Source organism: Sinohyriopsis cumingii, chromosome 11 (genome assembly GCF_028554795.1).
Source record: "Sinohyriopsis cumingii isolate HCF-2022 chromosome 11, ASM2855479v2, whole genome shotgun sequence".
NCBI lineage: Eukaryota > Metazoa > Mollusca > Bivalvia > Unionida > Unionidae > Sinohyriopsis > Sinohyriopsis cumingii.
In genome coordinates, this window is record NC_142971.1 from 25,434,928 (window position 1) to 25,565,730 (window position 130,803).

Sequence of the window (130,803 nt, forward strand, 5' to 3'; positions counted from 1 at the left end):
AGCACAGATAGTTTGGAGTGTGTGCTCACACGAAGAGGTCATGTATGTGTCTTCATTTCCACCTGACGGCTAACTGATTAGCACGGGCATTCAATTTTCGTGTGGCGGCTCTTGCTTGCCTACAATCCAACAAGAAATTAAAAGCTACTTTGAAGGTAACAACTGGTCGTGCATGACCGTATGGTCGCACATGACGTAAATCAAAGAACGATTGAAAGAACTTTTGTAAATTCGATTTATGCTTTGAATTTCTTTTATACAGTAATGCTATTTGAAACATTTGAAAGCATAAAAGAGGAGCTATGTAATGAATACAAAACCGCATTCGTTTGTTTTTATGGGGAGCGAAGAACTCGTTTGATACAGCTTATAAATACGTATCTGACTAACGACCTCGACGTATCCCTATGCCGAATCAGACTAGTGGTTTCCGCTGCCTCAAAAGAAAACACGAATGCAGTTTTTTTTAAATGTATGATCCAAAATGTATGCATTCCTTTCCCGATATATTTATCAAATAGTATTACGTGCATCCAGAGAGGAACTAGCTTGGGGTTCTTTCTCTTGTGTCTATGTTTTTAGTCGCTGGTAATCTAACGTTTAGAAAATTCCAGATTGTTTGAATTTTCAGTCATACTGTACAGCAAAAATATATTTAAAAGAAGGATGGTGTCCTTGTATCATGAAATAATTGTTTAGAGCATCGGAACAGTTACTTGATTTGGGTGCTTGAATCGCATATTCTTTAATAGCGAGGGAACATTCACTACAGACTCGACACAGTTCAGGTACCCAGATCAAGTACTGTACTAATAACCCGTATGAAGCTACCTCATTAGTTATATGACCAATGTATTTTCCTATTCAGGAAAGGACTGTGCTACAAGAGAGGTATTGTTGTTATAGTGTTAATTCTACTGGTAATTGCCATTGTGCCTGAGTCTACACGTCGTAAAGACAAAGATACATCCATAACTTACGAAACACTGAATGACTGCCGGTTACATCTATCTTATTATGTTGTACTAGGCCTGTATTCAGAATCTAAAACCATTGACAATAGAAGCAAGAATTAATTGGCATGACGTGCAAAGTTCTGAAAAGTTCAATACATCATTTACTAGAATGATCGAAATTATTTAACAGGACAGAACGTCGTAATGTTTTAACGTACTCAGCGTTGCACTGATTCTGAAAAGGATCAGAATTAGAAGTGAACATTTAGATACTTTGAAAGAAAAAATAAATTAGCACATCCCTTTTTCAAAGTAATCCTCTGGAAATAAAAAGGCTTACAGCTTTGTTGTCTATGGATTTATGTATAAAGTTCTCATCAGAATTTGCTTTACAATTTCTCGATGTTAAAAAAATGCATATTAAACAAAAATTGTTAATTTTCTAAATTATATAAATTAGAAACTTTTTCTTAAATATGTAGTTACAAAAGTCTTCTGTATTTTGTAAACATATTCAAAGTTGCTATACCATAAGTCGATGAACAGGATAAACGCGGTATTAAGACATCATATATGTAATGCCTTTGTTACCATATTTTCACAAATATTAAAAATATAACATGATGAATCCTTTTACTTTCCTTACATAAAGTAAGAATGCCAAAATAACCAGAGTACTCGGTAAGACCATGGAAGCATTCTTTAATATGATGACTTCTTATTTCATACATAACTGAGGAACGCGCTGTTAAGGTTAGCACTATGTATGCAAGGATGACACCTTTATGTTTATTTCCATGTTACGTCGCTGGTTTTTTGATTATGATTGAAAATGTTTATCTTTACTCTTATGATCATTAGTTCGTAAAAAAGAAAGATGTTATATAATAAAGTCGTGCAGAGAAAGTTGATATTCTCCATTCTCTGAATCTTTTAATATCCCTTAATACTAGAAACTTTCAGCTTTATAAGCGCAATCGCACATAATTCCTAAAACGTTTTGAGGAAACTAAGTATTTCAAAGAAAGTATTGATTCTCTCCCATCTATTTTAAATTGAAAAATGTTTCAAATCTGAAAATGCTGTAAAAAAAAATACAGAAATAATAACTTTTTGGAAGCTATTGTTTTGGCAATGAGGAAACTCTACTAAGAGATTGAAATTACAATTGTATACAAAGTATCTCAGAAGGTCAAATATTACTGTTATTACTCCTATGACAACAATAACTACTACTAACGACAACTAAAGTTATAGCAAAAACAATATAAATATACAAAATAAATAGATAAACTATCATTTGCTTTACAATAAGTTAAGTCATACATTAGGATTCAACATGAAAAATGAAAATATTTTAAATATTGCCAATTTAAGGAGGTATTTTTGTGCCAACATAAGTGTGATATTCAACTTACCAGGAGGAATCCAGTGTATCTTGCTGCATTTTTTGATGGAGAATTCTTGATAAAGATCCTACATTCAGAGGAGATACAAGATCAAGACAGAAGAGAATTAAGAACACTTGTTTGGTCAGCATTCTAGTTTTGCTGCTGCTAAGCATTGAGTTTATTGTTCTTTACAAAATATAGCGATTGCAAGAGGAAGAGTTTTAGGCCCTTTTGACGGAGTGGTGAATAGTATCGAATCTTTTCTAGCATGTGTATCTAATGAACTTTGTAGTTTTATGGTAAAGCAATAGATAATGAAGTTGCTTTCAGCAAGGAAGTATATTTAGCTAAAATGTTTGAAAGTTGCTCTCAAAATCAAACTTTTCTACTGAGGTGCTTTATCAGCTTTAGCTCACATGAATTTTAGTCCGTAAAGAAATAATCAAAGAAGTAACCGTCACAGGTGCTTGTCCTTGTTTCTTCACGCTTTCATTTTCCAGTTCCAGGTTTTGTCTAGCACTAGCTTTATAAAGGTCCGTAACTTTCTACTGTTGTTGTCAATCAATAACTAGTGAATATTATAACAGGCAGGTCGGTATAAGCTCCACGCGGTCCAATACCAACTACTGGCCCTTATTAGCTGCATAGGTTTCAGCCATATCGCTGCATCCAACGAAGTAGATAATGAATAAAAAGAGGAGTGGTCAAAGGTTCAATCCATATTATGTGCTGATGTTGATTATTAGTTAAATCCTAGATAGCACGAGATTGTAAACCATTTTTCTTTGAAGAATTCAACCTTTATTCACTATTATAGGAACAGCGATCCATTTCAGGTCGTATTATTTTAAAAACTACACGTTACCATATTGAAAACTTTGTGAAAATTCAATAATTTCGTCAGATTCAAATGTTCGTAGATTTATTGGGTGCCAAAGACTTCGAAGTTAATTAACCAGCTTAAACAATTGTTTTAAATATTATAAACTCATAAATGCCATCTCCGTCATAGATTTACCAGTAGTGTAGGTGTGCCAGTTATCTAAGTGTACCAACAGAGTAGGTGTACTAGTAGTGCAGAAGACAAACTATCCAGTTGTCTATACATCGAAAATATGCACGAATTTCAGTATAAAAATGCAGTTTGTTGCAAAACCTATAAAAATAATGCCTACAAAAATGAATTGATTAGCATAACCTGCAAAGGTACATTGAAGCGTGTGGCTTGTCCGTATGTCAAAGCTCATTAGTATATTTTGAAGTCACTATCACCTATTTGTGAGTGGCAACTGCTAGTTTATACGTCACACACACTAATATAGACTGAATATCATCCCAAATGTACTTGAACTGATTTTCAATTCCGCCTTATACATAAAGGCAAACTACTTGAATGTCGCTGTTTACCTTGCCATGCATATTTACCAGAGTCTAGCATACACAATAATATATTTCACTGTTATTATTTTACGTAAATCAACTTGTATTGGGGGCATATCGGGAGTAAATATGTGAAATATGTCGAAGAGAATCGCTTAAAAAAGAAGAAAAGAAGTTCCAAAAATGATAGTTAATAATGAAACAAGTATTAAGTTCTAGAAAGTAAGTGTTTTTTTACTGGGGCATTTACTCAAAATGTAGGGCAATACTCCAAACATTTAAATCAATCCATGTAAATTAATTGTAGAGAATGTTAAAAAACTGGGTTGCCAAAATTTCTGTATAAGAATATGAGAGCATTAATAATTAAAATAAAATGAATACATGGTAAGTAAGACTGAAATGATAGCTATAAAATGTCGCCAGGTAGTATTTAACTGTTGTTTAGTGCATTTGGGCCACGTAGCGTAGACCTAAAGTAAAGAAATTTATAGCATAATGAATGTAATTCGAATATCTTTAAGGGTAAAAATATTTGTTTACATATTGTAAAAATCAGTATAGAGAAACGTTAAATGGCGTAAACAATCTTGCCTTTCAGCATTTTATGTTATAAAAATAAATATAGATAAAGGGCAAACAATAAACAGTGACGTATAAGCACACAAAAAAACAATAAGTATATGTACACGATAGCCAAAGACGTAGATGTTGTACACATTAAGTGCTGACAATAAACGCTGATACATAAAAGTCGATTGAAATTACTACTAGCCATAGCCATATATATATGGTGAAAGTGAAGCGTCTCTCATAACCTCTCCTTTCCAGGTGTAGTGATCGCCGCAGGCCCACTGTCTCGCTCTGCTGGGCAGGAGGTTACTTGCATATAGCCTTTCCTACACTATCGTGTCCACAGCAGCACCTTCACGCGGAGCCCCCGTTTTCACAGAGCCTACTGTGTGGCGTGACCGAGTGCCCGGCAGTTTAACTGGGTGGGCAGACTGGGCTCGTTAGCCTTGGCAGGCAACCAGTCCAAGAGAAGGGAAACTCTGACTCCAAACCCGGGCAGATGAAGCTCGTTAGCCTTGTCAGGCAGTTCATCTAGGAGAAGGAAACTCTGATTCAAAATCCACCAAGTCCCATCCATTGGATGATGGCTCCACTGCCTTGTGGATATCTTCGGGAGAAGGAAAGGCTATGGGAGTAAACCCAGACAGAATATCCAGAATGGAGCCCCAAAGGCGGCTGGATGTCGACTACGACTTCCTTCCGGCCGCTCCTGCATCCAAACTGGTGCCAAATGTCATGCTCAGCATTCCTTTTGGACCCCACTAGCAAGGACGAGAGGGGGATCCTGACGTCTGGGCATCCCAGGATCTCCATACTCCACACGCAGGCTTGCGCCCTGGAGAGGTCACTCCAGTCTCGCTACTGAGTGAGGAAACAATATGGAAGCTGACAGTTTACGGGTTATAAGTCCCGCCCGATTGGTCTAGGGAAGGGGCGCCACGGGTCAGCTTTGACGGTGGGAGGGATCATTGTGTCCCACTGGCCGACTACCGCCCGCCTCAAGCCGGACACACCCCGGTCAATAAGGTGTTGAGCCTCCATCGTCTGCCTGTTCCAGTGTGTGTCTGGAATTCAGTCTGTCGCTCCGCATGACAAGCAGACGGAAATTCCACACCAGACAAAAGAAACAACAAACCAATAAAGAAGACTCCAGCTCTTCCATTCGCAAGCTGGAATGTGTGCACCATGTGCACAGGCATCTTCGACGACATCAGGGAAGTGGACGACACCAGAAAGACGGCCATCATCGATAGAGAACTCACCAGATTAAATATCAGCATAGCTGCCCTTCAGGAAACCAGGCTCGCCTCTAGTGGCTCCCTCAGAGAGGAAAACTACACCTTCTTCTGGAAGGGTCGAGAACCAGAGGAGCCCCGCCAGCACGGAGTGGGCTTCGCCATCAAAAACAATCTCCTGACCCCGGTTGAACTTCCCACAGTCCATCCGCCTCACCACTGCTGCAGGTCCTGTCAACATCATCAGTGTATACGCTCCCACCCTCACGTCTTCAGAAGACACAAAGGATCAGTTCTATGGGCAGCTGGACGAACAGATCAAAGGATGCCCAAAACACGAATCACTATTCCTCCTCGGCGACTTTAATGCCAGAGTAGGTGCGGACCACGAGCCATGGCCTACCTGCCTCGGATATCATGGCACTGGAAAGACCAACGAAAACGGTCAGAGACTGCTGGAGCTGTGCATCTACCATGGCCTGTGCGTCACAAACACCTTCTTTAAGTGTAAGTCACAACACAAAGTGTCAAGGAAACATCCCAGGTCTCATCGCTGGCACCAATTCGACTTAGTCATCACCATGCGCTCTGCTCTTAACAGCGTCCTCTCCACCAGAACCTACCAAAGTGCAGACTGCTACTCCGACCATGCCTTCGTGAGCAGCAGGGTGCGACTACAGCTACACACACTACACCGCCCCTCACATAAACACTATGCAGATGTCAGGTCCCCTCCAAGGTGGAGGAATATGTGTCTGCCCCGGACAAGGCTCTCCAGGACCTGCCAGAGCACGATGCTACAGCCAAGTGGAACACCATGAAGGGTGCCATCTACAGTACAGCCATGTCCACGTTTGGCAAGAACGAACGACCCAGCCATGACTGGTTCAACGCACACCTATCAAGGATGGAACCACTAATAGAGGAGAAACGAAAAACCTTCATAGCTTACAAACAATGCCCTAATGAACAGATGATTGCTGCTCTCAGAAATTCCCGAAGCAAAACCCAACGCATCGTTAGACAGTGTGTGAACGAGTACTGGCAACAACTGCGTGAAGGGATCCAGCGCAGTGCCGAGTCCGGAAACATCCAAGGTATGTGTAGTGGCATCAAGAAGGCTGGAGGATGGAAGGCTGCCAAAGGACATCCTATATGGACAGCTGGCCACTGGCATGAGAAGAGTCGGCCGCCACTCACTCCGTTTCAAGGATGTGTGCAAGAGGGACATGAAGGCATGCGACATTTCACCCGATGTCTGGGTAGTGCTGGCCGAGGACCGAGGCGCCTGGAGACTTACCGTAAACAAGGGCATATCAGTCGCTGATCCGAGGAGAGGCCAGTTGGCGACAGAGAAACGTGAGAGAAAAAAGAATACGGCAGCAACCACAGTAACTCAGACTTCCCAGTATGTCTGCACCAACTGCAATATGGACTGTTCCTCGCGTATAGGCCTGCACAGCCACAGCAGACCATGCCAACACCCCGGAGACAGACAACACCCCAAGGGCGCTATTCGCATGATATCTCGAGAATGAGTCGCCAATGATGATTTTATATATATATATATATATATATATATATATATATATATATATATATATATATATATATATATATTATTTTAGTTATATAAAGTGCAAAATTTCTAAATGTATATTAAAAAAATCCATAACTCGATAAATCAACTGTATTGTCTCCATACTTGATATTCCAATGCCTAAAGACGTGAAACCAAATTACATTAACTTTCAATACGCTTTTAAACCGGAAAAATTAAAACATATGAACAAAAACGTAGTAGAAACAGCCAGAGGATGATTTAGTAGAAATGTCCATAAATGCAGATTTTGTTGTATTAACTGTCAAGAGAAAGATGAGTTACGTTAAATTTCTGCAAAAACGATAACAATAGAAGATAATCATTTACCAGGTGAATATTTATGTGCAACAAATAGAACTTTTATTCTATTTGGTATGAATTCAGAGTAAGTACCATTATTCACTCATGGCTTGTCCGGTTATGACAGACATATTTTCATTCAGACTCTTGTAAACATTGTAAAGATTAAGAGATAGAAAACACCACACCGAATAACGGTGAGAAAAGTCTACCTTTCTTCTGAAAGGATAAAAAAAAATTATAGATTGAAGGACAGACAGGTTAGTAGACAGATTTAAAATCATGTGCAATCTAGATAGCAGCATGGTAAGTGTTTGGTTTGGATTTGTGGCTTTAAAACCAAGTAAACCGTGGATACTACATGAACACAGATGGAGAGATAAAGTCTTGATTGCAATGTACGCTGAATGTGATGGAGAGCTTGAAAGCTAAAGATGACAAACTGCTAACAAGCCAGGTCAAGGTCGTTTATAATCTATCTAAATTCTAACAACATCTATGTATCGGCCAAGAGTCAATACATGCTATCGCATCTTGAATTATTTACAACTCGGTACTAACATCCATATCGGTATTCTAAACGTTTTACCAGAGATTGCGAACTAAATATATTCTTTGCTGGTGTTTTATGTATTGCTGTTTTCCTAATAATAAATGTATCAATTTCACATTCAAGATATATTTTTCACTCCTGTTTATTCTCACCGAATAGGGTAACATCAACTCATTTTATGCTATGAAGATGTTATGGTCATTCAACACCGAATAGGGTAACATCAACTCATTTTATGCTATGAAGATGTTATGGTCATTCAACACCGAATAGGGTAACATCAACTCATTTTATGCTATGAAGATGTTATGGTCATTCAACACCGAATAGGGTAACATCAACTCATTTTATGCTATGAAGATGTCATGGTCATTCAACATGAGAAGTCCTCTCTTCTAGTGGATAAGGTTATCACTTTCACATTCGTTCTACATAAATATTGTTTTCTCTTGTATACTCAGTCTATCATTCTACCTCTTGATATGTTTGATATTGTAAGCTTTCAGAGTCTTACGTATTTACATTTAACCACGTTGTTGTGGAAACGAATTAGTAAATGTATTAAATAATGTAACATAATCCTACAAATTTGCGATGTGGTTTTATGAGGTTTAAATAAGTACTTGGTATGTATCTTCTCTGTTTTGTCTCATTGTTTAAAGGAAAGGCAACGGTGCCAGTACCTGTTAAAGGTATTGCATTTTCTGTAATTTATTTAGCTATGGTACGTGAGTCGCCAACATGCACGTCATTATTTGAATTGTTTATTTGAAGTGAAAAATATGTTTCATGCAAAAAGTGGAAGTCTATCAAGTGTTGATGGATGCTCTCTAGAACGAGTTTCTTTGTCGCAAAGCTGGATTTCGATTATTTGGATATTTTTGCACAATATCCTATGTAATGCAAAATGACTGAAGACTTTCGAGCCAAGGCTTCATCTCGCGGCCAGGTCAATCGAGTATACACACTTCCTCTGGATCGCTGGCCAATTCAATCATCATCTAGGTTTAAATACTTATTTCATTGAATCTGCGATGGATAGTTTTATGGTGGCATGAGAGCTGAATAGGGCGCCCATGTATATTTTTTAATGCGAACAAATTGACGTAAACTTTCTTTTAATTTATTAATTTTCAGTCAGTGTTCAACATATACGCTGCTTAGAAATAATGTGGCAATTACAGTATACATTTAATTGTATTGATATCACTATTCAGATGAGTAGGTGGTACATTTCCAGCCCTCTCTAAGACGACAAAAGATAATGGACTCGTTTTTTCTAAGCTCAAATTCAGCTTTTGATTACCATGTCATTTCACCATAAGGGTAAAAATGAGTGCTATTTTTCGATCAATCAGTAATAAATTTCGTATATTTTTCGTTGGATTTTATTGACTTTAAAAAATAATAATCAGAATTTTATTTTTAGAAAATGAACGTTGTCCTCCACATGTTTTACATTTTCAGTATGATTACATAGATCGTTGGGATTGGTTTTCATGCAGCTGTCTGCGTAAAACGTGACCCACATGGCCCCTGTAAAAAAACTCATTGACTTATCTAAAGTTGTCCTCAAAATTTATTCACCATTGATATATGATGCATATAATACTTATTGCGGATCATTCAAATAGCTACGCATCTTTAATAAATGTCTTTCCAAATGTAACGGACTTGATGTGGAGGAATGAATATTCAAATCAAACTGAGATGAATTGACACAGTGGATCACACATTCTGGTAAAATCATGCTAGCACTGCATTAACTTTTTAACACTAGAGAGCATTTTCCAAATTTTCCTTTAATTGTATTTCAGCACGTGCACAAGATATCTATGCAAGACAGTAGACAATGTATACCTGCATTGTTTGCACACTCGGATTATTGTCTACAGCTTCGATGAGTCCTTGGTTCTAATTCCATTGGACAATGGCAGTAATGTGCTTTACGATGGCCCAAATAGGATTCGAAACAGCAACCTCTGGATTTTGAATCTGACCCTCTATCATTTAGCCAACGCGGTAACGTATTATATAATTTATCAAAGATTATAAAGATATTAGTTTGTTCTCCAAGATGGAGAAATATCCGATCGAAATTTGGTCCCCCGAATAGTAACAATTACAGGGGGTTCAAATACATTCTACCTCTTATATAAACGTAGATCTTTTCCATAACGACATTTTAATGATACAATACTATTTAACAAGTGTCATGATTCTACTATGGTCTTAAACTATGTAATAGAAATGAAGTGAAACATACAATCTGAGTAAAAATCAACAAACAATTTACTTCCCAAGAATACAAAGTGAAAATTCAAAAGACACGTACAGAAATGTGAATTGAATCCAAAATAATCCTAAAAGTTCTATCACAACTCCAAAACTCTAAAATGTACAGAAACTTACTCATTTTGGTGAGGATGAAACTCATAAACGGACTCATTTCGGTGTGGATTTAAATAATAAACTTATTCATTTCGGTCTTGATATAACTCATAAATTAACTCATGCCGGTGTGGATTTAACTCAGAAACGTACTCATCTGGGTGTGGATCTAACTCAGAAACGTACTCATTTCCGTGTGGATCTAGCTCAGAAACATACTCACTTCGGTGTGGTTCTAACTCATAAACGTACTCATTTCGGTGCCGATCTAACCGATAAACGTACTAATTTCGGCGTGGATCTAATTCATAAAGGTACTCATTTCGGTGTCGATCTAACTGATAAACGTACTAATTTCGGCGTGGATCTAATTCATAAACGTACTCATTTCGGTGTGGATCTAACTCATAAACGTACTCCTTTTGAGATCTTGATGATTTAAGTCTTTTTATCCAGCTACAAATTAGCGTTTGACTTTGAACTTTTTTCTTTTTACTGCAAATTGACGGAAAGGAGATATTACAAACTTATCATGTATCAACCTTATGGTACAGCCTATTAAGAAATCATTAAAAGCTATTTGTGGGAACCAATACTCGATTGTCTGAAGCTCAGCATTGATCTCAGTGTATCAGATATAAGAGTATTTCATTAAGTACTCTTTTGTCTTGGCCAACCAATCAGTCTACAGTAGGTAGATACATAGATGTATGTGTAGCTGTTATCTTATACTGTAATTTAGCCTAATATTTTACATATAATAACCAAAAACGCAGAGAAAAAGTAAAAAATGAAAACATATGTCTGCGTATAAAGCTTTGTCTGATGATACAAATAATAAAGTATAACTAACTCAATCTTTTCGTAAATTTGAAGTTTGTCTTTCTCATAGGGACCCCAGAGTTGGGAGCCAACGATTATACTTTCATTAAATTCCTTCCACTGGTTTAGGAGATTTGGTCATGTTTACTGCACCATGGAAATAGATTGAAAAATTCGTATTAACATAGATCGACCGCTAAAAGTATAGGTATAACATTGTAAATATTAAATCAACACATATCAGTTATTGTTATCTTAATAAACACATTTTATATCTGTAATTTCGTCAACTTCCACAACACTTATACAAACTTTCTAAAGAAGATAAGTCAACAATATCCATCAATCTTCTATTTCGTCTCAAATTTTGGAGGAACACTGTCCAGACTAATTGTTAACAATATTACCTATTAATCAACTGTCAAAATTGTATATACATTAGAGACCGTTATGTTATTTTCTAGTGAACCAACACGTAAAACAAAATTAGTCAAACAGTTTGGCTAATGCAATGAAAACTCAGGGAAAATAGCTCATATTAAATGCAAGGGCAGTCGTATTTACTTTTTATATTATCTCTGCCACGCACAAAAACCCTAGATGTTTCCAACGAGAACTTATCATTAACTACTCATGGCTCGGCCCTACAGTTTCGTACTTTACAAAGGGTTTTGAGATAATAAAAATTTAAAAACAAATTTTTCAGGAATTATTCATTGTCTAGCATGGTTATTTACAAATAATCTGGGTTATAGAGTATACAAATTTGGCTTTAATTCAGATCTGCCTCTCGAAAGATTGCCTGCAGTACTTAGCCATTATCACTTGATGGACTTTCATATTTAGAATTAATTTGCTTCACTTTCAGAAGTTAGTACTATCTACTCTGGAAGAATATATTTTCTCTAAAGTTCGATGTATTTCTTGAAGAAAATATTTATTAAACTAACGTTAAAAATTACAATAACAACAACAACAACAAAAAAGCAACAGCTACCCCATCTCCAGAAAAAAAATAACTGGCAAGAATACTAGAAAGATGCACATAAAATGATGACGTCATCATATTTAGACTTATTGTGCGTGGATTTCCCTTTAAGAATATATAGAACACCTAGATTTTCTTTTGCTCGCTGAGTGAAAATTCACGACCAAAATCGCTGTACATTTGCCTATGAAATAATAATTACATGCAGCTTTCTCTATTCTTGCTTCTCTCGACAAACGTCTGAAAGATTGCTTGCACCTATCCGATTAAATGGGGTTTTGTTTTTTGGCTATGACAAAATTTAGCAATTATCTTTATGTTATGCCTCAGTATTTATACTATATCTCAGTACTATACATATCAGACTCTGCAAGGGGAGTTTATAAAGTAACGGCTGTCAGAAATTCTCTTTTTGTGTACCTGAATTCAGACATGTCGAAGACTGTGAACATTAATTGTATTGCTGTCCAAATATAACGATATAAAACTTTACCTGTTTGGGTCTTTATTAATTCAAGGGGGACATATCAGACATCTATGCCCCACAAATTGTATTAATTCATGTGAGACATATCAGACATCTAAGCCCCACAAACTTTATTAAGTCATGTGGAACATATCAGACATCTAAGTCCCACAAACCTTATTAATTCATGTGGAACATATCAGACATCTAAGCCCCACAAACTTTATTAATTCATGTGGGACACATCATACATCTAAGTCCGACAAACTTTATTAATTCATGTGGGACATATCAGACATCTAAGCCCCACAAACTTTATTAATTCATGTGGGATACACCAGACATCTAAGTCCCACAAACGTTATTAGTTCATATGGTAGATATCAGACATCTAATGTCTACAAACTTTATTCAGGAATTAACTAATATGTCCAAAGCGCTCACAATGATTTAGGAAAGAGTAAAACAAAGGAACTTTTTGGACACCTTTACAAATAATCACTATTTACTCTTCTGTTTGCTATTGGTATGTTCTTGGTACTTCAGTTTAGTATTAATAATAGTTTAGTAATAAACTATGAAAATATCCTCGAAGCTTTTCAAGGAATTATAGGAGTAACTGAAGAACTGTTAGATGTTTACTGCACCATGACAATAGATTGACAAATTCTTATTAACATAGATCGACCGATAAAAGTGTAGATATAACATTGTAAATATTAAATCAATACATATCAGTGAGTGTTATCTTAATAAACACTTTTTATATATGTAATTGCGCTAACTTCCACAACCCTTCTGCATTCTTTCTAAAGAAGGTTTGTCAACAGTATCCCTTAATCTGATATTTTGTCTTAAATATTTGCAGAACACTGTCCAGATAAACTGTTAACCCTATATTACCTGTTAACAAATCAAGTGTCAAAAGTTTATATACATTAGAGACCGTTATGTTCTTTTCTAATGAACCAACACGTAAAACAGAATTGGTCAGTCAGTTTGGCTAATGTAATGAAAACTCAATGAAGAAAACTCATATTAAATGTATGGGCAGTGATATTTACTTTTTATATTATCTCTGTCACGCAGACAAACCCTAGATGTTTCCAATGAAAGCTTATCTTTACTTATTCATGGCTCGGCCCTACAGTTTCGTACTTTCCAAAGGGTTTTGAGTTGTTTTTTTTATTTAAATTATTTATTGTCTAGCCTGGTTATTTACAAATAATTTGGGTAATAGAGTATACAGATTGTCCTTAATTCAGATCTGCCTCTCTAAAGATTACCTGCAATACTTAAAAGTATCACTCCAATGACTTCTTAGGTAAATATGAGAGAAACAACTAGCCGATAATTTTAACAACTGACCGATAATTTTAAGTTTTCTTTCATATTTAGAATTAATTTGCTTCATTTTCAGAAGTTAGTACAATCTGCTCTGGAAGAATACATTTTCTCTATATGTCATAAAATATTGTAAAATTCGCTGAGTGAAAATTAACAGCAAAAATCGCTGTACATTTGCTTATGAAATAATAATTACTTGCAGCGTTATCTTTTCTTGCTTCTGCGAGAAACGTCTAAAAGATTGCTTGCCCCAATCATGTCTCAGTATTTATATTATGTCTCAATATTTATATCTTGTCTCAGTATTATACACACCAGAGTCTGGCTAGGGAGTTTATAAAGCAAAAGCTGTCAGAGATCCTCTTTTTATATATCTGAATGCAGACATGTCGCAAAATGTGAACGTTAATTTTGTTGCTGCCGAAATATAACGATGTAAATCTTAACCTGTTTGGCTCTTTATTAATTCATGTGGGACATATCAGACATCTGAGACCCACAAATTGTATTACTTTATGTGGGACATATCAGACATCTATGCCCCACAAATTGTATTAATTCATGTGGGACATATCACACATCTATTCACCACAAATTGTATTAGTTTATGTGGAACATATCAGACATCTATGCCCTACAAATTGAAATAATTCATATGGGACATATCAGACATATATGCCCAACAAATTGTATTAATTCATGTGGGACATATCAGACATCTATTCACCACAAAGTGTATTAATTTATGTGGGACATATCAGATATCTAAGCCTCACAAATTGTATTAATTCATGTGGGACAATCAAACATCTAAGCCCCACAAATTGTATTAATTCATGTGGGACATACCAGACATCTAAGCCCCAAACATTCTATTAATTGATGTGGGACATATCGGACATCTATGCCCCACAAATTGTATTAATTCATGTGAGACCTATCAGACATCTAAGCCCCACAAATTGTATCAATTCATGTGGGACATATCAGACGTCTAATCATAAACTTTATTCAGGGATTCACTAATATGTCTAAACCGCTCACAATGATTTAGGAAAGAGTAAAGCGAAGGCACACTTGGACACCTTTACAAATAATCATTGTTTACTCTTCTGTTTTCTATTTATATGTTCTTGGTATTTCCATTTAGTATTACTGTATAAACAAACTTGCATTTTTTTATATTATTTCTTCGTCTTCCTTTCAGTTATTAACGCATAGTAGCTCCATCTATTTTCGGACGGAATCGTTTGAAAGTATAGTGATGACCAATTTCTTGAAATAGGAGGTCAGCACATTTTCAAACAAAAGCTTTACACAAATGTTCATATAAACATGGGCATTAATTTTTCTTTTGACAAAGGCTGATATTCTATGTCTCTTGGTCATCTAGCATCATGAGAGAGAGAGAGAGAGACAGAGAGAGACAGAGAGAGAGAGACAGAGAGAGAGACAGAGATATCATACTTTTCCTTGTTCAAATTTAATAGAATTTAACAAATATAGTTTTCACATCTGGTCTGTGAAATTCTTCTGAGATCAATTCTTCTTACAACAAAGAAATATCTAGTTATCAATTCGGTTTTGTTTGGTTCAACTTTAAACATCATTTTCAGAACTGAATGAATTATCGTTTTTATTCTTCCTTGTTTCATTTAAATTGTATGTCTCTTAAAACACCTTAAAATATGAACTCGTTCACGTTGATCTGTCGTTTCATTTTCAGGTAGCGATTTGTGAAGAAGTTTCTAAGATGTAATTGTAAAATATAATGAATCATCTGACTCGTTCATTATTTGTTTAATTGCATATCTGTCTTTTCTAATGTAATGTATGAAAATAGGCACATCGGGAAATCATAAGAGGGCAAAAAGAGTGGAATAGGTGTAGAAAAGAGACATGCATGCACACAGTATCCATGCGTACATCTTAGACATGCGCTCTGAACAATATTGTATGCACTATTTCCAGAATGTGTGTTTTGCCTTCATGGTTTCATTGTTTGATTCATGCTGTCATTTAAAGGTTTATAAAGAATGGGTCACTTTTGTCACAGAAACGGAAATAATATGGAAATAAAAATGGAAATGATATTCTTATATCTTGTATATATTTAATTCGTACCAATAAATTAAATTCTGGACAGTTACTTTTTTGTATTTAACAAACGTTTGTTTCAATAATAATTGGGTTCAACATGTTTCCAATTTTAATACTGAATTTTTTGTTTATGTTTTTGTGATTCTTGATCACACTGGATTCCTTCATTATTTTAATCGTAAAATATTTTATTTCGTGTACAATTGGGTTTAAATACCTGATATATTGTTTATTGAGAAACATCATTCACTCAATTCTGACGTACATCCGTTCTTGAAGATTTTTTCGGTGAAATTCTGATATCATTTATATTTAATTTGAATTACTTTTTAGATCTTTCGCCATGATTATAGGCTTTTATAATTATATTTTGGAAATGACCTAATCAAAAATCAGATTCATTGAGCATTTGACTAGAAACATCGAATTTTTTACTTTGTAAAACATAGTAACTATTTCTCTAGAATCAATATTCCCAAAGGTAAACATGCTTATTTCAGTTTGGGTCTATGCGGTTGGAATTTCTCGATCAAGAATCTGTTGCACTTGATATTTCACAGGTTCTTTATCATAATTGTGTAACAGATATAGTCTGTTTACAAATTAAAATTCTATAGAAATGAACTTCGGTCCTATATCTTGGCTCTACCTTTGTGTTTGGTTTTTCATATAATCTTTTTTGAAATTGAAGAAGTATTCATTATTGTTATATAGAAGTAAAATCATTTAATTGTTGTGTTCAGTTTCTTTAAAAAAATTGTTGATTTGCTTATTCACATTATTATTCACTGGAATTGCAAAGTGCTCAATAATATTCATTGACAGAAATACGAATTTGGAAGTATATTGATTTCAGACAAGAACAGCTATGATTCTATTATTGTGATTCATTTAAAGACTGTTGGGACATCTAAACGTCACAGTCAACAATAGGCACATCAACACATTCAGCTTTTTTGAACACCACTATATTTTCATGAGAACTTTATTCATTAAGACTGATGACATAACTTTTCCGGCACTTTGGGATTTAATTCACATTACTGTAAACTCTTTTCCAATTTTCACTTCGTATTGTAGGAAGATAAATGTTTTGTTGAAGTTTGCTAAACTTATGGGTTTCTCTCTTTTCTGTTACTTAGTTTAAGACCATAGAGTGCAGTGATAATAATTACCTTTTCGCCTATTTTGTATTTTGGTTTTCTTCTTTCAAAAATAGAAAGCCATATAGTTTCATATGAACAAATGTTTCATTTTCTTCTTTTGTTAACATTTCAGATTTAAATGTGGACATGGTTCCTGGAAATATAGAATCTATGTTGGGGTTTGGACCGAGACAAGGAAATCCAAGTCAAGGGGTTACATTATTTTCTCCCCACGAGGCTTGCCGAGGGGGGGGGGGTAGACATATAATGTAACCCCGCGACTGGGATTTCATTGTCTCGGTCCAAACCCCCACGTAGATTCTTTTTCTCACCCGATAGTTTCTTTAAAGTACCTCTCACTTCTGCAATATAGTTCACGCGCCAATATTTACATGAAGTGCATTAATACAAATAAGTTAATGGGACTGTGGGGTGACCGTGTCATCCGAAGTACACAGTTTTTATGCGTGAGAGAAACAAAATAACAACATAAAAACGTTGCATAGTATTGAGGTATTATCACATTTAATATATGGATGTCATATGAAATTAACAATAAATAGTTAATATTTATTACAAGAAAATGTTTCATTTTCATCAGTTCTAATTAAGAACATTATATTGTTAATAATGAAGCGATACTGGGCCCACACCTATGTTGTAGTGTATAGGCTATTATTATAACGAAATGTTACATGTAGCATGAGTGTCCGTGTTTGGGTTATTCATGGGTAATTAGTGATCTGTGTCACTATCGTATATAACTCCTTTTTCTTTGGAGGAGGTGAAACTGTTTGTGACATAATTGTGTTGTCCTTAATATTGATTGTAAAATTACCCCCGTGTATAAAAGACCCTCCAAACAGGACCCTGGCGGATAACCATGTGCTAAACATTCAAGTTCACGAAATTCTTTGAAACTCCATTGTTCTGTCTTGGAAATATGGCACGTGCTACCGTGGAATTTGCTTATGGATTAATGTGTTGACGGATAAATGATTCCTTCTGGCTGGTAAGTGCAATATTTGTCATTAAATATTACAGGTGTATTTTTGATTCAACTGGGGCAAAATGGAGATGCTTAACAATATTAGATTAAAACATGTTTGATATAACACATTTTCTGGCTGTTACTAAGTTTTCTGTAGTTGTTAAGAGAGCTGAGAGGCTATAAAATGTATAGGTCTATATTATATGTGCATGGATCAGTGTTTTCTGTCATAGTTCATTTCACACAGCATTGAGAAATTTATCCTATCTGTAGCAGTCATTTTTCAGGTCAGCGTCATTAAATGTAGCTAACAGTATATAATTTGTTTCACACGAAGTATTTAAAATTAGTTACATAGCTTTATCCAGATTTAATGACGCTGACCTGAACTAACTAGCATAATACTAAAAAGCTCTACATCGTATGCGTGTGTGTCTTTGTCTCTCTCGAAGTGTTCTTGTGTGGTGTGTTCTCAAAGATTGATTTACCTTAGGTTACTATGTTTTTGTTATATATTTGTTGTTGTTGTTGTCTGATTTTAGAACAAGTACGTCAGGCACAGGGGAAGACAACAATGGTTATTTTTTTTTAAAGTAGTTTTTAGCGCGTGGACACCTTGACTAGACTAATATAAGAAAAGTAAGATTAGAAAAACTGCTATATTTCTCTGTCGCATATGTGAGAAAATAAATGTCACGTAGTTGACTGTTTTGGTAATACCTTTACCATGTGTCCATGGTAACGACGATTTTTGTCCTATACATAATATACCCGGTAAAAGACTTCCACGATACCAGCAAGCCGGGAACCAATAAACCCACCTTTTGTTATATTTAAATGATATTTCAATGTCTGATTTATTATTGATTTACTCTGCATTATATTTTTATACATAAAAATTAAATACTATATAGAAGCTGCAGAAATCAGCTATATTTAATGAACTTCCTTTCTTAACATTTTAACATTTATTTGCTGCTTCTTGTAGCATCGTATAAGCCAGGCTAACATTCACATTGTCAGGATTAAAAACACGGTGTCAGGCTCGTAAAAGTCAATCAATAATATATTTCCCTAAAATGCAAAGTGAAGATTTGCAAACAAAATTACAGTATATGAATTAAATTCCAGATAGTCCTTAAACTTCTATCAAACGAATTTCAGTGGCATTCCAGAAAATCCATTCTTGAAAGTGCTGATATACCAGTAATCTGGAACAGTGCTTAAGCGCCAACAGTCTTAAGCAATCATAGTGATATAATACAAATTTTCTCTCTAAATGAATTTACAATAATCCCAATTTGGTCCGAAAGTATTATTGAGTACTTTGGATAATTTTATTAAATGAATCCTCTCAAATTTTAACTGAACAAAACCAAATGTTATTCCTCTAAAGACTGATGTTATAATCGGAATTAATAATTCTGATGTAAACCACTTTATATACATCTCTACCTGACCTATGTCGCAATAGTCATTTTCGAAAATATGCTCTGTCATCTTAATTTTCTAAGAGAATCATATACAAGAATGTCATTTTAATTAAATTTTAGCAAGCTACATGGGTTCGGGCAGGTAGACCATGTTTTCCAAAGTGAATTCCCATGTGCTTAATTCAGGTCTAAGTAAACATGTTTACCTCAACATAATAATACTCTTAAAATATGTCTTTTATAAAAGAGGACGTGGGCCAAGTAGGCCCAAACTCCTACCCTCAATTATGGACAAAGGTCATCCTTAAAATGAAAATGAAAGTCCCAATGCCGTGATTTTTCATACATTTTACTATTCCTAAGATCAAATCTAACAAAAGCTTGGAAAAAAAAGAAATAACTTGTTAAAAACAGTTATCTTACATAAATCTTTCTTTGAAATAACCAAGATCTTATTTTTGAACGATGTTCAGATATTCATTTTAGAAGCATGGGGTGTCATCTCTGAATTAAGTGTCTCTTAATGCCGTTCTTTTGTCGGGAATGCTTCAAAAGTAGTCATCTGATACATTCTTCAAATCCATTTGGTGCCTTGTCTAACAGAACAACATAGAGCACATATTGGCGATTAACTGGTTCTCTGTAATACTTTGAAGAGCGAACTTAGGCTGAAGACAAACCCAGCTGTTGCCTATTGCCATAATAATTGTTAAGCATACGACATGGAGTTGTAAAAAATGATTTACGTCAGTTGTAGCTTTAAACAAAAACTAGTCGTAAATGCTAAGCCAAGTACCGCGTCATATCAAACGAAAATTTAGAATAGCGTATCACATAAGGCTCACCTACTTCAACTCATGTCTTTCAGCACTCGACTGAAATCGGTTGACCCATGAGTGTCACCGATATCATCTGACTAATTCTTACACATGAGAAAAATGGCCGGGTTCCTCAGTTCGGGGAAGACATTACATTGCTCATACTGTGATGAAGCGTCGATATGATTTGGTTTTAATAGTTTATGACCAATATATTTCAGTAGCTATTATGATTCTGATGTTTTGGCATATTCGAGTTTTGCACGTAACGGTGGCATTGGGGCTTTAAAATACATAACATCAATGCCGGCTATAGATCGATTGGACTGATTCGGCCCAATCTGGTCCCGCTTTAAGAGGGGACCTGAGCTTTAGTAATTTTTAAAAATATATCTACAGAGAGAAAATAATTTTAAAACGATAGAAGAAAATTATTTTAAGTTCAATATCATATAAAACTTGTCTAAAATTTATTTCCAAATGCCTTGCTCACAGTGGGCCCGCGCGAAAATCCAGGGTGCCCCACCAAGATGATCTAAATCGGGCCATGCGTTTGCTAAAGACGATACTGTATAACATATAATTATGGACAAAAGTCAGCGTACAATAGAAATAAATATACATAAGATTGCATAGAAAAAATTACCCATCTCTCTTCCTTATGTATGAGTTTTATTTTTATTCAGGACAGCTTTTAAACTATTAAATATTAAATGGTTTTCATATACATTGTGGTACATATAATTGTGGATTCTAGATGCGTTGGCTAATAAGCTCGTGACACACATATCCTAAACTATACATTTGTAAGCACAATGAATATAAGACTTTGTTTTGTTTTGCAACATTTGCACTAGCTTAGCTTCATTACCTTTGACAATTATTTTGTTTTCATATAAAACTTTTGTGTTTAGCACTGACTTGATTTCAAAATTCTTCGAAGATTTGCCCAGAAGAGACAATTTATGTATTTCTTGATCATTTTCTTCATAAAAATGCAGTTCGTACACTTTTTCCATTAGTAATAGAAGAATATTTATAATGTGTATACAGAAGAATTACAAACTTTCAGAACGTCAGCAATGAACGTTATTTTGTTTATGTATCATTCAAGCGAGGGATACTAACTCAATGCTATTAATAATTAAAAAAGTATTCATTATATTGATGATTACATATATTTATTGGATTTCATATGAGAGAGAGAGAGAGAGAGTACAATAGCATTCAAAATATACAGCACTCTTAAAAAGCTTCATCGTCCAAGAACATTAGTTGTTTTGTGATACATTTATTGTCAAGACGAAGAGTGAACTGGCACTGGTTTCTTTTTAAGGGTTTACACAAGGGTTGGCATGAAACAATATAATAGTAAGACAGATTAATACAAATGTGTTTGCTACAGTGCGCAATGCTTCACCTCCCCTTTATTGTATTGTCTACAACGCTACTACTGCCTTTTGCACCAAGCTGAAATTACAGGTCCCGAAACGTACAAATTGCACGAATTACGCATGCTACGAAAAGGTTACGCGCACTTGCATTTTTTTGGTCTTTATGCGACTGTAAAAACATTTTTTCATTAATTTAAGAATAGATATTTCGGGCGACTTTTCTATATTTAGCGTCCATCATCTCAACTTTCACATTTACACAAAGACTGTCCCATACCAGAGATCAGGAAAAGACAAAATGAATTCAATATACAGCTGATAATTATTGACGGTATTTTAAAGAAATAAAGGGGGGAGACTTTTGTGATACTGTGTAGGTGTTTGTTGCCCATACGGCAGACATAATGGTCAAACAAAGAACACAGTTTGTCTACAATTTACTTTCCTTAACTTTGAGAAAAAAGGGGAACACGTATGAAATTTGCTAATTTGCTACTGTCTGTCCATGAGAAAGCTTAGTATCGACTGCTCTGGTCTTTTTAAGTTTCATGAAGATAGTTAAAGTTAAAACTAACTTATGGGCCAATATCGGTCCTAATCCAACAATTTTCGTTATATTCTTATGACATAATCTTCTCTGTAACAAGTTCCTCATTTATAACGCTGGATATTTCCTATGAATGTCTTTGTTTTATGTTAATTCATTGTATGTGTTCATTTAAGCAGGAATGTATGTTTAGATGTGCATAATACTTAATATCGTTATAGGGATGCAATGTATCAATGAACGTATTTCTAGTAACAGGTTCTTAATGCATGCCATTATATTCTGCAAAAATACGAAACTTGTTGCATGTGGACCTAATCAATTTTCAAAAAATCGCTCAACTTGTAACACGAAATAGCCAAATATGACATCATATCTCAATAATTTTTAAAGATCAACTGCAACTATAAGTTCTTCAAATACTAATCAGTAATTTGCCAAAGTACTTTATCATGAGTACTTTCTTTGAAAATTTTTAAACCTACAGGCCAAAGATAGGTTTTATCGTTACCGACCCTTTTGTATCATCCATTTAAACATTTTAGCTCTAATTTTGAGCACAGCGTTTAATAGAAACATAAAAACATATCTACCCATCGTTTCTAAGAAGATTTCATTGATATTCTTGTTGGCATCACGTGTTAGATAATCAATATGTATATGTACCTTTTTGCTGAATCATCTTATGTGATTTCAGAAAATAAATTTAATTATGGCGAAATTCTTATTCGCTTTACAGATATTGCACTAGATCATTGAAATTTAATTTAGTATTTGTATATATTACATTATTATTACAATTAGTTAATTATTTTATAGCTTCTTTATCTTATCGAAAACTTGTCCGATAATATTAGACCGTAAATGTCTTGCTTCATGCTCGTCTTGATTCGTTGCTCCATCAATAGCGTTTGTTACAATTTTCGAAACTCTGGGTTTACTATCAGGTAATTTGCTCAGTGATACCTTACTCTCGCTTGGAACAAAGTAGGTTCTAAAAGGAATTATTTGTTCAATGTTATATTTTAACAACATCAACTGTATTTTGCAAAGAATATCTTTGATTGGCGGTGTATTTCCCCTTCTTTTATGGCCACCATTTGAACTGCCCAACATTTAATGAAGCATTGTTTGCTGACATTACCAGAGCAATGATCGTCTGAAATTTTTCTGCATGTCCTTATTATCTAAAGTATTAAAACACAAAACATATTGTCCTTTGGTGGATATACTCTGGCACATTACAATAAGGCTGAGTGAAATATATACAATTAAAAGGTTTATTCCAATTCAAACAAACACATTCTTTAATTCTATTAGATCAGTTATTATCAATATTATATCATTGAAAACGTTTTGTTTCGGCGCTCATTTCTTCTATGGGAATCTTCTGGCGAATGTATAGATGAAATTATTTCCTGTTTCTTCTTATATGGTATAAAATAATTCTTCTAGTATGGCATAGTTTGCCCGAGTATTATTGAATGCTTTAACATAAGTTCATCATAGTTAAGCTACGGAAGTAATATTTTCATTAATACATTTGTTTTTCCTCCGCCCGTGACTCCAATAAGTTAAATCTCAATCACGCAACAAGTAATGGTGCTCGTTGTTTATAGTCTTTATGATCAACGTCATAATTTCTTATTTCCATTATATACATTTATTAATCTTCATGCTTATTGTTTGCAACTTGTTGTGTACTTTTCTAATGGCTACACATTATTTTCTTGATCACATAGTTGATACACTTTAAATATAATGTGCCCAGTTTGATATTGAAAACATGTTAACGTACCACTTTTTGAGATACTAATTGGACAAAATAAGCCCATGAAGATCTTGTGCATTATTCTGTTTAGTGATAGGCAGCGATCGTCGGAGACGCCTAACCCCGCCTCCTGGAATGTTTTGGTTTTACAACAATTTGGAGGCCATTTTTCTAATCGATTGCCCAAAAGAGAACTGTGAAAAATGATCACGTCTGAATGTTGCCAGTCTTCACTACTTTATCTCGTTTGCACATTTTTTCAGAAGCTTATTTTGTCACCTATGAGTGGGGAAAGTCTTTAGTACCGACAATGGACTATGTGATCAACAATAGCGCTCGTGGATAAAGGAATCTTCGAAGCCTGTGATCTTTGGAGAATAAACTAAAAACGAACATAAAGACAATTCTTCAACACGTAGGATGATATGATGCATCGCTAAATAATACAAATGATACCAAGCGTACCTGTCATAAATTTGAAATATCAATATTTAATGAAAAGTAAAAACAAAATACTAGTGAAACATTTAAGGAAATATGTTAGGAAAAGTATAAATATAGAAAATTATTAGAGGATTGGATTGCTACCTTAATTGTTTTCACATTTCATCCATTTTTTCACTTCTCAAATTAAGCAAAATATATTAAAAACGTTATAATTTCAATGTTGGATCACTTTTCTTAGACACTCCTTGAACTTGTAATATTTTGATAATCAATGCTCTCTATCTCTCTCATTTTCTGTCTCACAGCGTTTCTCGTTTCTCAATGGATATTTCAGCGATTAAGATTTTTTTGGCATTTATGCAATCGTTCGTAAACATATGAAAGAGAAAGAACCTAAAACCAGCCATGCCTGTTTGCGTCTTGCGAAGAAGTAGTATCTACAGATATACAGACATAAAATATAAAATCTCCAACTTTCAACGTGTTGGGTTGCTTTATTTTGGTTATTTCAGGTTTTAAATGTCCTTAATATAACAACGTGACAGATTACGGGTATTTAGTTAAATAGTCTTCGTAATCTGAGTTGCCAAGTTTTACATGTGGATTCGGGTCACAATCATTTTTTCCTATATAGTCTCTACATTTCCAGTACTGAACTTTTGACTGTGTCCAAGTCATAGTAAATTATGTTAATCTAAAATGCCTTTGAAGATGAACACACGATGAAGTTCCTGTCATAGGTTATCCGGCAAAGAAACGTGCAATGGATCACATATTTCAAATCCGGATCATATCCAATTCTTTTTATACTCAATGTGCACTGTGGCCGAAATGCACACAGACAAACACAACATAAGCTCATATTCCGATAAATAAACAGTTACCTTTAATAAAAGAATAAACATTTACCTTTAGAACCACCAAATTTAATTATCTAGTCACCATTTTATTGCCACCACCTCTAAAAATAGAATAGTAACAGACCGTTTTTCATAATCAAGACTAATAACATCGATCATTACCAATCTTGGCTAAAAAGTTCCCAGATTCAATGTTAGAGCAGCCAGTACATCTAACTTATCCATAACAAGTCATGGGTACCAGTCATTGCATCATCTCTTTTTAACAATAACTATAGTCAACTTTTTGTGGAATTCATCATCTACACCTTTTGGGAATGTTCAAACGATCTTTGGAATCAATTATCAACGAAACCTGCCATAAGAGTATTAACTTTAACGTAATGCTTTTACATAGGAACACTCCCGTTTGCGACTACTCTTAAACTGACTATATTATTATTATTATTAGTAGTAGTAGTAGTAGTAGTAGTATTAACCACAACTCTCAGTGGAGTTATTCGTCTAATTCATTTGTGATCTTTAAAATTTCAGTTCTTATATAAACAATAGACTAGTATCTATTTCAACAACGGCAACGCCATCTTCTGTCAGTGTCCCAGATTTTATACTGTTCATTATCATGTATAATTATATATTATTAAGTCCACATTACCGACGAAATCTGAAGAATCGGGCACTAAGAGATATCATATGCAATGCATAATGGTGCCAGAATCGTAAAGTTGATTTTCTGTGTCATTCCACGGGAAATCTGATCCCTTTCGACTTTTTAGTTTTTACTTTTGGGCATTTTAAAGATTTTGTAAGCATATAATAATAATGGTATCGTTCATATTTATCTTCCAAATAAATTTTGAGCAACTAATCTGTTGAAAGAGAACATTTTGTTTCAGGGTTTAAAGTGATACCCTTTATAATTTGACATTTTAGTTCTGCTTTGAATATATATTTGCCCCGGGGATTAGAAACATATTTTTCTAAAATTACACCCCTGATGAAAAGTGTAGTTTAAACAAACATATCCGCCATCATCTAAATTAGTTAAATTGCCCATTTCTAATGGTAATGTTGTTTAATTTATTTTGAATTATATATAAATTATGCATATTAATTAGCTTCTCCTTTATCAGTGGGATTGGTCACAATGTATATAAATGTAAGATAAATACTTGTAAATTTGCCTAAACTGCCTATGTTTGGTGGCAATATCTCATTTTATACTTAATTAGGTTATGTCTCGGGTTAATTGATAACAATTTCCTATGCCATTTGTGTTATTTCAATATTATTGTCACTCACATCAAGTTCATATACATTAGTTAATGATAATTTTACATTTGATATCTACTGATGTTAAGTACCTGTAAATTGAGAATTGTGCATGGTGATATCTTTTCTGTTTTATTATCACTTAAATCAAGTTCTTGCTATTCATACATATTTATATCTCTGCATCTATCACGTGCAAATTTCCTTGTCACTAGTTTGGTTAAATTATATACTTCGCAAACATTTATTTTAATATATGCTATTTGAGTTTTTATTTTTCGTAATAATTCATAACTTATATATCTTAAAATACGTCTTTTGACCGAAATGCTTGAAATTTCGGCCAATAAGGACTAAAAGAAATAACGAGTTATACTTCATATATGATAGTGCAAAATGATTAAAATAATTTCTGCTTTTAAACAAAGAACGATTTCATCTACTGACAATATAGAAAAATGTCGCAAAAGAAATGTGTTTAACTTGTGGCGCATGTCCCATAAGCGTATTCGTCCTTGATCCCTCAAATTTTAGGCAAGCCTCCGAAAAGCATGTTCAACCATGATCTCTGACGCATATAAATTGATCAAAAGGCTCGCTAGAAAAAGGCATATTAATTTAGGAGCCCAAACTACCTACTCTAAATGTCATCAATTGCAGGTCGTAAAGCATGTTTGTCCGCAATGCTTTAAAACACTGTCAATGACACCAAACGCACAAATGAAATTTATACTCATTCCGGATCCCGAATAAACAATATATAATGTCATAAAGCGTATTAATCCGTCACCCTCCTCTAAAATGCGCAAAAATAATCTGAAAGGTAATATATTAGCTAAAATCCAAAACGCGAAAATAGCATCAATGTGCTTCACACAGAAATATTGACCAACTCGAGCCTATTAAACGTGAAGATACCGTCAAATGCTCATATGAAAAAAACCCACAGAGAACATATTTATTATGTGCTCCAGGAAGCAGCATAAATAATCATGAACACGTTTGAAAGCATGTTAAATCCCGATGTTATGAAACACTGTAAGTGCAATGTTTAAAGACAGTACCAGGGAAACAAAAATCTTGCATAGCTTGAACAAACGATAAACAGCCAGCAAATGGCCCCACATCGCCGTACTGACGTGGAATATCACCACTTTCAAAGGCCCAGTTTTGATGGTTACGATGACAGTGTCACTACAAGAAAGCCTTTGTTTTAAAATGGATTTTACCTCCAATTTCAAGAAACAAGTAGCCAAAGTATTTTCCAAAAAGAGAACAAAGACCGACTGATAGAGCTATAAAATGTTAAAATTTAAAATAAAAGAAAGAAAGAAACAACAACACAAACTGATATATAAAAGTGACACTAAACTGACTTAACACGAATATACAGATAAAGAAAGAGAGTAGGTGACTGTTTAAAAGGCTTCAAAGTATTCTGTCGCTTTGGGGTGCACTAACCTAATCCAACCCACAGAGCAGAACCTATGGAAATATCATCATATTAAAATTTAAATAACTTATGTTTCTGATCAAGCCTATATCTGTCAGCATAAAAACGTACTTAAATCTATTTGAGACAAAATATGACCAATATGTATTTCAATTCTAGAATATGGTTCTAATTTCAATACAAGTGTTCCAAGGTCAAATATTTCAAAGGACTGAATATAGCACTGTCTGTGGTTTCATTTTGTCCGTTACAAATAGGGTACGCTCTCAAATGATTCCTTATACAAACATTTTTCTTTCATCATAAAACCAATTATACTCGACCAAATTGTATATACTCCGTTTTAAGCTGGCACATTCCTAGAATAGTTTCCATTTTACCACATAATTAGAACGTTGAATCGTTTCTCTACTCCAAAACGTTTGAACAGGTCAGATATTTTGTAAGTCTCTGAGTATAGTTTATGTAGCGTTGCTGCCTTGTGTTCAGTATAGTTAATAAGCCAGTCTAAAATGTCGTCTGTTTTAATTTCTAACACTAGGATCCCATAAATAAATTTATTTTTAGTTTGCAGGGATATCTGAAGGATCGTCAATGAAATATCAATCAATTACGAATGAAGCTGTAGTTCTTATATATTCTCTCTCTCTCTCTTATTTTCAAGCGAATATTTGTTTTGAGGATGCCAGCATAGACAGTTAACTCTACAACGTGAAAGTCAATTAACTGAATTGAACAATTTTGTTCTATTATTACGAATGAAAGATTGAAAAATGTCCATGTGTACCTGTTCCAGAGATTTGATTTACTATCCTACATCACGAATTCAAAGAAAGACTTGCAAACACTGTTACTTGGTCGCTATACATTAGAACTGAAGAAACAGATGACAAAATATCATAGAGTGGATTTTATATGAAACTTCCGGAGAGATAATGGTTATGATGATCAAAATGATCGATTTACGATCAGAAGTGAAATACAGTCTATCGATAATGGAAAATCGTCTATTTTTTCGCATTTGTGTTTCCTATTTGTTTTGTTTTGCTTTTAAAACGACTGATCAACAAATTATTGATTTCAGAGCACTGACTAACCTTTGATTTGTATTCATTGAAAATTAACAGACTTTTTTTTACAAAGATGTGTTGGTCTCCTCGACCTTTTAATTGCCTTGTGCATCATTTGCACTATTTTCTTAAGGCGCTGTTCCAATACATTTAATAAGTTATCTAACGTTTTCGTTAGAAAGCGAATACCAGAAGTATTGCACTAAACCATTGCCCGAATACTGTAAATAAAATGTTTGTACAACAAATACACAACAATGGCAAAGATCGATATTTGTTTAACAAGTATCTTCAAAATGGTAACTGTTACGCTTATTTCTGCATTTATTATGCACGACGTAGCCAGAATGCACTATGCATTTTCTGTTTTTGTTAGGAAAATATGCCAATGACTGTTGATAATTAGAGGTCGTCTTCTAGAGATTGAATTCCATGCTTGCAATGTGCTTTAGAGTACTTTGCTCTGTCTCCAGAATACTGGTCTGACATGTAGTTTTCATATGATAGCAGAAATAACGTTCAAGAATACGAGTCGGACATGTAGCTTTTATTGAATAGCAAAAGTAACGTTCAAGAATACGAGTCTCACATGTAGCTTTGATTGGATAGCATAAATAACGCTCAAGAATTTGCGTCTGACATATAGCGTTAGCTTGCTAGCATAAATAACGTGTTCGTGTATAATACACGTTGCAAAGTGCAAACTAACGTTGAGGCATTTCTTCAACACTCAACTCTAGTTAATATAAGTCTTTTTTTCACCGAAAATTCATCGTTAAGGACAAAGATACTTAAAATCTTATCAAATGCATGACCTATAGAAGCATATGTGATATTAGTATATGCTCATTTGTTTTCTCCGTTAACTTTGCATTATAAGAATCATTAAGTATTTTACGATTTTAAACTCGCGCGCAACTTCATATTGCACTCATAAAGGAACTAATTTCTATTATAAACAAACAATGAACGCAGACGCCAGCACTTTCAATTTGTAAACAAATCATGTACACTCACGTAGAAGGCGGTTTTCGTTTTGGTTGATTAAATATGTTTCTGAATGAACTAAAGCAGACGTTTCGTGGACATACCAGTTGCATTTGCTACATTCCGCGTTAACATTTTTGATACAGTGTTTCGGATTTAGGCCTGTGATAGACGCCACATTTCATAAAATTATTGGGTACCTACGAATAACATGCAAGTGATAAGGTATAAACTGTCTTCTTTAGCTGGTAATGAGAATGGCCAAAAATATACTGACAGTTTTACATCCTGAATTCCGTCAAAATGTATTTTCTTAGTTCTGCAAATCCGAATTACATGAGCCATGTCATGGAGTCTCAAGCTTGATTGCACATTTCGAAACTACTGTAATTTCGACTATATTCCAAGTGCAATTACATCCTCCTTACTGCACCCAAAATGAAATAAACATTAAATCATAGCGTCTCTTTGATAATTGCAATTGCAAGACTTCATATTTTTTCCTACATTATGATTTCAAACATTCATGACAGAACAGAAACACACTTGCATATGTCACACGCTTCTCCCTCGTTGCTTCAATCCGATGTATTTCATGTAGAATTGTCACAGATCAATTCAGTCCATAATCATGAAATTTCGTAGAATCGACAAAAATACCAGAACCTATTAATTCCAGATACAATGGAAAAGTTCTTGCAATGCGCATTCATTCACAATGTGACTCAACATTTTAATTTTAAGTAGACCAAAACTGTATTTTCTTTTGAAAGTTATGTCTAGCTCGCAACTAAGTTCAAATTTATCTGGACGGAGTTATGTGCCCATTAATAATGTTGTTGTTCTGTAATGATGAATCTGCGATTGTGTGTTTAAATCTGGAATACGGCATACGTTCAGTGACTTTGTTTCTTGTAGTGTACTTTGTTTATATAATTAAGCCTAAGGTAGAGTAAGAAAAGAGCATATAATAAAAAGGTTACTGCATTTGTATTGGAAACTATGAATTCGTTTTGTCGGATGGACATATTTCACTCACTAGGTAGTGCAGTATTTCCATCCGAAAAACTCGTTCATATTTTCCTATACAAATACAATAACCTATGATTATTACATCGAACGTGAAGTAACAAATTCCAGAATCATGTGTTAAATCAATGCATATAGGTCTATACGGTAAGTAAAAAAATCAAACATCACGACAAAGTGACTACGAAGATATGAGGTAAAATATAATAGTTCTTATGTTCGTATATATTTGTATGGTACACTGCATAGAAAATTCATTATTATTTTACAGATGCCCGCTAAATTACTAGACACAGTGAGTTGGAAAGAGTAGTGATAACACCACCTGTTTTTTTTAAAACCACATTTTACACACTTGCCTGTAAGTGCAAGCTTATAATTTTGGTTATTATTGCTGTTAATTCACTTGTGAGGGTGGATGATCTAGATCGAACACAATATAAATTCACAATATTTATTATATTTGTATAACATGGATATCATTGATTTTTTAGCGACACGAAAGCAAGAGTCAGTCAAATATATTTCAGCATTATCGAATTCCATCAGAATGATAATAATTGGTCCATCCGGATCTGGTAAAACACAATTACTGCTTAATTTGATAATGATTTGTCTCATATGGGGTAAGTTGTATTTCGTAGCTCCGTCAATTGATGATCAGAGATGTTACGGCGTACTTAAAGATTTTAATGAAAACGCAAAATTGTTGGACGAAGATGATAATGATATTATTAATTTTATCATCGATATTGGCTAAGCCCCACCTGTAAATGACCTCGATGGATGCATTAATAATCTCGTGGTATATTCTTCAGACTTGGTGTAATGGGGATATGGACATGATTAAGTTCAAACAATTCTTTTCAAAAGCACAATCTGCTCCTCACGGATTTATAACAATAAATTTATATGATCCTCGATCACGATATCGTATATGTCTTGATAAAATATTTGGTTGAGAGATTTATATAATAATGATTTAATTACTTATACATTTATAACAGCAGAGGAGGTGCGACCTCAATGGAACGTCGGCGGGTAAACGAACGCACATACAAATTTTTAAAAACACGAACGAAAAAAAATAGAGTAACAAAATAAACTAGCCTAATTAGAGAAACTTTTGGTAAGTTAGAGGCTTCGGTTTAGCGATAGTGACCTTATTTTATTTTATTTTTTCGTATGAGGTTTTATTTTTCAAAAATGACGTTTCAGCAAAGGTCTGTTCACCTCCTCTGATGCTTGGAAGACTGTCAAGTTCCAATAGCAAACAACTCTTGGACCCAGAAGAAAATATAATGCGAAAAAAAAAACCCAGACCACTCTCAACGCTGAGCACAGCAGATCCTTGTCTATGATTGGCCGATAGCCGATCCAACTTAGTGTTCGTGCCACAGAACTGACCTTGAATTGACGCACATAACGGGCCCTGACTGGAATCCTTTCTTTGTGTAATACTTTAATTACGTTAAATACCCATTAAATTATTAGGCACAGTGATTTGAAGAGTCAGTTTAACAAAGAACTACATATTTATAATTTTCAATTCTTTTATCATGCAGACTTGTACCTGTAGTATGTATTGTTTTTTGTATCTTTACTCGTCGATCTCGTCGACATTACTTTGGCTGGGTTTTAACACATAATTTTAAAAAAAATCATACTTTCCACGCAACAGATACGAACGTTCTATTAGCATTCTAATATTGGATTTCTTTCTAAGGTTTAAGACTTATTTCTACTCCCATATTTCATTAATACAAACCTGTAGCTTTACGTGTCTGCCTTTACATACGGTAGTATAATGAACAATCTCCATATTATATCCATGCAGACCATTATGTGTCTACCTTTTTATACCATATTAGACTGAGTAAACACACTCTGAGGAATCAGTATGAGCTAGTTATCAGCTTCATACAAAATATGTTGAAACCGAACGCTCACCACATAAACCTTCCTTCAAGTCTTTAAGTAACTTCAGTGTTATTCTTAATCATGCTGAAGATACGGAGATTGAAATTTCTTACGTTATCTTTAATATATATATATATGTATATATATATATATATATATATATATATATATATATATATATATATATATATATATATATATATATATATATATATATATATATTTGTGTTCATATAAACATTCCAAAGGATTTTGGTTCTTTAGTTGATGCATTAATATTACCACATGTAGTAGTCAGGGTTATAATTGTTCATTGATCATGTTTCTATTAAGGTGTGTGTGTGTGTGTGTGTGTGTGTGTGTGTGTGTGTGCTCTTTGAAGAACAATATGAAAATACAAAGAAACAACAATCTAACAAAACTATTTGAAACCCGGCGGTAGCTAGCTCATACAAGAGATATAATCTTTAATTACACAGAAAAGAATCTATATGTAATGTAAACAAAGATTATAAGCTATGTAATATAGTTAGGCAGGGTTTCACTAGAAACTTAAAATTAAAAGTCCAAAGTAATAACTTAGACGTGAACTGGAAAACAGTGTGGAGAATATGAAATCGACAAAACAGCAATGTATGCTGCTTAAATGTCGCTATGGCCTATATGCAAGCAGCCATGCGTCGTCATATTACGAGACTAATGTCGAAGTGCCCATTTTGTTAACAGGGTACTTTCACAAAAATGCATGTAGTTTTACAATGCAGTGTGAAGAAGCTAGAGAGGGATATAATAAAACAAAAAAATATAGGAAGATGGGACATTTCACGGAAATTCTTTTATTAGACTTTGATAAACTAGTTAATAAGCTAAAAATTCGGATAAGAATTTCTAACACAAACAATCATAGAATTTCTAACACAAGTCCTAATGATTAAAATTCTGAATAAACTTTAGTGGTATTCCAAAGTAAATCCACCGCTTGAAGTACTGATGTGCCTCTGATGGCATGTGTGATTTACCAACAGTCTTTTGTTGAATAATAATAACACAATCAAAGAATATATCCTTAGTTTATTTTACTAGAAATCCAATTCTCTATTTCCAAGAATGTGATTTTTGAGCACTTTGTTTTTCCAGAGAAGGATAACTTTAATTAAATAATGCGGATACATAAATTCCAGCCCAAATGAAATACTGAACACACCAATAGCACAACTGATTCTGATCAGTTCTTACAGCACTAATGAATAATTTTTTAGATAAACCAGATGATATAGTCCTTTACTTGACCTCATGTCATAATTAGCATTTTCTACATATATAATGATGCAAACGGAACTCCGATCTCGTCATATTATGAAAGGAATTATTAGGGACAGAGAGCGGATAAAATGAACACTTATTTCATCATATTTAATTCTAATTATTCCAATCTATAAAAACACTAACCAAAAACGAATATAACTTAACAAAAGATAATATGGACATTATATAGGTATACTACATTATAGAATACGCATATGGTATAACGGTACCAATTGCGCAAGTCCAGGTGGGCGGAGCTTAAGGTGTATGGAACATTGTATTCAGTATTAAAGAACAACTCTAGCTGTGATTGGTGCATTATGTAAGAGTTGTACTTTCTGTTTGGCTTAAAAAAATGTTGAGCCTCTTGGCAACATGTGAGTTTGTGTTAATTTCTATCTAGATCATATTTTGTATTTTTTATGATTTTTTTAAAATATGGTACACATGGCTGAAAATGTGCTTGTTGTGACTAGATAACTCTTACCCCTGTCTAGTTCCAGTAGAGTTATCTCTCTTAAATGCAATGGAGTACCTGGTTATGTCATTGTCAAATTGACAATCTAGCATTGTTCTATATGACAGTGTGTGACATGCATGCCCAAGTAGGACATAAAGTATATTTATTTCACAGAACATTAGCATTGAGGTATATGGAGAAACAATTGGTACCGTGATACCATATAACATACACAAGACAATAAGGTAGATCCTTGGCCAGGATCACATAAAAATAGGGACAATCACAGTTAAACCAGTCGAGGCTTTTAATGGCGGCGGAGGGAAGTACATGTCATCAACAATAGTACACTCTTTCGACATTGAGGGAAGAAAAATAGGTGGACCTGTTCCGTCAGGACCCTTATGAGCACTGCCCACCCAAACTGATAAAAATGAAAGAAATTATAGAGAAACTCCTGAACGAAAAATAATTATCTATATTAATTTTTTTACTTTTTTTATTGAAATGCAAACACGCACCAACCAATGGATGATACAAATACACATAAAAGAGTTAGCAAAACTAATGGGAGGCAATAGCTGGGAAACTTCAAAGGTAGGTAGTTTAACATAGCTAAAGGTCGATGAAGTGCCCACAAATAAAATTGCTCTGTCGCTTTGAAATAAAATTTGTCATTGAGAATCTATGAGACATTATTGATTTGGTAATAATGATATAAACATCGGCTGGTTAAACCATTAGAAAGAAAGAAAGAAAAACTGAGGAAGAAACTTGTCACTGTGGCCTACATTTGCTCTTAGATGGTGGAACCATCTATAATAAATATATCCATCAAGTTACATTGCTACATACACCAGTGTCAGAGAAAATGAGCTAAATGCAAAAATGTAATCAGTGGAGTGTGATCTATTTTGGCCTGAAAAAGTTATGATAAATAATAATAATAATGAGGACTTTGTATAGCGCATAATCTTTAGAAGTTCTAAGCGCTTCACAACATTGGACAACACCTATAAGATAAAAAACATATAATAATACGATTACAAAAACAAACACCATGAAATTAGAAAACATTTAAAAAAACATGCTGAGAATATTTAAGGTAGGAAACATTATTAGGTCTTTAAGTTTGTTCTTGCATTCGAAATAAGTGAGTTTTGAGAGCAGTCTTGAATATGATCATTGTGTCTTTGTGTCTAAGTTCAGTGGGCAATTCCTTGTACGTTGCTGGGCCCTAGTATGCAAAAGAACGCTGTCCATATGACTTTGTTTTCATAGTGGGAATAATGAGTATACGATTGTCAGAAGAGGAGCGTAAGTATCTTGCTGGTGTGTACACATGGGTGAGGTCGGATAGGTATGCTGGACTAGAATCCGGCAGTGAAATGTAGCACAGTGAAAAAAGATTGTTTGATTCTGGATCGAATGGATAGCCATTGTAGGGTATCTATTGTTTCATCACTCAAAGAAGCAGTTTATAGTTAAGTCACACGCTAATAAAAGCTAATGCAATACAAAACATATAATATGGTTATATAAATTTCATATATATGATAAATTACAGATGGGTTCGACTTGACTATATATTTGGGCGTAGCATAACTTTATTAACGTGCGACTTTGCGGGTGCGAGATAACTGATTTCGTCCCTTAACAGGTAATAGTTGGACCACGTTTTGACGCAATATATCGCGTGTATATTTCTTAATTTATGATAAGTAAATATTTTATTACAAAAACAATAAAAATATGATTACCTAAAACAAAAAAGTAATTGTTTCAAAATTATAGAATTTTTTTAAAAATGAACAATTATTATGAATTATATGAACCCTTCATTGGTTGTATCACGCACCCAGTTCACAGCGATAAGTGTCATGGCTGCCAGAGGAAGTGTATACGACTCATAAAAATTGATTTTCATTATTTGTTTACATTGTAAGGGTCTTGTTTGGCTCACAGTTACACTGATTTATAATGTAAGGTTCGCGATGAGTTTGGCATCCAAAATAACTTCTTTTTTTATCTAAGAGATTCAAAAGTCGTGTTTCATTTAGCAGGGTTGGCCCACTGCGGATGATGTAGGCTGGTCCTACAACGCAAGACTCATCGCCCGATATTTTTTTTTCGGGGGTTGATGACAGTGCATGGTGCCAAGCAATTCGACGTTGGCTCGAAAACTGCTGAAAGGGAATACACAAAAGTGACACCAAGTGTTATCTCTGACCATAATTTAGATTTTCAAAGAGAAAGTAAAAGTAATTTTGCATAACATTATAGTATTCATACACTTCTCGTTTGTTTGTACTCCCACACCCCAAAAATAAACAGTTCTTGAAATTGAAAAGCAATAAGGATATTAAAAATGCACAAGACATAGTTACTGTATTCATGAATTTATACTATCTAACCTGATTTTTCCCCGGTGGGTGGAGGGAACACTGTCAACCAATTAGCATTTCAAAAAAACATTATCTCTCGATGGAAACAAGTATACTGTCTGCTCATTGTTCATTTCTAGAATGATCCATTTCAGTAAAAGCTTTTCTGCATCCAGTATTTGCATTGTCTGGTTTTAAATATTTTTAAACAAAATTGAAGATGAAAAGGACTGTGTATACACGTGTTTAAAGAGTTGTCACTCCAGAATATACAGAATTATTGAGATTATCAAAGGCGGTGAATTTCATCACATCAGTTGCTTGAAAACATAGACACCCATGCAAATATGGCGACTGTTATTCAAGAAAATCCCATTTGATTCCAAACACCAACATGTTGACAGTGTTAGGGACTCTCTGGTGACAGTCTGGTTAAAAACTATAAATTGATGAATAAAATGACTTACATTTTAAGCATGTTTTATATCCTTGATGCTTTTTGTTTTAAAATCAGTAGCGGATACAAACAAACAGGATGGTGTCAGAGTTTCCTGTAATGTTATCCACCGAGTGTTAGATGTTTGGACAGTTAGGATTGGAGGTCTGGGCACATTCACAATTAAAATGTTAAATTGTCTGAAACTACATATTTGTGATATAGGACAGGAGTAGAAAAATCCATTGTCTGTGAGCCCAGGATAGCCAAAACTTTATACCAGGCAACAGTATTTCCCAGTGTGAAATGTCATTATGGTAACTAAACTAATATTAAAGAATGATAATGTTAAAATCATAATCAACAACAAACATTCGTTTGTTAAATTGTCCCTTTGCTTACCTTTAGCATTGTGCCTGAATTATCTCCATGTAATTCCCTACTTGATTGTTGGGTGGTTTGTATCAGTAAGAAACCACACTGATTCACATGTGTGAGATACTCATGAGGTTAAGTTATGTCAGTCCATCCTGCTAGTTCCTTGTTGTGAACCCTTAGGAAAAGAAAATACCTCCTTTTTTTGATTTGACACAAATGACATAATTAATATGATAATACAAAGCAGACTTACTGTTTATTAGTGTAGACATACAACAAATACATGTAATTCCACAAGTCAGAAATTAAAACTCAGTCGCTCGTTAATTACAGTAGTCCCCCTCTTGAACGGCCCCCTGACCAACGGCCACCCGCTCCTTACATCCAGAATCCGTTGGCACTGATGAATTTGTGTTTAAAAGTACCCCTCATGAAAGGCCACCCGGCTAACGTGACCAGCAGCCAGCATATTAGTGTAATAATATGATATGTACCCCTCACATGCAACCACATTTTATTTTAATATGTATCCACAACCAGTATTTTATTCATAACGTGTGTTGAGTAATCCGATTTCTGTTTCTTGATGTCCAGTTTTCGTTACTGAAAGAAGTGTTGACTAATGTACATGTACCACTAAGGTTAATATAATATCATTTACGCCTCATTCGAAGCCACGTTTATTCCATAAAACCAAGAAAGACTCAAATTTTAATCCATTCAAAAGGGTAAGTAAATGTAATCCAATTAGACATACTGCTGTGTTATCATAAGATGTCCGGTTTAGTCACGCTGATAATTATTAAGATTACAATTATTGAACAGTAGTAACAGCTGAGAAGTGGCAGTATCGATGTACATACATAAGTCAGCAGAAAAATGGTTTGATACCCATTATGGCTTCCCTTAGTAAGATGTTGAGCTTGTTCACTTTGATAATTAGTGGCTATTACTACTGACAATAATTGTCAAAATTACAAATCCTAAGGGCCGTGAGGTCAGATCTGTGTGATGTTAATGGTACACATCGAAGCCGTTTTGGCTTCTCTCACTTAGTGTAAAGAAATGTATAAAAACAATAGGGTACCAGACTGCGACTAACGAGTCACATGACAAAATCACTTACTTTAAAAACACGGCAGTTTGTTTAGATGCATAAAAAATTGTTTTATCAGTATTGTCGTTGGCAACATGAATAACTTACTGCAAAAATATCAACATGTCATCAAGGAAAAGAAAAATTCTCAGTTTATAAGAGAAAGTGAAAGTAATTCAACTGACCGAGGGTCGGGGGGGTGGTTGGGTTCGAGGATCTTTGCAGAAAACTAATGTAGGAAAGACTCGGATAAACAATATCATGAAAGATAAGGAAACAATTCTGCAGAAGTGGGAAGGTGAAATGGACGGAGAAAGGAACATAGTTTGAACCAGGAGATGTTTGTATCCTGATTTGAATGACAAGAAAAAGCAACAATTTTGTCAGTTGAATTGAGATATGACGACTTTACTGCAAGTAACGGATGGTTGCACAGATTTCAAGTGCGACACAATGCTAAGTGTTCTTTCCATAGTGGAGAATCAGCTGATGTTAATAATGAAGTTGTCGAAGATTGGAACAAAAGACTAAACGATATGTGCAGGGGATATGACTGCAAGGATATTTTTAATTGTGGCGAGACTGGTTTGTTTTTTAGACTTACCGACAAAGTGACAGATGATGTGATCTGTAACATAATTATAGCTTTAAAACAATATCAATGGCTATTCATATCATTCTTTTGAAAATTATGAAACAGTTTGTTTTACATTTATTTCACAACACGCATGTGATATTTTAATGAAAATACTAAATGTTTTAGAATTAAATGTACTTATGACTTTCTTCATATGTATTTACTATTCGTATTTGTCATTCCCCTCTAGAAATGCCACCCTCATTATATGGCCACTTCCCTGCTGCAATAGGGGTGGCCTTATAAGAGGGGGACTACTGTCTTGGTGTAAGGTTGATTGTGGTAGTTAATGGCTACCTAGTGTCCCTACTGCATTATTTGGGTGAATGCTGACTTTTAGATGGATAATATGCTCTGACCTCCAATACTCTATCTTCCCTAGTCAAGTTTTTGATATGTTAGCCTGTCAGTACCTTGATCGATTGATCTGATATTTCAGTTCTTCTGGTCTGAATTTCATATTACATGCAGTCATAATCACTCTTATATTTGTCATTGTCACTGTCAATAAAATGGCAATCTGTTGGTTTTGCATTGAGATTTTGCCAGCTAGCTGCTGTTACCAGCTATTCAGTTGGCTAGTTGGCATTAGATGCTAAGGGAGGCAACTCATATGTCATTGTGTACTTGATTATAATTTAAGACAAATATTCATGAATAAGATATTGGGAGTGGAATGGATGAAGGGGAAAAAAGAACTTACTTCCATATACAAGTTTATAGACTTCAGGGGTGATGCTGCCAGGTGAAGTGGGTGACTAAGTCACCTAAGCAATGTAAACTTCGCTGCCTTCTCTTAGGAAAAGGAAAATGACTTTACCTGGTGATTTTTTTAGATGTACATTGACTAACCATACCTTTTCAGATGCCCCTTAGCCAGGCTAGATCTAGTGTTGTATTGTAGTGCAAGTATTCATCAAGCTATCAGTAGCTAGGCCTAGTTTTGTTATCAGTTAAGCTGACAAACTCTTGCACATTAACATGCATGTGTTTTGATAGCTGATTGACCATTAACCCTTTCCCAAGTAAGTTAGCAACTATGGTACAAGTCATGTATGCGCATTTACTCATTTTAAATTAATTATAAATTGTTCTTTTAAAATTTAACACTAATTTTCTTTAACCAAAGTCTATTCAGTCCTGATTATTGAATGCTATGCACCTAAACTGTAACCAAGAAACTTCCAGATGAAAATTATCTATTGCTATGGACTTTACATTGGTGGCCATGTACTAAATTGGGGTCAAAATAAGAACACGTCAAGTGGAATCATCACATCGAGGGTAGTACCAATTTGTTTATAAATATGTACAGCTACATTGTGATATCACAGCACACAGCATTCAGTCCAGATAGTACTGGATCACACCTTTTGGTTAATTTTGTCCAAATATGTCGGTGTACTTTAACATTGATTTTGCTATATGTACTTTTTGGGGCATCTAAGTAATGACCTTCTGAAGAAATATGGCTATATATGAATCCAGATGAAGTGAATTCTTGCCAATTTAAGATATATAGACTGAATTAAATTCTAAAAAATGACACCCATTACTGAAATAGTCGGTGTTGAATGCCTACATGACCCATTCGACTTGTACTATAGGCCCCTATCACTGCCTATGTTTATCTTTGATGATAAAAGCATACACACTGGAATTTTGAAACTTTAGCAATAGCGTGTAAATAGCAATTTGTGTTTTAAGAATACAATTGGTGATCTGGATATTTTAACTGCCTCTTGTACACTATCTCGTCAGAAAATTTGTTTAAAACTAAGTGAACCAGTGATGGGGAAATAATGGCAGATATTGATATGTATGGGAAGTACCAATTTATTAGGTTGTCTGTTTTCATAAATCATCAGGCAGATATACTCACAAAAATATACAATTCGTAGAAAGCATAGCCTAGGTATTATGTTATTTAAGATTTAACTTTAAAATGCAATTATGTAGGTCAGAAACATATGAGGCAATGCTATGTCGTTGAATTCACGAGAATTGTTGTAAGGTCAGAGATGTTTACTGACTTTACTCATATTTGTGAAATTTTGGAAAAAAGCTGCAAAGCAGATACTATTTAACTAATACCTGAAATTACTACAAGTATGTAGCAGACCTGCCAGCCCTTATGATTTTGTCATAAGTCATACGAAAATTATTTTGTTGTTGTTGTTGTTGTTCTAGGGTTTAACGCTATTTTTCGGCACAAGATAGGCTATATATGGCAGCCAGTATAACTGGTGGAGGAAGAACCCTGGAAATACCCAGGGAAGAACCACCGATCCACAAGAAGCTACTAACAGGCTTTCCCACGTACCCACGCTAGCCGAGCCTTGGACTTGAACCCACGCAGACAGAGGTGAGATGGCAGTGATCCAGAATGGTGAGTGCTTTAGACCACTCAGGGCCCCCATACGAAAATTACCCTTAAAATACAGACTTACGGCATAAAGCAAAATCTTTGGAAAAATGATCATTTCCAAAAAATCTGGATAATTGGTTCATATGTGTTTCATTTGGATCTGGGTTTCACATTAGAATTAGTGAAATTAGTCAGAGAACCAGACTAACTTTACAGCAGCACCTCAGACACTTTAAACTGCACCTATTTGTTCATGCAAAGCATCTGTATGGTAAAACTGCTCTGATTATATAATTTTTTTAAAATGGCATCCTGAAAGCAATGCATGCTTAAGACAAAAGGGAAAATAAGCAAATAGAAGAGTGCTAAAAATCAACACAGAAGAATAAAAAGGAATATTCAGATTCTTGTGAATAAAAGATGGAAAGGACACAGTTATGTTTATTGTACATCATGTGCCAACATGAGTATGTCTCGTGGCAGATATGATTGTTGTCATGTGAAATGGCAAAAGAATTTCCAAGAATTGTGTCAAGTTGAGAGATAGCAACAAGCCATTGAGCTACATACGGTTTAGAACTAAAGTTTGTGCAACTGTACTAGTGATAAAGTCTACGCGTACTTTAAAAACATTTCAGTTGAACATGTTTATTGTTGCTGCATGTAATGTTTCAAATACTGAACTTTTAATTACAATACATTATGTTACACCTTACTGAAAACTGCTCAGACTTACGGAGAAGAAATCAACTGCCTTACTGAGACAGACTTGTCAGGGTTGGTAGGTCTGAAGTAGACAAATAAATAAACCATAAATTTGCAATCCTATTAATGGGCTGTTGTAATTAAGCTATTTGAAGTAAGTGATTACATTATGAAAATCCCTCTTTCTATAAAAATAGATGCACTCATGTCAATGTTGATTCAGTTGGAAAGAAGTGTTTGCATCATATACCGACTGTAAAAGAACCATGTCTGTGATTTTATGCATTTTGGTGTGTTATGTATGAATAATATTTTACTGCAACAAAGAAATGAGGACAAACAGTGTGATCTGAAGACACGTGATCATTTGCTCTCATGTACATTGTAACAAAGGTTGTTTCAGATGCGTTTAGAAATCTTTGAAAATACCATTATTGTGAACTTTTAGAAAGTATATAAAAAAATTTTTATAAAAATATTTAAATATTGATTAAGGGTTAGTTGATTAAACATTTTTACTAAATTGCAATTACAATAATATAATCTGGTTAAACTCGGTTACAGTTTGTTACAATGTAGTTTCTGTTATTATCTTTTAGAGTCATTTGGCTAAAATATCTAAGAAAATTTTCTATTTGAAAATAAAGTATTGCTTAAATCCAGTGTTAAATGCAAATATGAATACTGGGAAATAGTGGGCATAATTCAAATAAGAGAACAAAAATTATATATATATATATATATATATATATATATATATATATATATATATATATATATATATATATATATCGTGTTTCTTGCTGCCAATCTCCCTGTTGAGCTCTCACTTCTTCCTGTTCTGTCCAAAAGGAGAAGTCACATCTCCCTAAAATTCAAGTCAAGCTTGACCCCTGGACTTCAGAAATGATTCTTCATCTTTATGATATACTATTGCAATAAACCAATTTAACACTTTAACCATTAAACTTGGACTAGACCTGATTATGTGGTATGCAAGTCATACTGAGTATAGGTTATAATGTACTATAGTTTGTTGTTTGTTTTTGTTGTATGAAAGAATGCTGCAAAAATTCTATGCAGTAAAAGATATACTTGTGTTCTCACAAAATGTATGCCTATTCATTTATATTACTGAAAATGCCATATTCAAATTAGGAAGACTGCTCCGGTGGCCTAGTGGTTAGAGTGTCCACCCCAGATGCAGGAGGTCGTGGGTTCAAACCCCAGCAGAGTCATACCAAAGACTTACAAAAATGGTACTAACAGCTGCCTCACTAGGCGCTCAGCATTAAAAGGTTAGTGTTAGGACTGGTCAGCCCGGTGTCAGGATGATGTGACTGGATGGGACATTATGCTACATGTCCATGGCATGATGCCTCAGTGCTAGACATCACTTTGAACTGCCACACTGCAGACATCGTAGTGATAAGACTGGAAAAATGTTAAAGATCTGTTTTAAAAAATCTAATTCACACAATTCATACATTTTCCAATTAGGTGCAGTTTCACTAACAGTGATTAAGAAAAGCAGACAAATGTAAATTCGGTGAGGTAATCTTGAGATTCATAAAAGAAATATGTTTTTGATTGCATGCAGAGGGCAGTTGTGGTTCTCGATGATTCCGTAATCAATAAGTAATAAACAGATTACAGCATCCTTGAGAACCACAACATCCTTTTGCTTGGAATGAATTCTAAAATTGGACATTCCCAATATGGTGAGAAAATCATTTATTTTGGTTAAGGATTGAATGAAAAGTGAATGTAGTCTTGTAATTTGTTTCTTTTAATACGCAAGTATCTAGCTGCTAAACAACACATTTTGTTGATTAAAATAGAATAAAATTAATTGAAATCAATATACCAGTAGAATGAAGCTAATTGAAATCAATAAACTGGTAGAATGAAAACTTAAATGTTTTATTTGATTCCACTTACTAGACACAAAATTAGAGAGAGGCAATGTAAAGCCATTAAGAATCATTAAAGCTGTGACATCACAGCTTTCCATGGCTGTACATTTGGAGAACTGGGACTCAATCTGTTTTCACTGAAAGAGTCTTGAACACCAGATGTTAAAATTATAGTAACAGTATTAGCTATTTTAAAAAAATAGAGGAGCACCCCTGCCTGCACTGTGTACACCTCTGTCAGTTTCAGTGTGCCCCACTACCTGAATGAACTGCATGCGACAACACTGTTTTATCGAGCTGCAAGTTAGATATTTGCTCAGGGCCATGTGACAGATGGTAGTTATCCGAATTCCTGTGATCTTGTTGCTCAGTTGACTCGTGTTTAGTCACAGTCTTTAATAGATTTCACAAATTGTATGATCAAAGTCTCTACATGATCACCCGTGTCTGACAGTGAAACCATGGAAATGGAGTCAGACGATATTTATGATGAGTAGACCACAACAATATATTGACTAGATGACGACAGATGATTTCAGAACTTCATCAGTCAATTGTGCTTTGAAAGAATGCAGCAGTGTGACAATGGAATGCACAATACATTAAAATTGAAACAAGGATTGTTGGTAGTATTGCAAATGTTATTGTACTAACATGCATTGGACTTTTAATTTTGATCATCAGATGATAAGTTTAACATTGAAATTAAAAAAGAATTATTGAAACTCGTTACCCTGTAGCCTCAACTAAAGGTTAAAGGTCAGCATGACATGTGATTCCTACACCTGTTAGTGTCATGAACATCGATTTTGGGCAAACTCTAATGCAAACATTGTTTTACATTTTTATTATATGTTCTTATCTGTAACTTACGATGTTTTTTATAAAGCAAACATCACATCAATATAAAAACATTGGCCATGTAATGTTACTTGACATGATCTGTGGTACCATTTTAAGGTACAGGCATGCAGGCACTGTCCAGGGTCCACTACATTGATGAAGAGACATTTTTCAGATATGAAGCAGATAAAAAATGATTTATGCACTTGTATGCTACAGCTGATATTAAATTCTCTACCACTGATGAGCATTCATTCTGATGTGCTTCAGGAAATTAAATTTTCATCAATAATTTGCAATTTTGCTGCCCACAGAATAAGAAAATGGTGTTTGTAAATTGTTGTTGTTGTTGTTGTTTTAGGGTTTAACGCCATTTTTCAGCACACGATAGGCTATACATGGCAGCTAGTATTAATGGTGGAGGAAGAACCCGGGAAAACCCCGGAAAGAACCACCGACCCACGAGAAGCTACTGGCAAGCTTTCTCACATACCCACATTAGCCGAAACCGAGACTCGAACCCACGCAGACAGAGGTGAGATGGCAGTGATCCGTAACGGAGAGTGCTTTAGACCACTTGGCCACTCGGGGCCCCGCTGTTTGTAAATATGGAAAAAGAAGGTTATATACCTTATATAAGGTACTGTGCATTTTTTATTATTCCAATACAGTTTTTATTCAAGAACTATTAATTTTACCAGAAATCAACAAGCCAATGTAGATTTCTGACATTAAACTGAAATTTCATGGCTAAATACACCATGATATTAACTGAGAAAATTATCCAAACTCCATCCACCCAGATCTAATCACCCATTCTCAATCATGTAACATTTCAAATACACCATGATAATAACTGAGAACATTATCCTAACTATCCACCCAGATCTAATCACCCATACTCAGTCATGAAATATTTCAAATAACACCATGATAATAACTGAGAACATTATCCTAACTCCATCCACCCAGATCTAATCACCCATACTCAGTCCTGTAACGTTTCAAATACACCATGATATTAACTGAGAACATTATCCTAACTCCATCCACCCAGATCTAATCACCCATACTCAATCATGAAACATTTCAAATACACCATGATAATAACTGAGAACATTATCCTAACTATCCACCCAGATATAATCACCCATACTCAATCATGAAACATTTCAAATACACCATGATAATAACTGGGAACATTATCCTAACTCCATCCACCCAGATCTAATCACCCATACTCAATCATGTAACATTTCAAATACACCATGATAATAACTGAGAACATTATCCTAACTCTATCCACCCAGATCTAATCACCCATGCTCAGTCATTTCCAAGATATTCAGATCTAGCATCCTATTTATATCACTGTACAAGATCTGATTGAAGCAAGATCATATCAGTTATGCACTATATAGCTAAATGAACTTGAGCTGTAATGAAACTTAGTGGAAAATGATAATTGGCCTGGTAACTGTTAAAACAAGCAGGGATTTGCAAATCTCTATACATTTGACAGCACCTCTGGTGAGCTGCAATGGAGACAAATCTGTGCATGTTACTTCATGACGTCCATCAGATGCAACTTTATTGACCTAAAAATGTTGTATAGGAGGATTTTTACAGGGGATCTCCACAATTATACATTGATAACAGATGTCCACTATATAGAGGTGTCTGTGAAGGCAGGTTATACTGTAATTTCATATAAAGTGGAATCTGTAAGTAACAGTTGGGTAGCCAAATATTGAATCAAAATGAGATCTTAGGGCTGGAAAATCGCACAATTAATTTACTTACCTGGAATCATGAAACTGTCAAAAGTCTGGGTTGTTTTCTCATATTTGATTTAAATTTTGGGCAAGTGATCGAAAGGTAACTTGCCCAGAAAATTTGTCGACTTTTCCTGGGCTGATAAATGATTGACATTCAGCTACTAGTTCTTAATTAAAGTCAGGTATTTTGTGTTGTAATTTACATGTCATGTGGTATCCTGAAGCATTTTGTTCTTCAGGCAAGAACTTCATACAGAACAGATTTATTATTGTGAAGGATTATACCACAGTTAAAAGAAATAATTTTATCTAATATATGTTTGTAATTTACTTCACAGAGTTTTTACGCATTATAAGGGATTCTTGTGGACCAGAAAATGGATGTGTTCAACAAACTTAAGAGCAGAGTGACCAATGTCCTTCCCGGAAATCCTCTTTCAAGGGAGTTCGATATTGACAACCAGATTGCTAGTGCTGGTCCTGGGCTGATGTGGAAGATTTACTCAGCAGTGAAGAAGACAACTAAACAGGTTATTTTTCACTTGGAGGGAGTTAAAACCTCAAAGCCTATGCATGCAGTTTACTGTTACTAATAATAGTTTGCAAGCACATCACCCATTTTAATCCTGTGAGGAAATGATTAGTCAGAATGGTTACCTTCGTTGTTTTAGTTGATAGCTTCTGTGTAGTACTTTAGACACTGCATGCTCATTTCAATACAAAATACTCATGAAGCTAATTCCATTTTTTTCCTAAAATGTTTTATAATTTGTTTTAATCAATTCTCCTCAAGATATAAAGAAAAGAATAGACTTAAAAACATTCATGATTATGATTACATGTATTTACACAGATATTTGATATAAAAAAGAAACCTGATTACCATATATACTCGCTTATAAGATGAATCCAACTGCCGACTGCACAGACCAAGATCACATGATGCCCTGGTAGGTGTGGCTTTATGCAGTTTGTTAGGAGTATTCAGTAATGTTAGTAAAATTGGTAGCTTCAAGTTCACAATTAGTTCATGTGATAGTATTCTCAGTGTATCACAATTCAGAAACACTTTGTATCAGATATAATCAACAGCAAACAACTCTTTGAACTAAATAGGTTTAAATGTGATCTCAGTTCCTTAATTGTATTGGGGACTTCTTGAAGTCAATAATCCCCTAGTTTAGCTTAATTATTAAACACTGTTATTGGTACTGCTTGCTATATATATATCCAGCAATGTATTACCAGGCCAGCATGAGGAAAGGAAAGTTTATTGTTCATGCTGTATACAAGAGTGCTAATTATAGGTAACCAGTTAAATATGGAGAACATACATAGCACTGTTCTCTATTCATAATTCACTCTGCACACGCAAAGTTTATAGTTTTTGATACAGATTAAGCAGATTTCATTGGTGGGCTCAAGTTTTCAGGCAGCTTGTACATTTTGTTTTCAACAAACCCAGTGGCCAATTCACTTATGAGATGGGCTTGATCTAGATTTAGAGGGTGTTGGGTTATTGGACTTTTGGAGTTCTATTAATTGTGAAAGTGAGGTAGGAGTTTGTTTTAACGCGATGCAGATACAACTTCGTTTGGTGTATTCTTCCAGTCCATTTGACATGTACCACAAAAGTGTTTCTGAATATCAGGTGAATAACAGTTTTATTATGACTTAGCTAGAGTACCAAAAAGTTGCTACACTTTGACCCATTTTATTATCTGTTTACTTGCTAGAGTATCTTTAACTAATATTAAGAAAGTTATTAAATTTTAACCAGTTATTATCAGTTAGGTTGCTAGTGTAATAACAAGTTAAATTAACTTGAACCCATTTTATTATCTGTTAGGTTGCTAGTGTACCAACAAGTTGAATTAACTTGAACCCATTTTATTATCTGTTAGGTTGCTAGTGTACCAACAAGTTGAATTAACTTGAACCCACTTTTTTATCAGTTAGGTTGCTAGTGTACAACCAAGTTAAATTAACTTGAACCCATTTTATTATCTGTTAGGTTGCTAGTGTACCAACAAGTTGAATTAACTTGAACCCACTTTTTTATCAGTTAGGTTGCTAGTGTACAACCAAGTTAAATTAACTTGAACCCATTTTATTATCTGTTAGGTTGCTAGTGTACCAACAAGTTGAATTAACTTGAACCCACTTTTTTATCAGTTAGGTTGCTAGTGTACAACCAAGTTAAATTAACTTGAACCCATTTTATTATCTGTTAGGTTGCTAGTGTACCAACAAGTTGAATTAACTTGAACCCACTTTATTATCTGTTAGGTTGCTAGTGTACAACCAAGTTAAATTAACTTGAACCCATTTTATTATCTGTTAGGTTGCTAGTGTACCAACAAGTTGAATTAACTTGAACCCACTTTTTTATCAGTTAGGTTGCTAGTGTACAACCAAGTTAAATTAACTTGAACCCATTTTATTATCTGTTAGGTTGCTAGTGTACCAACAAGTTGAATTAACTTGAACCCACTTTATTATCTGTTAGGTTGCCAGTGTATCACTAAGTTCTTAAAAGCATGATGTAATAATCAAATGGGAGTTGAATATTAGGAAACAAAACCAAGTTTAAAGTCACTGAAATAGACCATTGACCCAACAAATCAGATTGTAAATGCCCAAAGGTATTCCATTTACAGGAAAAAATGGTGTCTTACTTAGGACCAGTTAGTCGTTACTTGACAGTTTGTAAAATATTTTCTTGAAGTTAATATTTGCAATTTTAAGCTTGAGGCTGAACTGAACATCAATTTCTTCATATATGTATGTTAACTTTGTAGAGTTGTGTATTTTTTCTACATTACACTCATTTATCTGTACATATGCCCTTGCTTGGCTGTTGATAAAATACATGTGTTACAAACAGTGTTACTATAATTTATACAGACGCAGCTATCAAACTGACAACTGCCATGGATGTTTATAGCATTTTGCATGGCTTGCATCAGTTAACTTAGCATACTGACTATCACGGCAAGTGCAATAAATTTTGGAGATTGCCATACAACCCACTACAACAACATTAAAATCAGTGAAGGAGTCCTGCAATATTGGTGGATACCCACCAAATCTAGTGGACACAGACCAGATTTAGTGGACACCCAACTGTACTTAATCCTTGACCCTGTATTTATATGCACATGATTGAGTGATCAATCCAAAACCCATGATTTATGTATTGTATTTTTGGTATAATATTATTATATTCCTAAAGTTTGTAACCAGGTGTGCCATGGTATTTTGATCCTTCTGCAAAATGCAGTATTACTCTGTTCAAAGGCTAGATGCTTTGTTTTGAAGAACCATTGTTTATCTTGTTAAAAACATAGCACATAAGATTGAATATAATGGTCACAGTTTATCTGATCTAATATTTTTCCCCAGATGTGCATCACTTATTCAAACTCTTGAGTTAACATTGTAGAAATGTCTATTTTTTATGTGTTTTCATGGAAAATGTTTGTTGAGAGAGAAAGAGGTTGGTTTTACTCAAAAGTCTTCTTTTACAAAGCATTTCACATAGAGTTAAATGTATTGTGAATTTGAATGTTGATTTCTATAGTTTGTTGAATTTCAGGAGGCAGCTGTTTTTGTGTTTGACAAGAAAATTCTTGAGAAGTACTCAAGAAGAGATCGCGATATGATTCTGGAGGTACTGAAGAAGGGAGTGTCACAGTTAACAAGATTACGACACCCAAGAATTCTATCTGTTATGCAGCCTTTGGAGGAATCTAGGTTAATATCAGACACAGTTAATTGTGCTATAAATGTGTGATCACCTGTATGTAGCAGTCTTTTGTGTATAATATACTTCAACATTATCGGTACATATATACCTTTAAACAAAGACAACCTGTCCATAATGACTACTGTACCCAGTGTTGAAAACTCCTAGAAAAATTCTCTTCAGATCACAGAGCAGGGAATTTCAGAAAGTTACCTGTTCAACCAAATTACGATAATTTATATTGCTTAATTCTTACCAACCAGGCTTGGAACTAAACAAAAAACACAGGTTTTCAAACTTAACTGTCCAACATGAATGTTTCAGGGAATGTTTGTTTTTTGTTGCCAGATTTTGGACAAATGTTCAATGGTAAAAGAGAGTTCATGCAGTCATTTATGAATGTTGGTTTTGGTGTTACAGTTGACATTCCAGGGGTCAAGTTAGGTCTGGCTGTCTGGGAGAAGTTCAATCTTGTATATAGGCTTAGTTTGGGTGAAGAAGTAATTTCCTATATGCACATATTTCAGCTACCAGTATATGTGTGTGGTGTGATTATATCCATATCCAATCATTGCACTTGTTAGTGGGAGATATGCAGCATTGTTCACCCAAGGCAAGTCATGTTCCATGTTCCATGAGGGTGAAGAACATGAATTGGCACAGGTCACAAATCTTAATATCTCCCCAAAGGAAGGGAAATAAATATTTGATTGTACTGAATCAAACAAGATAGAGAAATGTGAATATATGATGGAGACACAATTGCTTGATACAGTCTGTGTGCCAGTCATTGACTCTGTTACTTTTATGAGGTATAATGATGTGTTCTATTTGTGTCACTTAGATTACTGAATAGAGGGGCCCCGAGTGGCTGAGTGGTCTAAAGCGCTCTTCGTTACAGATCACTGCCATCTCACCTCTGTCTGCGGCGGTTCGAGTCTCGGATTCAGCCAATGTGGGTATGTGAGAAAGCTTGCCAGTAGCTTCTCGTGGGTCGGTGGTTCTTTCCGGGGTTTTCCCAGGTTCTTCCTCCACCATTAATACTGGCCACCATGTATAGCCTATCGTGTGCTGAAAAATGATGTTAAACCCCACAACAACAACAACAACTGAATAGAATTTCAATGAACATGTATAATTATGGTTATTAAATAAAGAAAGAAAGGACAAATTAAAGAATGAAAGACATTGCTAAGTAAAGTCAGTAAATATAGTGCAGACAGCAGACAGATCAAGTAAATACAAGTAATACAGCAGTGTATAATATCTTATTAATTTATCCATCACATTTTTATTGATGATTATGATATTGATAGTTATTTCATATTTTCTGACTCGGTAAACATATACAACATACATATAAATTTAAAAAACTGATAAAAATAGGAGTAGATATAGATAACCTTGTCAAAAATATAACACTGAGACTGGTGACCATGATTAGTCTTTTTAGCAAGTGTCTCATTTCCAGTGTACATAGTTCTTATTTGTATCGGCCCTTTTCAACAATGATCAGTGCAAAAATCCCATCATCCTGACCAATCAAAATCATTCAGACTCAGCACATACTTGAATTTTTGTTTCACCTAATCAGTTTCTGAAGCCTCTAATTTTGTAGCATTGTTTGGACAAACCAAACATAAATATTTAACTACTTGTTAATGACAGCTTGACAGTTAAAGTAATTAATTTAAATATATTTAAAAACAATTTCCTACTTTTCTCATAATAATTAAAAATGCAGTAAGTTTTAGTTACCATTTAAATAATACCACAGGAGTTTGAAAATTCATGCACTTAAAATTATCTTGTTTTTAGACCAGAATATTGTAGGGGGTGATCTATTGTCCCTCATCTGATGTCCAACTTATATGCATCATGAGTTTGTTATCACTACTATTCCTAAACATCTTGGAGGATTATCATGAAACTTAAGACATACATTCATTTAGTTGGGACATTGACATGGAACATTATTTATTGAATTTTGTACCATTGTAGTACTAAATAACTATTTTAAAAAAAGAAAAAGTAAAACAGCTAAATATGTGATGTTTTTGTATTACTTTCAGGTGTTAGGTGTCATAAATTGACATAATGGGTACTCTTGAAATTGGTAAAAGGGTTTTGGAAAAGTTATTGAATTTCATTTGATAAAGGTTGCAGGAACCCTGGCCAGCCATATTAAAAATCTTGTTATTGCTATTCATCCTGAATGGATGGTCATATTAATGTTGGGTTTTACCAAAACACTTTGTTGGATGTCTAGTTGGTCCCATATGAAAGTGGTGCAGATCTAACATCAAATATGGTCACCACAGCAGCCATCTTGAAAATGTTGTTATCATTACACTTCCTACATGAATGGTAAAGTCAACATTGGATTTTCACAAAAATACGTATGATCTCCAAATAATACTAAAATCTTACTGATCTGAAATCCAATATTGGCTGCCATAGCAGCCTTCTTGAAATTCTTGTTCTTGCTACTCTGAATAGATGGTCATATCAACATGGGATTTCACTAAAAGACTTCTTATACTGTCTTTTTGGTCCTAAATAAAAATGGTGGTGATTCAATATCACCACCACAGCAGCAAGCTTGAAAATCTTTTTATCTCTACTCTTCTTTCAAAGTAGGTCATATCATCATGTGGATGTCTTGTTTGTCTTAAATAAAAATGGTGCCATTCTGATAGCCTCTATGGCAGCCATCTTGAAAATCCTGTTATCGCTACTACTGCTCAACGATGTTTCACTAACATATGTCTCATACAGTGTAGCTTTACCTAAATAAAAATGATGCTGATCTGGCATCTAATATGGCCACCATAACAGGCATCTTGAAAATCTTGTTATCACAACTGTACAAAAAGAAATATTGAAATGGTGTTTTCATCAGAAGACTTGTCAGGGCCCCGAGTGGCCGAGTGGTCTAAAGCACTCTTCGTTACGGATCACTGCCATCTCACCTCTATCTGTGGCGGTTCGAGTCTAAGATTCAGCCAATGTGGGTATGTGAGAAAGCTTGCCAGTAGCTTCTCGTGGGTTGGTGGTTCTTTCCGGGGTTTTCCCAGGTTCTTCCTCCATCATTAATACTGGCCGCCATGTATAGCCTATTGTGTGCTGAAAAATGGCGTTAAACCCAACAACAACAACATCAGAAGACTTGTCATAATGTCAAGTTAGTTTTAAAGGAAATTGGTGCTTATCTGACATCCAGTATGGCAATCACACAGCAACCATCTTGTCACTTCTCCCAAATGGATGGTTGTATGAACAGGAGATTTTCACTAAAATTCTTCTTATGATATCTAGTTGGTTCTCAATAAAAATGTTGACAGTTGTACATCCAATATTGCTGTCATAATGAATGTCTTAAAAATCGTCGTGTCACTACTCTTCTGAAAGGATGGTCATTAAGAAATGGGGTTTTCATCAAAACACATGTTAGGATGTATGATTTGTCATAAAGGAAAATTGTGGCAATATGGCATCCAGTATTTGCACCAAGCAGCAAATTTTAAAAAAATTTGTATTGCGGAAGAATATCTGAGATGATTTCAACACGTGACAGATATGGTCTTATCTTGAGTTCCTGGAAATTCTTTTTGCCCAGTAGAGCATCAGTCCCTTTGTTTTTGGCCTAGCAAGGAATGGGACATAGTGGAAAGGTGCCATGTCAGGAGAGCAAGGAGATGGGTTCTGCTTCTTCCTATTCATTACTACATGGGTGGGATAACTGACACATGTAAGGAAGTTAACAGCTTTGTGAGGGAGGGAAGCTGCTTGCTCTTGGTAGTGATTCCCACCTTGACATTAGGGAAGCATGGTCACCTTTTCACTCTAGTAGACCTGTGTTTAAATTGAGATCTTGTTTGTTGGAATAAAGTGTCACAAACAGAGACTTACCAATAAGGTCGATATCGTCAGACTGTTCAGTGCCTGGTGACTGGGTACCATGCACCAATTAGCAGGCTTTAGAGTGACAGTCACCAAGGATATGTCACTGGTCATTGAACACAGGATATCAGGCACTGATCAGTGGAAATGTGACAAGTGATAGTCAGAAATGTGTCAAGTGATAGTCATAGAAGCTCAGTCAATGGTCACAGCATTGAATCACCAGGTAATGCCAGTGTCTTCTGTCACGAGACACCAATCACCAGATATGGTGATTGGTACTGATCAACTGTTTATGTGTCTCTGATCACTGAATAACAAGAGCTGGGCATCAGGAAGATAAGGCACACCATAGAACATCACTGCCTCTACTGGCCTCATTGTCAAAGGAAGAGAAGAGGGACCATCACTTGCCACCTCTTATGTCAGATTTCTCCAGTAAGAAAGGATCAGTTAGACCCATCTCACTCTCTCTCTCCATAAGCAGAGATGAACCCTCATTCATAATGTCCGCTTCTTCAAGGAGGAGGATGAAATTGGATAGTACTGTCTTATCCTGAAAACAAAGACAGGATCATGAACTATCAGTTTTGGTTGACAGATAAGTTACCAGAATAATCAGTGGAGGAAGAGAAATGTGGACCTTTGACAAGGTAGTAAGATAGATTTACTACCTCCTTACCCCTATATATGTGTCCAAAATGTTTGAGATTGTCAGACACTAGGATCCTCTCCAGTTTGAAGAGGCTCTTCCAGGCAAAACCTAAATTGGACTTTGTGTTGCATCCATAGTCAGCAATGGTAAGGTAGCTAACTCAGTTGTTTTAAGGCCAAAAGTCTGTCAAACAGCAAAAGGATGTTCTGTTACCTCTATTGTCTTTTGGCCCCTGCCTTTAGCCTCTAGCTGTATGGTCCATTTGCTTGGCTGCATGAAGCCCAGTGTCTTTGACTTTGTTGCAGGTAGGGATTTTGGCTTTGGAACTGAAGGCTTGTACACTAGTTACTACAGGATCCCATGATGATCATTTTTTTCAATGTCCAGTGTACGTTTGGCATTTTCTTCACCTCCATAATGCTTCTTTTAAGACAGCAAAGGTTTTGCTGGAGCACAGCAAAAGCTGTATTCAGGCCACCACTCTTGATTTGGATGTATTATTTGGAAGGCTATACCTTACAGTGGTGTTGGAAGACTTGAGGGATCAGCAACACTGGTCACTAATTGCAGTACCAGATCTGACTAAACTGAATAATGATATGCCACATATCTGGGAAGTCATTAGTTCCTACTAAATGTTTTAAACAGAGGAACCAAAAGAATTGTCAGATCCAGTTTAAAACTCCATAGAGGGACACAACATTCTTCAGATTCTGCACCTTCATGCCTGACTCAAATGGTCAGGGCCAGATTTTGAGCAAGATTGCTAAATGCTTCACTTAGACTAGAAGGCAATTGACTTCCAGGGTATGTGATGTCAGGTGGAGAATTTCCTGTAATTGGTGTGTTGGAAATGCATTGGTCCTATAATTATGTCTCCCTTTAATTGCAGTTGCAGATTTTCTTCATTTTCTCTTCTAGGAAAAAGATTGCTCAGTATCCACCTTTAAAGGTTATAGAGCATCCCTCTCAAATATTCTTTGAGTTTACTATGGTTTCTACTATGGGGTCAAACCCACTTCTTTCAGAACTGTTCATCTACTTTGAGCTTCAGACACCAGTCTGTTGCTCAATAATGCCAAGTCTAATTCACACGTGTTCTTTGGTCATTATCTAATCCTCCTAGTGTTGGCATGTGAAAAGGATTGTTTACATTTCAATGGTAACTATGATGTAGTCTCTCTTCTCTGCCAGTCTGAATTTGTGGACAAGAATCAGCAACCATTGTTGCTCCTGTTTGTATTAAAATTCCCCATATTATATATCAGTCATATCAATGCTGGTGATGATCAAGACAAAATCCTTTGCACAGTTAGAGCATTACATTTCTATCAGTCTAAATCAAAAGGGAAAGGAAAGGGTACTAATTATCTCCATTACAAATGTTCCTCAGATATTTTGACAGCCACCATATTGAGGGGGATTTTTTGGACTGTATCACTGTCTCTGAAAGAGATCTTGCTTTTAGGAAACCCAGAGACCATGCAGTCAGGACTTTTGCTGCATCTTGGGACTTTTTGAACCATTCTTCTTTGGAAAGCTGCTTTCTGGCATTCTCACTCCACTTGTCATTTTTACCTTTAATCAGTGTTCCACCTGAGTGAGGGCATTTATGTTTTCTGCCCAGTTGAATCAGCCCAACAAGTGTAGAGCCATCCAGTCTGCATCAGGCACTCAGCTGATATCATTGTTAAGTTGTCTGCTATGATCTTAGATACTGAGTCTCGCTGGGCAGGCAAATTCAGCAATGCGATAAAAGCAGGTAATGTACTACTGTTATTAAAATGGACTTTTTGGGGTGGGAGGGGAGGGGTCACCACTTCTCTCTTTGTTCTGATGTCCTTTCTTTCTTGGTCCAAGTAGAGAAAGGATGCTATTTAAATTGTTGAAAGTTGACTAAAGAATCATACTGGGATCATGTTGGTGTTCTTTTTTTTGGGGGGAGTGGATGTTCTGGACATCAAGCTGTTCATTGGAGAAGTGAATACTCTGCTTGGGCTTGGGACTAGTGTCAGGAAAGATACAATGTAATGATAGCAAGTTATTATTACATAATTGCTGAGTTTTACCACTCCTTCCTATCCCTCCTGACAATAAAAAAACCCTTACATTTTCATTTTTTTAAAAATGTCTTTGTCTTTCCATCCATCCATCATTTATCTACATTTTCATTTCTGGGTAAAACTTCAAAAGCTATCTCTGTGAAATTTGTTACACATATTAGACTCATCATGTGGATGTACCTTTGCTGTTCATAATGTTTAAAAAGTAATGACAGCTATATCCACTGGATTATGTACCTAGAGATTAAAAACCTAATGAAGAGTAAGACATATATATACTAGATTAGTGGTCTAGTTTTATCTTTTGATGTTCACAATTTGTCACTGTAACTATATAATGTTTTTGGCAGGATGGTGGATGCATTTATCTTGTGTCCTCTTGACATTTATAATGCTCTAGTATGTACAACAGAGGATGTAGCTGCTATTATTTTCATTTACAGAGCATACCTTTCTAACCATTAAGATATTTTGACAAAATTCAGGCAGGTTGCATAGATGGTCCTTTTGATAGATTGAGTATATTTCATTAAGTATTTTTTTAACTTTCCAACTGTGGCATTAGTAGTATATGGATTGAGAGTGCTGTACCATAAAACTATAGCATTTGTAGTATGTAAATTGAGAGTGCTGTATCATAGGACACCAGTGTTTGTAGAATGTAAATTGAGAGTGCTGTTCCATAGGACACCAGCGTTTATAGAATGTAAATTGAGAGTGCTGTACCATAGGACACCAGCGTTTGTAGTATGTAAATTGAGAATGCTGTACCCTACGGTACTTGCAGTAGTTGTATATAAATTGAGAGTGCTGTACCCTAAGGTACTATCATTAATAGTTTGCAAATTGAGAGTGCTATACCATAAGGTATTTACAGTAGTAGTATATAAATTGAGAGTGCTGTATCATAATGTACTAGTAAAAGTTGTATATAAATTGAGAGTGCTGTACCATAGGACACTAGTATTAGTAGTGTGTAAATTGAGAGTGCTGTACCATAAGGTATTAACAGTAGTAGTATATAAATTGAGAGTGTTGTACCCTAGAATACTACCAAAAGTAGTATATAAATTGAGAGTGCTGTACCATAAGGTATTAACAGTAGTAGTATATAAATTGAGAGTGCTGTATCATAATGTACTAGTAAAAGTTGTATATAAATTGAGAGTGCTATACCATAAGGTATTTACAGTAGTAGTATATAAATTGAGAGTGCTGTATCATAATGTACTAGTAAAAGTTGTATATAAAATGAGAGTGCTGTACCATAGGACACTAGTATTAGTAGTGTGTAAATTGAGAGTGCTGTACCTTAAGGTATTAACAGTAGTAGTATATAAATTGAGAGTGTTGTACCCTAGAATACTACCAAAAGTAGTATATAAATTGAGAGTGCTGTACCATAAGGTACTAGCATTAGTAGTATAACAATTGTCATCACTACACCAGAGTACTTTCACTCGAGTAGTTAAATAAGTGGCCAACCTGGGGGAAATGTTATCTCTAGATGACTTTTGTTTGAGTATTCTCACTTTGGCTTCTTCAATGTCTCTCCATGGCCAGTTTGCAAGCTGTTGTTTTGCCACACAATGACAGTAATATATAGTATTACACTGCAAATGTGTCTATCACATTTTGGTTATGTTTTGTATTTAGGTCATTTTTCGGGAGCTATGATGATATATTAGCTCATTCGGCCCCAGAGGCTTTTGTCGTTTTTGCCTGAAATGTGCGTTGGAAAGACATTTGGGGGGCTATTTTTGAATACATCGTAATACATCGGCTTTCGACAGATTTTCCATGAGACTAATGCCTAGTTGTATTAGAAACATCATTTTCCATTGGTTATTTTGCTTGTGCATGAGCAGAAGGGTAAAAAAAATTTTTTTTTTTTTTTGCTTAATGGACCAATCATTTTTTTATGGAAACCGCAATTTACTCCAAATGCCCACCTTATTCTAGTTTTTGCAAAGAATCACCTGTCTGTGTGCGGTTAAGACCGGTATGCCTTAAATCTGAGGCCAAAGGGGTCCAAAAAATGAGGTGTTTCCCTCTGTACAGTATTTTGTAGTGCAACTAGAACTTGCAAATTATTTGGTATCATTTTAGAGCTATGTCTGTCTGCTTTTTTTAAATACCACCCACGTTGGTGTATCTTAAATGACCTTGATGCTGTAGAGCTCAGAAGTAGGGTACAGCCTCATCATGCCTTCAGACAGGATCGGGGCTGAATCGGTTAATATCTCCGGAACACGTTTCAGATTATCATATTCTTTCAGCCCCCTCCCCTTTCTGTCAATGACCCATGAGTCATCTGCTGCATGTATTATATGTCCTTCTGTTATGACCGCACATATAAGGTTTGGTAAAAGAAAAATATTAAATAATTTTACTGTAATTTCAATTTTGTATATTGGACCTTTGAGTTCATTCCAGAGACTTCAGAAGAAACGGTGTAAAATTACACCCCCTTTTGTATACTGCTGCCAGATGGGCAACATATATACCAAGTCTGGTGAATTCTATACATGGATTTAGGAGAAGATATAGTTACAGGCCAATGGACAGATGGGGGATATAAGACTATATCCCCATTGAAGTATGGTGCTCAAATTAGATCTTAGAGTAATTATTTACATAAATTGCATATTGCAGTGGATCATGTAACTGCCCCCCTTAGTTTCTTAAGGCATATAAGTGAAACCTTTCTTTGTGTGTCATTTTCAGAGAAAGTCTCGCCTTTGCTACAGAACCTGTGTTTGCCAGATTGGCCAATGTGCTAGGTAACCAGGAAAACATTCCAGTACAGGCAGTGCCTAAAGAACTTCAGGACTTTCAGCTGTATGAAGTAGAAATCAAGTATGGACTTCTTCAGGTAGGTCACTTATGGTATGACAGAACTATTTTCATTCTTATTATAGCTCTAGCATACTGTATATCTTTAATGCCAGCTTGAGAGAAAATGATTACTGGTTTTATGAGCTCAAAGTATCGAATTGGAAAAATATATGAATGAAAATATTATCTTTGGCTTTTTTTAGTTGCTTTTAATGCAGAAGAGTCTCCTACAAATCCAAAGTCTGCTGTACTGTAAAAACTGACCTTTATCATTTTGCAGAGCTGCAAATAAGCATGTTACATTGAGTACTCTATTACCTACTTCAGAATTCAGTGCATAAATAAGATGAAGCAATGTCACATTATTACACTGGAAGGGAGCTTTACTTGGAAAATATAATCAAGTATTTCTGTGACTTCATTTCCATGTGTTGACTCAATACCAGACATAAGGTATCTGATATTAGATTCCCTTCACTCATAGGTAACAGAAGGTTTACAGTTTCTACATCATGATGTCAAACTGCTTCACAACAATCTCTGTCCTGAGTCCATTATCATCAACCAAGATGGTGCATGGAAGATTGCAGGGTTTGAGTTTTGTAAACCAAACAAAAATCCACAGGACCAAATGGTAAAAATGTGTACTTTACAAAAAGTTTCTTTTAATAATAAGTAAGCCAGATTAAATGCTCGTATAGTTACGTTGTAGTTAATAATAAGTCACAGTTTTTAGATTACAAACTGGATCTCTCACACCGTGTTTGAGACTTTTGTATGACTTTCCCATCCTGGTGCTTTAGACATGTACATGTGTATAGAGGTATCTGCAGCCTTGATTGCTTGTCATGAGGAAAACACTGGTGATCAGGAGCATGACTCATCGATGTCAACCCCCTCCGCCTCGAATAACTTTCAGTATTAACATTTTTTTTTTGGAGCATTTTCAGTGAAGTTCTCATGCGTAACCATTTTACAATGAGTTTAATAAATTCTAAAATGAAGTAAAACATATCTTTATATTTACTTGTATTATTTGTAGTAAACTTATAAACATTCAATCCTACAGAGATAAAATTTCCGAAAATAATAACTCAAGTGATCATCCTTTTAAACCATAACAGTTTAGTTACTGTGGTTCAGTTTAAAAAGCGAAAAGTCATTCTAGAGTTACCAAAGTTAATGCAAATACAAATAAACAAAGAAATGAAGGTACAGTATCTTGATTCTAGGAAGGCACTGTCCAAAAATCAGTGAAAAATTGAGTGCACCATATAAAATCTATACATTGAAAGGGTAAGAGATTAAAATAGTATTCATAATCATTAACATTGCCTGTAAGTTTCTTGTTTTTCAGCAATGTTTCTAACAAATTTAACAGTGCCCAGCACCTTCATGGTTTTATACAAATAAATACAAATTGTATTTGGGCTATCGAAGGAACTTGTTTATTTTTAGCCATCCTTTTTTCCTTGTTTTTTAAAGCAAAGTTTCACTAGGGAATGTGAGTATATAAACAATAATAATTAAGTCAAAGGACTATCACAGATTAAAATGAGTAACCAGAAAATTTATGTGTATATAAAGTATCTGTGTAAAATTAATTTAATGCACAACTCAGAATTTGTAATAATTTCCATAAGAAGTAAAGTTGTTTTTGATTTGTAGTATTTCTCAAATGAATCTTTATTCCTCAAATAGGGCCTTACTCATTATAAATCATAAATAAACACAGAATAGCATATGATGTTCAGGAGACAGTTGATCTAATATGCCAAATGATTTGCAATTACATTGCCCATCCTCCCCACAAAAAAGACCCACAAACAAATTGATTAACCCAGTACATAAAAATCATCCTTTATAGTCAGCAAAACTAGCTTAATGATTTACTCAGTTATAACATTTCCCTATTCCGCATGCATAAACTCAGTCCCATATATACTTACCAAGAACAACTAACTTAATGATTTACTCAGTTATAACATTTCCCAATACCACATGCAAAAACTCAGTCCCATATATACTTACCAAGAACAACTAACTTAATGATTTACTTAATTATAACATTTCCCAATACCACATGCATAAACTCAGTCCCATATATACTTACCAAGAACAACTAGCTTAATGATTTACTCAATTATAACATTTCCCAATACCGCATGCATAAACTCAGTCCCATATATACTTACCAAGAACAACTAACTTAATGATTTACTCAATTATAACATTTCCCAATACCACATGCATAAACTCAGTCCCATATATACTTACCAAGAACAACTAACTTAATGATTTACTCAATTATAACATTTCCCAATACCGCATGCATAAACTCAGTCCCATATATACTTACCAAGAACAACTAACTTAATGATTTACTCAATTATAACATTTCCCAATACCGCATGCAAAAACTCAGTCCCATATATACTTACCAAGAACAACTAACTTAATGATTTACTCAATTATAACATTTCCCAATACCGCATGCATAAACTCAGTCCCATATATACTTACCAAGAACAACTAGCTTAATGATTTACTCAATTATAACATTTCCCAATTCTGCATGCATAAACTCAGTCCCATATATACTTTCCAAGAACAACTAGCTTAATGATTTACTTAATTATAACATTTCCCAATGCCGCGTGCAAAATCTCAGTCCCATATATACTTACCAAGAACAACTAGCTTAATGATTTACTCAGTTATAACATTTCCCAAAGCCGCATGCAAAAACTCAGACCCATATATACTTACCAAGAACAACTGCAAGCAACATAATGTGCTGGCAGATTAGAGTCTTTATTGTTTGTTCTACTGATTAACAAACTGCAGAGACCCAGCTCTGGCAGCACATTATGCAGTGGCATATCTGGTTACATTCAACTGGCAGTTATATATACTAAGTATTAACCAAATACACACCCTGGCAGCTTGTACAAACTTTAAAAATGTAAAGCATCAGGGATATAAAAATTTCAAAACTTATCTTGGATTTACTAATTTATAATTTCTAACCAATTTTCACTAGTGGGTGTAAAACACTGCCGCCTTTATTGCACTTTAATCCATACAGGAGTTTGCTAATACAGCATCCATATATGTACCAGCAAGTTTATTTGTTACAAATAAACAAAATGATGTAGTTCATTGTCTTCAATAAGGTATGAATAATACTGTAAATTTCAGTAACTTGGAGAGTTTCTCATCCATTTGAATCCACTTAGTTAAACCACACAACTTTTTTATTTTTTTTAATTTCCTTTTAGAAATATTAAAATTTGACATTGCATATATTGGATGCAGATGACATGGTGTTTACCTATGTGAATTCCTTGGAGCCTTACCCTTTCACTGAGAAAGGTCATTGAACAGGGACATTGTTTACAGTGAAAACTCACATTAGATTTGAGATGCAAACAAGATGGCAGTGTTAGTCCCCCCCCTCCCCCTGGCAACAGTGAGGTTAGAAATTATAAATTAATAATGATATGGCCTAGCTTTGTGCATTTTTTTTATCCATGGTGCTTTTTGTTTTTTAAAATGATATGGGGTGACTGTCATGTTGGGGGATATGAGTAAAAACAATAGGTTGCATTTAATTCCTGTTTTCATTGATACTATTTTTTATGTCCCTTTGACTTTATTACTGGTTTGTTTTTGGCTACTGCCTTTTTCCTTGCAATTTTATAGCTTATTATTTTTGGTCAGTTTTAGTCATTTGCAGTTCATTCTTTGCTTCTTTCCTTTCATTTTAGTGGTTAAAAATGTTCTACTTTAGCCATTCCTTTTGAGGGTTCTCTGCTATGATCTGATTATCCTGGCTTGAAAAATGAAAGTAGACTGGGTTTATTATTTCTTTGATGCACATTTTTTGTTCAATTTCTGTTCATTCATCTTTGCTCATACTTATTTTCAGTAATTACTAAATATACTCACTTTTAAGTCGGGTCCAGCTTAAGACAACATAGACAATAATGTGTCATCGCATAGGGTCTATTTCTTGTTTAACTAATTGCTCTTAACAAACTCCTTAGACCAAAATCTGCAAGTACATTATGCAAGAGCAGATTTGGGTCCAATGTTTTTTGGTTTTTTACCCAGCCTTTAAGCAAGTATATACAGTAGGCATAACTTAATTTGGCCATATGCTTGAGTAGCCCCCCAGTATGACCTTTTTACCTTTGCTAAAAAATCAAGATAACATTAATAGAGCAGAAGATTTGAATGCAAGTGACCTCATTTTTTGTCAAATATAGTAATTGGTCTACCTTTTTTAAGATGTCACAAACAATACAAAATCATTCATTCTGTTCCTGAGTAACTCTGCCATCAGTTTCACAGTAGTTATTGGCAAAGCCACATCTTTGTGGGTCCATCCAGTTTAACGTATTTTTCTTTGAAAGAAATTCCAAATAACACCAAGAAAGCCAAAGACTTTCTGCCAGATGATCCAATTTTTTAAATACAGTTATCTGTGTGCATTATTTTAAGTTTTCTAAAATAATATTAAAAATAATATTAATAAATACTGTTTGTTAGATGGTTATGTTTATTTTTGCGAATTTTAACCATGTGGCATTGCATCATGATTCAGTTAACTGAAATGAGTTCTGGCAATTCTAGAAAAGAGATGCCTGAGTGCAGAATCAAAGGAAGTCTTTAGCTTGATCTTATCAGTTGATTGTTACTGAATACTTTTGCATAGGTCACTTCCCACCATGGTTTACTTTGGGGACAAATGTTTCAAGATAATTGGTGGTGTTGATGATTGGGTCCCAGCTTCCATTTCATTTTTTGAAGTATTATTGTTTGGGAATAGATTGTGGTGAGTTTTATTTCTAGTCCTATTTTAAAGATACAAGTAGGAATTGTGTGCTTGTGATGAACCATTATCAATTAAAGCAGTGTGATTTATGATATTTCTGAAAAAGAGACAATGGTGTTGAATAAAAGTGCAAGCATGCATTGAGAAATGTGACCTTCCCAATTCATACAGACTAATGTTGCTATAGAAAAGGGTCGTGTCAACAAATTAGAGAATTTGTCACATACAAAATAGCAATTATATATACTTGTATGAGTTTCCTTAAGACCAATACTGAGGCCAGCTGTCAGTTTTGTTAGGACAGATAATGGAGATGAGGCAGAAATGGAAGATTGGAAATTGGGAAACTACTGGTAGATATTTGTAAGGGCAAACCGGTCTGTTTTTGTCCTATGATCCTGTATAGCTGCCAACCCTCACGAATTTGGTGTGAATTTCACAACTTTTTCAGCGATTCACGGATTCACGCCGTAAGTAAAAAATTCACGAATTTTCCAATCCTCAATTATTTTAAATCTTTAATAAAATAACTGATTTCCCATTAAGCACTAGTCGTGATATTCGCAGTTGCCGAAACGGTCCGGTACTGCTGGTCACGATATTAGTAAATCTACAGCCGATTAGTACAGTTCGCCCGGTAGCAAGCATTTTAGCCTATTTTAATATATATGTATAAGAGTAGTTTTACAAATGCCTTTGAAAGAAACTGGGGCCTAACAGGAAATTTGCTCCGCGCATGCGTCAAAACACTGATTTGAGTTACCGTTCAGCATCACATGTAAGATTTGAAAATGTCTCCACCACCAAGGAAAAAGAAATGTATTACTCAAAAGTGATGTTTAATTTGGAATATATCAAAAATTGGCTGTGCATTCTGCCATTAAACATTGATATTCATTCATGCTTTTTGCACTCAGTGTGCCATCGCAGAGACGAATTGAGGAAGAATGTCGGTTGCAAAAAAACACTTAGAAGTTGGGAAAATTAAGAATTCACAGATTTCAGCTCTGGAATATTTTAAACCATTGGCGGAAGACCTGCAGGGTACCAACGCTGAAGCATTATTTGTGAGTTTTCTTGTCGAACACAATCTACCTTTTAACCTTTATCAGCTGGAGACCATGCTAAACATTTGTTCTGACAAATGTTCCCGGACTCGAAAATCGCTTCCAAATTTTCCTGTGGAAGAACCAAAAATGCTGCACCTCCTGTGCATTCCTCACAGCAACAGTGACAGCGAAAGAGTATTTTCTTTAGTGAGGAAAAATAAGACAGACTTTAGGGCCTCCTTAGCTGCAGAAAATTTTTCAGCAACTTTAGTCCCCAAAATCAAGCAGCAGGCAAGAAATCGGAACTGTTAGAAAACAAATTTACGATCAAGCAGTTGATGAAGTTCAAGTCTGCCACAGTATCATGTCTTGATAAATAAATATTTCTGCATACATGTAGTGGTTTATTTTTATTTTTCGAACTTGATATAGTGTAGTATTGACGGTTGGTGTGGATGGAGTGGTCAGAGTGGATGGAGTTATTTTCATGGTATTTTTCACGAATTCATGTCCAAATTCACAACTTTTTATCCCTATTTTCACTAATTGTGAGCCTGGAAGGTTGGCAGCTATGATCCTTTTATGAAAAGTCACCATTGACCACTATTGTAACATATTTTTGAGGTTGTACTAATGATGAGAGTAACTCATGTCCTTGAAAAAGAAGAAAAAGAGAGTTTTAGAAATCCATAATATAGCAAAAGATTAAGTATTAATTAAAGATTATTCCTTTTAAATATACATGGTACCCAGGGAAGGCAGTGTTTGAAAATATATGCAAGGCTACTGTAATTTCTCTAGTCACATGAAAATGATACCAAATTCTAAATTGCATCAGTTGGGTGACTGCAATAAAATGATGCCAAATTCTAAATTGCATCAGTTGGGTGTCTGCAATAAAATGATGCCAAATTCTAAATTGCATCAGTTGGGTGACTGCAATAAAATGATGCCAAATTCTAAATTGCATCAGTTGGGTGACTGCAATAAAATGATAACAAATTCTAAATTGCATTAATTGGGTGACTGCAATAAAATGATGCCAAATTCTAAATTGCATCAGTTGGGTGACTGCAATAAAATAACAAATTCTAAATTGCATCAGTTGGGTGACTGTAATAAAATGATACCAAATTCTAAATTGCATCAATTGGGTGACTGTAATAAAATGATACCAAATTCTAAATTGCGTCATTTGGGTGACTGCAATAAAATGATACCAAATTCTAAATTGCATCGTTTGGGTGACTGCAATAAAATGATACCAAATTCTGAATTGCATCAGTTGGGTAACTGCAATAAAATGATACCAAATTCTAAGTTGCATCATTTGGGTGACTGCAATAAAATGATACCAAATTCTAAATTGCATCATTTGGGTGACTGCAATAAAATGGTACCAAATTCTAAATTGCATCAGTTGGGTAACTGCAATAAAATGATACCAAATTCTAAGTCGCATCATTTGGGTGACTGCAATAAAATGATGCCAAATTCTAACTTGCATCAGTTGGGTGACTGCAATAAAATGATACCAAATTCTAAATTGCATCATTTGGGTGACTGCAATAAAATGATACCAAATTCTAAATTGCATCATTTGGGTGACTGCATTCAAATGATGCCAAATTCTAAATTGCATCAGTTGGGTGACTGAAATAAAATGATACCAAATTCTAAATTGCACCAGTTGGGTGACTGCAATAAAATGATACCAAATTCTGAATTGCATCAGTTGGGTGACTGCATTCAAATGATACCAATTACTAACTTGCATCATTTGGGTGACTGCAGTAAAATGATACCAAATACTAACTTGCATCAGTTGGGTGACTGCAATAAAATGATACCAAATTCTGACTTGCATCTGCAGGTGACTACTTCACATTGAAAAAAACTTTCCTTTGGTCCCAAGTGTATTATGCTGGAACAGCCCTAATTGTCAAAGAAAATGTTTGAGTTGAATTTTTTTAATTATAAACACATGTATATATAATTGTGTAAAGACAAAAGCTAAATGAGAACAAGCTTTTATGGAAACTCTGTATCGGAAATATTTTCTGGTAATAATGTTCTTAGGTTATATGTTGCAATTACTGTGGGAATTCTAGCAACAACCTTGCTAGATAGCATAGTTTTCTTGCAAATATATTTTACATACTTGCACAAAATTGCTGATGATGAATTACAATATAATTATTATTCTAAACTATGTGAATATCTCACTTGTATGGTTTTTCTTTTGCATTTCTGAAAGGGAAAGGTAAGAAAAAAATTACTTGATCTTCTTTACTGCCTCTTTTTTTTGTTGTAAATGTGCTGCTTGTGTCATGGGATATAAAAAAGATATACATAAGCAAATTATAAAAGGAAATTTTGGGTATTTTAAAAGAAAAATATATTCAATGTTTTTTAAAAGTTTTTATTAATAAGGTCAGTAAATTGTGTTTTTTCAATAACTGTACAGTTAATACATTTTTGATGCAGTGAAATAACCTTCACTCAAAAGAATGATAATGCTTTCAACTGTACACATTGTACAGCCTGAAATCATTTTACATTATTTACCTTTATCATAATGTTAGTAATTTCACACAGTAAAATTTACTGTAAATATGAAGGTATTCTGAAAGAAATGAAAATTTTGATATTTTAAATTTGAATTATAAATTAATAGATAATCACCAAAATTTCTTAAATATTCAGTTTGTTTTTACAAATGTACATGTACTTGCTTAATTGAAAGTAAGATTTTCCAATAAAGTGCACCATATTTGGCTTTAATCTATGATTTATTGCATCTTGGTTTGAGGGCTGCCATCCCCTTATGTTGAGCTCCTGATTGTTTAGCCACATTTTTAACAGGATCATTGGCAGTGGTGGTGGCATCAATGTTGTCATCAGTTTGTCAATGTTTTGGTTAAAGATTTTAATTTGCATATCTAATAGATTCTCATACTTGAGATGATTTGATTTTTGGGGTTAAATGCCATTTTTAAGTCATGATGGTCTATACATAGTGGCCAGTATATTTACTGCAGGAAGAGATTGGGAGGATACCAGGAATCACCACTGACACACAAGAATCTACTGGCAAGCTTTCTAACATACCAACATTGGTAAGGCCAGGACTCAAACCCTCACTAAGAGGTAAGATGTGTCTGTGAAAGCAAGTGTCTCAGACCACTTGGCCACTTGGGTCCATACTTGAGATGAATCATTATGAAGCTAAAGCAATTCATTTTATAACGTTCTTGCCCTTTTTGCCTTGAGGTCTAGATCCTAGAAAATTAGTATTGAGGCTTTTGTTACATTTGTTTCATTTGTTGAAATTTCCTAAACCCTTCTTATACTTGACATTACTAATGATGACATGAAAGACAGTCATAGAAAATTTGCATCAAGATTTTGGTCATAGTTTTTTCATTTGCTTATGTTTTCCAAGCCCCATGATGGCTTTTCTTAATACTTGTGATGCATCCTTATGAGCTAAGTCAATTCTTTCTGTGACATGCTCACTCAACCTTGTTTTAGATTGGGATCAAGATCACACATTTTACAGCAATGTCTTGATTATGATCTTTGACATGGCCCTCTTATTTTATATCTCTTTCATATCAAAGGAGCCATCATATAGTGTTACCATGTTCATACAGCCTATCACATCATGTTCCCTCATTGTTTTTCATGTTCTGTTACATTCAAATCCATTGTTTTTATTCAATTTTCATCCATAGTGTTGAAAGTAGAGCAACACAATGGAGCATTTGGCACAATTATTTGTTTTCTTCATTTTGCACACAGCATCAAAGTATACACAGATAAGTGACTTTACAACATATGCTTGGCTACAATAGGATGGAAATAAACTTTTAAACCTGATATTAATTCATGAAGCTGTAAAATATTTGGAATAAGTTTTTTTGGGTAAGTTTTGCACTGGTATTTGTGGCTGAAAATCCATCATAGAGCCCCTATTTTGGGATAGAATATCTACTTTTCACCACATACAAGTTTAGACATATTCACTAATTATTTATGCATGATCTAGCTTTCATAGGTGTGCAATTACTGATTATAACAATAGATTTGAAAGTCATTGTTAGTGCAAGGAACTAATTTAATTTAAAATACTAAACATTATACTGCAGAAGTAATCTCTTTTGATCATTTTTCCTCAGCCTTGTTTTGAGTACAAAGCATGGGATCCTGACTTGAGTCCAGTTGCCCAACCCAATTTGGACTATTTGGCACCTGAGTATGCCCTCACAGAGAGCTGTGACTTGCCCAGTGACTTATTTACCCTTGGAGTTGTCATGTACACATTATTCAACAAGGGAAAGCCACTGTATGAATGTAATGACCAGTTGTCTACATTCAGGAAAAATGCAGAAGAGGTAAGAAAAATGTAAATAAAATGGATAATACATATCTCAGTATAGCAGGTTAAAGCGTTTTATAATCTTGTATTCCCAATTCTAGTAAGCATTACTAAGTGCATGTGGTTAGTTCATTCATAAGCAAAATAAAGACGAACCTTAAATTGATGTGTTTTGGTTCACAATTAGTGGTAGTTCTTTTTATAAACATAACTTTGGCCAGTGTTGATGGAACTTACTACAATGACAAAGAAATAGGATCTACATATGCTGCAATTTTACCAATGAAGCAAAAACAGAATGCAAAATGAACACGAATAAAATGCAGAAGGAAGACAAACACAATGATTATTACATTTTGAGGAAAATGGGGAGCACAAATGCATAACATAAATAAATGATAAATGAAATGGGACAAAATTAAAATGTATTTAATAAATGGATTTGAAAATCGATTATTTTCAAGCTGCAGTTAAAGTTCCAATGTTGAAAGCACTTTCATATCATAAATCAAATTTCTTTTTTTGTTTTGACAGTGTTTCACCCATTTCAAGCTGTGACAAAGTTCCTATCATGGCAGAAATATAAAAAAAAAACTGCCATTGATGTGATAGTATAATCATTGGCAGTTGAACAAAATGAATAAGAAAAACATTGAATATTCAGCAATGTATTTGTATACATAATGCAGTTGCAGTTATGTTTATTGTAAATTCAGTGCATTTTATACATTTGCTATTTCATTACAACACAGTTTTAATAAGGACAGGATATGAAAGCTCTAGTTCTCTTCCTTTAACACATTTAGAAATGCAAAACTGAACAATGGTAAATGTATTTCTGTTTTGTTCCAAACAAGTGAAAATATAAAGAAACAAAGGATGAAACCAATCAATTCTAATCTGAAAGCAGTTGTGACCGAAACATTATCATGTGAGAGATAAATGCAGAACTGAATGGAATCCAAATGGAATATAAACAGAACATGAATGAAAATGAATTTCAAAATTACAGCGTTAGTAATTTTACGCATGGCATGGTCAGTAGTTAATATATAAGATGGTTTTCTCTATTTCTAGGAAGGCATGGATATGTCTTTTTCATTTCTTTGATTTAACTTGCTAACAAGCTTCAAGCTAATTTTCTTTTTAAGAACAATTTCTGTTGTGCCTAATTATGCTGTGGTCCCTTCTGTCTCTAACTTTAAGGGTCAGAATTTCTCAATAGTTGCCATATTTTAACTTTTTGTTGTCAAATTCTTGAAATACACATATTTTTAGGTGAAAAGTCTTCAGCAGTTTCTTAATCGATATTTTAAATCAGCTATTGAACATCAATTTAGCACACTTAGAACTTTTGGTTGCTTAAATAACATTTGTTCCATTAACATGTTTGCATTACAGCTTAGCAAGTGGAGGGGTAAACTGTTGGAAAAACTCCCAGAGGACTTAAGAGAGATTGTCAAGCTTCTCCTTAACACAGAACCAGCCGTCAGACCTGACCCAGATCAGCTGAGTAAGGTAAGCTTATCTGCAACAGAGATTAGTGGAATGTGACATGAATTGTGAAGGACAGCTCCCGGTGGAGATCAATGGAATGTGATATGAATTGTAAATGGCAGCTTCCAGTAGAGATAATAGAATCTGATGTGAGCTGTGAACAGCAGCTGCTAGCAGAGATTAGTGGAATGTGACATGAATTGTTAAGGACAGATCCCAGTAGAGATCAGTGGAATGTGATTTGAATTGTGAATGGCAGCTCCCAGTAGGGATTAGTAGAATGTGATATGAGCTGTAAACAGCAGCTGCTAGTAGAGATTAGTGGAATGTGATATGAACTTTGAAGGACTGCTTCCAGCAGAGATGAGTGGAATTTGATATTGACTGTGAAGGGCAGCTTAAGTTGGAACTCAGTTTCTCATTTGTTTGACTCGTGTTACAATTGAAGAAGCAGGTTTTTAACTGAAGTGTTCATCCTTTCTAATCCATGGTGATGGCAAAGTGAAACTTGGGCAACTTAAAGTTTCAGATTGAAACCAGTGGCCAATCACTGGCAGTATGACTTATTGTTTGTTTTCTAAATTTGCAGGCAGAAAGATAACTTGAATGGAACGGCTGCCATAGTAAAACCAGAGGTGGAGTGTGTGTGTGTGTGTGTGTGTGTGATTTGGATTTTTAATGTAGCTTTAAAAACATTTCAGTCATATCAATACAATGTCTGCAGTGTGGGAGTTTATAGTGATGTCTAACACTGGGACATCATGCCACAGACATGTAGCATCATGTCCCACCCAGTCACAATATCCTGACACCAGGCTGACCAGTCCTAACACTAACCTCTCAATGCTGAGCACCAAGTGAGGCAGCTGTTGGTACCATACAGCTTCATAATGGGTACATTTTTCCTATGATGGGCCTAGAGAGCCTGCCATGTAACAGGTGCTATATATTATTCCCTTGGTAACCCTTGGGGGTCTTCCTTGTAACAGGTCTAGTATTTCTTCCATGTTAAGGCCAAGAGTCTGCCTTGTAACAGGTGCTGTGTTTCTTGTATGTTAAGACCAGGAGGCCTGTTTTGTAACAGGTGTAGTATTCTTCAAATACACTCTGCGATCACATTACATTAGAAATATTAGCCTGCTACCTCGCAAATCCATTCCAACTAAATGATGAAAATGTCTTTTTCTGTCTATTTCAATAGACAAAGGGCAGTAACTCTTGTCCATTACCCCCGCTTGGCATTGCTAGGTATTGCTTGTTTTTAGCTTTGCTGTTGTAATGGATGCCATCATGCAGTTTACCCTCTGACAATCCAAGTCATTTGGTGTTCTAATTGACTCATCCAATGTTCTTTTTGGATTTGTTGTGTGGATTAATCATTCTGTTGTAGGTTGTATATATTTGTTTTTACAATTTCTGCTGACTGCTCCAGTGGCCTAGTGGTTAGAGCATCTGGGTCGGATGTAGGCAGTCACAGGTTCAAACCCTGGCCAAGTCTTACCAAAGACTTGTAAAAATTATACTAACAGCTGCCTCGCTAGTTGGTCAGCATTAAGAGGTCAGTGTTAGGACTGGTCAGACTAGGATCAGGATAATGTGACTGGGTGAGACATGATGCTACATGTCTGCGGCATATGCCCCAGTGCTAGACATCACTACAATCTGCCACACTGCCAACATCATAGCGATATGACTGAAAAAAATGCTAAAGGTACATTAAAATCCAAATCACACACACACACACACAAACAATTTCTGCCAAATTTGAGTGATTTTGTCACCTTTAGGGACTTTGTCCTTTTTACAACCACACTATCTTGGACCTCTGCTAGGTCATTACAGGTTAGTGCAACTTTGGCTTATTCCATTTGTAACAGAGTTGCTTTTAGACAGTTATTGCATTGCTAATTTATGCTTTGTTTTTTCTCTTTTTGTGTAGTTTCAGTAGAATGATCAACTGAATACTTAAAATGCATAAGTCAAAAGCGTGATCTGTAAGTTTTAAATGTATCACTGACTTTTTTGGTTCCTTCATTAGTAACAGTGAATATAATTATATTAGCGAGTGAGTAGCTTGATGAATTACTTGTTTATGCTTTGCTTTCTCTTCTTGTGTCATTTCAGCAAAGTGTCATCTAAATGCTATGTATGCAACTTCAGCATGGAAGTTTACCACGACTCTTGTTTTGTTTATGCTAGGTATACACTGACTATGATAAGCAGCATCTGTAATATGTGGTCAGAAGTCGGGGCTAGCATTTTAGCTAATTAGTTACATTCTGATTTGCTAATCTATGCCGTGTTTTCTCTTCTTGAATGTGTCATTTCAGGAGAAATATTTACTAAACACATGAAATGCATATTCAAAGCAATAGTCCAATGGCCTTGACAGGAAGGAAAGACAGAATAAGTCAAAGAAGACAACATATGGTTCATTGTTGGTGATACCAGCTCATTGGGGATTATTCCCCAGTTTTGGGTAGACCAGTGGGCTTAATCCCTCCACATGTTCAATCATGGCCTTTTGGCCTATAAGTCAGCCGTTAAGCCATTACTGATCGTATAGCACACACCAGCTATCCAGCATGGGAGACCTTTTGAGAGGACGGCCAATTCTCCAGTTTTTGGAACAGATCCCTGCCCCACATGTCTGAGCATGATCTTTGGGTCTATAAGTCCAGATGCGTGGGTTTTGTACCTGATCCATTGGATATAATGTATTACAAAACCAATCCATAGCTGGCCATCCAGCCAACACTGCTATCTAGCCATTCCAACATGGAGACCTCTTTTTTGAATCGGTCTAGCCTATGATTTATGGGGATCTTAGTGATAGATATATCTGTCTAACCATATTGTTGGGGACATGCCCTTTCTATGACAGAGATTTCATTGAAAGTGGCCAGTACTGGTGAAAGCCAGACTGTCTTCTATACTGCCAGCTTCCAGGCTGACCATTCGCTGAGTAAACCAGCCGCACACAAGGGAGATCTTGTGATTATTTCATAGGGATGGAATTGAGTCTTCATACCACCTGGCACCTCTCAGATTTGACAGAGACACATGGCAATAGCCAAGATTACTTGGATCATTGACCAGGGCTCCTCACCATACTGCACCCCCATTTTGATGGGTTTGGCCAATTTATTCCTGATATGATATGTCACCTGTCTGCGATCTATGTCTCTCAAACTTTTTTACACCACCCCTTTCCGGATTACCCTGTTTTGGTCACCGTAGCATTGGATAAAGAATAGAGGAAGTTGGGAGTCAGGCAGCTCAGGAACTGCCCCTCCACCTTTCCACTCAACCCACACATGCATTTGGAACCACTAAGCTCCCACCAGTGTGAAGGGTAAAATTGTCAACATATACTTGGGTAGTTGCCTGTTCATACTTATCCAGGTAACAAAATTAGCAATAGTGTACCTGTTTAGTCCATGTAAAAAAAAAACAACCCCAAAACATGTTTCCAAATTCAGATCAAAGATTATATCTGGCAGTGTCAGAAGTGAGCAAGGCTCATGTTGTGTGACATTGATCCCTCGTAGACCTCTATCTACTGATCTTGTATTTTTTAAACGTGCAACAATTTGGCTATGCACTTAGAACACTTTCCTTATTTTCAATTTATAGTAACTCTGCATGACACATTTCCAGGAAAAAGATGACTTTCTTGAATTTGAAACCATGTGCTACAGATTCATTATAGATTGATAAACACTTAAGTAGCAGACCAGTCTATATCAAAAAGACATGGTGCCAAATATTAAGTGAAATGGGATTTATAGATCTGACTCATGGAGGTTATATGACTAAAATATGTTAGAGCAGAATGATTTTGTTAAAATGAAGAACTTGTTGCATCAGGATAAGGACAAATCAAAAGCACTTTAAAAATTTTGAAAGGAATTCATCAGTGAATTTATACATCATTCATTTGTGGACTAGACTTTATGATCTTTCACTGTGAAAATGAAACAAAAGATGTAGACTAGTGAAGTAAATGTTATCTATAAATGATTTATCATTTTTTTGTGTCTGTATTCTCATACTAATCCATACTATTCCATATTCACTGGATCTGCCTATTCCCTCATGTTGGTCATAAAAAACAAAACAATAAAGGTGGTGGAGCTTGTGCAAAGACCACAATCCCCAGAGGTTTATTCAAGGCTGTTTCTTTTTCAGAAAGTAAACAGTGAGTTGAGATCCATCATTGACTGGAAGTTCCTCAACCAATTCAAGATGGAGACGGCAAGTTCAGTCTGCCTGTTTGATGGGACAAGTATGTGGTCTGTCTCAATCGGACAGATGCATACTTCCCTATCCACCCATGTCACAAACTTTTTCTCCAGTTTTGCTTGCATTGACACAGTTTATCAGTTCAGAGTTGACCTCAGCATCAATCCTTGGGCTTTTACTGAGATTGTGTAGTACGTCATCACCCTGTTCTGATCGACGTCATCTGCAGCGACAGCATTGTACCTGGATGATATCCTCCATATGGTATGTTCTGTTCTTCCCTGAGGCAGGAATGACCTTTCTTTTAGATTATCCAGGCTTTCTAAAAAACTAGGAAGTGTTAACCCTCTGTCCATCTCAGAACTTGTCCATCTGGACATGGAAGTTTTAACCAGCTGGACTCGTCAAGCTCGTCAAGTCCATTTTCAGCAGGACTTGGATTTGAATGATAGAGTTTTTGTAACTTTTGCAAGTTTTTCAATGTGGAAGTGGACATGATCCTACTCAGCTGTCTTTTTTTGTGGACATTATAAGTGCAGTGGAGCCTCTTTTCAAGCCCCCTTGATGAAACAGTCATGGTCACACCCAAGATTCAATCCTTTTAGCATCATTGGTGAAACCCAGGTTACCTGACCATGGGAATACCACTGGAGAAGCCCCAAATGGAAATAATGGTATGTACTGACAACAGTGTGCAAGATTAGGGTGCCCACCTGTTGCCAGCCTTCATTACCATCAGTAACCGTGGGAGCCAGGGTGAATGGCCTCTTCATATCAACATCTTAAAAATGAAGGCTGTCATCAATGCCTTTTACTTCTGAAAAGATCAACTCTGAACCAGAAATGGTCCCTGTTAGGTCCAATAACTCTGTGGTTGTTACTTGTCTCAAACAGTGAGGCACAAATCACTTGACCTGTGTGTTCTGATTTCAAGCAGTTTCTATGCTGGTGTGACGATCTCCATGTCAGTGTACAAATTAGACACATTCCAGGCAGACTCAATGTCTTGGCTGACACTCTATCCAGAAGAGGTCATGTCCTTCACATGGAATGGTCTCTCCATCAATTAGTCATCACATGGATTCATGCACTTTTGGGGCGTCTGATGATTAACCTCATTGTAACAAAGTGGAATCACAGCTACCCACCATTGTCTCTCCAGTTACAGACCCAAAAACCTGAGCAGTGATGCACTGTCATTCATTTGAGAGGGGTTGAGGACATTTGCCTACCCTCCCATGGTGCTGAGACTGAAAATAATCCAGAACATTCTGGGTCAGAATGGCAAGATGATTTGGATAGACTCTCCATATGGGACGAGTCCTGGGTTGTTCTAGTGATAAATATGTCCAGGAAGATTATTTCCAACCAGTATCATCTCTAACAACCACAGTCAAGAGTGGTCCTTCCCAGCCTGGACCATCATTGTCTTCCACACACTCAGCTCTTATCAGGACAGCCTTGTGAGACAAACAATTCAGACCTTCAGTTGTGGAGAGTATCTTGTGAGCAAGAAGGCCTTCCACTTTGAAGCTTACAATGGAAAGTGGCAAGTTTTCATGGACTGGTGCCATACCAACAACATTGTCCCTCTGCATACCTCAATCCCTTAACTGGCAGGCTTTTTCTCTCTGGATCTTTAAGGAGAAATAGTTGACCCCATCTCTATCAAAGGCTACCGTCCCATGATATTGGACACATTTGGGCATCCTGGCAGACATGATTTTGGGCAGGATATAGACCTGTTGGATCTTTTAGACCTTTTTGGTCTCAATTGACAATAATCGCTAACTTTTTCCAAATGTTACCAATCCTGGGTTTTAACATTGCTCAATTCGAAGCCATTTGAACCTCTAACCCACACTTTGCTAAAGTCACTATCATACAAGTCATGTTTTCTGATAGCTTTCACTTCTACATGCAGGGTGAGGGAGCTACATGCCCTTTATGTCGACCCTAACTCTCTTCAGTTGAGATTGGAGGGTTTGGTGATTCTCATCACACAACCTGGCTTTATAGCCCAAAATTGGTTACCACCTGTCAGTAACCAAAGATTTGTCATTCACTCGCTCTCCACCATAGATAATTTGAGAACAGCAGCCATGCACCATTCTGCTCACACTCTCCAGTTCTAGTTGAAACATGGAGACAAGTTATGGTACACATAAACACCTCCTCCTTCCAGTGTGACCTGGAACATAGAATATCATCACTCAAGCCCCTTGTGGCTGAATTTGGTTGTATACTTGGTATACTCTGCCATCTGAGCAGACCAGAATCAACTCATAAAGATTACCTAAAAGCTTTGGACCATCTCTGTGAGCCTTTTATTTAAAAACAACTTTTCGAGTCAAGATATCATAGAAGCTCCTTGTTGGCATGCAGAGTCAACATTCCCAACCCTTCATCTCAGAGACATAGGCAAACCTTGAATCTGGTAGGTCCAGTGGTGGCAGAACAGATGGCAATTATACCCAACCACATTACTTTAAAAACTTCCCAATCACTCCATCATCTATGCATCCTTTTCAGTATCTCACTCAGATAAAAACTAGCAATGCCTGACAGTGCCAAAGTAAGGTAATGGGCAAAAGTTATTGCCCTTTGTCTATTGATAAAGACAGAAAAAGTAGCTTTTCATCTTTGAGTAGGGCTGGATTCATAAGATAGCAGGCTAATATTCCCCAGATTTAATTATTTTAGTAACAATGTTTCTCCAGATTATTTACTGTGCCTGTTAAGTAATAGATTTAAATTAATTCTTTTTCACTGTATGAAAATTGTACATGAATAACTGTTAAAATATACCCCATTATTAAAATTCCAAGACACAAATTTAATATACTTGTCTGTTAATTACCTGTGTCTGACCTTCTTTCTTTGAACTTGCTTCCTTGAATGAATGAATAAAGTAAAGGAACAGACAAATCAATGAATGAATTATTAATACACACCGATATTGAAAACTTATTAAACAAACAATTGAATAAGTTTAGCAAATACACTAAGTTGATCAATGAAATGGTACTGAATGGAGAGAGAGAGAGAGAGAGATGAAGAAAACATAAATTAGCAAGTTAACTACAAAACAGAATGAGACTAGACTAACCATTTAAAATGTTGGAATTATCACATCATCCAGGCAGTATGAATATTTGAAGGGTTTTAAATGAATTACATACATACATACAAAAATTACCAGTTATTTGTTCATACAGGTAAACAAGAGTGCACTGGAAAGTCACTACCTGGTGTGTCATTGTTCAGTAGGGAGTTCACTCCTGATGCACTTTGAATCATGCACAGGGAGTGCACTGTGTCAAGTTTAGTCTAAAGTGTAATTTGCATTTGTGCAAACTTGAAAACATGTGATTGGTGTATGGTGTAAAATTCAGATGGCAGCAGATGATAAATTGAAGTTATGCACTATATTTTTGGGGATAAAATGCACAAATTTAATAAGTACTCATTTCTTTTTCTTTCAGATACCATTTTTTGAAGATGTGGGCTCATCTACTCTCCATTATATGGATACACTGTTTCAGAGAGACAACAAACAGAAATCACAGTTCTTTAAGGGATTACCTAAAATCATCACAAAATTGCCAAAGGTTGGAAAGTCAGAAAACACCTTTTTATAACTGAAATCAGTTCATTGTATACCATACACACCAATCAGATAAAGTCAATTCCACTTCATAATTGCATCAATCTTTTGACAAAGAATTATATGCATTTATCTGGATAATGCAAGTAAAGAGTCAGAATTAAGGGGAGATAATAGGCAGTATACTTTGTGTAAATTATAGATAGATAAACAGATACATAGATTAGTCATACCATTGACAGTTATCTATATTAAGGAGAGAAAAAGTAAGTTAAACATGAATTTGAGAAAATAAAATGTAGAGCTTATTCTGCTCATTAGTACTAACCACATGGCAGGGTCCCCAAGTTGCCAAGTGGTCTAAAGCGCTCACCATTACGATCACTGCCATCTCACCTCTGTCTGCATGGGTTCGAGTCATATATCATTAGTTTTATTAGTCAGGACACTAGTTCTAGCTATATCAGTAGTTTGATTAGTCAGGACACTTGGTCTAGCTATATCAGTAGTTTGTTTAGTCAGGATGCTAGGTCTAGCTATATCAGTAGTTTGTTTAGTCAGGATGCTAGGTCTAGCTATACCATTAGTTTGATTAGTCAGGACACTTGGTCTAGCTATATCAGTAGTTTGATTAGTCAGGACACTAGTTCTAGCTATATCAGTAGTTTGATTAGTCAGGACACTTGGTCTAGCTATATCAGTAGTTTGATTAGTCAGGACACTTGGTCTAACTATATCAGTAGTTTGATTAGTCAGGACACTAGTTCTAGCTATATCAGTAGTTTGATTAGTCAGGACACTTGGTCTAGCTATATCAGAAGTTTGAATAGTCAGGACACTTGGTCTAGCTATATCATTAGTTTTATTAGTCAGGACACTTGGTTTGACTATATCAGTAGTTTGATTAGTCAGGACACTTGGTCTAGCTATATCAGTAGTTTGATTAGTCAGGACACTTGGTCTAGCTATATCAGTAGTTTGATTAGTCAGGACACTTGGTCTAGCTATATCAGTAGTTTGATTAGTCAGGACACTAGTTCTAGCTATATCAGTAGTTTGATTAGTCAGGACACTTGGTCTAGCTATATCAGTAGTTTGATTAATCAGGACACTAGTTCTAGCTATATCAGTAGTTTGATTAGTCAGGACACTAGTTCTAGCTATATCAGTAGTTTGATTAGTCAGGACACTTGGTCTAGCTATACCATTAGTTTGATTAGTCAGGACACTTGGTCTAGCTATATCAGTAGTTTGATTAGTCAGGACACTTGGTCTAGCTATATCATTAGTTTGATTAGTCAGGACACTTGGTCTAGCTATATCAGTAGTTTGATTAATACTTGTTCTTTTATCTCATTATTATGCTGTATCATGAGTAGAATATCTAATTTCGTAAGGGAAATAAAGTGTGGCAACTCTTTTGTATTTGTTAGACAACTCTTTATGTATAAACATTGATTTGCATACCAAATCTTAATTACTAATAAGTTTTCTAAAAATAAATATTTCATGTAGTATTAGTGATATTTGTTTCGTATGTATACAGTATCAGTGAAAATGTGAGATTAAAGACATAGTTCTTGATTTGATTAATTGTTTGTCCTATATTTAGCACTTTTAATTGCCCAATACGCTAGTTATTGTTTTCTTTTTTCTGTATTCAATCACAGAGAGTGAATCTGCAGAGAATCCTGCCATCTCTATATAAGGAATGTGTCAACCCTGACATGGTGCCCTTTACATTGCCCAGCATACTGCTGATAGCAGAACAGTCCACTGATAGGGAGTACAACTCTGTTGTATTGCCTGGCCTTGTCCCATTGTTTCAGATGAAGGAACCCATTCAGGTATGTTAAGTGCACTAATTTTAAAGCAAAACAAAACAAAATTGAAATCTTTTATTTAATAAATTTTGCTTTTTAAATTATTTATATTTTTATTCATCCTTTAATAAATTTTAAAAGTAATTATTTATAAATTAATTTTGAACATTTGATGCATCTAAATTATTGCAGATCTCTTGCTTGCAAATCTGCATTTTTTTTCTTCTTCAGATCCTGCTGATCTTCATGCAGAACATGAGCCTTTTGTTGAAGAAAACACCACAAGCAGACATCAAGACCCATGTGCTGCCCATGATCTTCAGAAGTTTGGAGGCTGATACACCACAGCTACAGGTACACAAACAAAACAGCTACAGGTACACAAACATCACAGCTACAGGTACACAAACATCACAGTTACAGGTACACAAACACCAAAGCTACAGGTACACAAACACCACAGCTACAGGTACACAAACACCACAGTGACGGATACACATACACCACAGCTACAGGTACACATACACCACAGGTACACATACACATACACTATAGCTACAGACACATACACTATAGCTACAGGTATACATACACTTCAGCTACTGGTACACATAAACAAACACCACATCTACAGGTACACAAATACTAAAGCTACATGTACACAAACACTGCAGCTACTTGTACACATACACCACAGCTACAGATACACAAACACAGACACAAGAAACTGAAAATCAATCATTTTTAAATTGCTGTGTTACACCATGAATGTGGAAATGCAAACAAGGATAATTATTCTTGTCTATCTATCTGGTTAAGTTTTGCATTTAGGTTACTTTTTAGGCACTGTGGTCAGGGCATTCGCATTTATATTTGTGAACACTGTAAAGACTTTTGTTTTCTTCCTATCTTTGATTTTCTTTAGCTTAACTTCTGAAACTAATTTATACTTTAATTGTTTCATCTAAATGCCATCATCAAAGTATGCTAAGATGGGGATATTTGCCTATCCTCCCATAATAAATAAATTGTAGTGTCTGTACAGTTTTACCAATATGGCAACACTGCATATTTTTTGGACATAAACTTCTGTGAAGCTAACCATGATGCTGTTATGAGAGATCAGTCAGATTTAAGAATTTCTATCAACTTAGTGTTCTCCCAATTTCTTGGCATGCTCAGGTATTTTGAATGTACCAGTAGATTTGCTCTTGAATGTCCCATTTGCCACCACTGCTATCCACCATCTGTCAAGCCTATTCAATCTACACAAGACATATAAATAATAATCACAGACCTCTGCCATGTTTGTCATTGAAATTAGTTATATCATTTATTGACCACCTCCAATAAACATGCATTAACTTTCTCCATTTTAAATCAGAATTCAGCTTTTCTCCTGACAAGAAAATTCAGAATTCTCCATATATTCGATTTTTTTAACATAATCTTGGATCACTTTTTAAAAATGGTCCATCCAGTCCCATTCCGCAACAATCCTTGTAAAACATTTGTTCCATATATTACTTAATACACGATCATTGTAAAGAGTATTCTGATTGGTCAAAGGTTTCTACTCATCCAGTAAATCTTCCAGTAGCAGAAACTGATAGAAATGGAAGGAAAGAAGCAAGCTTACAAAACATGGTGTCTTAAGTTTTTGAGAGAGACCAGAACACAAAAATTTTGGATAAAGGTTTGAAAAATGTGTGGAAATGGGAATGGCTCAAGCAGACAGTCTATGGATATGTTGTTGGTCAGTTCATAAGAAAACCAAATGACAGAGAACTAGTATTTTGTGATCTTTGCAAGAAAGATTTGAATTAGTCTAGTCACGGTTGGAAGAGTTCACCTCCATAAGCAGCTGCACACAGAGAAATTGAATAACCAAAGTACAAATTACAGCCAATACAAGGAGGTACTTGAAAGGAAAAACCTGTTGAGAAGGAAAAGAAAAGATTGAACAGTAAAGTCAATGGTAATAAAACGGAAAGCATAAGTTATCTTTGCCAAGGCTGCAAAAAGAGCAAGACTGGCATATCAACAGGTTGTGTCTAGTGAGAAAAAGACAAGTGAATTTATGTGATTATTTCTATATATAGTTGATAATTTTGTTGTTTTATTTTACACATTTTTACTGAAAAGATAAAACTGTAATATGTGTGTGCGATATGAATTTTTTACATAGGTTTAAAAAAATTTAGTCATATGTTTATGATATCTGCAGTGTGGCAGTTTATAATGATGTCAAGCACTGGGGCATAGTACTGCAGACACGTAGCATTATGTGCCACCCAGTCACATTATCCTGACACTAGGCTGACCAGTCCTAACACTAACCTGAAACTAATATTATATTTTGCTGCAAAAGTTGACATGCAACAAATCATTGTGCCTAAGTTATTGTGTGAACACTGACATGCACATATAATAACTTCATCATTAATATTATTGGAGAACAAGTTCATATCACGATGAATATTGTGAAATTGTTCAAGTATGTTTTAAAGGTTTGGTAAGTTTGTTATTTTTTAAAATGATTTTGTGTTTTGGAATGATGTAGGGGTGAAACGATTCACCCATGCTATGTATTGATATGATTCATGATACACAGCCTGCGATACAATACATATGAATACACATATGAACTTGATGGTTATTCCATCTTTGGATGGTAGGTGGTGCCCTATTATGTATGTTGACATATTGGATGTATTTCCAGTATGCAGACTACAGACAGAGATATAGTTGTCATATATTTATATGCAATTCTCATCAATGGCAGAAAACAAAATTACTTTCAAAACAGACTACCTGTTGGTTGTCAGTGGGTTTTACTCAGCGTTTTAGGCCATTTAGTGGTGGCTCCATTCAACTCACTTTAGCCACCAGGTCCTTTGTTTTATATGGAATGGATACTTTGAAAACATCTGATTACAGATTTCATGTCTAACTTAAACTTGGAAGACATAATGATGTTATCTTCAAAACAGAAGAAACAAAGCAATTTCCTCTTGTAAAGAAAATCTCATCTGAAACAAATCAGGATACGGGAATGAGGATAAATACCAACAAAATCTATCACATTGTACTTCCTGCCGATGCAAAAGACTGCTGTGGCCACAGGTACTTGTATTTGTTAGTGACAAAAGAAAATGCCACCCAGTCCTATTCTGTAATTATTTTTTTTTTTACACAAGGTAATAAACTTGAGAGCTTTGAAATCTGCCCCTTGCTGATTCTGTGCTAATTTTATTTATTCCTTTGGCACCTTCATTCACTGGTTAAATATCTGTGCATAAAAATAGAAATTCCATATTTGTTCCCCATTTACAGCTTAAGGAGTGATGTTGCAAGGATTTTATCTTAAGTGGGACTTCACCCTTTGTCACCGAAATAAGGGGAGAGTAGAAAAGGAGGGGGAGGAGGAAACAGTCTTAGTTCAGTATTTACCTAACACTTCAATATTTGTCTCTTTCTTCTTGCTCCATTTTCTTTGAGCTCTGCTGAAATCAAAATCTTTAATAGATGTCACTTCTAGTTGTATAAGTATTAATCTGTTAATTATTTCTGAACATTCTGAATATTGTTCAATGCTTCCTTCAGAACTTGCATATGCATGGATAGCTTTGTCAGCTTGAAGATGTTGGATCTTTATGACTGTTATCTGCAATTTTCCAGTTCACAGATATTAACTTTTGGATACATCTGCTCCAAAATAGGATTTTTCACTAACATAAACTTACTTTCTTGAATCAGTCGTTTATTGACTACCATGCCAGATTTCTTATCTGTTCCATAATGCTGTAATTTAGTCCATTAATGCCATAGTATGCTTTTGCAAACAGAGGTATTCAAATATTTTTTCAGCATATGATCTGCAAGGCTAAATTGATCGATAAAAAAAATGAAAATTGCATTCTTTTATGTTATCGGTATTTTAATTAGGCTCAGTATTCTCCGCTTTCTACAATTAAATTTTGAAATACCGCACAGAGAGAGAGTGAGCATCATGTCATCTGTCTATCCAAAGTGGTTAATAAATGATGAGTCAAGTTTTTCATTATAGCTGTGGAATACATTTGGAATGTATCCTATATGCTGAACACGTTGCTGAGTTAAGATAATTAACATAGAATGGGTGGTGGCAGATTACAAATTATGTCACTTTGTGTTGCAAATGGTGAATGAGTATTCTCAATAGGTTTTTTCATTCTTACTAATAAAAATGAAGGCCTGGGGTTGCAAATGCTGTTTCAGATTAATTCTATATTTAAAGAATAATGAGGCAAACTAATAATAATTATTCATGACTGCTGAAGACTCAAATACCTTAACATATGGTGAATATTTTTTTGTATCGATTTTCTGTCTCTTGTATCAATATGTGTATTGTTACAGCAAAATTTTTGATGCATTGATGACTTGTTTCACTCATAGAATGAAGTAACATCTTTGCAATATATTAAGATTGTAAGGTCCACCAGGAGCAGTTTTGTATGAGTGTACAAAGCATTTTTGGCTGGGGGCCTTTGGCCACCTGTCATTGAGACCCATTGGGTGAGGCTCCCCCGCAACATTTTTTCAGGTTTTTTTTAATGGGGGACCAAAATCATGTATGTCAGTAAAGGTGATTAGTATTATTAGAACTTGACTTCTAATAGAGAAACTAATAGTGCATGGAACAACCACTTACCACCAGTCACTGTCTTGGCTGACACCAGGCGCTGTTTTGGCTGACACAGTTACTGTCATGGCTGACATAATCACTGTCTTGGCTGACACAGTTACTGTCATGGCTGACATAATCACTGTCTTGGCTGACACAGTTACTGTCATGGCTGACGCAATCACTGTCATGGCTGACACAGTTACACTCATGGCTAACATGGTCACAGTCATGGCTGACACAGCCACTGTCTTGGCTGACTGCCCTTAAGATCATTCACAATAATAGGTTGTGTAAGTTAATGCTAGCGACAAAAATCACTGCAAATGTAATTAGAATAATTAAAAGAAAGCTGATGTAAGCAAATGTAATATCATTGCCTGATAATTTTCTCCCAATATGTGAGACACTTAGTGTTTTTATAAGTTCATGATACTAATCTTTGCATCAATTTTTAATAAGCCACTGGTTGAATCCATCCACCCACCCACTCTAGTTCATCTGTCTAATCTTGACCATCCATAACTGTTGATCACCTGTTATTTTCATATTTGGATGAAATTGGGTGGATAATCTATCATTACGGATTCTTTTTAGTGCTACCAACTTTTCTGATCAAAATGTTAAGCAGTTTTTATAAGGCTAGGTTAAGCTACTAGAAGCGTTAGTTTGGCTGATGTCAATCCACTCATTTTATAACCATCTTGGCTGACACAGTCACCTTCTTGGCTGACACAGTCACCATATTGGCTGACAGAGTCAGTCTTGGCTGACACAGCCACAGTCTTGGCTGACACATCACATCCTTCCCAATTTTTGACTCTCACTAATTTTCACACTAGTTGACCTTGTTGACATACTAAACACATGAAATGCATAGGAAATGAGAGGATAGAGAGAAATTGGAACAAAGGCATTTCAGATATTTTTATATAATGGAATAAAATGTTTCTGCTAAATTGGCAATATTTGCACATAATATTTGAAAAAGGCGGAAATAAATGTAACAGAAAATAATTATATCAATATATGATTGTCCTTTTAAAAATGGTCCCCCACTGCAGTTTTCACCATTTATTGTTGGTTCAACAGTAAAGGTCAGAGTAAGAAAATATCAGACATGCTTTGAATTGCCTATTAAACACTCTATGCACACTAATTAGACAAGTGATTCTAATTCTATACACACTAATTAGACAAGTGATTATTAAATACTCTATACACACTAATTACACGAGTGATTATTAAACACTCTATACACACTAATTACACAAGTGCTTATTAAACACTCTATACACACTAATTAGACAAGTGATTATTAAACACTCTATACACACTAATTAGACAAGTGATTATTAAACACTCTATACACACTAATTAGACAAGTGATTATTAAACACTCTATACACACTAATTAGACAAGTGATTATTAAATACTCTATACACACTAATTACACAAGTGATTATTAAACACTCTATACACACTAATTACACAAGTGCTTATTAAACACTCTATACACACTAATTAGACAAGTGATTATTAAACACTCTATACACATCAATTACAGCACATTTAGCTGATATTTGGACCTTTGAACAAACATGGTATTAATCAAATCTCATGGTACACATTTGTCATGTAGCCAATCCAGAAATAGAAAAATTACACAGTGGTCTCAATGCCATGGATAAGAGGGACTTTTATCTCAAGCATTTTATCATGAGCCACTTTCTTCTACAACATATCAAAGTTTGTCCCAACCAGCAGATTGCATTGAACAATGAGCAGATGGTCATGTGTGTTTGTATCGCATTTGGAAAGTTGGCAGTATGTGTATAACATGATCATCAAAATGTACTGATTGTTCAACATCATGGACAGCAGTTTCTTTAAAAGATCATATATGTTTCAGTTACCACTTGGCTGTTTCAGTTGATTATTGTTGGGCACTCAAACAAACACACAGTATTAAGGATTGATCTTGGCAAGTGTTAGTTTGGACTCAGTCTGGTTGTAGAGTTACTTTAAACATTCATGTTTTTGTTCTCTTTTTATATTTTTTTTTAACGGTTAATCCATGAAATACAATAGCTATATATATGTAGATTTTGATGTGTCAATCTATGAATTTTAGTACCCTTGAAAATGTCTTAATTTTTTCACAAAATCTATAAAAGAAATTGGTACCCATTAAAATCAAACAAAATGCAAATTAGAATTAAAGTTACATTGGTTGTAATAATTGTTAGAACATTTAACAGACCCATCCATCTTGGTTCTAAATTTTACAGTGACTGAGAGCCTGACAATCAGGCTTTGTAATCTCTCCTAAAATCCAACACTGCCTGCATCCTTCACCTTGCTGATACCAGTCATGACTCTAAGGATCACTTACTTTCAGTCAAGAAGCCTTGATGCTGTGTTATGAATACCTTATAATGTAGGTGGGGTGTTTTATGAAGGAAAAAAACCCCATAAACTATGAATGATATACTAGTAAATTCTGTTTTCTTACTATATTTGCTAATATTTCAAGTTAATTTAAATTTTCTTGTACTTTATTTTATCCAGATATTTATTACTTCTTTTAGACCACTCCAGTGACGGGCAGTCGCAGTTTCGAACCCTGGCCAAGTCATACCAAAAACTTATAAAAATGGTACAAGCAGCTGCCTTTCTTGGTGCTCAGCATTAAGAGTTAGTGTTAGGAACAGTCAGCCTGGTATCAGAATAATGTGACTGGATTGGATGCTACATGTCTGTGCCATGATGCCCCAGTGCTAGACACCATAAACTGCCACACTGCAGACATTGTAGTGATATGACTAAAAAAAAATTAAAGCTACATTAAAAATCCAAATCACACACACACACACACATTGCTTCTTTGCTGGGTTCATTAAGTTTGTAGTGCATTTTATAGCAGATATAAGTTATTTTGAAATTGTTTAAAATCATGAGTGAAATGTTTAATAATGGAAGCACATACCTTACATTTAAGAAGTAGCCTGTGAACAAAACTTTACATTACATGGGTGCTTTTACAGGGCCAGTCTGCAGCTAGGCTTGGATTTCATCAAAAGACCGTGAGTGTAGATATAAACTTCACAATTTGATTGGTCAAAATTTCAGTCTGACATAAGTCTGACCAGTCAAATGTCCCAGGTCAAGACTTAAAAGTTAAGACCTGACCAACAGAAGCTAAATCTAGACTGAAATTTAAGTTTAGAATTATATGATCTGAGTTATTGAAATTTAATTTTGATTTATAATTGATTCAGTCATATGTATTACATCTAGATTTAACTTAAGACTTGTGTTGGTGAAATTGAGGCCTGTACTTAAACATAGGAATGGAATCCAGCAATCTAATTGGCTGAAACATACGTCTGACAAATGTCCTAAGTTTGGATGTAAATTTAAGACTTCTTTGGATGAAATTTAAGACTTATCCAAATAATGCCCTGAATTGTAACTTTAGTTTTTACAGCGGTATTTCTGGTAACAGAGTCCATGCTGTACACAAATGTTTGGGCAATGTGACTTCTCTCACCCACCTGAATCGGGCAGAGTGGGTGGCAAATAGGTAAAATTAATTGTAGAGTAGTGAAAAATTTTAAACACATAAAACATCTTTTTTTACTGAAGCTTCCCAAGTAGTGTAGAAAAAGAAAGAAATACTCATTAAGCTGTATGAAAATGAAAAAAATTCTTAGTTTGATTCAGTAAAAAGGTGGATTATAAATGGCTTTAGTTTTACAAATGATGATAACCTTGAAAATAGGTGACTGTCAAAAATGGGCTATAGATATTGAGGTAGAAGTTTTCTATTCCACATTTATAGGCTGAGGATGATTTATTTAATAAAACAAATTTAACTTTACCACAAGTCACATAAGAAGTATTCTACAGAGAAAAAGTTTTCTCTATAATGAAACTAACCACTACACTGATTATTTTGCATGCCCATTTCTTCTTCAAAGAGAGTTTTTTTTTTTAAAATCATTATTTTATCTGTATTCCATAAAATAAATTATCCTCTTTGATTGTGAATATTGGGGTTGTGTAGAAAATTATGATGTCATCAAAAAATTTCCTACCAGATTATGACATCTGAAACCAACTCCAGGCAGTCTGCTCAAGACAACCAGATTATGACATCATGAAACCAACTCCATGCAGTCTGCTCAAGACAACCAGATTATGACATCATGAAACCAACACCAGGCAGTCTGCTCAAGACAACCAGATTATGACATCTTGAAACCAACTCCATGCAGCCTGCTCAAGACAACCAGATTATGACATCTTGAAACCAACTCCATGCAGTCTGCTCAAGACAACCAGATTATGACATCTTGAAACCAACTCCAGGCAGTCTGCTCAAGACAACCAGATTATGACATCATGAAACCAACTCCAGGCAGTCTGCTCAAGACAACCAGATTATGACATCACGAAACCAACTCCAGGCAGTTTGCTCAAGACAACCAGATTATGACATCATGAAACCAACACCAGGCAGTTTGCTCAAGACAACCAGATTATGACATCATGAAACCAACACCATGCAGTCTGCTCAAGACAACCAGATTATGACATGAAACCAACACCAGGCAGTTTGCTCAAGACAACCAGATTATGACATCATGAAACCAACACCAGGCAATTTGCTCAAGACAACCAGGTTATGACATCTTGAAACCAATTCCAGGCAGTTTGCTCAAGACAATCAGATTCTGAAATCATGAAGCCAACACCAGGCAGTCTGCTCAAGACAACCAGATTATGACATCTTGAAACCAACACCAGGCAGTTTGCTCAAGACAACCAGATTATGACATCATGAAACCAACACCAGGCAGTTTGCTCAAGACAACCAGGTTATGACATCTTGAAACCAACTCCAGGCAGCCTGCTCAAGACAATCAGATTATGACATCTTGAAACCAACTCCAGGCAGTCTGCTCAAGACAACCAGATTATGACATCTTGAAACCAACTCCAGGCAGTCTGCTCAAGACAACCAGATTATGACATCTTGAAATCAACTCCATGCAGCCTGCTCAAGACAACCAGATTATGACATCTTGAAACCAACTCCAGGCAGTCTGCTCAAGACAACCAGATTATGACATCTTGAAACCAACTCCAGGCAGTCTGCTCAAGACAACCAGATTATGACATCATGAAACCAACACCAGGCAGTCTGCTCAAGACAACCAGATTATGACATCTTGAAACCAACTCCATGCAGCCTACTCAAGACAACCAGATTATGACATCTTGAAACCAACGCCAGGCAGTCTGCTCAAGACAACCAGATTATGACATCATGAAACCAACACCAGGCAGTTTGCTCAAGACAACCAGATTATGACACCATGAAACCAACACCAGGCAGTTTGCTCAAGACAACCAGATTATGACATCATGAAACCAACTCCAGGCAGTTTGCTCAAGACAACCAGATTCTGAAATCATGAAACCAACACCATGCAGTCTGTTCAAGACAACCAGATTATGACATCATGAAACCAACTCCATGCAGTCTGCTCAAGACAATCAGATTATAACATCATGAAACCAACACCAGGCAGTCTGCTCAAGACAACCAGATTATGACATCTTGAAACCAACTCCCGGCAGTTTGCTCAAGACAACCAGATACTCAAATCAAGACATAATAATGTAAGAGAAGGAGAATGGCAAGATTAACACATTTTTGTGAGGGACATTGTGATACCCCACAGCTGTGTACCTGTTAGCTTGCATTTAACCACATTAAAAATCATAGGGTGAAAATTCATCAAGATTCATATGTCAGTTTTCTATATGGTGACCATATTGCAGAGGGGTGTAAGTTTTGGGAAACAGTGCCGTGTTTCATGGGATTGGGTCAGAGGTCAAATATACAAAAATTGCATTTGCATCAGATTTGAATTTTTAAAATACTTCTTTACCAAACTTTGTACATGCATGCATTTGTTGAAGGAGATCTCAGCTATTAAATTTACAGATTTTGGTTTACCATCACAGGGTATGCTCAGGAAGAAATTTAGTGGCTTTATAACAAAAACCCTTGGTGTTTGCCATGGTGAGCTATTTAATAGCTCTGGTTGTGTTAGATCTCACGGCTGAAAAGCTTGAATTCTTCATTTTTGTTATTGGTTTTTAAATGTCTCTATGTTATTGCATGTTGTATTTAGTCATGGTGCTTTGCTTTCTTTCTAGGAAATGTGTCTGAATATCATACCCACCTTTGCTGACCTGATCGACTACACAGCACTGAAGAATTCCATTGTGCCACGAATCAAGAAGCTTTGCCTATCCACACCAGTTCTAGGTGTCAGTAATATCTGTAACACTGATATACCTGTCCTTTATTAGACAATGTTTAGCTTTAGTAAATAGTCAGATGAGAAGAAAGAATCTATGAGATTTTTCAACATTTTATGACAATTAGATGTCAGAATTTTGAGTAGAGTAAGAGGATTCAAAGTTATAACTATTTGATTGATATATGAGAAGTAAAAAATGAGATTCACTTTTGTTACATATCTGGTTTCAAGCATTAGCTATGATTGCAGCTACTAAATTATATAATGAGTTTTTAAAGTTCTTCACATTTTCTCTCAGTGGGCATTGAATTTCATAATTCATATTTGTGATTTATTTATTGTTGTTTTCATTTCTCAAATTAGAAGAAACAGTCGCTGGGTCAGATGGACAAAGTTGCCAGGTCATTTAATCTTAATTTGATAACCCCCAACAAGGAAATATTTACTCATCAAAGACCAAAAGAGATTATGCAATGGCCTTTTGTCTATCATCTGTCCATCCATTGTTTAGCACAGGTTTGTTATCACTACTCCAGAACTGCTGGGAGAATTGCCATGAAAATTTACATGGTGGCCATCATGAAGATCTTGTATTGACTAATTCTGCAAAATGGATAGTCATATTTAAATGGGTGTTGTTATCTTTAAAAGACTTCATGTGATATCTAGTTGGGACTAAATGAAAAAAGTGCTTAACTGACATCCATTATGGCTGTCATGGCAGCCCTTTTGATAATCTGGTTATTGCAAGTCCTTTTTAATAGTTCGGGATATCACCATTGAGTTTTCACTGAAAGATATCTTATGATATCAAGTTGGTACTAAATGTAAATGGTGCTGATCTGACATCCAGCACTGCAGTCATGGTGGTCAGCTTGAAAATATTGTTATCATTCAACAATTAGTTGTAGAGACAGGGTTTTCAATAAAAGACATCATATGGTTTATAGTTGGTCAAACATCTAGCACTTGGTCATATTTACCCGGGGTTTCCAGTTGAAGACTTGTTGCAATGTCTTATTGTCTTTAATTAAAATGGTGCCAATTAGACCTCCAATATCAGGCCGTGATGGCCATCTTGAGAATTTTGTTATCGCTACTCTTACACGGATGCTTATATTAACACGAGGATTTGACTAAAAATATTTATCACTATACATAGATGGTCTTAAATGAAAATGGCACAGAAGAGATGGACTAAAATCTAAAAATGATTTGCAGATACTTCTCCTTAAATGGATGGCCATACTGACATGGGAAAAATTCTTTCATCCAGTATATAGTTGTTTATATACCAAAACAATGCTGATCCCGATTACAAAATGGCTGCCTTAAATGGCGTTCTGAAAATATATGGCTGTTTATTGCAGATGGATCTGATGGTCATATTGAAATGGTCTTTTCACTAAGCCACTGTAGCAATACATAGCTAGATCTTAATAAAATGGTGCTTACCTGACAAAAAAAACACCATATTGGCCATCTTGAAAATCTTGGTATCATTGCTTCTCTTGCATGTTTGGTGGCCTCGACATGGGAGTTTTCACTAAAGACTTCTTGCAGTGTCAATAAACACTTCTTGCAGTGTTTTATTGGTTTGACTGAAAATGGTGCAGATCTTACCACCAATATGCCCATGCCTTTATAAGGAAGTTTAAAAACCACCAGCAGCATGATACCCAACTGATTCAGAAACGGCTAAGAACCTATGCAAAACCACATCAGATATATGCTATTGTAATCTAACTCTTGCATTACCGTGATTGCATTGACTGCTAAGAGGATATGTAAATCTCACACTGATGAGACATGATCAGTTGAACTAATGTGTCTACTAGAACTTTACAAGGGTAACGAAACTGGTCAGGGATTGTGGGTAACCAGACCATCTTAGTAGATGGGAGGTGATGCTTCCAATTTCGTTCAGATAATGGCTTGTAAACAAGATAACGCAGACAAATATGAATTGTTTTTTTTTTTATCAAACCCAGTTGGTCGATATATCTGAAGAATACACTGAATCATATTTTCCCCCAGATATATTAATTATAGATTTAACCAAACTTTGTGTGTGAGTATATCTTGATATTGTTTGAGAAAAGTTCATTGATCTTCTGTCCATGATATAAGGTCCAGGGCAGAAGGTGATTATGACAACTTTTTTGTACTTTCAGGAATCTTGTGAACATGTTAACTCAGAAATGTCAGAAAATATTTTTGATACTAATTTGGTGTGTTGATGTTTTTCAAGAATGTCAGTGATGGTTTCAACATTTAAATGAATACAAGGACAGAAGAAATGGACTTATCTTGGATTCTTGGAAATTTTGGCCAGTAGAGTATCATTCCCATTGAGTGACTCTTGTCAGATTCATCTTGGTCTTAGTGATGAATGAAAGGATGGGGAGTCATCTTTGTCCAGGCAATTTTAACTTAACATCTCAATCTTAAGTGTTTTTGAAGATTGTTCTGAACACTGTTGCAAGGATTTAAAACATGGAATGACTGGTACAGTTTGAATATTGGTATGATTATGAAAATATGATCGTATCAGCTGCCTTTGTACATTAGAAAAAATGATAAAATGTTATATTACAATTTGACTTGACTGTTTCAGGTTCGGGTGAACAGCTTGCTGTGTCTGGGTAAGCTCTTGGAACACATGGACAAGTGGTTTGTATTGGATGAGGTTATTCCACTGCTGTTCCAGATACCATCACGTGAACCTGCTGTTCTCATGAGCATTCTAGGTAAGGAGCTGTTTTGATTTGCTTCATTCTTGCTTTTGGTCCTTCGTTTCCAAATATTCCTACCTTATTTAACTTTTAGTCAGCACATAATAGCCATTATTATGCTGACATGCCAACAAACACTTGTACTTCTACCTCCATTTTCCATGCATTTAAAGGATGGGTCATTTAATCATCTCTTGTCATGTCTGAAAGTAGCACATAAGGCTTCATTGAGGTATTACGATTGCTGGTGGTCTGCTGTCCTAAGGATGATTGGTGTTTTTTATTAGGCTATATTCCCTTGTTGCTTTCTCTGCATTCCTCTTCTCTTCAAGATGACTGCACTTTGTATTCTGTACAGGGTTGAGCAGAGAGCTTTCCTGGGCAGTGTGTCTGGTGACTTCCTGCTTCAGTGTTGTCAACCTTTTTGATCTCTGCACATTACATTTCAGTTCTGAAAATAAATTTTCTTCTAGCCTGTTCTCATCATACCTATTCAGTTTGTCAAGATCACAATTTGCATAATATGCACTGACTAAAATAAATTTTCCACACAAAATTGCCTATATTCATCAAAATAAACATCCACATAACTGCCATCACATCCTTCAGCGTTGCCTGTACTGTGTTGATCTCTGCATGTAATAACTTCTGTTTTAAATCAGATATTCAGATAAGAAGTTACCATCAAGACTGGTTATTTTGATTAACAATCCCAACAGCCAAAAATTTCAGTTTTCCACGCAAAACTTTACTTTCAACTAATTCCATAAGCACTGCTATCACTTGCCTCTTCAGTACCGACTGAAATTTTTCTCTCTTTAAAACTTTTTTAAAAGAAATGAAATCATGCTGTCACTAATATCATGCCTTTATTTCCTTCTTTTCAAAAGAGAACACATGAAAAATGACTTGCTACACAGTTAAATGCACTCTTCTGTGCAGTGGTAGACCAGATGTAGTGAACATACAAGCAGAATCCTATCCTGCCTGATAATGTTTGTGTTTTGTTCATTCATAGATGACTGTAAATGACAGACAATAACACTTTTTAGATTTTATCTTCAAATAAAAATGATAAAGAAAACATTTGAAATAAATTTATAATGCATTTTTAATGTATAAATATTTGAGAGTTTGTAGTTTTGTCACTTTGAGTTTGAAAACTTGTATGGTATAGACGTATCAACAGCATCACTTAAGATACAGTTCATATAGCAAAATTATGAATGTCCTTTTAAACTGCCTGTAAGGTGATTCTAACAGAATTCACTCTGCTCAGCGACTGTTATGGTCATATATTAGTGTTATGTGCATTCTTGGACACATTTTTCCAAAATGAACTTTCACATCACAGCTGTCATCCTCTTGGAGGTCACATTTTGGTATTTTTCACTGTTGGATATTCATATACTATACTCTAAAGGCCATGCCTGTTTGATACATTTCTCATACAGTTTTAAATAGGAGAAATACAGAATACTTTTTTGGGCTGAGATCAGTCTAGCACTATTTCACTAATTGCACTCTTAGGTGTGGATCAACCAAGCCTAGATTTTCTTAGATTGGGATCAGCCTGGCACACATTCTGCTTAAGTTGGGATTTTAGAAGGCTGGGATCAGTCTAGTACAATCTACTTAAGCTAGCATCAGCCAGAATAGACTTAAATACTGGGATCAGCCTAGTTCAGTTTATGTGGGATCAGCCCAGAATACATTGTATTGCTGGAATCAGCTTATCACAGATTGGGAATCATCATTAGTCTTGTACATTCTTGTACATAGTTTCATTCAGATTATGACCCGCGAGTAGTCCCCATGGTGAGAGAGTCAAATATTTTAAGTATTGATTTTATTATATATATACATTGTGACTTGGTTGAATATTGGTAATAATGAATGAACATTGATATGTGTTGAATTGATGTAAACTTTATTTCCTTATAAGTCTTGTAATTAAACCTTCATACACTTCTGTAGTTTTTTGTGCATAAAGAAAATTTATGAATATCCTTTTTAACTACCTTCTATGTCATTACAGTTCTTTTCTTGAAGTGAATGAATGATTCATTGTGTTGGGATGATTCCCTTACTGTTGTAAAATCCCTCCTTCAAATTCATCAGTCCATGCAAGATTCTTTTAGATGATGCAGCTTGACTAAAATATGCATGAATTTTATCAAATTATGTGAGAGTTTACATCTTGACAATGTTTGAGGTTTTCTTGATGGTCATCTCTCCATACCTTGATGATCATCTCTCCATAGCTTGATGTGTTATGTGTATGTAGTTTAATTATTTGTTTGTTAGATTTTTTAAAAAAATTATTCCATTACATGCTATTGTAATGTAACTTGGTTTACTGGATTTTATATCATCCAGAACTGAGTTTAGTTCTGTTTGACCCAACTGAATTTTTGCATTGATAAACACCTAATAGTAGAAACACTGTATCAAGTTTCTGATCTTGGTTCAGAACCAGTGACAGTTTTGGTCAACAACTTTTTTAAATTTTTATTTTTATATCTTTCTCAGAGTAAGAAATATTAAGTTAAGTCAAGGCCATATCTGGTCGATGTAAAAATTATCATGTAACAAACTTCCATTCCTTCTGGAAAGATGAACTCTTGACCCCCATCCAGAATCTGTTTTGCATCTTAAACTTGTGTATAATTGTTGTCTTTATAAAGATTGTTCATTCGGGCTTAAAACACTTGAGATGTCAGGTTACATTATGTTGTGACCAGTTTGAGTTGGAATTTTATTTTATTGAATTTCAAGTGATTGTTTTCCCTGGAAATACATAAGTGCTGTGCTCCTACAAAATGTTTGGATATAAACATTTATTGGAAGTTAAACTGAATTCAAAACTGGAATAATATTTTCTGTGATTCAACAAAAGACTGTTGACACCACAGCACTTCTCTGACTATTAATGACATCATCACCTTCCATTTTGGATTTCATTGTGACTCCAACTTAGTTTCATTCATGACTTTTTATTACTAGGACTTCTATTTTTTAATTCTTGGATTACTTTTGGATTTGACTCATAAACCATAATTTCTTTTTTCTCATTTTTTACTTGATATTCTAGGGAAATAAATTATTTGTTAAATTTTACAAGCATGTTGTCTTCACTCTTTTCTGTTACTTTTTGTAAGAGCCTAGATTCGTAATAGATGATCATCTCTCCATTCCTTGATGATCATCTCTCCATACTTTGAAGATCATCTCTCTATATCTGGATGATCATCACTCCATACCTTGATGATCATCTCTCTGTATCTGTATGACAATCTCTCCATAGCTTGATGATCATCTTTCTATATCTGGATGATCATCTCTCCATACCTTGATGATCATCTTTCCATACCTTGTGATTTTATGGAGATAGCTTATTGTTTTGGTGTTTATGGTACAGCTACTCCTGTCAGTTACTTAGTCCTGAAGCAATGGGAGTAAAGTGGACTTGTCCATGGGCACCCATGGTAACCATCCTAAGCTGATGTGATGGCAGGATTCAAAACCACACTCATTTTGGCAATGAGTCCTGCACACTAACCACTGAGCCACTGCAGCTTCTGCTTCCATTAGTTGCCTGTTACAGCATGAAGGATGGTGCATAAGGCTTATTCAGCATCCTCAAACCTGAAGGGGGATACTTTATTTATGGAAAATTTAAACATTTAATACTGATACTATTGACTTTTTGCCAAATATAGTTAAATATTGTTTGTCCAGGCACCAATTATCTGTTTTGTTTGCTAATATGGAAAAGACTGTATCCCACTAAATATGATGTTCAATGATGTACTTGTATCTATAATTAAAACAAATTTGCCAGTCATGATGTCACTATAGAACAGAAGTAAAGAAATTAGAAACTGACATTAAAATATGCAGTTATAACTACAATGGCATTGTGAATTACTAAAGAGAGGGAGAGAGTAAGTGCAAATAGAGATACACATTGTGGTTAAGTGAGTTCTACTATGTCATTATATCATAGTCTATTTAATTAAATCTATTTAATTAACTGTCGATCAATAATCAATAGTGATTTAACGTGTGATATAAGACTCATTTAATCTAGATGATTCATCCACTGTTCTGCTTTTTTTGATCAGCTGATTTCTGGATTAGTGTCCTCCAATGGTTCTGGAATAATCAACATTTTACTTTTGCTGAGTGCAGACAATTTTGTATCATAAACATGCTGAACATATTTGTACTGAAAATATCCACACCATTTTCATTATTGAAATTTAATACAGAATTCTTACAAATGAATAAGTTTGTCTTATTATAAGAAGTTACCATTTTGAGAATTCGTCATCATTTCAGGCATCTTGAAGGTGACCATGTCCCATGCTAAGCTTGGCATTACCAAGGAAATCATGGCCACTAAAGTCCTGCCCTTCATTATTCCAGTTGCCATTGATCATAACCTCAACTTGTCGCAGGTTGGTGAGTTTCTCATTATGACACTTGACAATCTCCCATTGATCATAACCTCATCTTGTCGCAGGTTGGTGAGTTTCTCATTATGACACTTGACAATCTCCCATTGATCATAACCTCATCTTGTCGCAGGTTGGTGAGTTTCTCATTATGACACTTGACAATCTCCCATTGATCATAACCTCATCTTGTCGCAGGTTTGTGAGTTTCTCATTATGACACTTGACAATCTTCCATTGATCATAACATCATCTTGTCTCAGGTTGTATTTGTCATTATGACACTTGACAGTGTCTATTTCTCCTCACTGAATGCTAGCAATTAAATTTGACTGTATATCTTAATTAATGCTTTACATGACTCTTGGAAATAAAAGAAACCAATAATACTGTTTGTTTGCACTTATTATAGATTTAAACAAGATATGGAAAACAACATATGAAACTTACTTTTTTCTTTTTAGACTTCAATTTGGTACAGAACAGGCATTTATAGAAAATGATTGCATTTTATTTCAGTTTAATGCATACATGAATGTAATCAAGGAGATGATAGAGAGAGTGGAAAGAGATCATAGGAGCAAGCTGGAACAGTTGGATCAAATGAAACAGGAACAAACGTAGGTTTTGATTTTTTAAATGAGTGTCTGTCTATGCTACTTTCCTAGCAACTGATATATATGATCGACCCATATATTGTCTCCTTGATCAGCACATTGCAGCATATAGATGTCATTTTCCTTAAAGGAAACATAATTGTTGTAGATAAATTGAAATTTGTGGTCAATAATGTTATGCCACAACTTGCGCTTCTGTTATTTCAATAAATAAAATCATTTAATCAGAATTACTATTACGTTTAATACTATAACAGACATTATTTAACATCATTATTATGCTCTTTGTAAGTCTTGATGAAAGGGAAATAGCTATAGCAAATTAACAAAACACTACTCAGCAAAATACCCTTTCATTGCTATTCAGGCATGCAAATGTCAGTTGACATGTAAACAGAATCACATGGGGGGGGGAGGGCATTTGTCTCTCTTTTAGAAAAGTATGCATTGGTATCTTTCTTTCTTGCTTTTAGAAATTATGGTTGTCTAAATAGCTAAATATAATTTATTTAGTTTTAGGATCGATAGTTATATCCAGATGTGGTCAATAATGCTTTGCCACAACTTGCACTTCTGGTATTTCAATAAATAAACTCATTTAACCACAAATACTGATACTATTATTGCTATAACAAACATGTTTTACCATCATCATCATTAGTCCAAATTATTATGATTTATATTTCTTATTAAGGCCCCATATCAAGATGTCAGAGACACATGTTAATCACCATTGCTATCTGTGCATCTCTCCATCTGTCCATTTACACTTCTTGTATCTACCAAAGTACTGCATTCCTTTCACCTGATTGAATGCTGTTTTCTTTATGGTGTTGCTTATTACACACAGATGTACCTTTTTATGGCTGCATCATTCAGGTCTAATTTTAACAATTAAATTGCTTCAGTTGTCATTATTATCATAAACCATTTAATCCTTCTTTTTATATTGGTGATCAGGAGTCTGGAGATAACAAAGGTTGTGGGGCAGCAGGATGATAGTGTGCTGATTAAGGACATTGTACCAGATCAGCCACAGACCATGGTATTTAAAATCTAAACATTTTTTGAAGATTGTGCACTAGAACCTTTCTTGAAAGACCTCCCTTCTGTCAAGAAAGTATGGTCTCTTAAGGCAGGTGGTCTCATAACAGGTCACACCACAATATATAATCAATATATATGTGCATTGAGAATATGGTCTTTCAGGACAGGTGATATCACATAGCAGTGTTCTTTCAAGACAGGTTTTACTGTACCCAAAATTTATTTAAAACCTTATTTTAGTGACTCAGATGCTGTTGTGTTGTTTGAATTTATGTTGTGGTGGAACACTGAAAACTCTGTAAAATTCGATCTCATTTATCACAGCTAAGAAAGGGGAAACATATATATCCTTTTTCTGGCACAGGTATAGGTGGTGACAAGAATAACAATAATGCATTACATTCTGTGTTGAAAGTTATGAAAATATTTTATATCTCTCTCACGTTTGTAAAAAATTTCCTTGACGTGCTAGGCAATCTTGTCTTTTCTGTGAACAAAAAGGTTTTTTCATGAAACTGTCCAAAACAAAAAGACCTTATTCTATGGAGTCCTTGGCTTTTTTGTATGAAACTAAAGGACAATGTTGATGCATCTGTATTTGTTCTGTATTTATGGATCTTAAAACATCCATCTGTCCAAAGAAAGAAATCTATTACATAATGAAGAATTAGCCTTACAAGAAATTATGGCAATTGTTATATGTTTACAGATACCAGATTTTTTTTAGAATATCGTTAGTAAGATTCCAAGCTTTTTGTCACATGTCACAAGATATGTACTTACACTTCATCCTAATTTTATTTTCAACTTTGCATTAAATGTGGTCTATAAGCGATGAATTTCTTCAAATTGTTCCTTTTATGTTTCTCTTTTTTAGTAAGTATATTTTAATGAAAATATTACAAAGTTACTGTTTTCACTACATTTTGCATGGTAAGGGCCAGTTCAGATTCTTTAATATTGTTTATTGCTATAAAGTTGGCATTCCTATTATTTTTGAAGAGGATAATCCCTCACATGAAGAAACACACTGCCAATAGATACTTTTCTTGCAGATGGACCAGTTCCTGTCTGGGTTTGGCATTAGTAATGTCTTGAAAAGGGTTGGAGATGGATCCGATTCAAGATCGACAGCTTTAAGTGGGAGAGTTCCCAATGGCACAACACCCCAAGAGGTAAGGAAGTTTATTTCTGTCTCGACATTATTTTGACAGACAGTGGACAACAGTAGCATGTAAAGACAACCATGTCATGAAACATGACATCCCATAGTATATATCAGCATTGTAAAGTCTTGTTAATTAGAGCAGGAATTTGGGTAAATTTAATAATCTTATTAAAATGGTCAATCAGGATGACTCTAAATGCAGATGGAAAAGTGTAACTTTATGGCAGTTGTATGTCTTGTTTATCATGCAACAACGCTGTGTTGGGCAGATGGGTAGATTGATGGAGGAGACAGAAAGAAAGAAACAGACATATAAATGGAAAGGAAATCAGAGGGGACAAAATGAGACAGCATTGAGACAGAAAGGAAAGGACAAATGGACATATCAGTCATACACATTGATCAATATTTTAATTATAGTACAAAACAACAGTTTAAACTCGGAGAGCTATTTCTAATGACCTTCTAGCGTTAAGTGAAAACAAAATTAGTTATGCAGTCTGTACTGGTAATCAAGGTTTCATTTTTTTTAAAATTATATTTGCGTTACACACATACTGGGAATCAGGGACATACTTTCATATACAGATTGTTATATTTGGTTGACATGGATACTGTGGATCAAGGACAAAGTTTCATGTACAAATTGTTCTGTTTGGTTGACACACATTATGACTTTAAAATTACATACATTACATAAGCCTGACACAAAAATATTCATTTGGGATGCTGCACAATCCTGACTAAACAATGCCAAGCTGGCTCATATAACTGGTATAGGTAGAAACATGGTCAAATCTGATGAAGTGTTTGTGCTCCTTGAGACAAAAGATAAAAGGTAAAGATGTTGCAAAAAGCTTCCAAACTGCCGTACTGCACAAAGCCAGAAATGTATAAATCTCTTTTAAAATGTAAAAAAATGTTAGATCAAATGCATCCCAGTAGGCATCCAGTGGCAAAGACCTCCGGTCAAATGCATCCCAGTAGGCATCCAGTGGCAAAGACCTCCAGTCAAATGCATCACAGCATGCATCCTATGGCAAACAGGTTGCCTCCAGTAATCACCTTATGAATTGAACTATTAAAGACAATTATATAAGGAATCTATGCTAAAACAATGTAATCTGACACTATCATAATAGCAGTAAGTGATAATAATTGATGCATATAAAATTAGGCATATTAACATTTAAGGTTACAGATGTCCACTTTCATAAAATCGATGCGTATTCTGCAGTTCATAATGATGTGATTATTGCATTGTGATACCACTTGTAACCTGAATGTATGATAGCACCATGTGATAGATACCGCTTGTTATGACATGTATCATAGCAATGTGTCATAGATACTGCTTGTTACTGGCATGTATCATAGTACTATGTCATAGATACCATTTGTTATTGGCATGTATCATAGCACTATCACAGATACTACTTGTCACCTGAAGGTATCATAGCACTTTGTCACAGATATCACTTGTTACCTGAATGTATCATGACACTATTTCACAGATACAACTTGTAACATAAATGCATCATAGCAGTGTCATAGATACCACTTGGTACCTGAATGTATCAAACAAATGCTATTTCACAGAGACCATTTGAAACATGAATGTATCATAGTACTGTCACAGATACAACTTGTTACCTGAATGTATCATAGCACTTTGCCAGATACCACTTTTGACCTGAATGTTTGACAGCACTATGTCATTTATACTACTTGTTATCAGAATGTATCATAGCACTCTTATAGATATTAGTGTTACCTCATTGTATCGTAGCATTATGGTATCATAGATATCACTTGTTACCTCATGGCATCAAAGCACTATAACATCATGAATATTATTTGTTACTTCATTGTGTCATAGCACTATAACATCATGAATATTATTTGTTACCTCATTGTGTCATAGCACTATAACATCATGAATATTATTTGTTACCTCATTGTGTCATAGCACTATAACATGGTAGATATAACTTGTTACCTCAACATATCATTTTACTATGATGTCTTGGATATGACTGTTTACTTCTGTGTATGATAGCATTGCCATAGAGATCACTTGTTACTTCTATGCATTGTGGCACTATAATGTCATAGATGCCACTAATTCAGTGTATGATAGCATTGTCATAGAGATCATATTCTGCAGTGAAAAACACTTACCATACACATATAGGAATGTGAGAAAAAGCTATCACTTCCCTGACAATGCCAGTACAAATTGTGGCAGAATTATGGTTCAGATGTGCACAAAGATTTTGTTTTAAACAGCAAGTCATATTTAAGAAGGGGATATTGTGCAGTACACATGCACATCAAATTTGGGTAGGGGATATTATTGTGCAGTTCACATGCACATCAAATTCAGGTAGGGGATATTATTGTGCAGTTCACATGCACATCAAATTTAGGTAGGGGATATTGTGCAGTTCACATGCACATCAAATTTAGGTAGGGGATATTATTGTGCAGTTCACAGGCATGTCATATTTAGGTAGGAGATATTGTGCAGTTCACAAGCATATTTAGGTAGGGGATGTCATTTTCAAGTGCATAGGCAAATAATATTTTGGGAAGGGATATTATTGTGCAACTTGTTTCATAAATTCTGTGTTTCAATTTTTAAAGGTTCCACTGACCCTGGAGGATAAACAACGAATGGCTAAACAAAAAGAACAGGAACAATTGGTGAAAACTAAGAAACCACTTCAACCAAAATCAACTTCTTCCAGTTCAACGACTCCTGCTGCTTCTTCCAATAAGTCCAGCTCTAGCACTCAGATTAAGGACCTCACTACTTCACTGATGAATTCAAATGTTATGGGTCTGCAACCATCAAATACAGCCAGTAGGACTAATTCAACAGGAATGACCCCAGGTTTTACTTCTGGGTCAGTGAGCATATCTTCCACAGGATCTACAATAGGTCAAAGTTCATTCATTATGTCAGGTGGAGGATTGGGTTCCCAGAGTTCAGTGAGTTCATTTGGAAGCCAGAGTTTGATGAGTGTGCAAAATTCTCAGGCCAATAAGCCTATAGATATATCAGCTTTTGATACTTTGTTGCCAAACAATTCCTCCCAGCCAAAATTACCAATAAATCAGTTGAGGCAACAACAGCATGTAATGGGGATGTCTATGCAAGGGGGAATGATGGGAAATCCATCAATGACAGTCAATCAGAGCCTGATGGGAACTCAAGGAATGAATGTTAATCAAGGCATGATGGGATTGCAGTCTGGAGGAATGAATTTTGGAGCATTTGGTGGTCAGGGTATGAACACAGGATTTAGTGCATCAGGAAATACCAACATGTTGAACTCATTTGGATCACAGCCAATGAGAGGGCAGAATAATCTGTTTCAGCCCCAGCCCTCTCATCCAGTGGGAAGTCAGAACACAACATCCACTTTGTCATCACAAGATCTGGCAGATTTATTAGGATAGGACATTGTTGAAATTTCTCAATGTTTGTGAAAAATATATATTTGTGTGTGTGTGTGTATGTGTGTGTATCATGTAAAAATAGCAGGGTTGCATCTAGGACATGTGATCATGCAAATTCTCCCCCCCCCCAAATTTAAGATTTCCCGCAAGAATGCAGGCAAAATCGCACAAAAAATAAGAAATGTGTGCATTTTTTTGTTAAGAATTTAATTTTTTAATTATTTTGCTATAAAATTCCCAGTTGTCACTCGACAGATATGTTGTTCTTGTATAGTTGTAAATACATCACATATTTATGTGTGTCATGTGTTCAGTTCTGATTGGTTAATAACCGGGTTCCCATGCTACCGGGAAATCTGGAAAAAGTCGGGAGAAATGATAATTTTTTTAACAACCGTGAAAAATTATTGAATTTTGCAAATATTAATGAAAGTTGGGAAAACTCAGGAATTTTCCGCCACCACTTGACACCCGAAACAATAACGTAATTGAGTCGTAACTAAACTGATCGTGAGTTAAATTTATCGAGTTCTAACCAGAATATTTGGAGGGTGCAGTATGGATCATTTGGATGCTTGCAATAAACATATATACTGAGTTAATCCAAATGCTCAGTGGATTAGATTCATCTAGTGGACTTTTATTTTCAAACTCTGCTCGATATCCATATCTTTCGTTACATAGAAGGTATGATAACCAGTCTAGCATCATAAGAGGCCACCGTGGTAGTGGCAAAGTGTAGCCGCTTACTGGATGGCCAAGCAAACTGACACGTTGTTAGATTGAGTGATACGTGCATAAAATCTACCAGAAAATTATTTTCTCAGAAATTGTGAGTATTTAAATCATTATGTCTTTAATTTGCTGAAAGAAAAGATAAAACTATGACGTTGATGAAATGTTACCTGGTACTCGAGTTTTGCATTGCTAGTCGCATGAGTACACATATCTAACAACCCACATTTTCAAATGTTGTAGAGAAAAAATTAAAAAATATTAAATGAAAGTCATATGCTGGTTGTAATAAAAATACACAAACAAAAGAACACAGTATTCTCCATATTTATATGTTCTGAGAACAACTTCTGGAGTTTTCTTGTATCACATGACTACCACATTGACATGTGCTCCCTGCTTGATAAATCAGACTGCATAGCTGCCAAGTGTCCCGTTTTTTCTGTATTTGTCCCATATTTTGGACCTGAATATTGATGTACATTTTTTTGGCAAAAAATACGTTTTTTATTTTTAAAGAAATTTTGAAAAATTCCTTGCAATTTTCAGTTTAGAACGGGCTCTCAGTTCCATTCTGATAGAAATGTATTGCATGTATATAGGAATACAGTTCTACAATATGATTGGTTCATTCGAAATCGAGGCTACAATGCCTGTCTTTATCCGCCATGTTGGATTTCGCAAACAGTTACTGCTGGCACTGTATCTCATTTTCGTAATATTCAGCTTCTAATCATGTTGAATAGGCAAGCAGAATATTCAGAATTTTCTCCAGGAAAGACAAAAAAACAGAACTAGAAGGACAATTGTGCCGTTTTGTTTAGATTTGTGAAACCATCTAGTAAAGGAGAAAACTCTACGTTTTGCAAATTGTGCAACGTGATTCCGCTATTGGGCACCTATAAAATAAAGAGCACGAAAAGGCTAATAAACATCAGCTTGCTGCTTCATCATACACAACTCAGCCTGAACTTACGATGTATATAAATACCAGAGAGAACCTTGATGTAATTTTATCGAAATTTGGTTTATTAAATTTCTTTTGGAAATTAACCTTCCTCTTTCAGTTACTAGTGTTGCTGGCGATTTATTTCGCACACGTATTCCAGATAGTAAAATTGCAATGGATTACTCATATGCTAGAACAAAAACAGTTCAATAAGAAAATCACACAGAATTAAGATCATCAATGAAAGTTGATACATTCAAATTGATAATGATTGGAAAAAAATAAGGTGTGGAAAAGGCTACTATAAAAAGTCTGTGTCTGAGTGTGTTGCACTCTTGCACCTTCTGAATGGGCATCCGAATGGAATATGGTACAACACATGCATCTTTGACATTAAATAATTATGTAAAGCACTGTCCTACTTTACTGATGGTTGTATACGTTGTAAATAGTTACATATGCATTAAAATTTTAAAAATAAGTATTTTTTCCTCAAAATCAGTATTTTTGTCACAAGAAGTCAGTATTTTTTTGTTCGGGGGTTGGCAGCTATGAGACTGGCCAGATTGCTGGGTTTTTTTAAAAAGTATCTGACTTTCATTTAGTATAATTGAACTTCTGTACAACAACATTAAAAAGGAGTTTATTGCTGATATCACGTGACTATTGGACTTCCGATGTTGTCATTTGAGATTTGTGAAGTCATGTGACTAGTAATGCAAATGGTGAGTGCAGGGTCAGGTTTCATCTATGCCATAACATTTATAATACTTGCCATTTCTGAGAAAATAAATCATTTTCTAACAGTTTGATGTAGGTATTAGTCAATATAATATAAGTTTAAATTTGCTTGGCCCACTGGTAAGTGACTACCATATATCGCTATGCACAGTGGCGGCAAATTGCAAATCTTCGATATGCAATTGCAATGACCCCACACCCCAACCTAAACGTCCAAATATAAAGAATGGGGTGGGAATATTTGGAGGAAACCTGGATTAGTAAATGGACTGCTATTTGTTTTAAGCCAAATTTGTAGTCCAAATTGTTGAATCTCAGAGCTGAAATGAGAATCTGTCATCCCTTGTATTATATATTAAAAAACTACAGGAGTCCCTTTATCAGTACAGGCTTGGGGACTGGTTTAATGAATTACAAGAAGACAAGTTGATTCTACAGAATATTCAGTCCTTGTTTATACAACAGTATATAATTTTGAAGGTCTTTTGTCAAAATTTAAATCAACGCATTTGAAAATGTTTTTTAAATGATGGATTTTTAACCAGATCGTCTTAAGGAGATTATGTTGTTTGATAAATCTAGTTTGGGATTTTATTGGCACAGATAAATTTAGGGCTGAACTCTTTTCGTTACAAGACAAGATTTTAATTATTTGCGTTCATTGGGTTTTTTTTAATATTTTAATAGGAACTGTTTACTTTCTACAAGATATATTTATATAGAATTCTTTAGAATTAAAAGTTTTAAAAGAAACAAAACTAATTTATGTTCATTATGTTGTTCCCACTTAGCAACATAATGCAGGTCAGCAAAATAATGTTAGAATTTTTATTCTGTACATTGAAATGACTTTACATGCCAATTTATAGGGAATATAATCAAACTTGTTTCATGTGATACATTTTTTGGTTTTGTGCATGATCAACTTTTCTGACTTCGATGTTTTGGAGAGTCTTGCTAGAGAAACATCTTTAGAAAATGCATGTTTTACAATCTAAAATATTCATTAATAATATTCAGTAATGGTCATATGTGAACTTTGAAAATATTAATTTATTCCTGGAAATTTATCTTTAGAAAAGCATGAGAACCATGTAATAACAAAGGTCAGAAGAGCACATTTGATACAGAGGCTGGCTTGGTGGGACAACATGTTAAATGGCTAAATCAGTTAAAAATCTGACACTCACTTTTTCATTATTTTAGCAGTAACACTTCTAATAACAGTCAGGGTGCAGAAGTTTCTGTCAATAGGCACAATGACAGTGAACAAACACTTACTCAGGCTAATCCCATATTGGACGATGCTAGTAATGATGTTCTTAAAGATGGCAATGATGAAACTAAGGGTCCATCTAACTCCAAGAAAAAAAGTACTCTTTCAATTCAGACTGGAAACTAAATCAACCATGGCTGGAAATCTGCAAGAAATCTGAATCAATTATTCATGCTATGTCAGTTGCCTATTACTTAGTGAAGGAGAATATTGCTTCTCTAAAATATGGCTCACTGTTGGATTTTGTTGACTTTCTGGGTGTTAGTGTTGGCAACCTGAGAGTTGGAGGAAACACAACATATTCATCAAGGGCTTCTTTAGAGGAAATTCAGGTAAGTTCTTTTATTTTATTTACATTTTTCCTGTTGAAATTTTGATGGAAAAATGGTGTTTACTAACAAGCAACCAAAACATGATCAGTTAAGTTCCAGTCGGTGCCTATCTTGAGGAATCCCCGTGTTAATAAAAATAGCACCTAGCATCGTGATTGGCCAATGAAATTGTGTCCTTTAGCTAGTCATGATAACTTCCTGTCAACGTTTAATGTTGGGTAATGTTTTTCTTTTTTAATTATTCTGGATTATTGGTAGCTGTTTCTTTTGTCATGAAATTCTTTCCTGTCTAGACAGGTCACATTTCATTATCACTGTAATGAGTTTTTGTGTGTTTGAAATGATGATACAGTCGCTGTTGTTTGAATAATTTCCTGAGCATGTAAGGAGTAGCTGTCGACATCATGATACCATACAGTAGTCAGACAAATCCCACTGCTTGAAACTTATATAATGCTTTAGTAAATAAGTTATTATTATTATTTGCTCTGAAGATCATTGCAACAAATAATATTGATCCTGATCTGCTTATATCACAACCGTGCATATGTAGGGACTCATCAATGATGTATATAATACCAACATTTTTTGTTTTTAAAATCATCGTATACAGACAGGCATAATCAAATTCTTCATTCCTATAATTGAATGACTTTAATTAACAGAGAGAGAGAGACTGTAGTGCCATATTATTTTAGTATTTAAACACCTTGATAGGATTTCTTAAAATGACCGAATTTATCACAAGACAACATCCTTAGACACTCCATGGTCTTAGGTTAAGGTTCTTGCACAATTTGCATCTGATTTTGGCCATTTTACTTTGGTTTTTTTTATATACTTTATTTGTTTTACATTTCTCAAATACTTTAACAATAATTAAAGAATAATGATAATAAAATACTTTTATACTTTGATGTATCATCGAGCTTTATTTTTTCCAGGATTGATTAGCAACAGTGATAGAATGAGTTAATGCAGAAAGTACGATGTAGTCCATTCATTAGCATCTTAACTGATGAGAGTATAGATATTTCAAATACCAAGAAGCTGGTCATTTATGTATGACCCAAAACATGTTTTGACAGTGATCTCTTGCTAAGACTATCATTAAAAGAGAAATGTACCCTAGAGACAGAATGTGCGGACACTGGAAGATAGTACAGGTCTTCTTCAGTTACCATCAGTGGCCATGGTTATGTCATACCAAACTGCTGAGAGAGGATTCAGCAATAAAACTTGAACCAAAACTGCAGGAAGAAGTCATCTAGAAGAAGGGGTTCTCAACATACTCATGATGATTTCAATTGAAGAATGTCTTTCGAGCGACTTCAACTTTAACAAGACATTGGTAGAGTGGAGGATGAGGAAGGACATGAGGCTATTTAGGAAATAGTGATCATATTTGAAGAATAATGCAGTCACAGTTACAGTCTCTCTGGATGCAGATGTATATATGTTTCAGTAAAAGGTTAACTGTTATAGAAACTGTATATGTACTTTCCCTAACTCATTTTGAGCTTTGGACTTTTTCTTAAAAATTACTTTTTGTCATCCATGAAAGGAAAATAAGTGCACTTCTGATTTTCTTAGTATGGGTTTGTAACCAATCAGAATTGAGTATGTGACACGCAAGTAGTACAGGACACTTTTTAAGATTGGCCATAGTAACACTATTTGCAGTCTATGGTTTAATTCTTTAATGGTTAGTGTGTAGATAGAATGTTATTAGAAAACATAAGACTTTGATTTCAGTTTTAAGTGTTATTCTATAATATACAGAAGACATGCATTTAATGTACTTATTATACTTGCCATTGCTCTTTTTGAATACATTGATTTTTTTTTTTACACTGTACTGGAAGGCCACCCCCTTATGGCTACATTGGCCCCCCTTTTTCAGATTCATTTGGGTACAAGTACCCACATTTATCAAATCCTAGATGCAACCCTGTAATAGTATTGTGGAAATTATATAATATGGCCAGGAAGTTGATTAAAAATGAAGGACCAAGTTGGCCAGGGATCACCAAGCCCACATCAGTCTCCTTGAAGTTGATTAAAAATGTAGGACCAAGTTAGCCTGGGATCACCCAGCCAACACTAATTTCCATGGCTGTACAATAGAAAGCTAAACCCGAAAATAGGGAAAATGCAACAAGAAACAAAAAAACAAGGTGCCTACAATTTTAGGATACTTGATGGGGCTGTGAGCATTATCCCAGGTCAGTTAAATTTGTAAAGAAAACTTAGAATGCCTAAATTTGACAAAAGTAAAATTATACTAGGAAATATGTTATAAGATAAGTTTGATTGTATATTATCCTGATGTAATTTTTTACATTAAGCACCATGTGATATCAGTAACTTGGTTATTTTAAACTTTTGTTAAAGGGATTAAGTCAAAAGATGTATAAAAAATTACTACATTTTGTGGTCACAATGAAAAGGCATCAAGTCAATAAAGTGCTACATTTTGTGGCCACAGTGAACAGGCGTTTTGAATAAAGTGCTACATTTTGTGGCCACAGTGAAGCATTTTGAATAAAGTGCTACATTTTGTGGCCACAATGAACAGGCATTTTGAATCTTCAAGAGCTTAACTATGCAAGTTTCATGCTATTCTGGAAGCCCTTTTCTAGCTTATAAATTTATCTGTAGTTATTCTGCTTTAAAAAAAAACAAATTTAATGAAACTAGGAACAAGTGGATGAATTTACTTGTGTCTTTTTATGGCCCTTAGATTGAGGACATCAGGCAATTAGGTTGTTCATGTTTCTATTGCCCTTAGACTGAGGACATCTAGCAATTATATTGTCCATGTTTCTATGGCCCTAAGATTGAGGACATCCGGCAGTTAGGTTGTCCATATTTATATGGCCCTAAGATTGAGGACATCCAGCAATTATGTTGTCAGTGTTTCTGTGGCCCTAAGATTTGAGGACATATAGCAATTACGTTGTCCATGTTTCTGTGGCCCTAAGATTGAGGACATCTAGCAATTAGGTTGTCAGTGTTTCTGTGGCCCTAAGATTTGAGGACATATAGCAATTACGTTGTCCATGTTTCTATAGCCCAAAGATTGAGGACATCTAACAATTAGGTTGTCACTGTTTCTATGGCCCTAAGATTGAGAACATCTAGCAATTAGGATGTCATTGTTTCTATGGACCTAAGATTGAGATTGAGGACATCTAGTAATTAGGTTGTCATTGTTTCTATGGACCTAAGATTGAGATTGAGGACATCTAGCAATTAGGTTGTCATTGTTTCTATGGACCTAAGATTGAGGACATCTTGCAATTAGGTTGTCATTGTTTCTATGGACCTAAGATTGAGGACATCTTGCAATTAGGTTGTCATTGTTTATATGGACCCAAGATTGGAGGCATCTAGCATTTGGGTTGTCATTGTGTATGGTTGTGTCTTTTGATTGTGTTAAAGTTTATTTTCACAGCACTTGTAAATTGATAAACCGATTACCTGAATCAACTCCTATCTGGAATATAATATCATCACATACTCCCCTTCTGTCAGTACCACTTCTGCCCAAGGGTTAAGAATTGCAATCGAGACACATATTGGATAAACTATTGGCTTTAAGTTTATATTCCAGATTTTCATTTTTGGAATATAATCATAGTGTCATTTAGGGTTTTCATCAGTTTTTGGTCCCATGTCCCTCAGATCCTGACTCAAGGAGGCATGTTTTTTACCATTATTTCTAATGGAAACAATTATTTGTCCCTTTGAAATTGTGTCGTCTAGATTTGGGGGACATGGGGACATTACTCCTGGCTTACTGGATCCTAGATTTGATACTCAACATCATCTCATACAACCCCTTCTGTCACTACCACTCCTGCCCCTGGGTGGTGTTACATGGTTTAAAACTATATTTTGGACACATTTTGGTTAAAGTTAGTTTTACCAGCACTTGTAGCTTATTAACTCCTTACCAGATCCACTTCCTATTTTGGAATATAATATCAGCACACACTCCTCTTATATTAGTTAAGTACTGCTCCTGCCACTGGATTCTCGGGCTACATCTTAATTTTCTTCAAGTTTCTTTTTCATTAGATATATTTCCTTAACCCCTTTATCAACTCACTTAAAGTTTGGAATATCAATATTATCATTACCCGCTTCTCTCAGTACCACTCAACCCTTGTGGCTTGTTTACATGGTGCGATCATGTGGTCAACAATCATAATGGAAACACATTTTGGTTGAACTTTATTTTTCATCACTTATTTTGTTTTATAACCCTTTTCCAATAAACTTTGAGATTGGAATATAGTATCATCACCCCTATAACAGTACCATTCCTGTCCCTGGTGGGGTCAGAAATTATATTGGGGATTCATTTTTAGTCTTGTTTTTCTTCAGGTTTTATTGTCATGTACATTTCTATAACTCCTTACCAGATTAACTTCATAATTTGGAATATAATATAATCTCATGCCTCCCTTTGTTCAGTGCCACTACTGCCATGTGTGGGGATATGTTTTGGTTAAAGTGGGATTTTTGTAATTCTCTTGCATTTCCATGACTACTTCATGTTTGGATTATAACATTATCATATACTGGCCTTATGGATTTTGCAACTCCAACCCTTCGATCAAGTCCTTGGGTGGGACCAGAGGGTTATAATGTAGAATGAATTTTGGTTAAACTTTTGATTTCAGTTCTTATATTGTGTCCTTATTCACAACAAATTAGGAATATTATATAATCCCAGATTCTGCATTCACCCTAGTATACAGCGTTGTGCACTGGGTTACATCCCTAGATTGAACAAGAAGTGGGACACCTTTTAGGTAGATTTCCTCTACAAAGTAAAGGGGATCTACTGTACTACCCCCTGCATTGGCATCTACATACAAAAACATACAAATCTATATAGCCACACTGCATTACAACAGTTTGGATTTTGTTCATAGCACATTCACCATGGGGAGGGGCTAATTGGGCTAACTCTATTCATGTACACCATTTGAATATTCTTGGTAAAGTTTTTGTGTTTAGTTCAGGGTTTTTGCATGCTATAGATGCAATGTTCTACATGAAATGATGAAACTTGATGAGGGAATGCCTGTTGAGGAGTATTACATGTACACCCACCTAACAAAAGTTGGTCACTATGACCCCTTATTTCATTTACATGGGTTCATTTAATGTTTCAAGTTTATTTATTATGCTCTGTTCAAGCCAGAATCTTCAAACTAGATAACTGCATGCATCTGTGTTATTACCACCGTCTTGCAACAAAGACTGATACTGTGACCTAAATTTCACATCTTATGAGCTTAAAGTTATGTTTTTGCATCAGGACCACATATATGCATCTCTTTTAGTACCACACCTTTTCAAAAAAATTAGATGCAACATACTTTTGACATTTTACTGGCATGGGTTTCATTCCTCCTTTAAGCTCATGACCACATAGGTCTTTTGCACCCTGCACATATAACTTATAGCTAGACTCATGAATTTGGGTGACAAAATTCATTTTATTGCATACTACACCATTTCACAAAAGCTAATCTATGTGACCAATAAGTCATGCTTCACTGATATAGGTTCAGTTTGTATTTTAAGTTTTTTCTCAAGCATGCTTCATTATATATCATCCAACTGTGTAATTGTGTACAGTTGTGTTATTACAACACCCTTAAAAGAAAGAAGGTCACTGAGTTAGATTTTACTATGTTAAGATTTTGAATTAGCTCATCACCAGGTAAGTTTTGAGCATCCTGTATCATATTGCGCAACCTGAAATCATAAAACTTGATAAGTGAATGCATCTTGTTGAGAGACCGCTCAGGTGGCCTAGTGGTTAGAGCATCCGCCTCGGATGAGGGAGATCATCGGTTCAATCCCCAGCCAAGTCATACCAAAGACTTACAAAAAATGGTACTAACAGCTGCCTCGCTTGGTGCTCAGCATTAAGAGGTTAGTGTTAGGACTGGTCGGCCTGGTGTCAGGATAATGTGACTAGATGGGACATCATGCCACATGTCTGTGGCATGATGTCCTAGTACTAGACATCACTATAAACTGCCACACTGCAGACATCGTAGCAATACAACTGAAATTTTTTTAAAGCTATGTCAACATCTTGTTGAGTACTCATATCACAAATGTAGGTCACCATAACCAATATTTCATGTATCACTAAGGGGTTATATGCATCGGGGTATTTGCTTGCCTGTTTAAAAATTACCCTGGGCAGTTGTCTGTTGTAAATTTGAAGGCCTGAATGTCATATTTGGTGCAAGTCTAGTTGTTTTGAAACAAGGCAGCACCAAGGGCTTGCTTTAAGGCAGTACCAAGGGCTTGTTTTAAGACAGCGCCAAGGGCATGTTATTACTATTGCTAACCAAGGACCTTTAAAGGAATGTGAATACCCAGTTCATGAGGCACAAGGCAGCACCAAATACTAATACAACCTGACATGGGTAACTGTGATCCAGGATATGTAATGGAGCCATGAAAACATACATTTTATGAGGCCTAAGGCAACACGAGGCCTTTAGAAACAATATGGTCAATATCACTGACCAAGGACCTATTATGGGTCAGTGTGAAAAGAAAACCATTTCATAATATTTTTACTAGTTAATTTTGTACACTCTGCTATATCAGTACCATTGACTTGATATGCCATGTTGATGTCATCATCATTATTTCATGTAAAACTGTTAAATTCAAGTTTTAATGACCAGTTAGGAAAATGATTGGAGAAAGATAATAGTTGTACATATATGTTTTTGAGTGTTTACCAATGTGGACATCAATATTTCTACACATTCATTCAAATTTCTGAGCTAGTATACATTTGTAAATCAACTGGATTGGTTTGGTTTGGTGTTTTATGGCACAGCAATGCAAACAGATTATTTAGTGTAGAGGCAATTGGAGTAAAGTGCCTTGCCCAAGAACACTGCAGAGTAGCCTGTCAGGCTGATTTAATCATGCATATTGAACCTGCATCTGTTTGATTGTGAGTGCAGCTGGCTAATGGCTGTGCTGCTGCAAAATCCTGCCTCCTGTAGTAACTGCTTGTGGCATAGCAGGGGTCCCAGTTTGCTGAGTGTTTAAGTCTTTACTTTTCATTGCCATTTCACCTCTGTCCACATGGTCTTGGCTTGTGGGTATGTGAGAAAACTTGCCAATAGCTTCCTGTGGGTCAGTGTTTCTTACCAGGGTTTTCTGGGGTTCTTCCTTCACTTATACTGGCCACCATGTATAGTCAGTCCATCATGCACTTAAAAATGGTATTAAACCCAAAACAATGATTACATGATAGAAGACCACTTCAGTTCAATTCTACATTCTTGAGATCATAAAGGGCTGGGGTGCGGTGGGGTGGAGTTAAACAAGACGTGATACAAGGAACAAGAAAAATCTAAAAACATCCATTTTACTATTTTTTTCTTCTTCAGAAATTTGTGCAGTGTTTCAAACTACAAATTCTTTTTTTGTTTTGCCTATGCATTGACTGACTTGTGTAATAAATTGAAAAACAGCTACACATAGCAAAGTACTGACTTGTGTAATAAACTGAAAAACAGCTACACATAGCAAAGCACTGACTTGTGTAATAAATTGAAAAACAGCTATGCATAGCAAAGCACTGACTTGTGTAATACATTGAAACACAGCCATGTATAGCAAAGCACTGACTTGTGTAATAAATTGAAAAACAGCTATGCATAGCAAAGCACTGACTTGTGTAATAAATTGAAAAACAGCTACGCATAGCAAGCAGGTCTTATACAGGGTCTCTACAGCTCTATTTAGTGTCTGCTTTAGAAAGAGTTATGTAGGCCCCATATATAACCTGATATAAAGCTCTATATTGAGTCCATGTTATTTATAGTATGATATGTTTTCAATGTATTCTACTTAATTGGTTACTAATAGGGTATAGGGACTAGTCAGAGGACCATCTGGATATGGACTTTATGAGCAGAGGGTCTTTATATTTAGGTTTGTTTGTACCTATGAACTTGGTTGTTTTTTTACTGAAGGGTTTGTATATGCATATGATTGTGGTAACAGGTTTTACTAAATTAATGGTGATTAATCGTTATACCATTTCATCTCTTTGTCTTGAAACCTACCTTAAAATACACTTGTCAATACAGGACACTAATGAATCTCCAATATAAATTTTTATAGATGAATCAAGCTATGGCTGAAAGTTATGTACATTAGTGCGTATCAAACTTTATACACATGACACCTGTATATAAAGGATAAAGTTTTCCGTTGACCATCCATTATAGAAAGGTGTGTTTGTTTGTGTGTCGTGTATGTATGTATATATGTATGTGTGTGTGTATATATATATATATATATATATATATATATATATATATATATATATATATATATATATATATATGTGTGTGTGTGTGTGTGTGTGTGTTTATTTACAAACATGTAGAAATGATGTATTCACCTGGAGAGCATCAGTAAAGATGATGCAAAAAGCACTAGAAGGAATAAAATAAATCATGGATATTTTTCTGATCTTCTGTTAACTAATATATTTTCTGCTTTAGTGAATACTTATATTTAGGGACAAGCTGTGATTAAATAATTGAATATAAGTTCTGCTGGTCCAGTTGATATATATTTTTATATCAACCATAAAGTCCATGTTTTTTATTGGTACTTTGTGTAGTTATTATACATGCTTCCTGTATATCACTAGCCACAGTTTTGAAATATATATATTTTCAGTCGTATGTACAATTAATATTGCTCTGATAGTTTTGGGTTGAAATTTGTAGTTTATGAATCTAATGAAGAGACATCTCTAAGCTTCAACTCTTAATTTTAAGGGATCAGGGAAGTTTTACATGTGTTTAATGCTTCTATATTTTAAAATTTGAATGAATAGAAAATTGTTTTGTTAAGTACAGTCATATGTATTGAATACCTGTAACCATACTAATTTTTTGTTTTGTTATAATCTAAAATGTACTAACTTTGCTGCCATGATGCTTTATTAGCCATCTCAAAGATTGAAACATAAAAATGTTGAATAAAATGTAGATAGTGTTTATTTGATGCTGCTGGGTCTGATGTAACTTGTCTTTACTTGAGTTACAGTTGATGCCGCTAGGCCTAGTTGAGTTTCAGTGTTTCTGAATTACTTTTGAAGCTGCTAGTCCTAATTTATGTTGTAATTACCTGAGTTATATTTGATGCTGCTAGGCCTAGTTTTGCTTGACTTTACCTGAATTACGTTTTAAGCTGCTAGGCCAAGTTACATCTGGTATAGAGGGAGGCTATTTTTAAATGTTTCTTATCTATTCAGATTACATCTGGCACCTCTGATGTATTGTTATGTAAGAGCTTGTAATATTGAAATGTAGAGAGTATGTTTTCAACGAGGGTTGAATGGAAAATTGTTGATCACCATTATTGTTAATTGACTCTGTACTGGCGTATTTTTGTAAATAAAATTGTTCTTGATTTCACTATTAAAGTTTTTTGTTACGTTTTGGATCACTGGAGCAATTGTACATTTTAAACATATCACTTCAAAAAAATGATACTCGTAATCAAGTGCATTTTGCTACTAAGTTAAATTATAAAGAAATATTACGGGAGATAAACCATGCGGTGCCTGGAAAACATTGTCTTCCGTACGTGGTTACCTTCCCTTGAATATATGGTGAAAGGCCGTCAAGTCGGCTATCAAACTAGCGGCTTCACACGCAAAAAGGATCAATTGGAGGAGGAGAAATAAAAACTTAAAGTTGATGTTCTTTGCGGGTACAGACCAGAGTTTTCAAGTACATATAACACAAATGGAACTCTTTAACGTGTCCAGCTTCAGAGATGAAGCAATTAAGTTACGTACACGGCGGAAGTCTCGTGTGTGTGTGTGTGTTTGTGAGAGAGAGAGAGAGAGAGAGAGAGAGAGAGAGCTAATGGTTCAGAGCCATCTGTTTTATACCCATATATCAAACTTAAATTTTAATGTCGGGTGTTGAAGGTTTTTGATGAAGTAAGTATTGTCACTATTTTAAGAGTTCAAGGGAATATTTTGTATTGTTTTAAAAATTATAATGTCTTGGCCTCTTGGATCTTAAATTAAGCGTCTAAAATTTTAGTTTTGAACAGTTTAAGCTTCTTCGTCTGATTCTGATTCTGATGAAAAAACTATAATCTGTGTGGCCTGTTAGGACGTCCACTAGTCAGCCATACTGGTATAAAGCTATCTGGATAAACGTGTTTTACCAAACCTCACGCTGGTAGATATGTTTCCTCTGTATGGCCTTCCTGGACGTCAGCTAATCAGCCATTGAAATTCCATGATGTACACTGTACACAGACATATGTTTATTTTATCTTTCTTTCCTTAGTTGTTTTGATAAATAAAACAGTACATACAACTAATTGTACTACTTCAAATAGAGTTATAATATTGGAAAGTACATTTCAATCGCAGCACGGCATTGGAGTCTGGCATCATAATTCGCTATCTTTTTAATGATGCGTGCTTCAAAAAGGTGGAAATCCAGACTTTCTTCACTAATGTCATTTTATATTGACTGAATTTTGCTAATATATGACAACGAATATATGTCCTGATAAGCACGAATCTAGACGAGGTCACCTTAAAACGATGGAACCTCTACTTCCTTTTTAGAGTGATGCCATATTATTCCAGTATTGTATGTGCACAGAATGAAGAAGACGTATTTTACCAACAATCATGTTAGTACAGTACATTTCAAATAAATCAAATTTGTGTTGATTTATCGCGTTATCTCCATTATTCACCAAAGCCGACATCAGTGCTTAGAAAGGCAAACTCATTAGCTTTCTAAATAAATTATGTGGACAGCACTTGTGAAAACGTATCCCGAAGCACAATGGCTAATGAGATTTACCACATTTAATCTAACTATTTTTCCTTTATACGTTTATCAGAAACCGCTTGGTTGTTCCTGTTAAGTAGCCTGTTCTCGTAACGTATTTATCACGTATGGTTCTGTCATATGAACTCGCCATTCATTTGAATTAGACCTTGGGCTAAGTATTCATAGAAAAGAAAATCGATTTTCATATTGGTTTCCTCCATTTATTTTCCAGTTGTTTTCAATTGTACATGAAGCTTTCAAGCAGAGAGACACCCCCAAATGTGTGTGTGTGTGTGTGTGTGTAGAGAGAGAGAGAGAGAGGAAACGGGGGAACCTCGATAATAATTTGGCAAGCGTACGTACGCAGGTGGGGAAGGATAAAAAAAAGTACGCATGTGTACAGGGAGGGGGAGGGGTGAAGCTTTGCCAGATTTTTGCGTACGTACTAAATGGATGGCCCCTAAATGTTGGTTTTATTTATGTAAGATTTTTTTTTCTCCTGACGAAGAGCTTGTTTAGCTCGAAACGGTGGGAAACAATTTTGAGTGTGTGCTGTTATCAATTTTTGTGTCAATTTATTTACACACAGTTTGGTAACGACGCATTTACAAAACCTATTCCCGACGTTCCCTGCTAATCGAATTCATCGTAGGGCGTAGAAACAATTTATAAGAACATAACAAGCATATAACAAAATAGTCGATAGAAAACCAGTTATTTACATGTTTGAAAGACTAGGGGAAATCAACCAACAAAAGAAAACAAACAAAACGTTAAGAAAGAAAACAAAAATCGGACGAAAAATAATATCAAAATTTGTGTATTAAACATTTTTGTGTTGGTGTCAGGTTAACAAAAGTTTGTAAAGTATGAATAAATAATAATAACAAGGTGGGTAAATTGCAGAAATACGTGTTAATTCACACATAATTAAATTCATATAACTTCATTCCACTCCAAAGACCTTGGTGGGAAACAACGCGTAGTGAAAATGTATGCGAGTGCAAATATGCCTTTGTATGTCGGCACAACGTACAGAAGAAGAAAAAAACTCATACATCTTGTTCGCCGGAAATTTCTCCACAAGGAAAGTAATCGCAACTTATTTTATCCAGACAACCTCAGTTGGACCGATCTTGGGAATGGCCGAGAAGGTGCGAATGAAAACATAATTCGGTGTATTCATAATTTCTTTTTGTCTGGTTCCCTGGCCGCTCTCGTATCGAAGTTGCTAGAGGTTGGGGAACCAGTCTAAACTTGTCGCTGAATTCTAGTTTGGTTAATGGATGAGATGGTCTGAATGGCAGTTATCGTCATGCACAGAGTCAGCTCAGAATTATTACTTCCGGGTCAATACCCCACGAATGTAGTTCCAGTCTACTTCTAAAGCATTTTCTCCCTCTCGTTTTCGTAGTGATACCTGAGTTAGATCTATGAATTGTTTGTATTGATTTAAAGAAAATTGCATATTCATAAGCGGTATGGGTACGTGTGTAAATATATGGAAATGGAAAGTTCATTGCTGTAGGTGATCCAAGTCCTAAATAGAGGTATGTATACGTTGGATTGACAGTGAAGTTGCGAACTAAGATTTTTAACAAACACTTGGCTCCTTTTTGTTGTATAGATTTACTAAAATCAATCTGTCTTGATTGTACTTTGAACTATGTATGATTCTTCATTAAAGTACCGTAACATATGTTTTTGTAAAACGTAAATTTGCACATGCATATTGGATCACTTCCGTTGTAATATCTTCAGTTTCAAAAAGCAAACTGTACACGTTCTGGTGTTCTTCAAAACCGATCACATCGATTTAGGCGTTATGGCAATGCGGATTAAATGCAAGATTTACTTACTAATTTACACAGGCTCAGTGTGTTTATTCCTGTTTAAAACCATTCTTATAAACTATTGTCATTTTTCATTTGTTTTTGCTCATAAACAGGTTATACTAACTTTTTTCGTTCTACAAAATGTTTGACACATATTTTTTTATTATAAAGTTGTTTCATTTATTCATCATTTGTTGTTTATAAAATGTAATTTCCAGACTATTTTCTTTCTCCTCGCTACTCGATCCAGCCGTAACAGCTAAGCTAATGGCAATTACTTCAAATGCTTCTCTGCAAAATCTTGTTGAAGCAGTACAATTATCATACATTAAATTGAAACATTTCTGTTTAGCTTTGTTAATGTTCCTCTCCATTGTGTACATTTGTCACTAGAGTTAGTCTCAGGATCCGTGACAGGTGGGGTAATGTGGTCTTTACCCGTCGAGGGTATTCATTTATTAATGGGCAGTGACCTATCTGGAGATAACGGTGTGGTAAATCCACTTGTAACTCACAAGCATTGTTTGGATCAGAAAGTCGATCCTATTGAAAAAGAAATCGCTGATGTATACCCAGCTTGTCCAGATACTAGAGCTATGGTAGCAAAAACTCTTTAGAATGATGTTGATCAGGAAATTATTATTTTAGGTGATACATGTATAGGTCAGGATTTTGACAAGATCACATTTGCTTCTCATTCGAATCCCCATTTAACTTATTCTCTGTATTCAAATCAGGGTCCCAAGCGACAATCACTGGAAAAGATCCGAAGATATCCTGTTATTTGAGGGTTTTAGCCAAATTGAAGCCACAGAAGTACCTGTTTGTTATTTTGTTAAACATTTAGGGTCCTTATGAGGTCAGGTAGAAGACCATATAATCTTGTTACTGGAAAAAAATTCTTCAGTCGTGCTTTAATATCTTGCCAGAATCATTTGTATTATGTTGCGTCCAGTAATTCATTTCGGCTGGAGTTTATTTCTTCAAATTGCTTAATTCAAATGATTCTTCACTGAAACTACAACTTGCTCTTCAAAGATAACATTATTGGAACATGCGTTTATACTGAAGTTTCAAATAAAGATTTAATTATTCTATTGTATTAATACGATCCAACAAATGACAGTCGAAATATTATTTTACGGACTTCCACAGGCACATCATCTTCTGCTTTGGATTTAATTTGGATTGCCACTAAAGTTTTATCCAGAACATTACTTATTAGGGCTTGTTTCTGTAATTCTATGATTATTTTGGATTTAATTCGCAAATACCGGAAGTTCCTCTTCTTTTTACGTTTTCGCGTTGTATTATAGGTAAATATAATTTTGTTGTTGAATTTGCGAAGCTTATTGTTCTCTCTTTTCTATTACTTATTTTGAGACCATTGAGTCGTAATACCTGCAAAACATCATAGACGGATCAGCAGACATCGCACAACCATCGCTGAATCGGACGAGTTCGATAATCGTAGTGGTGATGTCAACGTTATTTAAAATTGCTTCGATGTCTTTCCCATCGACAAATGAGCGTTCGCTGTCAAACGACATTATGAAGACATTATTGACAAATCCAACCTTGACGTTTAAAGTTAACCTCACTTTCTAAAATGGCCTCACATGGAAGTAAAAAGCGATCCGTCTTGCACTTGTAATTATATTTTTAATGTATTGACGTCGCTAGCCGGGTACGAATAATCATGAAAGTCTTTGTTTCTACCATCAAAAGAGCAGTTTATGTCCCACTCATGATCTGGTGCATCTTTAATTTAGACCAATAATTTAACTTATGCATTTTTGCTTTCATCTAATACCTAGACTGTTTTGCCGTCCGCGCTCAGTAAGCAACTACGTAGTTAATCATGCGACCCAGATTTGGTACATTACATGACCTTTCGTAAAGAATCATCATCGAGGGAACACTGGAATAGTCAGCTACTCGAGGGGCACAGACAGCGCTTCCGATACCAGCAGATAATCATTGTGGCTGCTTTGAATATCGTCCAGGGACTCCAAGTCAGCTCCTAGGAAGACCCGTTGTCGCTGTTTTTATCGTATTTACCACGTCTATCTTCCAGGGATAGCAAGTATGGACTGCATCATTGCCCATCCATGAAGATAGTTTGTATTTAAATATATGATGTACCTTCTGGGTGGTCGCGGTATCGTTTCCGTTCACGCCTGAGTTGTTGGCATACGCGCAATATCTGTCACAACTCCAGCTCAATATTTGTTTTAAAAACAATCACCAGCAGACGTTCAGATTATGATATTCCCAAAGGTATTTTACACTCAAACGAATTCCATCAGGTTTTTGCACATGTTCTCGTTGGCGGAATTTTCCTTGTGGGACAGAGACAGAGACGAGTAAAAGGCGCTTATTGGCGGCAACCGTGCTTCACCAAACTTGTCCCATTCGCTCGTTTGCTGTTAGGATGGCCGAGTGGTCTAAAGCGCTCTCCGTTACGGATCACTGCCATCTCACCTCTGTCTGCGTGAGTTCGAGTCTCGGATTCAGCCAATGTGGGTATGTGAGAAAGCTTGCCAGTAGCTTCTCGTGGGTCGGTGGTTCTTTCCGAGGGTTTTCCCGGGTTCTTCCTCCCCCATTAATACTAACCGCCATGTATAGCCTATCGCGTGCTGAAAAATGGCGTTAAACCCTACAACAACAACACAACATTTACTCGTATGGGTAAACTCCTTTTCTAAGGCATCAGCTTCAATTTGTCAGGTTTGGTGGTACGATATCTATTGGTGATTTTCAATCGATCGTTTGGTTCTGCCTCAAGGTTATTGACTAATTGTCGAGACTGAATTTACAATTTGCAACGAGTCAATAAACTGGAGAGGACCCAGTCGAAATGTCACGTATTTTTCCACGTTGTTCGGATTGACACTTATTTGCAGTCAGTGCTGCTGAGACTCTTTGCATTACCAGGGGACCATCATATGGTTATGAAGCACACACACATACACATATGACAGACTAGAAGACCCAGAGATTGGTCTAAACCAAATTGTGTCCCAACGGCTTGTAATTTTAATGACAGCAACTGTACATCATTATATTAACTCTCATTTTTTTTGTAGAACCAACCTAAGCTCGATATCTCCTCGATTAGTAAATATTTCCGAGAGTATGATTAAAGCTTGTGATGTCTCAGTCAGGACAGTGTCGGTAGTTGATTAGTTCACAGAGAACTATTAACGAATAACGATTAACTGAAAGGAGCTCATATTTGAACTTAACGGCGCTGTTGGAGAAAGAAGAAAAAACGAGCGCACCACTGCTATATTAAGTCAATGTGAAAAACTACGCCATTTTAAATTACAATTCCATGAATTATTATATACACTTCCATACACTATACCTTGTGATGGTAAGTATACATAGTTCTTGAATAGTAATTCTAGGTCTCAAATATTTTTGGCACTTCCACAAACAATAATTTGGGTGGCCTTTCACATTAACGTTTATCAGATTGACTGTCGACTGCATAAAGAAAGGGTGGATTTATTATATAAAAAATAGGCACGCTAGAATTCTGCATGATTTGGTTAAGTCAAGAAACCACTGTTTCTTCCTTGAAAATTAAATACACGCAGGAATGGGCTTTTGCTATTACAAGAGCCGATACTGCATTGCTTTAGTTACAAATAACACAGAGTTGCGAGTGTTTGTGTGTATACACAAATCTCTATTATTATACTACTCTGTGAGCAGTCAGGTTTCACAATGGTATCTTACTGAACATGGTTGCAGGCAAGGCGATGCCTTATCGGCAAATATTTTCTTTTTATGTTCCGATTTTCCATGACATATGATTAGGTTAAAACACAATCTCAAATGTATAAAAGTCAATAATATAGATTACATTTTATTCCAAGATGCAGACGATACCTCCATTATTTTAAGATGTTACTGAAATGTCGTTGAGAACTACCTTAGATGTACTGAAGTTCTATGCAAAGAAACCCGGCCTTATCATTAACATTGAAGTTCTATGCAAAGAAACCCGGCCTTATCATTAACATTGAAGTTCTATGCAAAGAAACCCGACCTTATCATTAACATTGAAGTTCTATGCAAAGAAACCCGGCCTTATCATTAACATTGAAGTTCTATGCAACGAAACCCGGCCTTATCATTAACATTGAAGTTCTATGCAAAGAAATCCGGCCTTATCATTAACATTGAAGTTCTATGCAAAGATACTCGGCCTTATCATTAACACTGAAAAAACTACATGCGTTTCGTTTGGAGAAAAAACATAGCAGAACTAAATTTTGTCAGGAAAATTCATAAAATTGGAAACATGAATTTTTACACTGCTTTGCAAATGATAGAATGAAACTGTTTAGGAACACTGAAGGAATAAAATGTATGTTCTCGGATTGGTCGAAGAGAATTTTGAAACCTTTTGGATAAATGAGTCTTATAATGAATCGTGCTGTGTCCAAGATAAATCACTCAATTCTTTGGTTACCTAGTCCATCGGTAACTATTACGAATCTACACGTTTTGTTGGGGTTTTTATTATTTTTTATGGGATGGGATAAATCTAATATTTTAAAAAGACTAGTTTTCTAAATGATCACTCAAAATGTTTCAAATTAAATTTTATGACAGCATTAGGAACAATTTCGATATGCAATTATTTTGAATACAGATACATGGAAAAACATGAATTTAAACGTGTCCCCAGAAATGTTAGATACTTTTGTTTTCAGAATTGAATTTACAAATAGAAAGATTTCTTGAGGTTTGGAAAACAGTTATTGGAAGGGTGTTTTAGTCAGCTAGTTAAAGCTTAAAAAATAAGCTTCAATCTTGGCAATCGTTTACAGCTGAGACAGAACAGTTCAATGTTAATATTCGAGTCGAAGATTTCAATATTTTCTAGAAGCATCAGTAAAATTGTGGAGTAAATATAATAGTAGATTTCAATATTATATACCTTTTTATCTGTTAACTTTACATTTTCAGAATAGTACAGTATTCGACGATACTGAACACCTTAATAGTGCACGCACGTGCAAGACACGTCTGCCTAAACATAGTATAGTGTATTAGTACTATTTGTAAACAAACCATGTACACTCATGTTGTAGACTTTAGGTTTTAGTTTATTAGAATTTTTTGTGGATGAACTAAAGCAGGTATTTCGTCTGTTTGAAAGTATAGATGATAATGTGAACGAGTTTACTGAGTCACAAATAAAACTTTCAAACAAGCAAATGAATGGACGTTATATGCACAATGTCCACAACAAACGTGAGAAACGCAGTATTGAAAATACCATTCTGATGCTTTAAACAGTTATTTAGGAAAAATGCTCGTAACCTTTCGTTAATGGAATGGTTCAGACTTTGACCAGTGCTCTCTGGGCTATATAAAATAGCATAGGAAAAGATACTGATGACAAGGCCTATTGCATATCTATCAGAGACGTACCATTTTATAGGTTAAAGTACTAAACTCGTTGGAAAAAATGCAACCGAATGTTTTGGTATGCAATAAGGGTACCAGAGCCAATAGGCCAAGACTACGAAGAATTCTTATTTCCGCTGGCTGTATGGATCGTCACACTCCAGCCGTTTTGCAATTTTCCATGTGTACTTTGTTGTTACAATGTTTCGGATTTAGGCGAGCGATAGAAGCCATACAGGTCATAACATAGCTTGCGTCCCTACAAAGAGCATTCAGTTGACTAGGCATAAACATGTCTTCATTAGCTGCTAATAAGAATGGCAATATATACTGATATTTTTGCGTCTCGAATTTATTCAAAATGTACTTTCCGAATTACATGAGCTATGTTATGAGTTCTAAAGGTTGATTACGCGTTTTGAAATTGTACTGTAATTTTGACTACATTTCAACTGCAATAACATTCTCTTTAATACTCTCAAAATGAAATGAACATGATATTCCATAGCGTCTTTTGAGAATTACAATGAAAGAGTTCGTATTTTTCCCACATTTTGACTCCAAAATTCAATGTTAGAACAGAAACATACACGCAGCTGAGTCAAGATTCGTCCCTCTCTGTCAAGTCACAGACACGTGTACTTTCTTTGGAATTGACGCACCTAAAAAATCCAGTCCAAAATCAGCGGAATTGAGTAAAATGGACACAAAAGCCCAACCAAACAACAACAGCAAAAACACAAAAACAACAAAATCCATTCATTCCAGACCAACAGGAAAAGCTGTTGCAATGAACATTCATTCACATTATGAATCTAACTTTCAATTTTATATAGACAACGACGACACTTCTCTTTGAAAGTGATGTCGAACGCGCGACCAAATTCAAGTTTCGCTGAGCGGTGCTATGTTCGCATTAATAGTGTTGTTGTGTATTGATGAATCTACTGTTGTGTATTTATTTTGGAATACAGCATAAATTCAATTACATTGTTTCTTGCAGTGGTTTTAAAAAAATAAATAATTAAGCCTTAGGTAAAATAAGAAAATGAGTATATAATGAAAAGGTTACTACATTTATATGGGAAAGTATGAACTCGTTTTCTCAGATGGATACTTCATTCCCACAGGTGCAGCATCCATCCTAGAAAAGATTCGTTCATATATTCCCATACAATTACAGTAATCTATAAATACGATAGTCAGTTTATTAGCGTTCATTCTTGTTTTATCAGTTTAACCAGATGAAATAAATTGTTTACAATACAAGTGTATTACAGGTGCTAACTAGAAGTTTCAGAAGTTACCTTGTATAAACCAACAATGCCATTCTTCTACTCGCTCAACGAAAGAAAAGTTGTCAAAGTAATTATATCCAAAGGCAACTTATAAGTAAGGCCTGATCTTAATTTAGATGAGTGTTTCGACTAGAATAAACAAGTATTTATTGGTTTATAAGTATACAAAAGATACTGCGATTTTTTTTTTACAAAATTGTACCCGAAACGTTCTTCTACACAAAATTAAAATTAAATAAAACAAGTTATGTTCTGTTTGTAGAGAAACATGAATTACTTTATGCGCTGTACTTAAATTGTTTTTAATACAATTTTATGACAGTGGTTGAAGGCTGACAGCATACACCTTGTACATTTTAACTTCACAGCAACAAACAATAAAGGAAATAAATAAACAAAACAAATCTGATGAAATTTTAACTTTGATTTTACTTTTTGGAAATAACTATGTATTAAAGATTCACAAAAATTACCAAACTTGGAAACATTTAAGAAACTAATTGATATCGGTACCAGTTAGAAAGGTGCATAGCCTATACGAATAGTGACTGTGGCAAAATTCCGTAATAGATGGTAAGCTTATTAAACTATATTTGATCAATCGTTTTTCTTCTG

At 35.1% G+C, this 130,803-nt stretch overlaps 2 protein-coding genes across 6 annotated transcripts in view; one reads left to right on the forward strand and one right to left on the reverse strand.

Moving 5' to 3' along the window:
• The first annotated feature begins 36,882 nt into the window (after positions 1-36,882).
• LOC149787803 (SCY1-like protein 2) lies at positions 36,883-120,228 on the forward strand. Of its 5 annotated transcripts, none has more exons than XR_016424107.1 (19): positions 36,883-36,948; positions 47,887-48,078; positions 51,147-51,304; positions 60,645-60,792; positions 61,240-61,389; positions 70,826-71,041; positions 72,427-72,543; positions 80,253-80,378; positions 82,045-82,221; positions 82,429-82,551; positions 93,102-93,215; positions 95,826-95,958; positions 100,288-100,406; positions 100,923-101,023; positions 101,981-102,065; positions 103,123-103,242; positions 105,882-110,733; positions 111,678-113,938; positions 114,041-120,228. XR_016424107.1 is itself a non-coding variant. In XM_089974012.1 (17 exons), exons 2-17 carry the CDS (start codon positions 47,926-47,928, stop codon positions 106,698-106,700), a joined length of 2,859 nt encoding a protein of 952 aa, XP_089830138.1. In that variant the 5' UTR covers positions 36,883-36,948; positions 47,887-47,925; the 3' UTR covers positions 106,701-111,650. The 5 variants fall into 5 exon arrangements, 1 of the variants encoding a protein (XP_089830138.1); XR_016424106.1 differs by having other exon boundaries at positions 105,882-106,722; positions 110,332-110,733; positions 111,678-120,228; XR_016424104.1 differs by having other exon boundaries at positions 111,678-120,228.
• A 10,371-nt stretch (positions 120,229-130,599) lies between these two features.
• The window catches only part of LOC149787804 (vesicular glutamate transporter 2-like), a 127,469-nt gene continuing 127,265 nt past the window's right edge, over positions 130,600-130,803 (reverse strand). The window contains exon 13 of the mRNA XM_089974013.1: positions 130,600-130,803. This exon is cut by the window's right edge and continues 2,186 nt beyond it. The gene's annotated coding sequence lies outside the window, so the exon portion shown is untranslated.

What these genes read in the sequence shown, in the direction of transcription:
- LOC149787803 (XM_089974012.1), top strand. Translation starts at nt 47,926, where the DNA reads ATGGATGTGTTCAACAAACTTAAGAGCAGAGTGACCAATGTCCTTCCC. An exon ending in ACCCAGATCAGCTGAGTAAG is followed by an intron (nt 72,544 to 80,252) that starts GTAAGCTTATCT and finishes TTTTTCTTTCAG; the next exon opens with ATACCATTTTTTGAAGATGT. An exon ending in TATCCACACCAGTTCTAGGT is followed by an intron (nt 93,216 to 95,825) that starts GTCAGTAATATC and finishes TGACTGTTTCAG; the next exon opens with GTTCGGGTGAACAGCTTGCT.